General features: G+C 33.4%; 8 protein-coding genes, 1 long non-coding RNA gene and 1 other non-coding gene across 16 annotated transcripts; 6 read left to right on the plus strand and 4 right to left on the minus strand.

Annotated features, from left to right (window-relative positions):
- The first annotated feature begins 126 nt into the window (after positions 1-126).
- LOC129892271 (peptidyl-prolyl cis-trans isomerase CYP59-like) lies at positions 127-10546 on the plus strand. Of its 4 annotated transcripts, XM_055967833.1 has the most exons (16): positions 127-303; positions 875-979; positions 1338-1455; positions 1602-1652; positions 2834-2925; positions 3004-3103; positions 3747-3869; positions 3949-4047; positions 4163-4209; positions 4321-4376; positions 6044-6084; positions 7047-7149; positions 8508-8640; positions 8731-9394; positions 9824-9887; positions 10469-10546. In XM_055967833.1, exons 1-14 carry the CDS (start codon positions 206-208, stop codon positions 9335-9337), a joined length of 1773 nt encoding a protein of 590 aa, XP_055823808.1. In that variant the 5' UTR covers positions 127-205; the 3' UTR covers positions 9338-9394; positions 9824-9887; positions 10469-10546. The 4 variants fall into 4 exon arrangements, with proteins under 4 accessions (XP_055823808.1, XP_055823806.1, XP_055823807.1 ...); XM_055967831.1 differs by lacking the exon at positions 10469-10546 and having other exon boundaries at positions 8731-9726; positions 9824-10048; XM_055967832.1 differs by lacking the exon at positions 10469-10546 and having other exon boundaries at positions 9824-10048.
- Positions 10547-14995: 4449 nt separating this feature from the next.
- On the plus strand, positions 14996-29934 carry LOC129891256 (probable serine/threonine-protein kinase SIS8). 4 transcript variants are annotated; one of them, XM_055966548.1, is made up of 17 exons: positions 15006-15217; positions 17515-17910; positions 19479-19682; positions 21384-21575; positions 21771-22030; positions 22227-22346; positions 22501-22590; positions 24265-24360; positions 25408-25494; positions 25818-25932; positions 26314-26599; positions 27969-28092; positions 28179-28198; positions 28311-28467; positions 29057-29345; positions 29484-29556; positions 29683-29934. In XM_055966548.1, exons 2-17 carry the CDS (start codon positions 17662-17664, stop codon positions 29763-29765), a joined length of 2445 nt encoding a protein of 814 aa, XP_055822523.1. In that variant the 5' UTR covers positions 15006-15217; positions 17515-17661; the 3' UTR covers positions 29766-29934. The 4 variants fall into 4 exon arrangements, with proteins under 4 accessions (XP_055822526.1, XP_055822525.1, XP_055822523.1 ...); XM_055966549.1 differs by lacking the exon at positions 21384-21575 and having other exon boundaries at positions 15007-15217; XM_055966551.1 differs by lacking the exons at positions 29057-29345; positions 29484-29556; positions 29683-29934 and adding an exon at positions 28585-28752 and having other exon boundaries at positions 14996-15217.
- An 86-nt stretch (positions 29935-30020) lies between these two features.
- LOC129891257 (F-box/LRR-repeat MAX2 homolog A-like) lies at positions 30021-32398 on the minus strand. Its single transcript, XM_055966552.1, has one exon. The coding sequence runs from the start codon at positions 32277-32279 to the stop codon at positions 30141-30143; it is 2139 nt and encodes a 712-aa protein (XP_055822527.1). The 5' UTR covers positions 32280-32398; the 3' UTR covers positions 30021-30140.
- Positions 32399-40534: 8136 nt separating this feature from the next.
- On the plus strand, positions 40535-42763 carry LOC129892315 (protein PATRONUS 2-like). The gene is made up of 5 exons (XM_055967879.1): positions 40535-40603; positions 41176-41268; positions 41355-41636; positions 42035-42078; positions 42191-42763. The coding sequence occupies exons 2-5, from the start codon at positions 41202-41204 to the stop codon at positions 42377-42379; spliced, it is 582 nt and encodes a 193-aa protein (XP_055823854.1). The 5' UTR covers positions 40535-40603; positions 41176-41201; the 3' UTR covers positions 42380-42763.
- Positions 42764-43898: 1135 nt separating this feature from the next.
- Positions 43899-46716, plus strand: LOC129892134 (trihelix transcription factor ASIL2-like). The gene is made up of 2 exons (XM_055967686.1): positions 43899-45231; positions 46341-46716. Coding segments are annotated over exons 1-2 (1218 nt in total). The 5' UTR covers positions 43899-44014; the 3' UTR covers positions 46342-46716.
- Positions 46717-47075: 359 nt separating this feature from the next.
- On the minus strand, positions 47076-47149 carry TRNAT-AGU (transfer RNA threonine (anticodon AGU)). Its single transcript has one exon. It is a non-coding gene; the product is annotated as a tRNA-Thr (tRNA).
- Positions 47150-47892: 743 nt separating this feature from the next.
- Positions 47893-48415, plus strand: LOC129893376 (uncharacterized). Its single transcript, XR_008767429.1, has 2 exons — positions 47893-48134; positions 48237-48415. It is a non-coding gene; the product is annotated as an uncharacterized LOC129893376 (long non-coding RNA).
- A 3840-nt stretch (positions 48416-52255) lies between these two features.
- Positions 52256-52824, plus strand: LOC129893426 (putative zinc finger A20 and AN1 domain-containing stress-associated protein 8). Its single transcript, XM_055968954.1, has one exon. The coding sequence runs from the start codon at positions 52329-52331 to the stop codon at positions 52755-52757; it is 429 nt and encodes a 142-aa protein (XP_055824929.1). The 5' UTR covers positions 52256-52328; the 3' UTR covers positions 52758-52824.
- Positions 52825-78642: 25818 nt separating this feature from the next.
- Positions 78643-86272, minus strand: LOC129892615 (proteasome subunit alpha type-2-B-like). Its single transcript, XM_055968199.1, has 12 exons — positions 86157-86272; positions 85591-85660; positions 85420-85496; positions 84900-84964; positions 84175-84221; positions 83728-83803; positions 83321-83388; positions 80901-80967; positions 80579-80664; positions 79617-79679; positions 79187-79252; positions 78643-79104 (listed from the first exon to the last, which is right to left on the minus strand). Exons 2-12 carry the CDS (start codon positions 85629-85631, stop codon positions 79056-79058), a joined length of 705 nt encoding a protein of 234 aa, XP_055824174.1. The 5' UTR covers positions 85632-85660; positions 86157-86272; the 3' UTR covers positions 78643-79055.
- Positions 86273-91220: 4948 nt separating this feature from the next.
- Positions 91221-96842, minus strand: LOC129893261 (protein LIGHT-DEPENDENT SHORT HYPOCOTYLS 10-like). The gene is made up of 2 exons (XM_055968771.1): positions 96194-96842; positions 91221-91529 (listed from the first exon to the last, which is right to left on the minus strand). The coding sequence occupies exon 1, from the start codon at positions 96729-96731 to the stop codon at positions 96204-96206; it is 528 nt and encodes a 175-aa protein (XP_055824746.1). The 5' UTR covers positions 96732-96842; the 3' UTR covers positions 91221-91529; positions 96194-96203.
- Between the last annotated feature and the right edge of the window lie 38533 nt (positions 96843-135375).

Below are 135375 nucleotides of genomic sequence, written 5' to 3' on the forward strand. Positions count from 1 at the left end.
TTATAAAGAATTAATGTTATTTTAATAGTTTTCACAACTTCTAAAATTTTTATATTTATGAAAAAAAAAAATTAAAAATTTGGCATGTCAAAATTATGATAACCGGCCCTTTTAACTCAAATAGTAAATTCTTGATTTGGAGGTTCAAAATTTCCCACAACCTGCTGAACCCTAAACCCCTCTTCCCATCTCTTCATCTCACAAAATGTCAGTGATGATAGTGACGAGTCTGGGAGAATTGGTTATGGATTTGTTTACCGATCGCTGTCCATTGACATGCAAGAATTTCTTGAAGCTTTGCAAGTAAGCGCTTACATTGAACCTGCTTTTATCGATATTATTACTTTTTTCCGTTTATACTCGTTTAATTGCGGAATTAAGCTACCAATATTCGAGTAAAATTGCCCAATTCGTTGCTAATCGGAACCTATGTATACTAATTTTAACATGCTAACTATGAATCTACAATAGCTATGTGAAACTAACTAGAGGATTTGCATTTAGCTGTAAGGTCTTCTTTGAATAATACAATCATAAAAAATACAACACTAAAGTTTATTTTTTCCTTAATAATTCACTTCTTAGTTCAATTTTCCTTGTTTTAGATTAAGTTTTATTAGCTCATGGCTTAGTTTTGTCTTGTTGATTTATTTATTAGATCCGAATTGTCAACTTTTGAATAATGTCTCAAAGTTGGTACCGTTTCTAATGCAAGTTTCTCATATGAATGAACTGTGTATGTTCTCTTATATTCTATGCAACACAGCGGTATCTGACTGCATTCACGATGAGAAGTGAAAACTATATGTAAAATTGAATAGATATATGATCAAGGAGTTTTAAACTTATACACCTAACCCATTCGATAATGTAGGATTAAGTATTACAATGGCTGCCTTTTCCACATGGTTCAGAAGGATTTCACTGCGCAAACCGGAGATCCCACTGGAACAGGATCTGGGGGAGATTCAGTTTACAAGTAAGTCAGTAGTTATAGATGTGCTAAATTCAATTTTTTTTCAAGTGGATTTTTCTTTCCTTTGATATGGTGAAACCCAAACACCCACCTGAGGGCCGATAGTGGCTTTTTCCAGTTTCACTCACTGGTGACTCAAGCCCCAACCTCGTAGTTGAAGGTTGAGAATTCTGTTCAGTTGGCCATACGTCTATTTTCCCCTATTCAATGGCTTATCTTCCAAGTAATGGCTTGAATGTGTTGTCTACTCCAAGATCATTTATAGTATCTGTTAATTCTTATTAGATTGTCTTTTGCTATAAGATGCTGTAGAATCATGAATTTCACATTAACCTGATCACATCACTCAATGCGTTTTCAGAATTTTATATGGTGACCAGGCTCGGTTCTTTGGAGATGAGATTCATTTGGACTTGAAGCATTCAAAGATGGGAACTGTAGCCATGGCTAGCGCTGGGGAGAACCTAAATGCTTCTCAGGTCTTGTAATTTTCCCTCACATTAGCTTTCCATACAATCCTTTAAAATATTTCTTGTAGCTTTTGTCTTCATGTGGTCCCTTTCGAGTTCATTGCTTGTAATACTACAACATATTGTTATGAGATTCTTCTTTTTTGGCTTTTCAGTTCTACATCACTCTGCGTGATGATCTCGACTACCTTGATGGGAAGCACACCGTGAGTATTTCTATCCTATACTTTATTCATCCTCTTTGTTCCATTAAGGCATCAAAGTTTGACTTATTTCGTTGATCCATGCACTTTGAATTTTTTTCTGTTAGCTGCATTAACATTTAACCATGTTTTTGGCACTATGAGCATTTCCTTATTTGTTTACCTCAGTTGCACTACGATATGAGAATGTCTTAGCTTATATGGATCACAGGCTTTAAGGTCATTGTTCCTATTGACTTTGTTTTTTACCTCCATCTAAGTAGGTAGGAGGTATTATGCCAGCAATAGCACAAAAATATATACACCTTCCATTGAAGTTTTTTAGGGATCCAGAAAGTACTGAAATCTTTTTCAGGTGATATGAAAATTATAGCCAAATAAGGATTCATTTTATGAGGGGTTCTGTTTTTTGATGTTGCTCAGATTCTATTTTTGGAATCTGTGATTCTGGAATATTTTTGTGAAACTCATTAGTAGTGATAACAAGAAGAAAGCTACTTGGCAACATAATTTCTGATACTTGCTGACCTACATTTTGTGATGTTTAATTTTTTTTCCCCTGAAGTATTTCAAGGAGAGGTCAATAATCATATCTTAGTTTCAAACTATTTCTGCTCACTCCTATTCAAACTATTTCTGCTCGCTCCTACCAAGGTCGCATATTAATCTCTCCTATCTTCTTGTGGAATTTTCACTATGTTGGGTTAAATTTTTATGTGAATCAGTTTCCAAAAGAGGTTGTGATTTCTGTAGATATTCTGAAAATAAATACACTCATTATAGTGATATTAGTACTATCTATGTTTGTGCTTGTCTAGGACTTATTGCTAGTAGAGTGTATTAACAATCTTTTATTTGATATGTTCTTTATGGTCTGAAGATGATGCATAATTTCTGAGTGCTAGAATTATTTCTTGTATAGTGGCATCACAGATAAAATGTCAAGGAAATATCTTTGTATGTTTTTTCCTTGATTGCCTTGGTTTTTCTACCTAGTTTTGCTTAATTTCCGATTTATATTCTACACCATTCATGTTATTTCATTGTTATATATTATGACTTCTTTGCGAATAATATGAGGCTAAAAGGTATGAAGCCTCTGATTATAGTTCCTGTGTGTTCTCTTAAAGTTGTTACGATCTCCAAATCCTTGACATTTTGATCAAGGGATTTTGTTCTGTCAGGTTTTTGGAGAGATTGCAGAAGGGCAGGAGACATTGGATAGAATAAATGAAGCTTATGTGGATGGAAAGGGCAGGCCATTTAAAAATATCCGGTTCGTTGTTGATGTATTTTATGCTTTCTTTTTCACTATTTAGTAGGTCTCTTCTAATCGATAATTTCCACTCTTCAGAATCAAACACACTTACATATTGGATGATCCTTTTGACGATCCTCCCCAACTAAGCGACTTGGTTCCAGATGCTTCACCTGAAGGAAAGCCAAAAGATGAGGTAAAGAATGTAGAAATTACCGGTCCGCTTGTTCCACTTGCCTCCACTTGTTTTTACTGGAGAATTTTAACAATGTAAATGTCAGAAAATAAAGCATGAGAGCCACAGTACTTGTTTTTAGATTAGTCTTCTTGCTAGAGGATTATGATAGAGATTATTAGGCTTTTTACTAGCTGACAAAAAAATTCTTCTTCCATATTTAGTCAAGGATTTTGTATTTGGGCTTTAATCTGAAAAGAATTATAGAGTTCCAGTCAGATGGTATATTTATATACTGTGTAGTTACAGAAAAACTCGGAGATTTGTTTCTCTAAGCGTATTGCATAGAGGAGTTTTTGTTTCTTCTATATAGTGTAAAACTCTAGACTCCACTTTGTGGGATTACACTGAGTATGTTGTTGTAGTGTAAAACACTAGGCCTGTTTTGCGTCCTTTCCTGATCTTCGATGAGACTGCATGACTTGCTCACATGATGTGATCTCAGGGTGGGACCTAAGACTCTTCTTTATACCCATATTCCTTTGCAATGGAAGTGAATGTAATTATTATAAAAGAGGATAAATATCCCCAGCATATTCACTGTCCACTTTCAAGCATTACCTTTTTATCCTTTTCTTGCCCTTACATCTTTTTATCTACTTAGGTTGAAGATGATGTACGACTAGAAGATGACTGGGTGCCAATGGATGAGCAAATAGGTATGCAAGAACTTGAGGAGGTTCTGCGCGCAAAAGAAGCACATTCACGAGCAGTAGTACTTGAAAGTGTAAGATCTTTTATTAACTGTTTGATCATTCAAAGATTGCCGACCGACCAAATTGTAATTGTACTAACTTGTGTCACAGGTAGGGGACATTCCTGATGCTGAGATAAAGCCGCCTGACAACGTGCTTTTTGTTTGTAAATTGAATCCAGTTACTGAAGTGAGTTTCTTCTTTATTCTTGTGCGTAAGTTTTCTTTTAGGACTATTGTCTAAGCTTTAGGTCTTGGTCGTCCAATTTTAGAACAAGTATGCCATCTTTCTTTCTGGTACTATCAGAAAATATTTTTCCATGCAGGATGAAGACCTGTATACAATCTTCTCACGCTTTGGTACCGTGACATCGTAAGTCATTAACTGCTTGATATTTTGAATATTCTTACATGCTATTTATTCTTCCCTATCTGTCAATATGTGTTGCAATTTCTCTCATCTCTAATTACCTGTTCTCCTCAGTGCTGAAATAATTAGGGATTTCAAGACTGGGGATAGCCTCTGCTATGCTTTCATTGGTAAGTTTAAGATTCCACTGAAACAATTGTGAGGTTATAAAGCTTAACAAAAATATATGCATCTTATTGCTTCTTTTCCCCAGATCCCAGTGATGTTTTCCCCATAATCTAAACTTTAAGGATGTGATGTGAGTTGCCCCATGCTTGCTAACAAGTCTAGGCGTGCTACAATAATATCTGTACCTTTGGCGCTCATCGAGGGTGTCAAAAACCTCTTAAGAGAGCATCTGGTGTTGACCAGCCAATCACCTGAGGAAGACCTCCTTTTAATTTTGCACTAATTAGGGCAACATTCTCTAAATTATCTGAACCAAGGAGAGTGCATTCGCTATTCGATTCCATCCTAATCCCACCAATTCCAAAGTGTGTATCTCTTCTTTACTTTTAAGTGACAAGGGGGGTGACAAAGGGTATACTTTCTTCTCTATGTTGCCGTCTCATCAATGAACGTAGATTAATAGCCAAGCCTACCCGGGCATGTTATATTTGCTCAATATTCGTACCTATATATACTTTTGAAAACAATACCAATATGTGTACTACTTTATCAACATTTTCCAATGCAAAGTTCTCAATAGTGATCTGATCAGTATGATACCTCAAATCTTGATTGATTTGCCTCATCTAGCTGTATACTACTCGTAGCTGAATATAACACCTTGATCTCCAATTGATTTTGTTGGTACCTGCTATTTTTCAGAAGTTATCTATTGTTAATGAGCAACACCTTGATCATCATCATCTAAGGTGGTGAATGCCATCACCTTGATCACTAACCGCAAGGGTGTATCTCCTATTTAAATATTTGCTTGCTTCACCACTGATCATATTATAACCTGCATTACCTTTCCCAGTGATACTCTTCTGTTCCCACCCTCACTAGGAATAACCCATCTTAACCTTAAGGCTTGTTTGGATTGAAGGAATATGACGCAAACAAAAACAATAGAATGTTGGAGTATCACTCTTTTGCATGAGCTTTGAGGACAGACCAGAAGAGAAGGCAAGAGAGGGGTCAGAACTTAGCACTTAAAAGTCAAATCCTATCTAGAAATCATGCAGAAGCTTCTTTAATTGAACTTTTCATTAGAACCTCAGTCACTATGAAGAACTGAATCATTTACAAAGTCAGTTGCAATAAAATAATAAATTTCAAATTTACTTGCCTCTGCTTTTTTCCAAAGCAGACCCTGTTGGAGTAACTTACCCAAAACCCTTTTTCCTTTTAATGATTATAGTATGCACATGGATGGCTTTTGATTAACCTTAGTCCAAGTTCATAAACCCTTGTGTTTAGATTTAGACCAGGCCTTCTTCCCCGTATCTAGTCCCTTCGTGTGAATTAGGGACACCTTGGACATGTTACCCCCCTTAATGACTTGATCCCCGTCGGTTTGTATATGTTCAAGGGAGGCGAAAAAAGACATACTTCCTCTTTTTAATAATATTTTTAAGGGATTGAAAAGCTTGTAGACATAATTTCTTTCATATCTTCACTCTTGGTTTCTTCTTCTCTGCCTGGTTACCAGCTAAACTGGGAAAACAGTTTTTAACTATGTTGTTTTTCGTTCTCTCTTCGTTTAGCCCCAGTTAATCATTGTGCAAGTAATTGCTTTCTTTCGTATGTTTTTCCTTATGTACTGATTTATAACTTCTTATTTTGCCAGAGTTTGAGGACAAAGAGGCCTGTGAACAAGCATATTTTAAGGTAGTAAAGAAGAAGAATCTCCGTCCGAATTGGAATGTATAAATGTATTTTATTAATTTTGTTTATTTATCAAAGCGCTTAAGAAATTCATATTTATGAGGTCCAAATTGAATGTAAAAATGCTGGTGTTAAAATGTATATCATTTGATGGACACTTATACATTGAAAGGTCTGTATTATCTTGATGATGAGTGTAAGAAAAGCCAATTCTGATAATGCAGCACCCATACTACTAGTGTTTTTTTTACAACATACCCAGTTCAATCCCATAAGCGGGTCTAGTACTAGTTTTTTTTTAAAAATAAAATAAATAAATAAATAAATAAATAATGTGTGTCAGATACCACTATTGCATGCAATTGGAAAGCTTGATTTTAAAGATCCCTATTGGTGGGTATTAAGGCAGGTGCTTTATAGAAGTAGTGCTTGATATACATGTGCTTGGCATAATTTTTTTTTTTCATGACCTGCCTGCTTAATTTATGAAGGGATTTGTCTTTTACCCCCTCCTTTTGTTAGAAAAAAACATGTTTTTTCCACTCAAATGAAATGTCTTGTTGAGCATTTATTTTTTCCAGGTCAGGTTTAAAATGTTCATCGTAAGCATTTTTAGTTGAAGAACATATGGGAACAACATTCCAATTTTTGGTTTCCAATGAATACTTTACAAGAGGTGTGATCTAAAGTGGAAGCTTTGCAACGTTTGGTGTGATGAAATATGTGGTAGAACTTTCCTTTTAAGTAGACATTATTTTTGAAGGTACCAAAAAGGAAAGTGGACAATCAATATTAATGGCAGGACCACTTGCAAATGCTATGCATTTCTGTCTAGCTTGTTTTGTTCTTTTGTTTTTATTAACTTGTTACCTGAACATTAAAGTTGTGTGTTTGTTTATACTTATAAGAACGTAGCAACATATAACTATTGAGTTTAGATGACTTACTTTTGCTATTATTGATAGATGGATAATGCTCTAATTGATGATCGAAGGATACATGTTGATTTCAGCCAGAGTGTTGCAAAGTTATGGTCCCAATATCGACGCAAAGACCAAACGGGTAAAGGTAAGCTATTACATCTTGTAATGTGTTTATTTATCAATTTTGAATGGGATCTATTTGCTTTAGAAACTGAATGCTATAGCAAGATGATGTCATCTGATTGTATGTTGGTTTGTATTTGGTATCAAATACTTTGCTCATCTGTGCAGATGTTAGTATGATTTTTGAGTCCATGTAAGTGTGTTTGGATTTTGTGCTTTTTAGGATCACACTTCATTCTATATTGAATCTTGATACTTGTATTCAGTATCATTATTGTGCCATTTGATCCCCTAAAACTAATTATTGTTTCAGTTTAATTTATCTGGTATGATAAAATTACTGTTTCAGTTGGTGTAACCAATTGACAGATTATGTTCCTTAAATTTGTTACATTTAACAGGTTTACCCTATTTGAACTTTTCCCTCGAGGTTGCCAAATAGGGTGATAGATTGCTTTCTTCTTTTGATAGGTAAAAGTAAGTCTTTTTAACGGATGTCAGTACCAAGATTGTTCCAGGCAAGTACAAAAACATGCTGGGTAGAAATCCTCTTATAGCTGTGAGGATTCCAAAATTCCAGCATTACATCAACATCAAAAGCAAAGTCAGCATTACACCAAAATTTCAAACTCTGAATATATGTACTTTTGACTAAAGCAATATTCTCTTCCTTCCCTTCAAAGCATCTTCGATTTCTCTCTTCTGACGAAACAGTCCACATTATGCACAATGGAATTGTCTTCCAGACCTTCTCCTCCTTCAAACTCTGGTTTTGCCAACTATAGAGGGCTTGCTTCACATTGGCTGGCATAGCCCATACCCCATTGAAATCTGCTAGACTATGGAGCATCCGAATATACATCAAATATGCCACTCAAAATAGCAGTGTTGTACCAAGCGATCGATTGTCTCACTATCTTTTAGCAATTTTAGCACCAACTACAAAAGTTAAAACCTCTTCTTAGTAATTTTTCCTGCATCAAACAGGCTTCATGTCCTGCGACCCATCTAAAAGATGCTACTCTAATAGGAGCTCTGGATTTCCAAATCATTTGGCCATGGTAGTACTATCCCGAGCCGCATTCCTCATCAGAGTCTGATAACAAGATTTCACATAGAAGTTCTTGATTTAAAAAAAATCACATAAAAGTTCCCATCTCTGCTGCCTTTCCAGCATATCCCTGTAAGCTTCCCAGCGAAATGTTTCCTACAATCTCAAGTAAAATATCCTGATTTGAACTTTCTATAACGACTTTATCGTTTTAAAGTAGTTCCAAACCCTCTCTTATGTGTATCTGCACATTTAGAACATATGGTAGCAAGCAACATTGTTGCAGCCCCTGCCAATTAGAGCTGATCAATGACATTTATTTATTTCAGGAAGAGGTTGCTTCAAATGTGGTTCTCTTGATCACGTGGCTAAAGACTGCACTGGTGATGCCACCAAACAGCAGTCAAACTACATACTTAAGGAAGAAGACAACAAGCAGCGTGGGGGAGACGGTAACTCAAGGTTAGTAGGAACAAATTGCCCACGTCTCATTCCTCTTGTTTTTCTCTCTAAAAACTCCTTTAGTAACTCTTCTGAACATTTAAATTTAAGGTATGAAATGGTCTTTGATGAAGATGCTGCTGGAAGTCCAAAAAGAAATAAGAGGGGAAGAGAATTTGAAGGTGGAAAACATTACGAGAATCAGAATCCTAAACGTAAAGAATTGGACGATAATGGAGCCAGGAAGGATAGAAAAAGAGATGGATATGAACGCCATAGGCAGGAGGTGAGAAGTAACGATTACAGAACTGAAGCGAGGCATCGTGAAAGTGGGACGAGAGCAAGTGGAGAGAAGGAGAGAGATTATAGGGGCCGAAACGATCTGGATTATAGAAGAAACACTAATTATGATAACCACAAGGCTGGGGGAGAGAGACCAGACCATGATAAGAGACATGCGGATAATGTGAGGAATGGAGACAAGGGTCATCGGAGGGAGAGTGAAAAGAAGGATCGGAGAGATGAAGTGGAATATGATGGTGGTCATGCAGATGAAGTTAGGTACAGAGACAATTCACGGAATAGAGGAAGAGGGGAAGAGCAAGATAGAGGAAAGCGAAGGTCAGAGGGTGATGATGCTCGAGCTCATGTTCGTGACCGTGATGGTGACCATCGTCGTGATCGAGCTCGTGACCATGATCGTGGCAGAAGAAACTAAGTCGGTGAAAATTGTTCACTTAGCCTGGAGAACTTAGCTAGATAATGATATTTCAATGTATGATGTCTTTGAGCTCTTGACACTTTTTTTGGTGTATGTAGCTTCTATGATTTAGTCATTAGTTTGCTTTAAGTGCTTGCAAAAGAGCTTAGTAAACAACGATGTTCCTCAATGAAAAATGCATACACGTGTGAATTGAAATCGAAGATAATTTGAAAAATGGTGTGATAATACAACACAAACAAGATGCACAGAGTTTCAGCTGTTTAAATTATGTCAGACAATGAAGGTAGATGCTGTTAATTGAAAATTGGATAGCTGTTCAACTGGCGAACTACAATTTCGTATTGGAAGATTGATTTTGTATATTCGAATTTCCAATATTATTGGTGAGCTGAGCCAAATTGATGTTATTCTATTTGATTATCTGCTGGTATGTTTGCTTTTGGTCACTTATCCTAATAACCATTGCCAATGTTATTGCAGGTTGAGAATGGAAAGGCTCACGCTGCCAATTTTCCAGTTTCATGTTGCATATGACTCATAAAAGGTGAAATACTCTCTATCAGTAGTTTCTCTATTAATTTTAGGACTCGAATTCAAAAATTCTGATTAAGATCTCATTCATCCCACCAAACTCTTTGGCACATATAATTAAGATCTCAAAAATGGAAAGGCTCACGCTGCCAATATGTTTTTTTTTTTTTTTTTTTAATACAGAGTTTATTATTTTTCCTTTTTTTATTTTGCAAAGAAGTATGACTATGGATTCACATATTTGCAAAATATAAATGTTAAACAACTCATATTGTCAACCATTCCTATCAAAACGAACGTGGATTGTGAGGAAATGATTGAGATAAACAGTCGACGTGCGAGATGAACACCAACATAGATTGTAGCGCTACAGTTGAAGTTCAAGAATTGCAATATGTTGATTTTATTTTAGTCCTGTACATTAGAAGTGACTAAGGTTTTGCCCATTGTATACTATTTTGCTTTTACCCTTCTGGACAATAACCATCTCCAAAGTTGTTTTTTTTTAAAAAAAAATAAATAAGAACGATTTTCATGTTTAAAATGTTTCTTTCTTTCTAAAGTACCAATAATTTTCCTCATATAACCCTACAGGTGACAGAAAATAAAGCAGTGGGCTCCAAAAAAAGAAAGTACAATGAAAGGAAATTTAAGGGACAAATAATGAAATTCATAATATGAAAAGTTTTTCTTTACTTTTTTTTTTTTGGTCTTGCTCCGATGGATAGATGTGAAATTTGTTATTTGAATAAACATTAACACTCTGAATAGTATATTATTAGCGGAACAGATTATTTAATATCAATCAAACTTATCAGTGAAGAGAATGTATAACATCATTCGCTTATATCAGTATATTAAAAAGGAAAGCTTGAATATATTATATTAAGAAAATATTTACCATCTATAGCAATAACATTTTTAATACATAGTGTAAATTTATCATAATATTGTTATGTATTTCTATAAAAGATAATAAAAAAATTGCTAAAATTGATAATTATTTATTAAAAAATAGTCAGTCAATTAATTTTTCCTATTAAAAAATAGTCAGCCAAAAAATACTTTTCATATAGTGTTAAGAGCTAATTACATTATTTCTCTACTTTTTTCAAATTACAAAAATCTCTTAACATTTATGAATTTCGGATACATCAGCAGACATCCATATACATAGGGGAGAGATGTAGAGGGGAGGAATGTATCAGAGAGGCGATAGCGATGTATCAAAGAGGGGATAGGACGTCAGAATTTATAGAGGAGGGATGTATGTATCCCAGAGATGAGGGATGTATCCAAGAGGGGGATATAGATGTATCAGCAAGAAGAGAGTGATGTATCTAAGATAGGATTTTTGAAATTTTTTAAATGATAAGGTATTTTAGAGATTATGATAAAATAAGATGTATGTATATTTAAGTAACTTTTTACTTAGTTAATTACTCAGTAAAAGGCCAATTGTCAGTTGCTTGTTATTAATCGTATATAACTGAAAAAATTGAAGTGTCAAAATAAATTTATAAATAAGTAGTTATGTATTCAGACAAAAATGTTTATACTTATAGTAATCAATTAAGGTATTTGATATAAAAAAATATTGATAAAAGTTATTCTTTAATTAAACAACTAAAATATCCTTAAATTTTGAGAAAAAACATACAAATTTAAAGGTATATTTGTAAAGAGAAGGGGAAAATAAGGAATATAGAATGAACACGAAGTTCGGGAATTTTGTTTTGGGAAAATATTTGAGAATTAAATATTATATTAAAAATTAAATTGTAAAGATGTTGATCAAATAAAAAGTATTATAAGCTAAAAAACTACTATAAGTTAGAGGTGATTAACTTGCGACTCTTTGGCTTAGATTAGTTTACAAATATTCTAATATTTATCAAACAAAATAAGCTAAAATATCCTTATAAATCAATTTGACTAGCTATAAATTTAGCTGGGCTTAGAACATTTTGCTCATCAAAATAACCAAAGTGCTCAGATCGTAAGATTACAATCTTGGTATGAAATTTCAATCTTGACTTCTAAGATTAAATATCACTTTACTCTTTTTTGTGGGAGGACTCTTTATATTGTGTATAAAAATTGAATAAGTAGACACATGTGTTTTACGTGATAATTCACGAGAGACATATTTAAACTCATTTTGAGGACATTTATATTTATTTATTCAACTTTATCAGCTAAAATAATACTTATTTTAAAACGACAGAAATACTCTCAAAACAAAGAAGCATGTATGTCATACTAACCACCAGTGGCAGACCCACATGGTGTCCAAGGGTTCATCCGAATCCCCTTCGATGAAAAATTATACTATTTATACATAGTTAAAATATTTTTTTATGTATAAATAGTAGATGTCAAACCCCCTTCGGCTAGTTCGTGTGTCTACTTTATCAGATTTTGAACTCCTTTATTAAATGTTCTGATTCTGCCATTACTAACCACACGTAAACATGCACTCGTAAATTGCGTGGTGTGGATTGGACCTAGTCAACCTGAGTTGCCTTGCCTTGATCTAAAGTCAAAAGTTGACTTAAGCCCTAATTTGGTGAAGATCGAGGCTTCTAATTGTTCACGTTTTTTTTTCCTTTTAAAATACATATTAGTATTGACTTAAGTCCCATTTGGCTACTTGTTCATGTCGGTCCGTGATTTAGCAAAGTTTGTTTACTAGTTAATAGCCACTTGGGAGAAATTGACATATAAATACGCTATTTTTTTTACCACTAATTAGATTTTAGTCAACGTTTAGGTAAGGGAAAAGAATAGAAAAAATTATATAAAATAGACCCAATTATGAAATTATTTATTTAAATTGAACTCAATTCAAATTATTTATTTAAATTGGACCCATTTTCTCCCTTTTATTTTCGTGCATGACGTCATGCTGACGTTAACATCATTGCTATGAAATAATCATCTATGATACTCCATCGACATATTGATACCATATCAGTATCATATATGATTGAACTTAATTCTTTGCGATACTCTGTCGGTATATTGATACTCTATCGGTATCATATAAGATTAAGTTTTTTTTTTAAAGAAATAAAAATAAAAACAATTAAGAGAAGATTATTAAAATCACAATCTTATTTATTAAACTCTAAATTAGTAAATATAGTCTTTGTGATACTCCGTCGGTATATTGATACCATATCGGTATCATATAAGACTGAGCTTAATCATCTATGATACTCCATCAGTATATTGACCCCCTATTGGTATCTTGTTTGCTGACGTCAGTGCGCGAATTTAAAAATAAATTTATGTTATTTTAAAATAAAAAGGGAATATGAAAGTAATTGAGTATTTAAGGGTGAATATTTTTCCTATTGGGGATATAAGTGTTAGTTTTTCCAAAAAAATAATTGTACCCCAAAAAGAAACTATTTACAAGCAGTTACTCCATTACTTTCTATCTCTCATATTTTTAACTGTTAATTCACGTTTAATGTTTGATATCATCGGAGTATATATATGTTTTGATGGTATCAAAGGAAAGTAGAGAATATTACTCAGTTACTCCTTAATGCCTTTAGAGTATATATATAGTAAACAGTATTTAAGTGAAAAAAACTATTCAATTACTAGTTGATACTATCAAAGTATACATATAGATACAATCAGATTATATAATACAATTATGATGTCAAAGATGAAGAAACAGTAACTCAGTGAATAGAACAAGGGAGCAAATGGGTAAATAGTCTGGATCGTGGGTCTAATTTGGATAAATAGTTTGAGTTGAGTCCAATTTGGATAAATACTTTGTCTAATGAATCTAATTTATATAGTTTTCCTTTTAAAAAATTAAACTCAATGAATCGTTTCGTCATATTTGAAACTCCAGCAAGTTTTAACTGGTAAAGTTGTTGCCATGTGACCAGGAGGTCACATGTTCAATCATTGGAAACAGCTTGTGTCAGAAATGCAAGATAAGGCTGCGTACAATAGATCTTTGTGGGCAGACCCTTCTCCGGATTCATCACATAGCGGGAACTTTAATGCACCGGACTGCCCTTTTTATTCACAAAAACAATCGTTTCCTTAATATTCACCGTTTTATATTACTACTAGTAAATTAGTTTTATCATCACAACTTTTTTTAAATATTCTTGAGGAGCAGCATTTACTCCTCCACGACTTTGCATGACTTTATTTTTTAATACGTCACTTAAATTGATGTGAAATATTAGAATAATTTGGTGTGATTTATTAATTCAAAAAAAAAAGCCTTTTCTTTTCAAAAGAATTGAGTGCTCCGCCAGCTGAGAGGTTGAATATTTAAAAAAAGAGAAGACAACAGTGCTTAAAGTTTAAAAGGATTCACGCGGATGAAGATGTGGATGTTGGTAAGCCACCCCCACTTTGCCAGCTGCCGTGTCGGAGTTAACAGGCAACCAAACTTCCTCCCCCCCTCACGCACGTGACTCACACCTCCTTTTTCCTTCAAATCACACTATTGATGATTAGAGAATATTTTATTATCGATGTGGAATTTTTCAATATAGAGGCTATAAAATCATTATTTTTTTTGATGATTGTTGTGTTTGATCAGTTTTTACACCTATTAACTAATTTCATAAAATATTTATCGTTTTTCATTAAAAATATGTATTAGATAATTCTATTTATCAAGATCACAATAGATGGCATAAAATAATTTTGTCCATTAATACTATAATAAATGGAAAGAATCGCATAAGAACCAAAATTTAAAGATATCAAATTTCGGGTTCTAAACTAATAAGTTATTACATACCTAATGAATTTTTATAATAAGAATACAAAGCTAGCCATAATCAAAGAGCTAATTCTGTTTTTGATATGGATTCGAATTTAATCGACATATCGTGAGAAATTAAAAAAAATGTAGTACTAGTATATTCCTTCGTTTCCCGAAATTATGGAATTTAATTCCCCAAATGTGTTGACCATTGACTAAAATCAACTCTTTTGCGCCTGGAGAATATTGTATAATACGCTTCAGTGGTTGTACCTTAATGCAAAAAGAAAGATCACAAGTTTTTTTTTTTTTTTTTTTAAATTTTAAAATATAAATAAAACGCCATCGCTTTCTTGGTGGATGCATCAATATAACAATTAACAGGAACACATAGACCCAAAAATATAATCAAACACAATCCCCGCCTCTCTCTCTCTTTCTCTCTCTAGAGTTTGGTATCGTCTCTGAGAGGTGTAAAGTTTCGATTGCGACAAGAAGCTGAATCTTCAGGCGATGTAGGATTCAAAATGGCGATAATCGTCTGTTAGTGAAGTAGTTTCAGATTCATTTTTCTAAGATCTACTCTGCTGGTAAACTCTCCGATCACGTTTTTTGTTTGTTTGTTGTTATTGCTTTTGTATTCATCATTTTCAGATTCGGTAGGTATTATTTGCATGCGTTCTTGTTGAATTCAGTTTGTTGATTATCTAATTCTTTGGTAGTATCTTGCTTTCGAGTCCTCCGTGAGTTCTTATAACGAGTTTTAATTAAAATTTTGTGTTAAGTCTAGTGAACGTTCAATGTTCGGATTCGGAACTGTATTGGTGCTGAGTTTTGACTGCAATCCAGTTCATGAAAGATGAATTGCAAATCATTTTATCGGTTGCTTCGGCAGTTAGAACCTAGATGAATTGATATTGTGTTGTGTAGTGTAGTTCGATGTGATTTGGATAGTACATTTGTTAGTTTTAATGCTTTTGACGAAAATTCATTTGTCAACAAAGTAGGGTTGTTAAATTCAGATTGTTGATTATCTGATTCTTGGTATTATCTTGATTTCGAGTCTTCCGTGGGTTCTTATGAGGAGTTTTAATTACATTGTTGTCTTAAGCCTAGTGAAATGGTCAATTCGGAACTGTATTGGTGCTAATTTTGACTGCATTCCAGTTCACGAAAGATGAATTGCAAATCAATTTATCGGTTGCTTCGGCAGTTAGAACCTAGATGATATCAAACTTCTACATTGGTGCTGAATTTTGACTGCACTCCAGTTCATGGAAGATGAATTTGCAAATTAATTTATCTGTTGCTTCGGTAATCTATAGTTAGAACCTAGATTATAATAAATTTCTACTGGATTAATATTGCATTGTGTAGTGTAGTTCGATGTGATTTGGGTAGTACATTTGATAGTTTTGATGCTTTTGACGACAATTTATTTGTCAGCAAAGTAGGGTTGTTAAATTCAGCTTGTTGATTATCTGATTCTTGGTATTATCTTGATTTTGAGTCTTCCGTGGGTTCTTATGAGGAGTTTTGATTAAATTGTTGTGGTAAGCCTAGTGAAACAGTCAATGTTCGGATTCGGAACTGTATTGTTGCTAATTTTGACTGCATTCCAGTTCATGAAAGATGAATTGCAAATCAATTTATCTGTTGCTTCTGCAGTTAGAACCTAGATGATATCAAACTTCTACTGAGTTGATATTGCGTTCGGTAGTGCAGTGTTCTTCGATGTGATTTGGGTAGTACATTTGTTAGTTTTGATGCTTTTGATGAAAGTTCATTTGTCAGCAAGGTAGGGTTGTTAAATTCAGCTTGTTGATTATCTAATTCTTGGAATTATCTTGCTTTTCGAGTCTTCTGTGGGTTCTTGTGAGGAGTTTTAATTAAATTGTTGTGTTAAGCCTAGTGAAAACGGTCAATGTTTAGATTCAGAAAAGTTCATGAAAGATGAATTTGCAAATTAATTTATTTGTTGCTTTAGTAGTTAGGACCTAGATGATATCATACTTCTATTGAATTGATAATTGCATTGTGTAGTGTAGTGTAGTTTGATGTGATTTGGGTAGTACATTTGTTATTTTTGATGCTTTTGACGAAAATTCATTTGTCAGCAAGGTAGGGTTGGTTTGGGAAATAAATAGTAATGTTTGTAATTCTGCTCCTGAAGGTTTATTCTATGGGCTTTAATGCATATAGTGCTTTTTATTCCATCTGAGCTGTTGTAAAACTATTTGATAAACGTCAAAACACGGCACATTTTGAGGGTTAACCATAGTGTATTTCATTTGAAACTTTGCATACTGGAGGAGCAATGTGACTCAATCTCTTAGGATTGGGATATCTTGTTTTTATGTTGATCAATTCTCCAATGCACTGCACTCACCACTTAAGATAGTTTAACATAGCAATAATCTAAGTTAAATCCAGATGGAGATCATTGAACTTCATCTTTGGTTAATGGGCCCACGACTTCTCATATGTGGGGTTCTAGTTCCAGTAGCAGCAAAAAAACACAAATGAAAGGCACCAAAATCACTGTACATTATTGTGGTGTTATGAGATCAGGAGACAAAGAGAAAAGACCATTCTTGGAAGCTAAAGTCTTAAGCAACTTCGTAAAGCTGTTGTGTCACTATCTATTTTTCAACAGTATAAATTGGCAGTGTTAATGTTTTCAGATGTCCTCTTTGTAGTTGTCTGATTCTTGAAATAGAGATTATTTATCTACTTTTTTTATTTCACTTATTTCTTTCGTTTGGGAGCGGCAGAAGTTCCAATAGCGATCCTTCAGTAGTTTTCGCTGTCGTTCCTGCTCTATTCCCTTAGAGCCATATTTTTTTAGAAGCATGTTCGCTTTCATTCAAATATTTAATGTTTGCAGATTTTACGGCATCCAGCTTGGGCAGGTTGGAGGAGGAGAAGCTCGTTAATAGTGACAGTTTGTCTTAAAAAAAGTGTGAGATGAATAAGCTCTTTTATGGGGTAGCAGTGTCTAGGAGATCCTATTGCAATTAAACTATCTGCTGACATGGAAGAGACACGAGATGAAGTTGGGCCCTCAGAGCAGAGGTCCCCAGGGGCTGCATGTTGGCCTTCAGATTTCGTTGAAAAGTTTGGATCTGTTAACCTTGATAGTAAAGAAGAAAATTTGAAGAATAAGGAACTAAGTGAAAATGAAGTATATGACAGGCTTCCATGTCAGACTGCTTCACAGATTCTCTGGAAAACTGGAACACTGTCAGATCCAATTCCAAATGGTTTCTACTCAGTTGTTGCTGTGAGCACCATAAATTTTTCTTTTAGTTTCTATTCATCGTTTCTTGTTATTTGCTTTCCTTTGAATAATATATATATTTTTTGTTCCTTAGAAGCTGAAGTAATGGTTAATTTAGTAATCCACTTTGGTAAAGAGTAGCTTACATGCCTTGAAGAGGAGGTTACACAGTTTGATTTTTCAGTTACAGAATGTGCATGTGAGGCCATAATGCGACCACTATTGATGTTGTTGGTGATGTTGAATTGCTGTGAATCTTCTTTTTTCTTGAACTGGAAAGTGCTTTGAATCTTGTAGAAATTGATCAAGGCTCATTGCCAAGAAACAGTACACTTTTCAAATCAAGTTGAATATTTCCTCTTCTTGTCATGTTCAAATAGTCCATCCATTTTTTTCTCTTTGAGACAATATTAGTGTAGCATGGGGAGAAAGCAGAAATATCTCCAGTATAAGTCTCAAAAACATATAAAGAAAAGAAGAAAGAAAAAGAAGAGAAATCATGGATTTGAACCTGTTTGTCGTAAATGTCAAAAATCTAATGTGAGAATTTAGGAAATTTTATCCCACGGCATAATTTTTCCCCATATTCTCTTTTTTGACTTTATGTTGCTATTCAGGATGCTTGTAGCTTGATTTTGTTATAATTTTCACTCTTCTTTCATACTTCTAGACTAATTATGTAGTGTTGGAATGAAATGTGCTAGTCTAGAACACATTTAGTCAATATTCATGATAGTCATTATTCATTTGGAAAAATAAATCGTTTCTAAATCGTGAGTGAGATTGTCCTCATCCAGTCGTGCCTTATATACACAATGAGAGTAGTTCCTAGAATATAAAAACTCATTATGAACTCACGGAAGCTAGTGTTTTACTAGAAAATCTCTAGCCAAACTTCCGGCGAAATATTTTTTGCAAGTAGATATAAAAATAATTAACACAGGATTAATGTAGCTGATCCTAACTAGTTTGGGGTTGAGGTGGTACCGTTTTTTATTAGTTTTTTATCCTTCCATATGATGTATCTGATGGTGTAAATGTCGAAATGCTAATTTTGACCTCCTATTAACATGCATTGATACTCACGTTGGAACTCATGTATGTACTTGCATGGATGAGAGAGATTTGGTACCTCAATCTTATCACTGCTGAATCAAGATTCTATATCTTTTTTTCTTAAAAGTAAAGCATCTAGATTCTAGATGTCCACGTGACTGATCTTCTTGAGGTTTTGGATGGCCAAAGTTGTTAGCTGTCCAGCCATTGACATTTTTAAGGAACATATTTTGGGTTTCCTGTAAATTTCTTTTTTTTTTCCTTTTGTAGGAGGTAACATGTTTGTATATTGATATATAGACTACACAAAATGTGTGTAGTCAGCCATAATATTTTCCTGTAAACTTTTGTGACTGACACATTTCTCAACAGTTAGTTTTTTAGAGGCCTTGAACTTAATTTCTTCCATTTATTCCTTCTTTTGTATCTCCTAATGTGGATGCTGGCATGTGATTTTGACTAGCACTTGCTTTGATTCTATTTGAATGCTCTTTTCTTTATCCTTTTTGGCTCAGGAGAAAAGGCTCAAAGAGATTTTTGAAGATATTCCCACTTTTGATGAACTTCAGGCATTGGAGCTGGAGGGTTTAAGAGCAGATATTATACTTGTGGATGCTGAGAAAGACAAGAAGCTTTCTATGCTAAAGCAACTGATTTCTGCATTAGTGAAAGGTTTAAGCTCAAATCCTGCAGCTACTATAAAAAAGATAGCTGGATTGGTGGGTTTTCATATTTCTTTACTTTTTCTTCACTGTGCTATAAAATGACACAATATGTTCCTTTCCTTTCCTTTCTTTTTCTGTTTGTTTCCATGTCAAATTACTTGTTTTCTTTATGGGGATGCTTTTTGAGTGGCTGTCCTGTGAATTTAACTCTGTTTTTTTGGGTTGCACAGAGATAATTAGAACATGTTCTGGCAATTCTGTTTTTTTGGGTTGCACAGAGATAATTAGAACATGTTCTGGCGATTATTCTTTGGTTGCTGCAGTTCTATCCAGAACTTTTTCTTTCCCTAAGAGCCCTATATGTTATGTTTATTTTTCCAATACACTCACAGAAACCTGCCATATGATTTGACGGATTATTAATGCCTTAGGTCTAATTCTGAAATTACATCTAGTCCTCTTTAACTTTTATTTTTGTCAATCTCATGAGACATTCTGTCAATATATTTTCAGTAATTTTATGTCATCCTCAGCTTTTTTTAATGCTGAAATTCCAACCAATACTTTACAAATCACTGAATCAGCAAATAGAGAAGTGTTTAAGTCTCTACGTATGAAAGCAAAATCGAAGAAGGGGAAGATTTATTGTCGATCTATCCTTTGGGCTGTTTAGCTACCTCATAATTTTCTTCTTCTTCTTCTTGTGGTTTCCTAATATTTCTTTGAGTCAAATTTCTGAAATTTGCATGTATTAATCAAGTTTAGTACCCAAAAGTGGGTTGATGTATCTTTTGTTGGGATAAACCTGATTGGTGATTTGAACTTACATAAGATTATACAGTTTCATTTATCATTCTACATAATTTTTAACTCACTATATTAAATATCAGCCTCAGTGCCTTCGCGTTTCCTTCTGTCTTGACTACGGTGTCAGTTATTTTGCAATAACATCCTCTTTCTTTCCTTGTCAAAGAAAATTCCCCCCTTTTAAAGAATATTACATTATGAAGATCATCTCATTTAGTTACCTACATCTAAGTAAATATTCTGTGTTAGTGTTCTTTCTGATTTCAGTGGGTCAGCTGACCTCGTAATATTCTATTTGTAAAGAGCATGAATTTCTTCTGTTCGGTTAACTTGTAAATTGCAATGCATAAATGATGGGTAAACTACTATAAGATTTACTTCTCATTTGAAGGACAATATTTGGTCTTAGCATGTTTTTTAAGAGGAGTTTAAAATGTTTTGTTTACTGCTAAATGAATATGTGGGTCCATGGATTGCATTTTAGATTTTCAGTCTAAGATAAAGGACCCCTCCCTGTGGTAGAGCAGCGTTCCAGTCTGGAGCACTTACCCATTCCCTTGCTAGTATTATTGCTTATGTTGTTTCTTTTACTTTGGTTATCTTTACTACTTTTACTGTCAATACTTTCTTTCTTCATATTTCTATCATAGCTTTTGATTCTTGCATTTTTTTTCAAATTTGTTCTGAAGAAGCGATTTTCTTGAGCCGAGGTTCTATTAGAAATCTCTCTACCCCACAAAGGTAGTAGGAGTAAGGTCTGCGTACATCCCACCATCCTCAAACTCCATGTAGGAATATACTGGGTATGTTGTTGTTGTAGTCAAAGATAAAGGTCGAAGTTGATGTCAAGCAATCTTCCATGGGCATACCTTTTTAAACAATTGTTGTTAAGCATCTTCCTTGGACATTTTATCATTTTATCTGCTGTTTGAATGACTCCTTACATAGGTATCTGATGTTTACAAACGATCAAACTCTGAATTAAGTCCTGCTAAAGCTGCTCTTGAGGAAAGCTCTCACATTTCTGACATCCGAGGCATCCAGATGTTGGGTCAAATAAAACATGGCTCATGCCGTTCTCGAGCAATATTGTTCAAAGTATTAGCAGATACTGTAGGTCTTGAAAGTCAACTTGTTGTGGTACGCTTTGCTTTGAAGGAAAAAAACTTGTAGTTCCCTTGTTTATTGTTATTGTGAATTCCACGTTTTACCTCTAAACTCAGTACTGAAAAATGTTACACACTGCTAGTTCTTATGAATTCTCGCTTTATTTTCTTTCTTTGCCATATTTTTTGTGATAATTAACCTTATAATATTTCTATGTTTCCTGATTAGGGATTGCCTGCCGAAGGAGCTTCTGAGTGTGCAGACTCATATAAACATATGTCTGTTATAGTTGTGTTGAATTCTGTGGAACTGCTTGTCGACCTTATGCGTTTTCCTGGTCAACTTATTCCTCGATCAGCGAAGGCTATTTTCATGACCCACATATCTGCTGCTGGAGAGAGTGATTCTGCAGAAAATGATTCCTGTGATTCCCCATTGGAGCCTAACAGTCCTCTTTATGGATTTTCAGAGAGGATTGATCCTGAGAGGTTAGCTCGAAATCGTTCTCAATTTTTAATTAATATTGTTCAAGTTTAATTGCTATAGTCCTTTTCATCTTTTTTTCTGTTGCATTATCATTGTCGAGGTGTTGTAATCTGCTAGGAAGTTCGTTTTTGCTGGTGATGATGCAGTTTCATTTCTTCTTTTCCCTAATTAATTTTAATTGATCTTTTTATTCTACAGTTCCGAGAAAGATGATGCCGTTCAATGCCAGAGGAGACTAGAAGCATCTTCAAATGCTGCAGGACCTTCATTGAGAAATATGATGTTGCGGTCTTACACTTCAATTGACAGAAAATTGAGGTACTATTTCTCTCGGCTAAGAAATCATGCTTTACGCCATAACGACATTTCATTGTATCCTCTTTGAGCAATGGAAATTAGGAATGTTCGTCTGTTTCTTTACTCTTTCTGTTCCATGGATCTTATTTCTATTGGATCTATTTCTGTGTATCAGTTTCTCGCACAGCGAACCCAATATTGCTACTGCAGCTTGGAGAAGGAGCCGAAGGAAAGTTATTACTGAACAAAGGACTGCTAGTTCAAGGTTTACTTTTCATTGGCCACAACTCCTATTCAATTGATTTTTCCTTACATATCCAATGTAGCTTTTTATCAGTTCCTCAATTTTGGATGAGATCATACCAACAAAATACACTCTGGATCATATCAGTTTTCTGATCTTTACAATTAATTTACTGAAAAATGAAATCATTTGAAGTCCTCTGATTGCAGTTTTCCCGTGTGCATCTGTCTCACTATGTTTCTGGTGTGACTGTCAGGGATGTGTATATAATGGACATGCAAATAGGTGTTCTGTTTCTAGCAGGTTTTCTGGTAACTTAAATTTTGATTAGAACTTAATGAACTAAGAAAATGTCCTCCTACAAGCATGTATGGCATGTGGGTAATCTGAATGATGTTACAGGGCAAGCAATGTTTGGCTTAAAATGAAGTCAATTTATAATGCTGGGTAACTGAAACTGCAGAGGTTGATGTGCCTTTGAAACATGGTATTTGAAATCTTTGTTCTGAGATCTTGTATACAATGTGCGTTTATATTGGCGAATTCTCAAATGTCTCAAAAATTACTTGGCTTGCCTTACAGTACTGAATCCTTAGTGTAAAAATCTGACGTTCATATGGGTGATGCGATGGTATGGCTTTTTTCGAAATGATCCTCAAAATGGAGAACAAAGATGTATATGTGCAATTTCACTGTTACTTAGATACTTGGAAGTGATAAATGAATCTAAAAGTAGCTTGTTGAGAAATTTGAACATCATGCTTGATTTAGACTATTACAAATAGTCGGTGACAACTTTTGAGCAATTATACTTATCTTGGTTTATATTTATAGGGAACAAATGATTCTGTTTTTTGATGAGGTAAGGTAACAGAGGGAACAAGCATGGCATAAGGGCGTCATTCACCTCTTGCACAAATTTGTGCGGTTGTTTTAAAACTATGAATTTCTTGTTTCTGAATAGTCAGCTTGGTTTTTTCTTTTTGAGCTGGTTGTTCTAGTGTGACTAGTAAGATTTTTGACTTGTTTTAATTTCTTCATTGGTCTTTTTCTCATTTATTTATTTACTTTTGTTACTGTTTCATTTTATGTGTAATTTGTAAAACTACTTTGAATAAGCTAATATTGAACTGGCATTCGTTTTAGAAGACTTGATGATTTCCCTTCTTTTTGTTGTTGTTTCAAACATGTCCTATGATCCATGAATAATGAACCTGGGATCTCACATGTACTTGTATACCATTTATGTATTTACTTTTATCACTGCTTCATTTTGTGCTTAAATTGTAACACCAATTTGACTCTACTAATATTAAACTAGCAAATTTTAGAAGGTTCTTTAAGATTTCCCTTATTTTCTTTATTTTTAAACATGTCTTATAATCCATGAAAAAAAGAAAATTTGGCATCTCACATGTACATGTATAGCATCCTGTTTTGAATAAAGATTCCTAGGCGTGTAATATCTTTGAGAGCTTCTCAGTGTTTTCGTATCAATCTCCTCAAATCAAAAGATATTTTTGTCACGCTAAAGAGGTATCAAATAGGTTTCAAATGATGTTACGGAAAGTTGTAAGGTTGCAAGGTTTTCTTCAACACATCAAGTGGCTCTCTTTATCTCCATTAACCTGAGCTGTTCATTTTAGTGGTAATGGATGGTTTTGTCTAATTATGTCTCTCACTTCAAATCTCTAGTCCGGAGCATCCTTCATTTCGAGCACGTGCCCGGTCTATGCTTAGTGGTGATACCAAAACATTCAGAGATTATTCAGAGGATGTTGCTACATCAAGGTATTTAATTCTTGTCTTGTTTTCAGTTTCCTATGAGTTTATATCAGCAAAACAGCAAAACATCGACATGTATAAAGCACTCAAATTGTTCTTTTTGTTCCTGCCGTTATTTTTGGTTCATCTCACATGTTATTGCCATTCATATTTAGGGGCTCCCACTTCCCAGTTCACAATAGTTTGGTTCATTCGCTTGAGTTGTCGATCAGAGAGGCTAATGTTGCTTAAATGAACTGCTGAATGCAATATTTTGATGTTAATTAGAGCATGTTTCTGCAGAATACACAAGTGCATACTTCAGCAGCAACCTCATATGAAATGTTTCTGTCAATGAAATTCCATTTAAGTTAATTGTATCTTCAAACATGGAAATGTGCCTTTTTAATCAGTTATCTTATCTACTAGATATTGATGAAAGTGCTCAATAGCTATTGTGGATAGGTTTTGCATAGCTGATAGTACAGAGTGCATGTGAATACTAATCTACGATTTTAGTGTGTTGGTATTTGGTTCTATTACCCTTATAATTTCTTATAGATTATTCCAAACGTATAAGATATAATTGTCTATATTTCTTCTTACTTGATAGCTATTATTTGTTCCTTAAAATATTTGATGCAGTAATTATGTTTCTTAAGACTCTAATTTGGAAGTGTTTGATATTACTTCAATAATGACGACACATTTCATTTTAGAAATCATTAAAGAGAACAAAGAACAGATTGAACGAAAATAAGTTCTTTACAGTGGAGCTAGTTAGACGTAATAATTGACTTGAGATGGATGGCCATTAGTTTCTTGGTAGAAGAATTTTCAGTACTGGGTGTTCCATACCATGTCTTTTTTACTTTATCTTTCTGTGGAGCTTCTCAGAGTAGAGTTATAAATGTGTATGTGAGTTAAAATTTTCATAATCTCTTCTCTTTTAATACATTCAAGCTCTCAAAATTTACCTGTTTAATAGTGGATCGGTTTGTGAAGACTTTTGAGCATAATAAACCTTAATCATTGTCAGAAAGCTCTCTGAATTTTGACTGTTTCTATCCACAGGTCAGAAGGAGCATCTACATCCGAACCACGTAGGTTACGAAGAAGAAGTATTAGCATTACTCCAGAAATTGGCGATGACATTGTAAGGTAGATATTGTAATATAATGGTCAGCATCATTAATGTCTTCACTCGTAGTTTATAGCCTCATCTTTTTGATATTATTTGTACAAGTAAGAATTTATTTGATGCTAAGTTGCGTTATAATCTGTCTTTCGTGAAATATTCCAAGAATGATAGTAAGCACCTTATGTTTTGTCTATGCAAAAAGAAGAATTTATTGCTTTGAACTTGTGCCTGGATATAGATGTACTTCATCACAATATGGATGCTGTCAGAAATATTGCTAAGAAGACTTAGCAACCAGTTCCTTCTTTGACTTATGCCATTTTTGTGTCATGAATGAAACTAGGGCGGTTCGAGCAATGAATGAAGCAATGAAGCAGAATCGAAGAGAACAACGGGAAAATAGCTCATCCCCCCATTCTTCAAATGACAGAAGCGGGGCATTGGATCTTCAAAAAAATGTATGCTACCTTTTCTCTCTGCTTTTGTGGTTCCTAATGCTTTGATGTCTTTGACTCTGGAAATAGTTAGGTTTTGTTACCGGTTCAAATGAGCAACAGTATACATTCTTGTTGAATTTTTTTCCTTGACTCTGTGGCTGTCCTTTTCTCTAGGGATCTTGCACTCTCTTAATTTTGCCCGAATGAAGTTGCATATGAGGATATTTTAGAGTTGTTTTCCTCTTAATAAATGAATGTTATAATTTAAATTCATGGTGAAAAATAATGGGAACTCTGATTATTACAATATTCTATCTTAACCCTAATTGAATAATACGAAACAATATTTGATGCATTGTCTCTTTCTATCTCATTATGTTGGCTAAACGATTAGTATTTTAGGTGTCTGATTTTCACCATGATGAGCATGAAATATCGGGTGGACAGTCTTCCATGTTTGCATTGTCAAGAGAGCACACGAGCTCCCAGAAGGCAATATCATTACCCTCGTCTCCCCATGAATTCAGGAGGCAGGCTCCGGAAGGAAGGGGGCAGATGAATGACAAAATGGTCTCAACCTGGAATAGGATTTTGGAATCGCCGATGTTCCTGAATAAGCCTCTTTTACCTTTTGAAGAATGGAATATAGACTTCTCAGAGTTGACTGTTGGTACTCGTGTTGGGATCGGTGAGTTTATTTTAAATCATTTTTCCAAGTAGCACTGTTGTATATTATGCTTCATTTATTTTGTTCGCTAAAATCATTTGGTTGCACTTAATCACTTATTGCTTTAGTACCGCTATTGAGTCCACAATGAGCTGATTTGAGACTGTTATCTTTGCTCTTTGGGCTAATGCCTGCCAACTATTATACTATTGCAGATTGATCATGCTCTGTGGACTTTGATGTGTGAATGTTTATCATAATATGTTTGATCACTTTGTGCTTTGAGTTTGGTATAGAAAACAGCTTGGATTTTCCACTTTCATCAAACTATCCTAGGAAAGCAGTTATGGGGATTTTTATGCCAAGAGCATGCTCTGAGAAGGAGAGATACAATATAATGGTCTATAGGGATGGTTATCTATGAGGTCACATCATACATGATAAGTTTGTGGAACTGCATTATGAAAGAGAAGTTCATTTTTTTTAAAACTATGGGCTTTAAGGAACGGAAACACAATACGGTTTTGGCTTGATATACAGTGTGGTCAATTACATTGAAAAGTGAAGTCCTTTATCTATTCTGCATAAAGTCTTTTTAGCTACAAAATGTTCGGGAGGTGATTAGTTATTTTGGGAATGATTTTCAAATCGTTTTCTGGAAAATTTATATCGCCAGACTTTTTTGGAAATCATCATAGGCACCTAAAAAGTGGCGTGCTTTGTGGAGAGTCCTATTGACAGTGATTACTTGGGAAGGAGATATTTGTAACTAGCTGGTGTTCTTGTAAGGAGCATGGGAGCATGGGTAGTCTGTTGGTCACCTTCTTTCTTTTAGGTCCTAATCCATACTTATGTTTATGGGCAGCGATTATACTATATTAAACATTTGGTGGATGCTCCCAACTGTCGAGAGCAATGGCAGATACATATCTAGTGGTAAGAGCGCAATACTTGTATCTATAGATAGATCGTTAGAATTTTAGGTGGTTTACCTTTGTACAGTTGAACAACATCTTAGTGTACACCAACAAAACGTACATGATCTATAAGTAAAAAAAAAAGATCAAAAGGAGTGTGCATCAGAGATAATGCTACGCCAGGGAATGGTGTTATACCTACACCAAATAGAGAGCAAACTGTCTTACAACATCAGGTCCAAAAAGATGTATTGGATGTGGATACACGTGGAGCTAAAGAATTGAAATGGGAAACATAATAAAGTTAGGTTTGTTACAATAAAAATTTAGAAGTCTTCTACTTGAATATATCTTCAAAGTGATCCGAGGTCCAAATATATGCTTTCCTATGGTCTGTTGATCTGCATTTTCATCCACCATTCCGCATTTGTATTTGGGAGTTTGAGGTTTAAATAATCTGGCTATATTTGCAGGATTCTTTGGAGAAGTTTTTCGAGGAATTTGGAATGGAACTGATGTTGCTATTAAAGTTTTCTTGGAGCAAGATCTTACAGAGGAAAACATGGAGGACTTCTGCAATGAGATTTCTATCCTTAGGTATTGTGTCTTTCTTGGATTGGGTCAACTCCTTTTGGCTTCGAAATGTTCTAACATTAAGTTTTTCTTTGTTTTTTCTTTCTCAGCCGTCTTCGGCATCCAAATGGTATTTCTCTTCTCTTTTCCTTTCACGTATTGGCTTTTCTTTCTTACTTGGCTCTATAATATTGATCCTTATTTTGGACGACTGTACATCTAACTTCAGCCAACGGTTGCAGTTATATTGTTTCTTGGTGCATGCACAAAGCCTCCTCATTTGTCGATGGTTACTGAATTCATGGAGATGGGATCTCTATATTATTTGATCCATGTAAGTGGTCAAAAGAAGAAAGTTAGCTGGCGGAGGAGACTCAAGATGCTTCGTGACATATGCAGGTTGGTTTGTTGTTGATCTTTGCTGTTGCTAGATAACTAGGTGATTCTTAATGTTTTTAGTGATTCTCTTTTCCTTTATCTTTTAACTAATGAATAATGCTTCAATGATATGTCCAGGGTTCTCAAAACACAAAATTATAAAGCAGGAAAGCTCTTTAAATGTAACTTGAAAAACTTGATATGATATATTTATGGGGGGCATCCTTATAATACTGGGAGCAAATACTTTTATAATGTTCTGTGAAATGCAATTAATGTTACCTTTTTATACTTAAAATTAAAATTAACATTCTCTTTTGCATGCCTTAGTACAGACTTATGATGCTGATTGTTTAACTTTGATTCATGTTTGTTTGTGCAATTAAATAATGTGTTGCATGATGAAGTTCCATGCCCTTTCAAGACATTCTTTTTCTATGAATGCTGATTACAATCCCTTCAACACATGTTAATTACAAATCCTGTATTGTTTTTTTAATTACATACTGCTTCAAAAGCTTCTAAATAAAATACCTCAACCATGCTTCTACTTTTATATTTCTCAAGGACGGGATTTATGATTAGTTTCTTGCTTCTGTTGGCAACTAAGAGGGTTGATGTGCATGCATCGGATGAAGATAGTCCATCGTGATCTAAAAAGTGCAAACTGCCTTGTGAACAAGCACTGGAGTGTCAAAATATGTGATTTTGGGCTCTCAAAAATAATGACAGATGCACCTATGAGAGATACTACATCAGCTGGCACTCCTGAATGGATGGCTCCAGAACTCATTCGAAATGAGCCTTATACAGAAAAATGTGACATTTTTAGTCTTGGTGTGATAATGTGGGAGCTTTGTACCCTAAGCAGACCATGGCAGGGTGTACCACCAGAGAGGGTATGCTAAATTTTACCTCTCCTAAGTTGCCTTGTAATCTTGTTATGGTTAATTGGGTTTTCTTATGTCTTGGAAGTCAGTGTCTTATTTCCACATGGCTACATCAAGTAACAGCAACTGCCTTGTGCCCATTTTCAGGTAGTTTATGCTGTAGCCAATGAAGGATCAAGGCTAGAGATACCTGAAGGACCCCTTGGCAGACTAATTGCAGGTATTTCTGGCAAAGTGTATAACTAAATGCAAAGGACCCATGTATTTCACCGTTCTTCTGTTCCTCTCCATAATTTTCTCCTTTTTAGTTTTTTGACGTCCCTGACTCATAGTTTTTCCGTTTCAGACTGTTGGGCAGAGCCCAATAAAAGACCAAGTTGCGGGGAAATTCTCATCCGACTGCTAGAGTGCGAGTATTCACTCTGTTAGTGCAATCTGTTTTTGTCTGTACAGAAAAACATGGTAGAGGTGTAAACAATGTCCGGCTCAGGTTGCAGTAACTGTGTGATTTTCCAGTTTAGAAAAATATCGTGTATGTAGAAATATAGTTGAAACGCTCAGCCTTTTTGTGAATCAAATGCAGAGTTCGTTTACCTAATTCTACTCCCTGCATGCAAAACTGGGACCCAAATTTGATTTAGCGATCATCCTCTTTATCCCAATTTGAGCATAGTGCATCAGCAATCAATGCACAAAACCACAATGCATATAAAGAGATCTGGATATTTAATACATAATCTGACGAAATAAAACTCTTTGAGGCACTGGACATGGATAATTTGTGTTGACATTTTGCTTCTCGTATCAATCAGATATTGGGCGCCTGTTTAGGGCATCTTCAAAGCGGCTCAAGGAGTCTGCCCTCATCTCTGTACTCATGTCGTTCTCCGGTGCAGGATAGTAATCTTCTCTCAGTTGTACATCTCTTAAGTTGGGAATCCTAAGAAAGAACATCATGAAATGTTCATGTGCTGTTCCATGGATGAAGAGTTTTCTGAGAGTGACGCATTCTTGTAGCAGCCCAGCTGCTGGTAGGGATAGACACCTTTGGTTAACGCCCCTATCTTGTGGTGGCCAGTAATCAAGTTCGGTAAGGCTCAAATTTCCAATCCCAAATAGATAAAACCTTTCCCACGAGCTCAAATCCATCTGTCCTGATGGCGCAGTGTGCGCATAACCTATGGTATCTCCACAGTCCAAATGCATCTTGGATAACATAGGATAGTTTAGAAGGGTGCTCAGTCCAAATTCTCGCCCCGAAGGTTTTGACCATAGCCTGCAATCTCCTTCCACCCTAATTTTGATCTCCTCTAAGTTAGGGGAGTCTTCAAGACCTGCAGCTGTTAAAGGAGTCAGAAGCTCACCTACATCAATCCAAAGAGAGAGGGATTGTAGCCGCTCCCATGATCGTCCAATATATCCATTAGCATGGCCATTGACTTCCTCATACTTGCATCTTTTTTGTTGTTTAAACATGAATACATCTTCCTCGCATTCAAATGTGTCCTCAGAACCAACAGAGTTGCTTGATGTCTCACCTCCATCGTTCACATTAAGATCAAACCCGTATCCATAACCATCAAGATCCTCAAATTCTTCAACACTATCCCACACACAATCAATGTGAAGCCTTTGGATCCGTTCTTGTATTGGTTCCAATGCTTTCAACGAATAAGAGGCTCCAAGATTCTTGCAGCAAGATATCTTGACATCAACCAATGTATTCTTAAGCAAAGAAGCTAGTGTCCTCATGCCCCTCATAGTAATCTTCTTACAACCTTCAATCTCAAACTTAGCTAACCTCGAACATCCTCTACCGATAGCTATCAAACCCATATCATTCAAGTCCCCCACATTCCTTATCGACAAAGATTGAAGCCCTTGACAAAGAGCCACCCCGTCCATCTTTGATTCAATTGGCATAGAAATACCATGGAATCGCCCCAACTTCAACGATTTCAATTTGGGGCATTTTTTATTCAAAATTTCCAAAGCAGGACCGGTGTCTCTAACATTATTACAAACATCTAAAACAAGCTCTTCAAGTAGTGGAAGACCAGAAAATACCTCAATCAAAGTTGAAACACTAAATTTCACGTCCGCTTGAGTGAACCCCTCATCATTTCGATCACCCTGTGAGTTCGACAGAGCTGAGGTATCCGCCAAATGAAGCACTGATAATTTGGGACAATTGTTAGCTATGGAAACCAAACCTTCATCACCAACAAACCCAATGTACCTAGGATCAAACAAACAAGCAACACGAAACTCCTTCAAATTGGGGCAAGCTCGTGTTATCGCGCTGATCTCATCAGACTTAAACCCTTCAGGAAAACACGAATTCAAGATATTTAAACTCGTGAGATTAGCTGCAACTGTAGGATGAGATTCAAGTGCAATAGGAATATCATCCGTCCAGCAGTAAAAAGTAGATAAATCTAGGGAATTAAGCTGTGGGCAATTCTCAATAAATAGCATATTGAGTTCCTCCCCAGCTGATAATTGAGGACGTGGATGCCATCGAACAAGCTTGATTTGCTTGAGGTTTGGCCATAGAGAAGGCAAGATCCCGAGGGTAAACGGGTTACGCGTGTACAGAACGAGAGAAGTTATGGACGGAAACGCGTGGTGGAGAAGTTGGGCGATTAAGGAAGGGTCTGCGATGGAGGTAGGGGAGAGGAGTGGATGACCCCAAGGTGAGATAAGGGAGAGGTCAAGGTGGGTAACGGATCTGAAGCAAGTGGGAAACCTGTAGAGGAGGTCACGGACGTTGCCACGGAGCGTGAGAGAAGAGCGCGTGGAGTGTTCGAGGACGAGCCATTTCCGGCAGACGAGTGAGGTGGAGTTGCGGCTGCGTACGTCGGAGACGGCGGCGATGATGTTGGAGAGGATGACATCGGGAAGGTCGTTAATGGTGGTGGTACAAGTAAGCTGTGCCGCCATTGATAGGCTTTTTGCAATGGGAAAATTTCAAAGTTTCAACAGTGAGGATTTTTGGGTTGTAGTGATTGGGAAGGTTTTTGGGAAATTGGGTTTATAAATTGAGATGGGATGAGGGTTGTCTCATAAATGTGATAATAATTACTCGTCAATTCCTTTTTTGTTGTTACGCTACATTTTTCGAGAATTAATATGATCAATTTTTAAAATTAAATTAGATATTTTTGAATAAAATATTAAATATTTAAAATTTATATAAAAAATATTATAAGTTGTATTTTTTCATATTAATATGTCAAGTAAGCAAAAAGTGTCAAAATGACACAACAAAATCCTACTATAGATATTTAAAATGAACAATACATATTTAAAATGTCTAAATAAAAATTAATATCAACTTTAAAAGGCCATCAATGGGTCAGCCTTATAAAAATATACTCAAACTTTAGAAAGTGCACTTGTCTCCTAAACAGAATAAGCTCCATTAATTATTCTGTGGCTTTAATTCATAAAATATCCTAAAAGATTTTTGTGCTCATATAACTACTCTCTTATACCTTACTATGGCAAAGAATCTCATATTGGATAGGTAAAATATGATTTGAATAAAAAAATTTTATGAGCTAGTTTATTTATTGATATGATATTTAAGCATGATTTATTGCTATTTTTATTTTTAATGTTGAATCCCAATATTAAATTATTCAAGCATAAGATGCTTAATTCCGGATGTAAGGGAGTTGAGTGAAGATTTTTACATCGATTTATTATAAAATATATGACTTGAACAATCTTTTCTTTATGAATAACTAGTTTTTGGGTTGAGTTAACCCCAAAATTCAATCACTTCATTATTAATTTTACGGAAAAGGATCAAAACTGCTTCTGAAATATGAAAATTAGATCACTTATACCCTTCGTTATATTTTGGGATTAAAAATGCCCCACACTTATCACAAGAGACTACAAATACCCTCAAGAGTTAACAGTCCAAATATTTAGTGATGTGGCAAACATGGCTAATCCCTCCACTTAAGCATTGCCAACTAAGATTCACCACAAGAAACTGAATATTTTTGCGACGACAACAGTCGCCACAAAATCTCAAAGTATCACCACTAAAGACTTTCACTGATTATTAACGTTATTCATTTTTTTAGATTTTATGTATTTGGGAGTCAAGGTACAATCTGGTCATTGCGATCACTTTTGAAAGAAAAGCGAGTGTCAAACTGTCTAGCTAGCTAAAGAAAGCTAGGGATGATCAAGCTCCTTCAAGTTGGATGCTGCCTCATATATTTGAATGATTATGCCGGTATTGAAATACCGAAGAATTCAAAGCTTTATTCGAACAAGGAAAAAAAGCAAGAGTCAGCTTAAATGGTGGCTTGTTGCACACCGGAGGTGCAAAAAGTGTTATTTTCTTTAATAAATTATTTGACAAAATATTATTTCATTAATTATATTTTTATTTATAGAAAAAAGAATTGGGAGCACTCCCTATCGTCATGAAGTCTTTAAAAAGACTCGTGTGAAGAAAAAGACTAATGCGTATAATCCGGATGAGTGGGTGGAGGAAAGGGCCGAACGAGCCTATGTAAGTTATTTAACATAATGTATAATATATTTAGATTCTAACTTTTATTTTTAATATATATATATATATATATATATATATTGATTATAACATCTATTTTTTAATATGCAGCAAGATTATGAGCGGCACATATGTGATATGGAAGATTCGATCCAGCTAACGCCTGAGCAGTCCACTCAAATTTGGATAGAAAAAGTGGTTGGAGGCAGCCACAATGACCGAATATATGGAATGGGCTCTAGGAATAATGTACGACGACTCCAATCAGATTTAGAAGGTATTGGATCGTCGCGTCAAGCCGAGACCATTGACAGAGTTCAGATAGCTGCAATGTCTCAGCAAATCGTATAATTTACACGCGCATTGGCAAAATCTGAGAAAAAAAAGATTGAAGAGGAAAAATGTATGAATGAACAAGTTGAGCAAATTAAAGAACAAGTGTTCAACCTCGCCCGTCAGCCTCCGCCCCGTTGTTCAAGATGGTCCACTCCGGATGAATCCGACGATAGTGATGAATACATAGCAAATAGTCCTTAGGTTCCCTATGTTAGTTTATGAACATTTTGAATTTTTTTGTTAACTTTGAAACACTTTAAATCGTTCTGAATTATAACTTTATTCGTTTTAAGTGTTTAATTATGTTTGTTATTATGTATTTTACGTATTTTGTTTGTTGTTATTTGTGTTTGAATGGGCTGAATTGCTATGAAATGAATTGAATTTTGATTGCAGGTGGGCAATAGAAACTGCAGGTTTTTGTTGTCAAAAATGTTGCATAAAAGCGACGGACTGGGTCCTTTAGTCCGTCGCTTTTCTGGAAATTTTTAAGAACACCAAGTACAAAAGCGACAGACGACGACCATTTATCCGTCGCTTTATATTAAATAATTACTTTTTAGAAATAAATAAAAAGACGGAGTCCGTCGTTTTTTATATACAATTTTTTTTTAATTAAAAAATTTAGGGGCGATGCAGTCCGTCGCTTTTTTGCGTCGTTTTTTTTACCTTTTTTTAGTAGTGTGAATATTTTGCAATGATAACAATTGCCACAAAATCTCAGAGTATGACCACTAAAGGTTTTCACTGATTTTTAGCATTAGATGATTAGGATAATTTTGTGTTTTTTTTTCATAACGGGGATATTCTTAAAAAAAGATAATCATAAATGACGTCGATCTAAAAGGAGTTTGAAGACACTATATGTTTATTTTTATTTCATATGTAAATACATAAAATGTACAATTACATTGTGTATTAGAAGATTCAGTTGAGAAGTTTTGGTGATTTTCATAATAATATTGGATGTTTTTAATATTAATAGTATACGTACATTGATTTTAGAAAATTAGGTCGTAATCGAAAATTTATTATCACATTTTTTTTGTTGAAAAAATAAGTTCAATGGCGACTTTTAGTTACCACTAAAAATAATACATATTGCAATCTTTAGTCTCCTCTAAAAATCAATGATAACCTATAGTGGTGATATTCTGAAATTTTGTTGCGATTTTTGTCACCGCTAAAGGTTCATTTTCTTTTAGTGAATCTTATTTGACAATTCTTAGGTGGAGGGATTAGTCCCACGTATTTTGCCACATCACTAAAAATTTGAGTTGTTAACTTTTGAAGATATTTTTGGTCTATTGGAATAACAGCAAAGATATTTTTGATCCCAAAATCAGAAGGTATAAGTGATTTGTTTCACATCATCCCGGGGAAGTTTTGACCCTTTTTCATTAATTTTAATCATCACATACTATGAATTCGTGCAGTATTAATCACCATAAAATTAAACAAGCGTTTATCATTACTCATTGTATAAATATTTTTTGCACTATAATCCATATACTATTTAATATGCACACGAGTGGTTGAACTCCTCTCAACTCTCGAACAAATCAATAATGATTATAGCTTAACTTTTTTATTCATTTATCAAACTCGTTTATAAATATTATGATAACTTGGCGAAATCAAATGATCATCACTAATTGACAGAAGTTTAAGAAATAAATAAAAAGATTAAAACTTATGAGTGATTATAGAAAACATATTTATTAGAAATGTAAACACATCATTTTTAAAAAAGTATTTTTTTAAAAATAATATATATATATATAGATGGATATTTTTAGAAGTGTAATAAAGCATTTTGGGATAGGATATTACTAGGATCTAAAACAGGAAACAAAGTCTATTTATACACTATCGTATCTCAAAGTGGGAGGGATTCTATTTGGATCAGATTTTTTAGGTTTACTTTGAGGTCCCCAAATGGAATTGTCATATTTTCTTGATAAGAACATGATATTTTTTTAAGAATATTATATTAAACAAGTAGCATATTAATTTTCTTAGTTAAAAATTAAAGCGAATATATATATAAATAATGAATATATATGTATGCACATACAATAATTTGATGTAACATGATGCGAATAAATTTTTACTGTTTTTCAATTGTGTGTCCTCAGAAAACCTTGGGTTTTTAATAGGGAATAAAAGTTTCAAATATTAAGGGATCGTTTGATAGCTGCCTAAAGTTATGCAGATTTTCGTAATATAGGTATTAGTTATAAGTAGATTTATGTATTATTTTATGCAAGTATTAATTATGCATGGATTAGTTATTTCTGTATCAGTTATACATGTATTAGTTATTTCATATTGTACCATGTATAAAATAATACATAGATTTTTTAATAACTTATATATGTATTAATTATGTGAGTTTTTAAATTATCAATCAAACATCGCATTAATTTTATATATTAATATTTATTTTCTATCAAACGTCGTATAAGTTATATAAAAATTTAATACATGAATAATTTATTTCTTATTCAGCTATCAGACTCCTATTAATAGACTACTAGTACAAATCAAATTTCTCATTTTAGGATATAACATTGCACCACTATATGGACTCCACGTGTCCTTAGCTACTTCCAATGATCCTACTCGGATGGTATTAGAATGGACGTGATCTTTTTATTCTTAATTAAATATTTTCATTTTATGTTCTACGAATATATTTTTCTCATTAAAAATGATTTCTCTCTTTTGAGCTGAGGATATATTGAAAACAATTTTATCTTTATTCGTCCATACTTTACTTATAAAATCACATAAAGTATGTTATGGTTATTATAGAGCTTCTTTCTTTAATGCATTTTATACGATGTGAAATCAAATTAATTAAAGCCTCAAAATAAACACCCAACCCTATATGAGGGGGAAAAAAAGATGAGTAATTTGTTGTTAGAACAAATTTCCAAATTCTATAGATATATTGAACTGTTTTTTTTCCTACTCCATTTTATAAGAAAATGAGAAAAATGATTCCCTATGTTCGGTTTAGGCTTAAAATATTCCCTTAAATATATTATTAAGCAGATTTGGTTAAAATTCTTTTAAAAGGAGAATTTTAAATGTTCATATCAAATATTTAGTGAATTCTGGCTAATTATATTTAGCAAAAACTATTATATTTAGTTAAGTTAAAGTACCTTTCAGTTAGAAAAAAACAATTTAGCAAACTTTGATACAATTAAAATAAAAATAAAAATGATCATTCATGAAATGAACTGGATTTTCCCTTATTTATCCAAATTTATGGTATCCACTATTTTTAGAAAATTTCTTGTGAGATCCATTTGTTAATGTTGTAGCCACAAATTAAAAGGTCATTGGGGAAATTGGAGTAACAAGGAAGTACAATAGTATATCTTTTCCACGTCTCCTTGCCGGACTTTGTCATTTAGAGGTGATATATTCTATATATCTTTATTGCTATATAGATGGCTCAGATATACCCTCATCATTATAAAAGTTGTTCACATATATCCTCACTATTACAAAAATAACTCACATATACCATTTTCATCTTAAGAAAGTGAAAAAAATAATTTTTGATTTTTAATTTAAAAAATAATAATTTATAGGGTATATGTTTTTTTTTGAGAAAGTAAAAAAATAATAATAAAAAATATATATACTCATACGTGTGATTTTTTTAGCAAAATTTAGGGGTATATATATAATCTTTTTCACGCATGAATTACTTTTTGACTTCCTTGATTATTATTATTTGAGTTTCTAATTCTTATTTTATTTTTATTTTTCATTTTTTGGTATAAATATAGGAGAAATAAAAAAAAAGTGTGAATAGAAAAAAGAGAAAAAAATAAGGAAAAAATTTAAAACTATTTTTTTGCAGTTATATTGTAATTTAAAACTATTTTTTTGTTCTTATATTGTAATTTAGTTTTTGTATCTAAAAAAAAATGGGGCATGAATAATAAATTTTACAATAAGAGTAGTGAAAAAAAGAAGTTTGATCATCAAAATAATAAATTTGAATTAATCGTTGAATAAAAAAAGTCAAATAAATAAATAACGTGTGAGAAGGATCAAATATACTCTTATATGTAGGGGTGTGCAAAAATTAAACCGATCGATAAATCGAATCGAAAAAAGTGTTATTGATTTATTCCTATTGGGTTATTGTGTTAACAATTATTTAATGGTTTTATAGAAAAAATTATTGGGTTATCGATTTGGTATTGATTTTATATTATTGGGTTATTACGTAAACTAATAACCCATTAAGACTACAATAGTTTACTAATTTAATTTTTAGTTTTTACTCATACACAATATCAAACAAAAAATATTAATATAAATATATAACCAGTTAATCACTATATAATATTATTTAATATTTAATATTTTAGTATTTACCCTTTAGGCTTTGCTATTTTAGGTTCAGCAGCAATGATTTGCAAGTTGCTACGACAACGGCTTCAAGATTTATATATTTGTTTTAAAAGTTTTTCTTATTGGTTAAACCGAAATCGAACCGTTAAAGACCAAAAATTGATAACAAATATCTTATTGGTTTAGTTCTCGATTTAGTGTATTTAGAAATCAAAAATCGATAAACCAAATCGATAATAATACTTAAAATCGAACCGAATCGATCAATACACGCCCCTATCTATATGTATTATTTTTTAATAAAGAACTTTAAAAAAATTAATATTTTCACTTTCGTTAGAAGAAAATGGTATATATGAGCCATTTGTGTAACAGTACGGATATATTTGAGTCACTTTCATAATAAAGGTATATCATCTCTAAATGACAAAATTGAGGAGTATATCAGTCGTTTGATAGCCAAGATAAGATAGATATAATACCTTATAAATTAGGATATTTTATAAAATTATTTTATCTTATTTTTATATGAGGAATTTATTTTATCATTTATAATAAAATGATAAAATAAAATAATCTTAGATTAAATAATATTTATTACTAAACACAAAGTAAAATAATCTTATAAATTGTTCTAAAATAATTATCATTATCTACCGACCAAACCATCCGCTACATTTTATAGTTTCCCTTCTTATTAAGTCATATCATGTAATGTCTTTTGTACTCTCATAATCCAAAGAGAGGAAAAATTACTAACTTTGGACTTTTCCATTTGAATATTGTTCTCTTCATTAAAATAAGTGTTGTTCTAAAACAAGTATTGTCTTAATTTTTGACTTTAAAATTCAAATTTATATTTAATGGGTATCAATTTTAAAATATTGCTCCCTCCATTCTATATTAAGTAAATTTGTGAGGCAATGCACACATATTAAAAAAATTATTCAAGGACGTGATTTGAATCATACTTTCCACTATTTTCCTTTGTAAAATCATAAATATAACTTTGCAAGCAATGTGAATTATCTCCTAGAAAATATACACTTCAATAAATAAAAGGACAAATATAAAAAAAGTTTCAAACATCTATCTTAAACTTTGAACAATTCAATTATTTTGAACAATGAAAAATTTCTCAAAATTTAACTTAATATGGAATGGAGGGATGTAAAAATGTAAATTTAAGTACCACAAAATATTTATTTGCTCTGAAGGGTAAAAATTTAAGGATAACTTACAAAATTCCACTAGTTTAGAGGTTAATTATTTGGAAACACGTTAGTTTGCAATATTAAGAATTTTATCAGATTTTGGACTTCGAATAGATGTATCAGACACGTCTGGATATGTCCAAATACATTTATCTCAAATTCATGGGATCAAATTAAGTGCAATTTATTCTAGATACACTATGTTCAAATGAATTCGCGTGTATATGGTTACATAGACAAATCTCACTCGCATATTCAATATTTTAGATACATGTATTTAGTGTCAGATACATGCATCTAATGTGTTTCGTATGTATCTGGAATACATAGACAAAAATTGCTCGCCTCTCTTTCATTCTTGCTCGCCTCTCTCTCGTTCTTACTCGCCTCTCCCCTTCTTTCAGCGTATCTCGTAGCAAAAAACATGTATCTAGGTGTATTTAACTTGAAATATGGTAGAAATTTATTAATTAGTGAGATAATACATAATTATTTTAAACTATAGGGAGAATTAGTAAATATGATAAAAATATTTGTGTGATTAAGTAGTTTTTTCAAAATTTAAGACCAACACAAAATAGGAGCAAAAGTGCAAATGGCCCAACGTGACTCCCTAAACCTATTTCTTCGTTTTTTGGGCCTAATTCTAATTTAGTAAATGAGGCCCAAAGGACTCTTGGGCTTTAACTTCCAGTTAAAAGTCGGGTTCATTTTCCCACTGGAAATTTCCCAAATTCGAACTGTGTTCATCTCCCGCCCTTGCCCTTATTGACACCATTCTCCGGCGAAATCGAGTTGTAAGTTTCCTCTATACGTCTTCTTCTCCAGTAATTACTAGTGTTTGTTAGCTTCCATTTATGAATCGGTTTCCTTTTAATTTCTACTTGAATATGTTCTACTTTGGGGCAGATGAAATATGCAATTCTTCTTTGCTTTCCTTGTGATAATGGTTCTCTTCCACGTTGTTTCTCCGATTGATATATTTTAATTCAAGTTTTTCAATGAAATGGGACAAGAATCACGAGGTCTCAGGTTTAAATCCAGCCGACACAAACCACTAGATGATTTCTTCCCATCTGTCTAAGCCTTGAAGTACGGAATTAACCTGTATTTGTGCTAGTTAGCATGGGCGTCACGTCTATAAAAGAAAAACAGATCTTAAGTTGTTGAATGTACTTATCTACCTTTTGCATCATAGTCAAATTTTGAGAACTAATAATATTATGGAAGAAGGGGACAAAGACGTTAAGGCCTTAAAAATGGAACCTTTTGATTCCATATTGCGAGTTATTAGCCCTTCGAAAGCAAATGTTAGTTTTAAGTTGTTTACTGAATATTTCTGTGTTCTGATTGTGATATAATGCTGCAGGCATAATTTGATTGAGAATTGTAATCATGGCAAAGCATCTCATTCAGAGGCCTCTAATCTTTCAAGATGAAAACTCGGACATAGACTTCAAAAGTACTATCTAATTTACCTGTCTATCTGGAAGATTTGATAAACGGTGAAGCTAAGCTTACTGTTTTTTTTCCATTTATTATTTGTAGAGGGTGTGATAACTGGGAAATCAAAGAGTGGTAAACCAGAAGCTGTTAAGAAAGGTACTACAGGGCTTAAAAGTCGTAATGCCCTCAATGACATCACGAACAAATCAACTGCCCTTCCTGAAGAAGCAGCAAAGAAAAAAAGTTCACAGAAGGAGGTTAAAGTTCCAAGTGAGCTTAACATAGCAGAGGAGACATTTCAACATGATCACAAAAAATGTGTCGAGGCACAAAAATCAGGAATGACTCGAAATCATTTCATGGATTTGGTTCTGCCTGGTTGTGGTAATTTCTTGTCTCTTTTGGGATGTCAATTCTGTTCCAAAAAGTTGGTTCGATGAATTTGGATGTTCAGTCTGTTAACAAAATGGTTCACCTACTGAAATCGATTCAATGAGACTAGTAACACAGCCTTAATCATTGTTATGGTTTTCTAGCAACAAATTGTTATTGATATTACTTGGATAGGTTTTATTTCTTTACAATGTCTTTTGTTTGGATTGTGATTGCTCCCATTATTTGGAAAAAAATATAGTTCTTGGATTCTGAAAATTAGTATTGCATTGGTGCACCATGATAGTCGTGGCTATTTTACTTTATACATATTTTGCTCTACATTTATCATGGATTGTATCCAATTAGCTACTTGATAAAAACCTTAAAGCACATTTTTCCTGCTGCAGATTCAGCTTCTCCAATTGACATCCCAAAAACAGAGATGGGAATGGTGAGTCTAGTACTTCATTATTCTGCATTTCCTTATGCATAAGTATGGTCTGGAAGAAAAAAATCTGAAAGTGTTGTAGTGATCTCATACGGCTATTTTTTTGGCTCTGCAGGATGGTAAAGGAATCGACAATCCACACTGCTACCCTGTCCCAGAAGAATTGCCTATGTCAGAGTTCTCTTGGTTGAGATCTTTATGGGATCCATCTTCTCCAAAGAAGAGGGATTCTCCACCCTCCTCTCCTTTCGAATGGGCATTTGAGCCAGTTGAATTTACGCTCAAGGAAGAAAAAGGTTGCTGAAAAATGGCCAGTGACAGTGAGCTACTCTATTTGGTCAATGACATATTAGGTAATTAACAATTCTAAATTTGGCACTAGTGATCCAACTGTTGTGAAGTATATTTAATCTTTCAGCTTTTCACCAACTGTCTGAAATTAGTTTGGGTTAATGCAAGGGAATTGATTATATGCTTGGGGGTTGTAAGTTTGTAATCAGAAATGACATTTTACTAGTAGTGTGTGAATTCATGATTATTTGTTCTGGTTTGTACCTAATGCATGAACCTTTTTGTGTTCACCGCATGGTCCGGGGAAGCCCAAGGTGGGTGTAATGCAGGCAACCTACGTTATCAAAGCATTGGTGATTGATTCCACGACTAATTATACATGAATTAATTCTACAGATTATTTTGTGTTAGATTTTTGATTTGTTGTATGTAATTTTTTGAATAACAAACGTACATTTGATTAAAACTTTATACATATGAAATGTGGTTCTGCATGTTAGACGTAGGAAACAAAAAGACATTTTAGGTCTCTCTGTATTACGTAGTACAATTTCGGTCTGAAGCGAGAAAGATAATTTTGTCATTTTGAAATTTTAATCTCTGTATTACTACTACTACTACTTATATTGTCATATATTCATGCAACCAAACGTCGTTCTATTATAATAAAATTGTTACGCAACCAAATAATATACTCTCTCCCAAGCGGAAGAAGGTTATTCACTCAGCCCTTTCGTTAAAAAATTATATGATAAATAGAATTATTATTTTTGTGCTTTGTATCTATATAAATTTTGAATCCTTTGAGCAACATGGAAAAAAGGCATTCAAAGTACACCCCCAACATCCAAAAGTTTCATTCTCATAAACTTTTTTTTTAATTTGTCTCAAAAAGAATATAAATCATCATATAAATACGTCTACGGTTTGTTTTATATCATAAATTTCAAAAGTCTTCTCTTTCTTTGTTAAATTTTATATCTAATGAAATAACACCACATAAATTGAGACAAAATGGGTTATCATTTATGCTCTAAACTCATACTAAAATTATTTACTTTATACATCAAAACAAATCGTTCTAAGGGATCGTTTGGTATGGTATATAAGAATAATGCTTAATATAGTGTATTATTAATGTATGCATTAGTTGTGCTATGATTATTTTTGATTTGACGTATTGAAAATAAAATGTAATGTATAACTTCTACAATGGAAAATATCTTGAGAAAGATTTGAGGAATACTTATGTCATTAATTAATTAATGCATGTATTACCCTTTGTATTACTAATACATATATTATTGAGTTGTACGTAAAATACTTATGTCATTAATTAATGTATATATTATTTTTTCTAATACATCACCAAATGATCTCTAATCAAGCACTGTAGGATTAAACGAATGTAATATTATTACTACTACTACTCAAGTACTATATGATTAAGTGAACGTAAAAACATGTACGTAAAATAAATAAATTGGTGCAAGCGAATTTTATTTTTTATTTTTCCTAGTGAAAGTTTGAATTGTTATCCCCACAAAATTATAAAATTGTTCTCTCTTTCCCTCCAAAATAAATATAGCGAACGCAAAATCCAAACAGCCCCTTACATACCCCTACACCCAACCTTCGTCGGCGCCCAATGTTCCGTCGACACAACCATACTGATAACCCCTCACCGATCGCTTCTGCTAACCCTAATTCCTCCACTATTTCTCATTCCTCCGCCGCCGACGTTGACGCCTTCTCACCTTCCGGCACCATGTCCGACGACGACCACATAGCTCCTCCCTTCTCCAATAACAACTCGCCGTCTCAGTCGCAGTCACCGTCGCCGTCGAGGTCTCCGCCACCTTGTACGGACAACAAGCTACTAGCACTGCCTCCACCTCCAACGCTTACGCCTGCGTCGGTGTCAGCTCGGACACCAGTTTTTCCAGCTCGAGAAGATTGCTGGTCAGAGGCAGCGACTCATACGTTGATAGAGGCATGGGGTTCCAGGTATGTGGAGCTTAATCGGGGAAATCTCAGGCACCAGCACTGGGAGGAAGTCGCCGATGCGGTAAACGCACTGCACGGCCATACCAAAAAGCAGTATCGTACGGATATACAGTGCAAAAACCGCATTGATACCTTGAAGAAGAAGTATAAGATTGAGAGGACTAAAGTGTCTCAATACCCCGGCCGTTATATCTCCACGTGGCCTTTCTTCAGCAGCCTCAACGTCCTCATTGGTGTCACCGTTAAAGTTCCGCCGCCGGCGGCGGCGGCGGCAACGTTACCTCCTCAACGGAGAACAACGCCAACGCCGGTAACGTCACCTCTTCAATGGAGACCGCCACCGCCGGAAACGTCACCTCTTCAATGGAGAACGCCACCGCCTGAAATGCCACCTCTTCAATGGAGAACTCCACCGGTGCTTCCTCCGACCCTGTTGGGCATACCAGTTTGTCCCCGATCGAAGCGCCCAGCTGCAGCCATGGACTACACGGTTTCCCGGAGAAATTTCTCGGCCATGGCAGCAGCAGCAGCGGCTGCGTCTGATGATTCAGACGATGAAAAGGAGGAATCGGAGACATCGAGTGTGGCAGCATCAGCTATGGCCATTGCTGCTTGTAGAAGCAAGAAAAAGAGGAGTGGGGGTTTGGTAGAGGGCTATAAGATGCTAGCTGAGTCAATAGGAAGGTTTTCAGAGATATATGAAAGAGTAGAAAAGGCAAAACAGAGACAAATGGTGGAGTTAGAGAAGCAAAGAATGCAATTTGCAAAGGACCTGGAGATACAGAGAATGAAACTGATTATGGAGTCACAAGTGCACCTTGAAAAGCTTAAACGCTCTAAAACGCAGTTCAGAAGATGGTGAGTGACTCTTTTTTGTTTTTTTTTCTTCATTCTATGTGATTTAGATTCATATAAGTGCCTGTGTATGTATCCTATGTTGCTATAACAATCCGAAAATGCCGAGATACTCCAAAAGTACTGTATTTTTGGAGGGTCCAGCATCATTTTTGGAGAGTACAAGTAACACAATAGGTATCTATTTGTGTAGTCTTTGAATATTGAAGGAGGGCATTAACCTCCAATCTAGTTTGGGATTGATATACCAACTTCGTCTGGGATTGAGGCATTGTTGATAGGTATTAACTTTGCATTTTACTTTCGAGAAATACGAGTACCTTTCTTTTTTAAGTGTCATTGTTAGTTGATATACCATCTTTGTTAGATTTGTCAATTATTGAGTATTGATGGTATGATCCTCTAGCAGCTGTTAATTCATTGTATCTGGTTTTCTGAGGTTCCCTACTTTTACTTTATCCTTCTTGGTTTGGAGTTTTTGAGGGGGGGGGGGGGGGGGGGAATTTGGCTCGTTGAGTTAGTTTACCTCAAATCTTGTTTCTCCATTATGATAACTCTCCCTTGGACATGCAATTTTGTGGAAAACTTTTTCATGTTCAATCAAACCTGAAAGAATCTTAAGGCGCAGGGAAATTAAGGAATCCTAGGAGCTAGTGGCTTCCCTTCAATCTTTAATTGTGCTAGAAACAATGGAGTGAAGTTGACAATGATTGGAAGGGCTTCGGCTAACCAAAGAGATTGGAATTGGGGCTTCTCCTGTGGTTGTGAACTTGACTGTCTTTGCTGAATAAATCTTAATTATGTCTCGGTGAGAGTTGATGCAGATCTATTCATTTTCTGCGATATCTTATAAAAGTTACTCATGTAAACAGTAAACTCACTCACTATGAATTGAGGCAAATATTTGAGGAACAGATTTGTGGTTATCTTTCTGAGTCATGTCTACGTTAAACTAGCTGTTACGTTAAAACTGCAGATGGGCACTTCTGAATGAGCTATAAAACATTACCTATGAAGTTGTGCATAAGAGACTAATGTTTTTGCCATTTCTGGTGTCTTTACTCTCCTTTTGAATGGTGGTCAGCTAATTACTCTGTGTTCTTGATGATCAGATAATTTCTTGTAGATGGAGAGTGGTGGCATGCTCTATAATCTTATCCTGATCTTTTTTGGAAGCTATATATATATATATATATATATATATTTTGATTAGCGTCTTCATACATAACCAATCTGCTACCTTGAAGATGAATCAGAGATGTTAGTTCCACGCTTGGTCGTTGCTCAAGAACTTGTATCTAGCTGCTTAAAAATCTGGAGTAATTTTGTAACTTTTCTCTAGATTACATGTTTTTTGCACTCCAGCTAGGTGAAAATGTTGACTTGAGACTTTACCGTGTTCCTAGTTATATATTATTCTAAGCTTCAAGCTGTTTTGATGACTATCTGTGCACTACATAGATGCATGAAGGTTTAAACTTTAGTACATTGGATTGTGACCGTAATTTGTCTTCTTTTTGGATAGCAAAAAATATAAATATTTTCATAATGCCGAACATATTAAAACATGGATTCTCCTTCATCATTTGAACTTTTGTTTCTGGCTTTTTTTTTGGTGGATTGTTGTTGTAAGCGACCCATCAACTTTAATTCTCATGGACAACTTTTCTCAGGCTTGGTCACTATCTATGTTGCCATATGATATGACAATAATGCATTTTGTCACTGACCCAAGAGAGCGACCTTTAAATGAAGTTTTCTTTTCATTTTGGAATGCTATTGTTAATGATGCTCAGGTGAAAGAAAAGGCAAACACACACAAAAATATTGAAGCACAATGTTTTCTCTGCTCTCGTTGAGAGTCGAACTCAAGACCTCCCGCTTACTAAACGGGTGCTCTAACCAACTGAGCTACGAGAGCAGTTTGTTTGTTGAATATCTGTAGTAATATATACTATATTAATAACTAGTAGTAGTTGTCATTGTTGGCAGGTATACAGTACCAGCTTAAAAATAACTTACAATTCTCATCTTCTTTAAACACATACTCTTGGAAGTAATTCTTTTTTCTTCGACGGCGTATCAGAATTTTCACGCATTTGAAAAAAAAAGAAGAAGTAATAAAGAAGTCCTTGAGAATCAAACCTCGAACGTATTTTGAATGTCTTGGATTACTAACCTAACCTTCTGCATGTTTTTCTTTGATTGCAATGTTTTATATGCTTTTTAAAATATTTTGAATTGTTATCTGACATGTAACTTTTTTATTTTTTTTATTTAGTTTCTAAATATATAAATTTTATTTCAAAAATATGAAAGATTTTATATCCAAACTTTTAATCAAAATTTTATTATGTGTTTGCCCCAACTTTCTTATCATAATTGAATTTTTTCTTTTTCTTACAAAAAATTCAAATTTCCCATATTTGACAACTCCTTTCTTTTGTAGGAAAAATCTTTAATATTCCCAAAACCAAAACCAAATCAAAAGAGGAAAGAGAGAACAACCTCTAAAACCAAGTTAGCCAATCAAAATTAGGGAAGTCCTAATTTGATATTCATTCGGAATACCAATTTTCTCCCTATTTATACCTACACCAAAAAACAGGAGCAACACTCATCAACTAAGACACCTTCAACAATTTTCTCTCATCAAAAGAAATAATCAAAATATTTGTGCAAGAAAGTGATAAATCAAATTAAAGGAATTAAGATGACTTGTTGTGGCAAAGAAGAAAGTCCAATTCTATGTGCAACAAAGGGTTGTGGTTTTTATGGAACCTCAAGCAATCACAACCTTTGTTCTCAATGCTACAAAGCTTTTCTCAAGGAAGAAGAAGCCAAGATTATAGCGGCTTTATCCGACAACATATCTTCTCTTACTATTCATGATGATGATTTTCAAGGTACAACGACTGAGAACGTTAGTTCGACGATGAAGATTAAGTAGAGATGCATGATTTGCAAGGTTTAGTTGTCGATGTGATCAAGGAATTAATGTTTTGTAGGGTTCATAGGTATCCTGAAGAACATGAATGCACTTTCAATTTCAAGTCTACTGGTCGTATGACTTTGGCTAAGGAAAATCCTCTATGCAAAGCTGATAAACTCGAGACTAGGATCTAAGGACATTATTGTAATTGTTTGGATTTGCTTTCAAATTTTATCTTATCTTTGTAGAATCAAATTTCAATTTGTATCTCTCTATAAAAATGCTTTACCATCCCTAATTGATATGTTGTTGCTATCGTTAATGTAAATTTGGCTAATTTCTTAAGAGGGAGAAATAATAAAATAAGATTCTCCTTCGACTTTAAATTATATATTATGGTATCATTTTTCAAGAAAACACTATGTAGCATTAGAATATCCTCTATCTTTTCAGTAAACTAAAAGTTATGATTTACTTACAACAATGGAAACTCAATGTTCATGTAAATGGTATGAATCAAGGTAAAGTTGATAATTGTCAAAACAAAAGAGCACATATGGTTATTTTTATGAATATATAACTCTTCGTTCCAAAATATTTGTCGTATTTCTCTTTCCTATCAATTTTTTTGCAAAATCTTTACAGGATCTTCCGTATGATCTGAGGATAATACATGTAGCCTCGGAATGATCTACGCCATTTTCTTAGCATTTAGCAGCTGCTCGACATAAATTAGGCAATTTTTTCAGTTTTTTTTGTGTTAATGCTCATGAATTTTTTGGTGATATGAATTTCGATTAATTTTTTTGCAAAATATTTACAGAACCATCCATAATGACTTGAGGGAATAGTATGTGTAGTCCCAGGATGATACACGTCATTTTCTTAGCATTTAGAGGCCACTCAACAATAATTAGACGATTTTCTTAGTTTTTCGAGTGTGTTAGCCCATGATTTTTTTGATGATATGACTTTAGGTTAATTTTTTTTACAAAACCTTTACAAGACTCTTAGTAACGACCTAGGGGAATAGTACGTGTATTCTGGGGATGATCCACGCCATCTTTTAGCATTTAGGGGCATTCAACAGGAATTAAGCGATTTTATCTATTTTTTCGTGTGTTAGTCAATGATTTTTTTTGGTGATATGACTTTTGATTAATTTTTTTGTAAAATCTTTACAGGACCCTCCGTAACGACCTATGAGAATAATACATATAGCCTCAAGATGATCCACGCCGTATTCTTAGCATTTAGGAGCCACTTAACAAGAATTACGTGATTTTCTCAGTATTTCATGCGTGTTAGCTCATGATTTCTTTGGTGATATGACTTTCGGTCAATTATTTTACAAGACCCTCCTTAACGATTTGGGAAAACAATAATTGTAGCCTCGGGATGATCCCCATTATTTTTTTAGCATTTAGAGGTCTTTCAATAGGAATTAGACAATTTTCTCAGTTTTTCGTGTGTGTTAGACCATGATTTTTTTGGTGATATGATTGTCGGTCAATTTTTTTGCCAAAACCTTTGTAAGATCCTCTGTAACGACTAGGGAGAACAATACATGTAGTTTTGGTATGATCCACACTAACTTCTTAGGCATTTTGGGGCCACTCAAAAGTAATAAGGCTATTTTCTCAATTTTTGGTGTGTGTTAGCCCATGAATTTTTGGTAATATGACTTTCGGTCAATTCTCTAGCAAAATCTTTATAGGACCCTCCATAACGACTTGGGAGAACAGTACATGTAGTCTCGGGATGATCTACGCCATATACTTAGCATTTATGGTCCACTCTACAAGAATTAGACGATTTTCTCAATTTTTCGTATGTGTTAGCCCATTTTTTTTTGGTGATATCGCTTTCGGTCAATTTTTTTACAAAACTTTTTCAGGACCCTCCGTAATGACTTGGGAAAATGGTACGTGTAGCCTCGGAATGATCCACATCATTTTCTTAGCATTTAAGGGTCACTCAATCAGAATTAGGCAATTTTCTCAGTTTTTCGTGTGTGTTATCCCGTGAATTTTTTGGTGATATATATATGAATTTTGATCACTTTTTTTGCAAAACCTTTAACAGACCCTCCGCAACGACCTGAGGGAACAGTAGGTGTAGTCTCGGGATGATCCACACCATTTTTCTTAGCATTTAGGAGCCATTCAACTGAAATTAGACGTTTTTCTCAGTTTTTCGTGTGTGCTAGTCAATGAATTTTTTGGTGATATTGCTTTCGACTCGTTTTTCTTGCGAAACCTTTATAGGACCCTCTTTAACGATTTGAGGAAATAGTACATGTAGCCTCGGAATGATCCACATCATTTTCTTAGCATTTGGGTCCACTCAACATGAATTAGGCGATTTTCTCAATTTTTCGTGTTTGTTAGCCCATAAATTTTTCGTTGATATGACTTTGGGTCAATTTTTTTATAAAATATTTACAGGACCTCGTAACCGCCTTGGAAAAGAATGCATCTGTCTAATATAAACATGTTATTGCATCCATGACAATACTAATTTTTCCCTAAACGATAGCTTGCAAAACTGGTTTACACCAATGAGAGCTATTTCATTTCATGTTCGTTTGTCTTAGTTACCTGGTGTAGAGTAGAATCAATGCTTGCTGCTTCAGTCCTGAGCTTGATATAGAACATGATTATTTTTTGGGACAATTTCAAATATATATAATAAATTAATTAGTTTATAATAAATATAGCATGTTTTATTTACATAAAAAATAGTTAAAATTATAGAAAATATATAATGACTATATAATATAACTTGCCAAAAATCATAAAAGTATACACTGACTATACAATATAAATTACTTATACATGAGGTATACAGTGAATATACATTATGATATACTCTATACATGAAATATACACCAAATATAGGTAAATATATATCAAATAACCATTTTTGTGATAATTAAAATGACCAAATGACTATCTACTATAATTATCCCTATATTTTTTGCATGTTTGTAATAGCATAAAAAGTCAGGTGCTTCATATTGGGTACACTAGAATTGATCTCATTTATGATTTATCTATAGTGCTTTTCTCGTCACAGACGTCTCAACAAAAATTTGTATGCAATTTAAATTTGAATTCATTTTTCATTTATGCAAGTTATATTTATCCTTATTTATAAACACGTGCAAAATATCCTATTTATATTTATATATATATAATAAATGAGAGTAGTTTACAATGTGGTTAAACCAAGTGACAAGCTATTGAAAAGTCACTTGACAATTTTAAAACAAAGTTAATAATAAATACTGTAATAAAAAATTTGAATTGAAAGATAAATAATATTTGAATTTGAAAATACATTAGATTTTTGAAAGGAAGAAAAAAAAATTAATTTAAAAATAAAAATAAACAATAAAAGAGTCCTAAATGAACTCTTACTTTTAGAACTTTTACTATTTCATAATTTTTTTTTCAAATATAATAAATATATTTAATTTGAATGTTAAATATATTTAAATTTAAATTTTTAAAAAATACAGTTTAATTAAAAAAATTAAAGATACGATTTATGTTCAATAATAACTTACAGAAATACGTATTTATAAAAATCCATAATAGACTATTTCATAAACTTATCCTTAAGTTGTTATAAAATATATTTGATTACATTTGATTTAAATATTAAATAAAAATAAAGATATGATATCAATAATAATAATAATCTTTAATAATAATAACAATAACAATAACAATAATAATAATAATATTAATAATAATAATAATAATTTTATTTTAATAAATAAATTTGATATTTGAATTTAAACTTACTTGTTCACTTTTTTATTTGTCACCTTTCGACTTGACATGCTTATTTAGAAAAGTGAAAATTATATTTTCTCGATATGTTAAAAGTGATAAATAATAATGAAAATCTATCTATGGAAATTGGAATAACATATTCCCAAACCCAAACCAAAACCAAAACGGAATAGGAAAAAGAAACAACAGCCGCTACTTAATTTCCTAATTTGACTTCCATTAGGAATAGTATGTCCTCTCTCTATATATTGTCATCACAGGGAGGAGCAACACTCATCAACTAAGACACCTTCAACAATTTGCTCTCCTCAAAAGAAATAATCAAAATATTTGTGCAAGAAAGTGATAAATCAAATTAAAGGAAGATGATTTCTTGTGGCAAAGCAGAAAATCCAATTCTATGTGCAACAAGGGGTTGTGGTTTTTATGGAACCTCAAGCAATCACAACCTTTGTTCTCAATGCTACAAAGCTTTTCTCAAGGAAGAAGAAGCCAAGATTGTAGCGGCTTTATCTGACAACATATCTTCTCTTACTATTCATGATGATGATTCTCAAGGTACAACGACTGAGAACGTTAGTTCGACGATGAAGATTAAGCAGAGATGCATGATTTGCAAGAAGAAAGTGGGATTAATAGGGTTTAGTTGTCGATGTGATCAAGGAATGTTTTGTAGGGTTCATAGGTATCCTGAAGAACATGAATGCACTTTCAATTTCAAGTCTACTGGTCGTGTGACTTTGGCTAAGGAAAATCCTCTATGCAAAGCTGATAAACTCGAGACTAGGATCTAAGGACATTATTGTAATTGTTTGGATTTTCTTTCAAATTTTATCTTATCTTTGTAGAATCAAATTTCAATTTGTATCTCTCAATAAAATTGCTTATACCATCCCAAATTGATATGTTCTCGTCAGTGGCGCGGAGTCAGAATTTCTATTAAGGAGTGTCAAAATATAAAGAAACTAAATGGCGTAAAAGTTAAGGAGTATCAATATATAATATATATACATAAAAAATATTTTTATCTAGCTACACAGTATAATTTTCCGACGAAAGGAGGTCTGAGTGTTGTTGCTATCGTTAATGTAAATTTGGTTAATTTCGGAAGGGCGAGAAATAATAAAATAAGATTCTCCTTCGACTTTAAATTATATATCATGGTATAATTTTTCAGGAAATTAAACACTATATAGCATTAGAATATCCTCTATCTTTTCAGTAAACTAAAAGTTATGATTTACTGACAACAATGAAAACTCAATGTTCATGGAAATGGTATGAATCAAGGTAAAATTTAAAGATATAGAAACTATTACTATTAGGTTGATAATTGTCAAAACAAAAGAGCACATATGGTTATTTTATGCATATAACTCTTCGTTCCAAAATATTTGTTATATTTTTCTTTTCGATCATTTTTTTTTATAAAAAATCTTTATAGGATCCTCCGTAATGATCTGGAGGACAATACGTGTAGCCTCGGAATGATCCACGCCATTTTTAATCATGTATCAGCCACTCAGCATAAATTAAGCGATTTTCTTAGTTTTTCGTGTGTGTTAGCCCATGAATTTTTTAGTGATATGACTTTTGATTAATTTTCTTGCAAAATATTTACAGGACCATTCATAACGACTTGGGGAAATAGTATGTGTAGTCTCGGAATGAAACACACAATTTTCTTAGCATTTAGAGGCCACTCAACATGAATTAGACGATTTTTTTTAGTTTTTGGAGTGTGTTAGCTCGTGGTTTTTTTGGTGATATGACTTTAGGTCAATTTTTTTGCAAAACCCTTACAAGACCCTTTGTAACGACTTGGGGGAACAGTAGGTGTAGCCTGGGATGATCTACACAATTTTCTTAGCATTTAGGGGTCATGCAACAAGAATTAGACGATTTTATCTATTTTTCGTGTGTTAGCCAATGATTTTTTTGGTGATATGATTTTTGATTAATTTTTTTGTAAAATATTTACAGGACCCTTCGTAAAAACCTAGGAGAACAATACATAGCCTCAAGATGATCCACGTCATTTTCTTAGCATTTAGGGGGCACTTATTAAACGATTTTCTTAAGTTTTTTATGCGTGTTAAGACCATGATTTCTTTGATGATATGACTTTCGGTTAATTTTTTTACAAAATTTTTACAAGACTCTCCGTAACGACTTGGGGGAACAATACTTGTAGCCTCAGGATGATCCACACTATTTTTTAGCATTTAACGCCCACTCAATAGGAATTAGGCGATTTTCTTAGTTTTTCGTATTTGTTAACCCATGAATTTTTTGGTGATATGACTGTCGATCAATATTTTTTCCAAAACCTTTATAAGACTCTCTATAATGACTAGGGAGAATAATACATGTAGTCTTAGTATGATCCAAGCTATTTTCTTAGCATTTTGGGACCACTCAAAAGGAATTAGGCTATTTTCTCACTTTTTCATGTGTGTTAGCTCATGAATTTTTGGTGATATATTTTTCAGTCAATTTTCTAGCAAAATCTTTATAGGACCCTCCGTAACGACTTGGGAGAGAAATACATGTAGCCTCGGGATGATCCATACCATTTGCTTAGCATTTATGGGCCGCTCAACAAGAATTAGACTATTTTCTCAATTTTTCGTGTGTGTTTGCCCATGTTTTTTTTGGTGATATCGCTTTCGGTCAATTTACTTGCAAAACAATTTTAGCACCCTCCATATGACTTGGAGAAACAGTACGTGTAGCCTCAGAATGATCCACATCATTTTCTTAGCATTTAAGGGCCACTCAATCGAAATAGTTGATTTTCTCAATTTTTCGTGTGTGTTACCCCATGAATTTTTTGTTGATATATGAATTTCGGTCACTTATTTTGTAAAACCTTTAACAGACCCTCCATAACAACTTGGGGGAACAATACGTGTAGTCTCGAGATTATCCACACCATTTTATTAGCATTTAGGTGTCACTCAATTGAAATTAGGCGATTTTCTCAGTTTTTCGTGTGTGCTAACTCATGAATATTTTGATGATATTGCTTTCAGTTGATTTTTCTGTGAAACCTTTACAGGACCCTCCGTAACGATCTGAGGGAATAGTATGTATAGCCTCGGGATGATCCAAATCATTTTCTTAGCACTTGGGGTTCACTTAATAGGAATTAGATGATTTTCTCAGTTTTTTGCGTTTGTTAGCCCATGTTATTTTCGTTAATAAGACTTTCGGTCAATTTTTTTGTAAAACCTTTACAGAATCTTCCATAATAACCTTGAGCGACATTGCATCTGTATAATATAAATATTTTATTGTATCCATGACAATACTAATTTTTCCCTAAACGATAGCTTGCAAAACTGGTTTACACCAATGAGAGCTATTTCATTTCATGTTCGTTTATCTTAGTGACCTGGTGTAGAGTAGAATCAATGCTTGCTGCTTCAGTCATGACCTTGATATAGAACATGATTATTTTTTGGGACAATTTTAATTATATATAATAAATTAATTAGTTTATAATAAATATAACATATTTTATTTACATAAAAAAAGTTAAAATTATAGAAAATATACAATGACTATATAATATAACTTGCCAAAAGTCATAAAAAGTATATACTGACTATACAATATAGATTACTTATACATGAGGTATACAGTGAATATACATTATGATATACTCTATAGATGAAATATACACCGAATATAGGTGAATATACACCTAATAACTATTTTTTGATAGTTAAAATGACCGAATAACCATCTACTGTAATTATCCCTATCTTTTTTGCATGTTTGTAATAGCATAAAGGCATAATACATAAATATGAACCTTAACTTGACTTCAGCTGACAACTATAACCTCTAACTTTTTTTTTTTGACTAAAGACCTCTAACTTTACTAATGCACAAGTAGACACTTTAACTATCCAAAACTTGAACAGCTAGACACATTCGTCCTACATGACAATTTTGTGTCCTACTTGGCCTCCTACGTATATTGTGCCTCGTAGGACATGTGTGTCTATTGTTCAATTTTATACATGTTTAAATGACCACTTGTGCACACCAAAGTTGGAGAGCATAAATGTGAAACGAGATAAAGTTAAAGAGCATATTTATGTATTATGACTACAATCAAAAGTCCGGAAAATTACACGAGATGACAAACATTACTAGTTTATTACTCCATATGGGTATAGTTTGATTTTATTACCATTCGTGGGTATATTTTGATGAGATTTGCTATAATTCATTTGTATATTTTGCTATACAATTTGTGTACTGCGTTTATATAATTCGCTATATAATAACGCTTGTATAATTTGCTATTTTTGTATAGTGTTTGTATAATTCACTATATATTTCATAATTTTTGTATAGCATTTGTATATTTGGCTATACAATTCGTGTACAATATTTGTATAATTCGGTATATAATTCGCAGTGTTTGTATATTTTGGCATACAAATCATAAGTGGGTACAACGTTTGTATAATTTGCTACAACGTTTGTATAACTGATAACGATCCTTGTCGAAAAACTAGAATCTAAATGCGAAAAAATTAAAATAAAGAAAAGGATATGTGGAATTATCGAAATTTAATCGAATTTATGAGCAACAAAGGACTCTATACCTTCACCTCTCAATTGAATCCGATCAAATAACAATAACCCGAACTCAATCAAAAATGAGGAAACTAAATTAAATCCACAAAGAGGGTAACTCGATGATCGATTAAGCCAGAAGAAGTTAACACAAGCAATATCGAGAATCCATTCTAATCACTCAACTGCAATTTTACCAACTAAAACTACACTAATACTAGGCTTCACCTAGAAACTACAAGCTACAAAGCTTTCAAATATTCAATTCATCATAATCTAAGTCTTCTAAAATGACAAAAGACTACATATACTAAGGAAATAAAGACGACACTTTCTTTATAATTTTACCCTTAATGAGATAAGGACCTTGTTTGGTTGTCATTTTTTTATGAATTCTTGAATTTGAAGGTGACTACTTGCACACATAGCCTCTTTCTTCTTTCTCTTGACTTTGGTGGACCTTCCACACATTTTATGTCTTTATTTGGTGTCCATCAAGCTCCCCTAAAGCTTCCATGTGATCCATGCTATCCCTGACGTTATCAATAATTCGCTACAACATTTGTATAATGACAAATTTATATTTGCTATTATAAGTAATTAGAAAAATTATAATCATATGAAATAATTATGCTTAAAAGATCTGACATTTATGAAATTTTCCCAAAAAAGTCAGATGCTTCCTATTGGGTACAGTAGTATTGCTCTCATTTATCTATAGTGCTTTTTTCGTCACAGACGTCTCAACAAAAAATTGTATACAGTTTAAATTTGAATTTATTTTTCATTTATGCAAGTTTTAATTATCCTTATTTATAAAACACATGCAAAAAAAATCCTATTTATATACTAATTAAAATATACTTCTAATTCCTTTAATAACTTTGTATGAATAATCGAGAAATGAACTACGTCAGTATCCTCCTGATACTCCTTCCGATTCATTTTGCTCAAGTTTTTCTTTTCACATTCCTTAACAAAAATGTCTAGAGGTAATTTGACTAAATTATTCTTATTATTACTCATATCAATTAAATACCTCTTTCTTTTGCACACATATTAATATCTCTTTCATATTTAATTATGACTAAGAATAAAGGTGAAAACAAACAATTAAGTATATCTTGATTTTTTAAAATGACAATATTTTGTTTGTTCACTTTTTTACTTGTCATATTTCGACTTGACACGCTCATTTAGAAATCAATAATTAACACGACTATTTTATCACATCTCCTATTAATTAATGTTTAGTATTAAGCATTGGAAAATGATTTGAGGATAAAGTAATTAATGTTAAGAGTAAAACATGAAAAAAATTTGTATTTTTTTGATATGTTAAAAATGATACGTAAAAAGTGAAAATATTTTTATGGAAACTGGAATAACATATTCCCTAACCAAAACCGAAACGGATTAGGAAAAAGAAACAACAGCCGCCACTTAATTTCCTAATTTGATTTCCATTAGGAATAGTATGTTAGTCCTCTCTCTCTATATATTGTCATCATAGGGAGGAGCAGCACTCATTAACTAAGACACCTTCACCAATACTGGTAAATATAATTTGCTCTCCTCAAAAGAAATAATCAAAATATTTGTGCAAGAAAGTGATAAATCAAATTAAAGGAAGATGATTTCTTGTGGCAAAGCAGAAAATTTAATTCTTTGTGCAACAAGGGGTTGTGGTTTTTATGGAACTCCAAGCAATCACAACCTTTGTTCTCAATGCTACAAAGCTTTTCTTAAGGAAGAAGAAGCCAAGATTGTAGCGGCTTTATCTGACAACATATCTTCTCTTACTATTCAAGATGATGATTCTCAAGGTACAACAACTGAGAACGTTAGTTCGACGATGAAGATTAAGCAGAGATGCATGATTTGCAAGAAGAAAGTGGGATTAATAGGGTTTAGTTGTCGATGTGATCAAGGAATGTTTTGTAGGGTTCATAGGTATCCTGAAGAACATGCATGCACTTTTGATTTCAAGTCTATTGGCCGTGTGATTTTAGCTAAGGAAAATCCTCTATGCAAAGCTGATAAACTTGAGACTAGGATCTAAGGACGTTGTTATAATCGTTTGGATTTTGCTTTCAAAGTTTATGTACTCTTTTTAAAATCAAATTTCAATTTGCACCTCTTAATAAAAATTCTTTACCATCCCAAATTGGTATGTTGTTGCTATCGTTAATGTAAATTTGGCTATTTTCTTAAGGGTGAGAAATAATAAAATAAGATTCTCTTTCGACTTTAAATTATATGTTATGTTATAATTTTTCAGGAAAACACTATGTGGCATTAGAATATCCTCTATATATCTTTTCAGTAAACTAAAGTTATGATTTACTAACAACAATGGAAACTCAATGCTCATGTAAATGGCATGAATCAAAGTAAAATTTAAACATGTAGAAACTGTTGCTATTAATTGATAATTGTCAAACAAAAGAGCACATATGATTATTTTTGTGTATATAACTATTCGTCCCAAAATATTTGTCATATTTCTCTTTTAGGTAAATTTTTTTTACAAAACCTTTACAGAACTCTCTGTAATAATCTGGAAACAATAAGTGTAATCTTGGGATGATCCACACCATTTTCTTAGCATTTAGGGGTCACTCAACAGGAATTAGGTGATTTTCTCAGTTTTTCGTGTGTGTTAGTACATGAATTTTTTTGGTGATATGGATTTCGATTAATTTGTTTGCAAAACCTTTACAGGACCTTCCATAACAACCTGGAGGAACACTACGTGTAGCCTCGAGACGATTCACACCATTTCTTTAGCAATTAGGAGACACTCAATTGGAATTAGGCAACTTTCTCAATTTTTCGTGTGTGTTAGCTCATTAATTTTTTTGTGATATGGATTTCGGTTAATTATTTTGCAAAACCTTTATCGGATCCTCTGTAATGATCTGGGGAACAGTATATATACCTAGGGATAAATCACGCCATTTTTTAAATTTTTTTCGTATGTGTTAGCGCATGAATTTTTTGGTGATATGATTTTCGATTAATTTTTTGCAAAACCGATACAGGACCCTCCGTAATGACCAAGCGGAATAGTACGTGTAGAGTCGAGATGATCCACCCCATTTTCTTTGCATTTAGAGGTTACTCAATAGAAATTAGGCAATTTTCTTAGTTTTTTGTGTGTGTCATGAATATTTTGGTGATTTGACTATCGTTGAATTTTTTAAAAATACCTTTACAAGATCCTCTGTAATAACTTAGGCGAATAGTACGTGTAGCCTCGGGATGATCCACGTCATTTTATTTGCATTTATGGGCCACTAAATATGAATTAGGAAATTTTCTAAGTTTTTCGTTGTATTAGCCCATGATTTTTTTGGTGAGATGACTTTTAGTCAATTATTTTTGCAAAATTATTACAAGACCCTCCGTAAAGACCCGAGGGAACAGTTCGTGTGGGCTAGGGATGATCCATGCTATTTGATGTGTCACCAAAATACGACATTTACGACGCTCAAAACAAGAAGTTATTGTAAGTTCTTAAACGCATTTTGTTAGTTTGATATGTGTTTTTAGTTAGTTTTCAGGGAAATTGAAGCATGCTTGGATTGATGGTATTTGGCATGGTTCATGTGGAAAGTTACTTGATATTGAAGGATGTTGGTAGCTTGGTGTTGAGGTTAAGTCACAAGGAAAATAAAATATACAAGAAGTGATAAAGTGACTTGAGTTTGGCAAGGTTTTGCGACAACTTGAAAGGAGAACTCAAAGAACGAACTTCATTAAAACTTGAAGGACCTTGGAATGGGTGTTGGGAGATTAAATCAACATGTTTTGACCAAGTATGCCCACCAAGATAGCCACCACGGGCCGTGGAAGACAGTACTGGCCATGAAAAGCACCTCACATCTGTGAAGAAAGCTTCCAAGTAAGCTACCAAGAAATTGACTAAGGCTCACACCAAGGAAGCCTCACCACGAGCCATGGTCCTTACCACTGGCCGTGGTGGGCACCATGGTGGTGTGGCCAGCCATCAAAATTCAAAGGCAAGAAGTCGCAAGGACAAGACAATCACCAAGAGCCAAAGCAAGGAGCACCATGGACAAGGCAACCACCAAGGGCCTCACCACGAGCCGTGGTCCTCACCACTGGCCGTGGTGGGATGGCCAGCCATAAAAGGATAAGGAAATCACCAAGGAAGTCCACCACGATCCGTGGTACCGACCACTGGCTGTGGTGGCTCCCGTCCAGAGCAATCCAAGTCCAAAACCAAGTTGGTTTCCTAGTTCGTTTAGGATTAGTTTTAGGTTTCTCTAAATACCCTCTTGTGTTATATTTTTTGGGTGAATTTTCCTACATTGTTTACACGTTTTTCCTTATGTTTAGAGGCTACAATATATGACCTAAACTCCATTGTTGAAGGATTTTTCATCTACCACATGAAATTGAAGGAATTTCGGAGAAAGAACACATAACTCGGATTCTTTGAGTTCTAGTTTTGTGATTTGAATCTAAATCTTCTTACAAATTGTGAGTTTGATTCATTGTTATTTGTAAGCCTTGTCATACATGTTGCATTCATTATTTATTGATTTATCCATTGAAATTATGCAAGGATAAACCCACAACTAAGGTTGTGGGAGCCATGACGACTTAACTAGAATAGGCTAACGTAGGATCGATATTTGTGAATTATTTTTGTATGTATTGTGATTTCTTCATTCCAAAGTCTTTCTTAGTGAGTGCACGCATTAAGAACTTGCCCGTATTCGTTTCTTTCCCGGGAGGGAGGTAGTCATTAGGAAAAGACTCCACAACAGAAATTCGGAGAGTCTGGCTTCGAAAGAAGGGATAAACTTCATCTAAGTTACTTGAGACCGGGAGGAGATATTACTTTGGGATCCAGGGCGAGGTTAGTAAAATATACATTCTGAGACCGAGAGGAGATGAATGAGATACGTCTAATAAGGATCGGAAGGTGAATTAGATGTTATCTAACTTGCTAGATTTCGCATACAATATATTGAACGATATCATGAATACGATTAGCCTATTAACTTACAAGTCATAGGAAACACAATCCTAGTCTAATCTTCATATAGTTTACAACTTCAATCTTGTTTATTTGTCACAACATTATTATTTTGTTTCTGAAACACAACCAAACCCCCCATTTTACTTTATGCATCTTTATTTTTGGGAAGTAGCAACTATGACTGAATAGTGATAACTAATAGAATTTATTTCAACCTATTTCCTGCGGGTTCGACCCCGACTCTTAGTTGGGTAAAATATACCGTTAACGATCATCTCTATCTCTTTCGAGAGGTGTAATTGAGAGTTATCATTATTTTTTGAGCATTTAGGGCCACTCAAATTAGCCCGCAGATTTTATAGGTGTCGGGGGTCCGGATAGAATTTTCTTGGATTCTTCTTTAGTACCATCTGTAACGACCTGAAAAATGACTCCAGTTGCCCCAGCGGCGCTTCTACGCCATTTAGGCTCTTTTTAAGGGCGTCGCAAAAGTAATTAGACGATTTTGGCAGTTTTATGTGTGTGTTTGCCCATGGATTTTTTGGGTGCTGGGGTATGGGTAGAATTTTATTGAATTCTTATTTAGTAGCATCCGTAATGACCTAGAAATATTTTAGGGGCGACAGAATAGGAATTAGGTAAATTATCTAGTTTTTTGTGTGTTAGCGTACGAATTTTTTAGGTTCCAAGGTTCGAGCTTGAATTTCTTTAGTAGCGTCCATAACGAACCAAAAAATGACTCTAATAGCCCCGACGGCGCTTCTACAGCATTTACGACCATTTTAGGGGCGACATAATAAGAATTAAGTGATTTTGCCTGTTTTCGTGTGTGTTAGTCCACAAAATTTTTAGATTCCGAAGATTTGTGTCGAATTTTCTAGGATTCTTCTTTAGTAGCGTCTGTAACGACTTTGGGGAACGACTCAAGCATACTTGGTGGCGCTTCTATGGTGTGTAGAAGCATTTTAGATGCGACCCAACAGGAATTAGGCGATTTTGCCAATTTTTCGTGTGTGTTAGCCTATAGATTTTTTAGGTGTTGGGGTTTTGGGTCGAATTTTCTTGGATTCTTCTTTATTAGCATCCGTAATGATCTGGGGAACGACTCTACTAGCCCCAGCGATGCTTCTACGTCGATTAAGAGCATTTTAAGGGCAATGCAACAGAAATTAGATGATTTTGCCAATTCTTCATGTGTGCTAGCCCACGTATTTTTCAGATGACGGGTGTTCGGGTTGATTTTTCTTGGATTCTTATTTAGTAGCATCCATAACAACCTAGAGAACGATCTAGTCCCCCTATCGGTGCTTCTATGGAGTTTAGAAGCATTTTAGGGGTGACGCAACAGATTTGCCAATTTTGCCAGATTTTCGTGTGTGTTAGCCCACAGATTTTTTTGGTGCCGGGGTCTGGGTCAAATTTTCATGGATTCTTCTTTAGTAGTGTTCGGAACAATCTAGGGAACGACTCCAATAGCCCCAACGACGCTTCTATGGCATTTAGGATCATTTTAGGGGCGACGCAACATGAATTAAGTGTTTATGCAAGTTATTCATGTGTGGTAGCCCACAGATTTTTCAAGTATCGGGGGTCCAGTTTGATTTTTCTTAGATTCTTATTTAATAGTGTTCGTAACGATCTAGGGAATGACTCTAGTAATTCCAACGGTTCTTTTTTGGCATTTAGAAGCATTTTAGGGGCGATGCAATAGGAATTAGGCGATTTTGCCTATTTTTCGTGCGTGCTAGCCCACAAACTTTTTAAATATCGAGGATTTCTATTGATTTGTCCTTGATTCTTCTTTAGTAGCATCCTTAACGGCCTGAGGAACAACTCTAGCAGCCCCGATGACGCTTTTACGGCGTTTAAAAGCATTTTAGGGGTGATGCAGCAGGATTAGGTGATTTTGCTAGTTTCTCGTGTGTGTTAGCCTATAGATTTTTTAGGTGCCGGGGGTCCGGGTCAAATTTTGTTGGATTCTTTTTTAGTAGCGTCTGTAATGGTCTAAAGAACGACTCCAGTAATACCTGTGACGCTTCTACAATACTTAGGAGCATTTTAGAAGCAACATAACAGGAATTAAGATACTTAGGAGCATTTTCGGATGTGTTGTGCCACGGATTTTTTAGGTGCCAGGGATTCAGATAAAATTTTCTTGGATTGTTTTTGATTAGCATCCATAACTATCAAAGGAATGTCTTCACTAAACCATGGAGCTTTTACGACGTTTAGGAGCATTTTAGTGGCGACACAATAGACCCCTCTTTTTTCGTAGATTATTAGCCCCGAGACACCTATACCAAAAGCGATAAGAGGGTACGGTTAAACAGGTAAGCGAAGGCTCTCTCTCTCGCTCTATGGTATTTTGTAAAGCCTTTCCTCTTATCTATTCTTTTTTTTTTCTTTTTATTCAAAGTAAGCAGATCGAAAGCACCCGCAGCTTCAGCCTTGACAAGGCGGTGCTCTGACCGATTGAACTACAATCCCAGAAAGCTTGAGACATGAACTCTATGTTATGGCCAAAGCCATTGCTTCCAGCAATCTGCATGGAGCCAACAACTGGAGGGGACAATGATTCCTAACAACTTGAGCTCGTGGCTGTATATTTTTTCTCAAATTGATTCCTAACAGGAACAAGATTGGCAAATATCACTGTGCGTAACACATTAAATTGGAAGTGGAATAAAGATAATGCGCTTTACCGGGAAAAGTTTATTGGCAAGAGGGAACCATTTCCCAACCCTACCTACCCTATGTATTCGAGGGAGAGGCTGGAATCGAAAAAGACCAGGTTCCACACATATGAGACAGGCAGAAGGTATGGGACGAGCAGTTTCTTGAAGAGCGAATTCGATCCTATAGTTGTCTTTTTTGTTCGAAAAATGCGCAGAGCAGTTCTTCTTTCAAGCTCAAAATAGGCCGTCTATTGCTATATCTCCTTCCTGATCCCCCCTGGAATCACGAAGGGAGTGAGAAGATATTCCAATGGGCACCCTTTCGAGAAAAAAGAAAGTCAATTGGCACCTTCTTAAAGCGTCTGCCCGGCTTTCAGGTCACTTGCGAAGGGAACAAAGCATAGGGCTCAAAGAAGTCCTCTCATCCTGAGGTGAGGGTGGGATGCCTATAGAAATCAGAGACTTTAGCCACATCTTAACCCGAATGAGGCGATCAAGAAAGTCCTTCCCTGGAAAAAATATCCGAAGGTCTTCTCTTTCCTTTTCATTACAAACAAAGCGAGCTAGAAGTGGAACAAACGCTCTTAGCCTTTTGCTTGAGAGTAGGACTTGTGAAGTCAAAGACTTCAACCTGCTGCTTGACTGCTTGACTTGGCTATTGAAGAAGCTCTTTACCTATACCCTTACAAAACTTATTAGTCCTCCTACACAGTTGGGTTAGGGAGGGAATAGCCTTTCAGTCTACTAGCAGCAATTCCATAGCTACCTGAAAACACACTTTCTTTTGCCAGTTTTTTATGCATGTTTAGCCTACAGATTTTTTAGGTGCCTAGGGTTCGGTCAATTATTTTTGGATTCTTCATTAGTAGAGTCCGTAACGACCTGAGTAATGACTCTAGTAGCCCTGACGGTACTTCTACAGTGTTTAGGAGCATTTTAAGGGCGATGCAATAAGAATTAGGCAATTTTGTCAGTTTTTTATATTTGTTGGCCGACGGATTTTTCATATGCCAAGGGATCGGATTGAATTTTCTGGGATTCTTCTTTAATAGCATCCGTACCGACTTGGGAAATGACCTCAGTAGCCCCGACGATGCTTCTAAGGTATTTAGGAGCATTTTAGGGGCGACGCAACAGGAATTAGGTGATTTTACCCATTTTTTGTGTGTGTTAACCTACAGATTTTTTAGGTACCGAGATCCGGGTCTAATTTTCTTGGATTTCTTTCTTTAGTAATATCCATAATGACTTGGAGAATGATCTAGTAGCCCATACGACATTTTTACGACCCATTTAGGAGCACTTTAGTGGCGATGCAATAGGAATTATGCTATTTTCTCAGTTTTTGATGTGTGTTAGCCCACAAATTTTTTAGGTGCCGGAGGTCCGAGTTGAATTTTCTTGGATTGTTGTTTAGTAGCGTAAGAAACAACATGGGGAACTACTCTAGTGGATCCAACGGTGCTTCATTGACATTTAGGAGCATTTTAAGAGCGAATCAATACTAATTAGGCGATTTTACAAGTTTTTCGTGTGTAACGTTCACATATTTTTGAGGTGCCGGGGATCTGGTCAAAATTTTTTGGATTCTTTCTTAGTAGTATCTGTAGCGACCTAAGGAATGACTCCAGTAGTCCAACAGCGCTTCTACGACGTTCAGGAATATTTTAGGGGCAACGCAATAGAAATTAGACGATTTTGCCTAAGTGTTAGCCCACAAATTTTTTAGATGCCGGGGATCAACATTGAATTTTCTTGAATTCTTATTTAGTAGCATCCTTAATAGCCTGGGGAACAACTCCAGTATCCTGGACTGCGCTTCTATGACATTTCGGGAGACGCAACACGATTTAAGCGATTTTGCAAGTCTTTCGTGTGTATTAGCCCCAATATTTTTAGGTGTCGGGGATCCAGATCGAATCTTCTTGGATTCTTCTTTTGTATAATTCTTAACGGACTGGGAAACGAGTCCAGTAACCCCTGCGGCTCTTCTACGGCATTTAGGAGAATTTTAGGGGCGAATCAACAGGAATTACATAATTTTACCAATTTTTTGTTTGTGTGAGCCAATAGATTTTTTCTGTGCTGGGGGTCCAGGTCGAATATTCTTGCATTCTTCTTTAGTAGCATTTGTAACGACCTGGAAAATGACTCTGGTAGCCTCGGTGGTGCTTCTACGGTGTTTAAGAGAATTTTAGGGGCGATGCAAAGGTATTAGGCGATTTTGCCAGTTTTTCATGTATGTTAGCCCATTAATTTTTTAGGTGCCGGGAGTTTGGGTAGATTTTTCTTGGATTATTCTTTAGTAGCGTCCGTAACTACCTAAAGAACGACATCATTAGCCGCAAAGATACTTCTACGGCATTTAGGAGAATTTTTGAGACGATGCAACAAATTTGGTGATTTTACTAGTTTTTTGATTGTATTAGCTCACGAATTTTTTAGGTGTTGGAGGTTCAGGCTGAAATTTTATACATTCTTTTTTACTAGAATCTATAACAACCTGGAGAACGACTTCAATAGCCCTGACGGCTCTTCTAAAGAATTTAGGGACATTTTAGGGGTGACGCAACAGAAATTAGGCGATTTTGCCAATTTTTTGTATTTATTAGCCTATGGATTTTTTGGGTGTACGGGGTTCATATCGCATTTTCTTGTATTCTTCTTTAGACATGTACGAAATGACCCGGAGAAGGACTCTATAGCCCCGGCAGTGCTATACGACGTTTAGGTGCATTTTAGGGGCGATGCCACAAAAATTATGTGATTTTTCCAGTTTTTCATATTTGTTAACCCATAGAATTATTAGATGCCGGGGTACGGGTTAAATTTTCTTAAATTCTTCTTTCATAGCATCTGTAACTAGTTGGGAAATGACTCTAGTAGCCCCAGCGGCTCTTCTAGGCATTTACGAACATTTTAGGGGCGACGTAACTTAAATTAAGGGATTTGGCCTATTTTTCGTGTGAGTTAGCACACAGATTCTTTAGGTGACAGGGGTTCGGGTCAAATTTTCTTGGATTCTTCTTTATTAGCGTCCATAACTATTTGGGGAAGTCTCTACTAGCTCCACGACGTTTAGGACCAGTTCAGTGGCGACAAAAAAAAATTTACGTAATTCTGCCAGTTTTTCGTGTGTGTTAGACCACAACTTTTTTATATGCCGGGTGTATGGTTCAATTTTTTTTGGATTTTTCTTTGGTAGCATCCGTAACTACCGGGGAATGACTCCAGTTACATTGATGACGCTTTTATGGCATTTATGAGCAATTTTGGGGCGATGCAACAATAATTAGGCTATTTAGTCCTTTTTTCTTCTGTGTTGGATCACAGATTTTTTAGTTGTCTGGGGTCCTGGGTTCGGGTAAAATTTTCTTGAATTCTTTTTTAGTAGCGTCTTTAACGGCCTAGGAAACGACTCTGGCAGCCCTGGTGGCGCTTCTACGGCGTTTAGGAGCATTTTAGGGGTGAGTCAAAAGAAATAACATGATTTTACCAATTTTTTCCGTGTGTTAGCCCATGGATTTTTTAGGTGCCGGGTAAATGTTTTTTGGATTTTTCTTTAGTAGCATTTGTAGCGGCCTGGAATCGACTCCAGTAGCCCCGACGATACTTCTACAGTGTTTAAGAGCATTTTAGGGGAGACGCAATAGAAATTGGGAGATTTTGCCAATTTTTCGTGTGTTAGCGCACAAATTTTATAGGTGTCGAGGGTTCATATTGAATTTTCTTTAAATCGTCTTTAGTAGCATACACAATGATATGGGAACAACTCTAGTAACGCCGATGACGTTTCTATTGCGTTTAAGAGCATTTTTGGGTGACACGATAAAAAATAGGCAATTTTTTCAATTTTTAGTGTGTGTTACTCCATAAATTTTTTGGGTCGAATTTTCTTGGATTATTCTTTAGTAGCAGCCGTAATGACCTAGAGAACGACTCTAGTATCCCGGTGGCGCTTCTAAGACGTTTAAGAGCATTTTACTAGCGAGCAACAGGAATTAGACGATTTTTCAAGTTTTTTGTGTATGTTAGCCCACAGATTTTTTAGGTGTCAAGGTTTCGGGATGAATTTCCGTGGATTCTTATTTATTAGAGTTTGTTGGCGCTTCTATAACGACTTAGGAGCAATTTAGGGGTAACGCAACAGGAATTAGAAGATTTTGTCAGTTTTTCATGTGTGTTAGCACACAATTTTTTTTGGGTACTGGGGTCGTGATCAAATTTTTTTGGATTTTTCTAGGGTGCTGGGGGTCCTGATCAAATTCCAAACGACCCGTGGAATGACTCCAGTATCCCTGATTGCGCTTCTACGGCGTTTAGGAGCATTTTACATGCGACGCAACAAAAATTAAGTAATTTTGTCAATTTTTTCGTGTGGGTTAGCCTCGGATTTTTTTCGAGCCGGGGTCCGGGTCAAATTTTCTTTGATTCTTCTTTAGTAGCATATTTAACGACCTGGGGAACGACTTCAGTAGATCCGACAGCGCTTATACTATGTTTCAGAGCATTTTATGGGTGACGCAACAGTAATTAGGCGATTTTGCCATTTTTTTGTGTACATTAGCCAACAAATTTGTTGGATTCTTCTTTAGTAACATCCGTAATAATTTAGAGAAACGACTACAGTATCCCCAATGGCTTTTCTATAGTGTTTATGAGCATTTTATGGGCGACGCAATAAAAATTAGGTGATTTTACATGTTTTTCATGTGTGCTAGCCCATAGATTTTTTGGTAGTCGGGAGTTCAGGTCAAATTTTTTTGTATTCTTCTTTAGTAGCATCTGTAACAACTCGGGAATGATTCCAGTATCCCTAGGGCGCTTCTATGGCGCTTCTATGGCGCTTAGGAGCATTTCAGGGACGACGCTACAGGAATTAGACGATTTTGTTAGTTTTTCGTATATGTTAGCCCATAAATATTTTGGGTGCCGGGGTTTTGAGTCGAATTTTTTTAGAAATTTTCTTTAGTTGCATGCATCACGTCCTGGGGAATGACTCCGCAGCCCCGGCGGTGCTTCTTTAAAGTTTTAGAGCATTTTAAGGCAACGCAACAGGAATTAAGCGATTTTACCAGTTATTCGTGTATATTAGCCTACATAATTTTTTACTACGGGGGTTAGAGTCAAATCCTAGTGGTGATTCTACAGTGTTTATGAATATTTTACTGGTGATGCAACAGAAATTAGACGATTTTGCCAATTTTTTGTATGTGGTAGCCCACAAATTTTTTAAATGCTGGAGGTTCAGGTCGAATTTTCTTGGCTTCTTCTTTAATAGCATCCATAACAACCTTGGAAACGACTTCAATAGCACTAGTGGTGCTTCTACTACATTTAGGAGCATTTTTCGAGCGATGCAACAAGAATTATGTGATTTTGCCAGTTTTTTGTTTGTGTTAGCCCACAGATTTTTTAGGTGTCAGAGGTTCAGATCGAATTTTCTTTGATTCTTTTTTAATAGAGTCCTCAATGACATTTGGAAGGTCTCTAATAGCCCCAGTGGCGTTTCTTTGGCATTTATGATCATTTTAGGGGCAACGCAATCGAAATTAGTCAATTTTGCAAATATTCCGTGTGTGTTAGGCCATGAATTTTTTAGGTAATAGGGGTTTGGGTCAAATTTTCTTCGATTCTTCTTTAGCAATATCCGTAATGACTTGCGGAACGACTACAATAGCCCCGATGGTGCTTCTATTGTGTTTGTGAGTATTTTAGGGGCAACCAGCAGAAATTAGGCGATTTTTCCAATTTTTCGTATGTAGCCTATTAAATTTTTAGGTGCCGGGGGTCAGGGTCAAATTTTCTTGGATTATTCTTTCTTAGTGTCCGTAATGACCTCGGAAATGACTCAAGTAGCCCTAGCAGCACTTCTACGGAAATTAGGAGTATTTTACGGGGCAACGTAATAAGAATTAAGCGATTTACCAGTTTTTCATGTGTGTTAGCCCACAAATTTTTTGGGTGCTGGGGGTGCCGGGTCGATTTTTCTTCAATTATTCTATACTAGCATCTGAAATAACCTAAGAACAATTACGGTAGCCATGGAGGCGCTTTTATCATCTTTAAGAGTATTTCCAGGGCGAAACAATAGAAATTAGGTGATTTTGCCAGCTTTTTGTGTGTGTTAGCCCATGGATTTTTTTGATGCAGGAGCTCCGAATCGAATTTTTTTGGATTCTTCTTTATTTGAGTCTGTAGCAACCTGGGGAAGACTCTAGTAACCCCGATGGCGCTTATATGGTGCTTAGGAGCATTTTACGGGCGATGCAACCAAAATTAAGCAATTTTGCCAGTTATTCGTGTGTGTTAGTCCATGGATTTTTTGAGTGACGGGGGTCTAGGTCGAAATTTTTTGAATTCGTCGTTAGTAGCGTCCGTAACGAAATGGGGAACGGCTGCGATTCTACGCAATTTAGGAGCATTTTATGAGAAACGTAATCGAAATCAGGCAATTTTGCTAGTTTGTTATATATGTTATCCCAAGATTTCTTAGATTTTTGTATATGTTATCCCAGGATTTTGCTAGTTTTTTGTTAGCATCCGTAACGAAATGGGAAACGACTACAATAGCCCCGATGGCTCTTCTACGGTGTTTAGGGGTATTTTACCGGTGACGCAACAGGAATTAAGAGATTTTGCCAGTTTTTGTGTGTGTTAGCCTGCATTTTGTTTAGGTGCTAGAGGTCCCAGTCGAATTTTATTGGATTCATCTTTAGTAGCATCTGTAAGTTCTTGAAGAACGACTCCAGCAGCCCCATGGCACTTCTGTGGAGTTTAAGAGCTTTTTAGCCCACGAATTTGTTAGGAGCCGGTTGTCCGAGTTAAATTTTCTTGGATTATTCTTTAGTAACGTCCGTAATGACCTGGGGAAAGACTTTAGTAGCCCCGACGATGCTTCTACGATGTTTGGAAGCATTTTAAGGGCGAGTAGCAGAAATTAGATGATTTTGTCAGTTTTTCGTGCATGTTAACCACGAATGTTTTACGTATTGGGGGTACAACTCAAATTTTTGGGGATTATTCTTTATTAGTGTCTGTTACAACCTCGAGAACAACTTCAATGACATTGTGTCACGACCCAAAATGGGCCATGAGTGACACCCACCCTTAACCTCCTAGGTGGGAGAACCAAAGATGTGAACCCCAACTTATAAAGTATAACAACAACGCGGTAGCTCAAACTTATAAAGTAAGAATTAAAAATCCACAAGAGTTTACTACATAACGTTCCCCAAAATCTGAAAGTCATCACATTAAGGAAATCTAAATTCTAAAACTAAGTCTGGAAACATCAAGCACCAAAATGAACAAATAACAAAATGTGTCCGAAAACTAAAGACACTATGCCCTAACCGAGGGAATCCATCACGAGCTAGAAGGATAGCTCACCCTGAAATCCGATGATCTTGAGACTAACTAGAGCTGAGGTCGACCCGAAGTCTGTGGAACACTCGCTGCACTCCACAAAATAAAACAAGAAAAGATACAAGTAGGGGTCAGTACAGGACAATATGTACAGAGTAGGTATCATCGGCCGACTCAAAATAGAAATTAATATACATAAAATAATAGTGAAAAGTCAACAACAACACTTAACAGGTGGCAACCAATGAACAATTACATAACTAGTCAATAATATCAAGATCACATATAAGGACTCAAGCCTCCACATCGCACTCTATTGAAATATGAGTTTTTGGAGATTGGGTAGTATTAAGTAATTTTAATTTATTTTCCTTTAATATTATCGTGCCGGAACGTGACACCCGATCCAAATATACCGTGTCGGAACGTGACACCCAATCCAAATATATCGTATCGGAACGTGACACCCGATCCAAATATATCATATCGGAACGTGACACCCGATCCAAATATAATTAATTTATCATTCTTCATGATTACATTCCATTTCATTAACAATATTTCATCAAACCTTCTTTATTCAAGGCACCATTTTTGATAGGGCCAGTTCAAGATTATGGATTTCGTGGCCTCGAGATTTTAGACCAATCACAACAACATATCAACCATCCAAACCACAATAATTAAATGCGTAGTAAACTTCACACATATTACCCAATGAATATCAATCACTATTAAGAGTCTATCTATGATATAGAATAAAAACCATAACCTACCTTAACCGAAAAACTGAAGTCAAGCAAGCTAATTCACCAATGTTTTTCCCTTCTTCGAAGCCTCACGTTTCCAATCTATCAAATATACAATATTCGTAAGCAGACTAATCCGTAGATGCTAGTATTATACATATGTTTAATCTAAACCCAACAACTTACCCAACTCTATAATCAATTTCCTAAAACTCAAGCCTAGGGTTAAGCCCCCAATTCCTCCAATATCATAACTCTAATGATTTTCATATAATACAATACACCTAATATTTAATTACTTATCTCAATATATCAAAAGCGGAATTAAATTTCTAATGCTGTACAGAAATTCCATCACGGAATCAAAGCAACATATTTGTGAATTAACTTATATAGTAATAGATGATGAATTGTCATCTCATCAATGCTCAGTAGAAACCAAAACATTATTAAATTAATAATAATACCAATACGTGCAGTGCAGCAACCAAATTTCCCCCCATTTAATTTCTTTCATTCCTCTTTCATCAGTTATCATGATAATGATAATAGTAACATGACTACCTATATTCATAATCAAATATTTAGGCGTGGATTATTTACCTGAAGCAAATTGGAGGCTTCGTTTTACGGTCGACGCCGCACAGGTAATCTTCTGCCCTTGTTCTTAATTTTTCTAATATCTTATGTATTAAAGTGATACATCTCAATAACCTATATTAATAAATAAAGTGGTATATGGTGTTAATTAAATTAACACTTTAACCCACTAATTAAATAAGTTATATAAGTTTATCCCTCAACTAAATAACCGCAATTATCGACTAATCCAAAATACCCAATTAAGAATTTACGGGATGAGTCTTTTATGAAATAAAAAGCCCTAGCATTCAAAACGACCTAAAGGGTCGTTACACATTGATAGTACCTGTACAATGTTTAGGAGAATTTTAGGGGTGATGCAACAGGAATTAGGCGACTTTGCCAATTTTTCCTATGTGTTAGCCACAGATTTTTGAGGTCCCAAATTGAATATTCTTAGATTATTCTTTTTTAAGATCCGTAACGACCTGAGAACGACTTCAGTAGCCACGGTGGTGCTTCTACGGGGTTTACAAACATTTTATGGGTCATGCAATAGGAATTGGGTATTGAGGGTTTGAGTCGAATTTTCTTGTATTCTTCTTATATAGTGTCCGTAATGACCTTGGGGAACGACTTCAATAGTCTCGGTGGCGCATTTTAGGGGCGACCTAAGAGGAATTAAGAGATTTTGCCAGTTTTTCATGTGTGTGCTATTTTTTGGATTCTTGGGTCCAGGTCTAATTTTCTTGGATTATTCTTTAGTAGCGCCCATAACAATCAGGAGAATGACTCTAGAAGCCCCGGTGGCGCTTATACAACGTTTAGGATCTTTTTAGGGATGACACAATAGGAATTAGGCAATTTTTCTAGTTTTTCGTGTGTGTTAGCCTATAGATTTTTTGGGTGCTGGGGTCTAGGTTGAATTTTTGTGGATTATTCTTTTGTAGCGTCCGTAATGAACTGGGAAATGACTCCAATAGCCCCAATGGCAGTTTTATGGCATTTTGGAATATTTTAGGAGCGACGCAACAAGAATTAGAAAATTTTGCCTTTTTTGTGTGTGGTACTCGCAGATTTTTTACGTGCCAAGGGTCCAGGTAAATTTTCTTAGATTCTTCTTTATTAGCGTTCGTAACTAACTAGAGAATGACTCTAGTAGCCCCGACTGTGCTTCTACGGCGTTTAAGAGTATTTTAGGAGCGACACAACGGAAATTAGGCGATTTTGTCAGTTTTTTGTGTGTAATAGCCCATAGATAGTTTAGGTGCTAGAGGTACAGATTGAATTCTCCTGGATTCTTATTTAGTAGACTCTGTAATGACCTAGGGAATGAATTCAGTAGACCCAACGACACTTCTACGGCATTTTGGAGGATTTTATGGGCGAGCAAAAGGAATTAGGCGATTTTGCTATTTTTCGTTTGTGTTAACGCCCACGAATTTTTTGGTGCAGGGGGTTCGAGTTGAATTTTCTTGTATTCTACTTTAGTAGAATCCGTAACGACCTGTCAAATGACTCCAGTAGCCCGATGACGCTTTTATGGCGCTTAGGAGCAATTTAGGGGAGGCGCGACAAGAATTAGGTGATTTATCTAGTTTTTCATGTGTGTTAGCCTACAAATATTTTAAGTGCTGGGGGTTTAGGTCAAATTTTCCCGGATTCTTCTTTTGTAGCGTTCATAACGACCGGGAGAATGACTCTAGTAGCCCCGATGGCTCTTCTACGACATTTAGAAGCATTTTAAGAGCGATGCAATAATAATTAGGCAATTTTTCTAGTTTCTCGTATGGGGCGACGCAAAAGGAATTAGATGATTTTGCCAGTTTTTCGTGAGTGTTAGCCCATAGATTTTTTAGGTGCCAAAGGTCCGAGTCAAATTTTCATGGATTCTACTTTAGTAGCGTCTATAACGACCTGAGAAATGACTCTTATAGCCCCGGTGACGCTTCAACCGCATTTTAGGGGGGACGCATTAGGAATTAAAAGATTTTGCCAATTTTTCGTGTGTGTTAGCCTATGAATTTTTTGGGGTGTTGGGAGTCAGGGTATAATTTTCTTGGGTGCTGAGAGTCTATGGCGTTCTAGAGCATTTTAGGGGCGACGCAATAGTAATTGGGCAATTTATCCAGTTTTTTTATATGTGAACGCCCATGGATTTTTGGGTATCAGGAGTCCAGGTTAAATTTTCTTGGATTCTTCTATAGTAGCATTCGTAACGACAGGGAGAACGACTCTAATAGCCCCGGTGGCGCTTCTACAGCGTTTAGGAGCATTTTAGGGGCGACGCAACAGAAATTAGACGATTTTGTTAGTTTTTCGTGTGTGTTAGTCCACGGATTTTTTGGATGTCAAGGGCCTGGGGCAAAGTTTTTTGGATTCTTCTTTAGTAGCATCCATAACGACCTGGGAAATAACTCTAATAGCCTCAGTGACATTTCTGTGGCGTTTAGGAGCATTTTAGGGGTGACGCAGTAGGAATTAGGCGATTTTGCCAGTTTTTAGTGTGTAAAAAGCCTACGGATTTTTTGTGTGCCAAGGGTCCGAGTGAAATTTTCTTGGATTCTTCTTTACTAGAAGTCGTAACGACTTGGGGAACGACTCTTGTAACACCGGTAGCGCTTCAACGATGTTTAGGACCATTTTAGAGGCGACACAATAGGAATTAGGTAATTTTGCTAGTTTTTCATGTGTGTTAGCCCATAATTTTTTTTAGGTGTCGAGGGTACGGATCTAATTTTCTTGGATTCTTCTTTAATAGCGTCTGTAAGGGACCGGAGAACAACTCAAATAGCCCCGATGACACTTCTATCGCATTTAGGATCATTTTAGGAGTGACGCAACAGGATTTAGACGATTTTGCTAAATTTTCGTGTGTTAGCCTACAGATATTTTAGGTGTCGGGGGTTCGAATCAAATTTTCTTGAATTCTTCTTTATTAGAGTCCGTAGTGACCAAGGAATGATTCCAGTAGCCTCAGCAGTGCTATTATAGTGCAACGCACCTGGAATTACGCAATTTTGCCAGTTTTTTTATTGTGTTAACCCACGAATGTTTTAGGTGCTAGGAGTCTGGGTCAAATTTTTTTGGATTCCTCTTTAGTAGCATCCATAACAACTTGAGAACAACTACAGGAATTAAGCAATTTTTCCAGTTTTTCGTATGTGTTAGCCTACAGATTTTTTAGATGCCGGGGGTTCGGATTAAATTTTCTTGGATTCTTCTGTAGTAGCATCCGTAACGACCTACAGAATGACTCTTGTAGCCTCGGCGGCACTTCTATGGCATTTAAGAGAATTTTAGGGGCGACACAACAGAAATTAGGCAATTTTGCATGTTTTTTGTGTGTGTTATAGCCCATGGATTTTTTAGGTATTGGGGGTCCGTGTCGAATTTTTTTGGATTCTTAAGTCACATCTGTAACGACCTAGGGAAAAACTCCAGGAGCCCCAGCTACACTTCTATGGCATTTAGAAGCATTTTAGGGGCAACGCTGCAGAAATTAGGCAATTTTGGCTGTTATTCGTATGTTACCCCTAGATTTTTTAAGTGACAGGGGTTCGGATCAAATTTTCTTGGATTCTTTCGTAGAAATGTCCGTAACAACTTGGAGAACGACTCTACTAGCCCCGACACTGCTTCTACGACATTTAGAAGAATTTTAGGGGCAACGCAACAAGAGTTAGGTGATTTTGTTAGTTTTTCGTATTTTAGCCTACAGATTTTTTAGATGCCTGGGTCCGAATCGAATTTTCTTGGATTCTTCTTTAATAAGATCCGTAACGACTGGGTAACGACTCAGTAACCCTGTCTGCGCTTCTACGACATTTAAGAGCCATTTAGGGGTAACGCAAAAGGAATTATGTGATTTTGTCAGTTCTTTATGTGTGTTACCTGGATCGAATTTTCTTAGATTCTTCTTTGGTAGCATCCATAACGACCTGGGGAACAACACCAGTAGCCCTAGAGGCGCTTCTATGGCATTTAGGAGCATTTTAGGGGCAACGCAACATAAATTATGCGATTTTGCTAGTTTTTCGTTTGGGTTAGCCCACAGATTTTTTTGTTGTCGGGGGATCAGGTCGAATTTTCTTGGATTCTTCTTTAATAGCGTCCATAACGACCTATGAACGACTCCGCCTCGGTGACACTTCTACGTTATTTAGGAGCATTTTAGGGGCAACACAATAAGAATTAGATGATTTTGCCAGTTTTTCGAATGTGTTCGCCCATAGATTTTTTAGGTGCCGGGGTTCCGAGCTGAATTTTCTTGGATTCATATTTAGTAATGTTCGTAAAAACTAGTAAACGACTCTAGTAGCCCCGGCAGAGCTTCTACCCTTTTAGGATCATTTTAGGGGCGACGCAGCAGTAATTAGGCCATTTTGCCAGTTTTCGTGTGTGTTAGTCCACAGATTTTTTAGGTACCTCAGATCCGGATCGAATTTTCTTAGATTCTTCTTTGATAGAATCTGTAACGACCTGGGGAACAACTCTAGTAGCCCCGGCGGCACTTCTACGGCGTTTAGGAGTATTTTAGGGGCAACGCAATAGAAATTAAATAATTTTACGAGTTTACTAGGGGTTCGGGTCGAATTTATTTGAATTCTTCTTTGCTAGCGTCCGTAACGACCCAGGGAACGACTACAGTAGCCCCGACAGCACTTCTACGGCGCTTAGGAGCATTTTAGGGGTGATGCAACAGAAATTATGCAATTTTGTTAGTTTTTCGTATATGTTATCCCACTGATTTTTTAGGTATCTGGGGTCCAGGACGAATTTTCTCAGATTCTTATTTGATAGTGTCTGTAACGACCTGGAAACGACTGCTGCAGCCCCGGAGGAGCTTCTATGACGTTTAGGAGCACTTTAGGGGTGGCGCAACAGAAATTAAGTATTTTTGCCTGTTTTTCGTGTGTGTTACCCAAATCAAATTTTCTTGAATTCTTCTTTGGTAGCGTCCGTAATGACCTTTGGAATGACTCTAGTAGCCCCGAAGGTGCTTCTACAGCATTTAGGAGAATTTTAGGGGTGACGCAACAGAAATTAAGCGATTTTGCTAGTTTTTCATTTGTGTTACACCACAGATTGTTTAGGTGTCAGGTGTCCGGATTGAATTTTCTTAGATTCTTCTTTGGTATCGTCTGTAACAACCTGGGGAACGACTCTTGTAGGCTCGACGGCGCTTCTACATCATCTAGGAGCATTTGAGGGGCGGCGCAACAAGAATTAGGTGATTTTTTCAATTTTTCGTGTGTTATCCCACGAATTTTTTAGGTGCCGGGAATTTTTTTAGCCAAGCTGATAAACTTGAGGCTAGGATCTAAGGAAGTTGTAGTCATTTGGATTTTGCTTTCAAATTTTATGTACTCTTTTTAGAATCAAATTTCAATGTGCATCTCTTAATAAAAATGCTTTACCATCCCTAATTGGAATGTTGTTGCTATCGTTAATGTAAAGTTGGCTAATTTCTAAAGGGTGGGAACCAATTTTCTTCTCCAACGTTGTTAAAATAAATAAAAAAAAAAATCTCTTTCGACTTAAGAGTCTAGACTATATATCATGGTATAAATTTCAGTGAAACACATGTAACATCAGAATATACCAAACATTCAATGTCTCTGCCTTTATTATTCACTAACTAATGAATATATGCATTCATGTAAATGGTATATATTAAAGCAAAATTTAAAGATATGGAAACTATTACGTCGATAATTGTCAAAACAAAGAGCCCCATATGATCATTTTTATGTATATCCTATCTTATACAAGACGACCTTATTTTCTTTCATAATTTTACTTAACTTTCCAACTTTGCAGTTCATGCAATGTAATGCTTCTCTTTTTGATGTGTTTCTGGAAGCACTTGAACAATATGTAAATTCAAGAAACTGAGAAAGCCCATATTAAGCTTTTCAGAGCATAAATCAGGCAATAAATAACACCATAACATGACCAACAAACATACTACTACGTTTGGTTTGATTAAACGTCAAATTTATAACCAAGCCAGCCAGAACCTTCAATAGTTGAGCTTGTGATACGCCCCCGTCCATGCTTCCTATCCAACATCTACTTCCAATTCCTTTTGGCGGAAAAGATAATCTATTCCACTTCTTGTAGGTAATCATCTATTTCGGTTGGAGTGAGAATTCTGCAAGGATATGAACTACTGTTTTGGTAACCGGCTAACAGAGTGGACTCATGTTAAAACTCAAGGACAAGAAGACACTTACCTGAATACTTTGTCTGTTCCAATAATGCCAATCTCAATGTTTTTGCTGGAGATCTGTCCCTCGAATCTGGATGAATACCGAAAATAAGTTATTTTAAAGGAATTTTTTTATTATTATTGTTCAGGATTTTATTTGTAAGGTCATTACAACTAGGTGTGGGGAAGGGGGACAGAATGTCAATAAAGAAACTTTGCATGATATTTATGGTCGCGCAATTCTGGACACGTTCAAGTGCATGATATTTATGGTACTATATATTTGACATGACAAACAAGATTTAAATCCTGTTTTTTGGTGGTGTCAACAAATATTAAGTGAATTATAGAGGACACCAAAATCATCCAGAGGGTCGAAGAAACACACACCCCATCAAAGGGGATATTTCATATAGAATAGACAGCTCCTGCATAGAGGAAGAAGTTAATCTTACCCCTCCTTCAATGTAAGTATAGCAGTGTGTACAGCATCATCGAGCTCCATTTCCTCCGTGTACCTAAGTGGAATAGGAATGTTATGTTTTAAACACTAATAATACTTCAGCAGTAATCAAACAGATTGTAAAGCACCCCAAATTAATAGGCCATGTAGTTGGCCAATAAGACAATGTTCCAGCATGCAGACAACATTTGACATTGTGGGAGAGAAAAATGGTTAACATCCTTCAGAGGCATGTCAAAGTTTGACCTATATCTCCAATTGCTAGCACCAACTGATTTCACAAAGCAGTATGGGCAGAAGCCCTCTGCTAGCTTCTTGTTTCAAGCAAATCAGTTGATCATCACCAACAATCCTCTTCCTAGCTCATTCGTAGAAATCCAATAAACACATCCCATTACAGATTTCCTCCTTTTTCACCCCACACATCTTCTGTTGCCATGAGGCTTATAAATTACAATACGGTGCGTGTAATAACCCTTAGCACATCCAGAGTAATATGATAGAACAGATGTAAATCATTAACATATTCACAAAGTGAAGAATGTTTCCCCTGCATAAAAGCTGTTCCAACTACTTTTTGCAACTTTTGGTAAAAGATGAGGAAGTGCAAGAAGCAGTGTAGAGTTAATAGCAGGTTGCTACAAAGATGGAGCACGGTAAAAGATCAAGACAGTTCACCAATGATGGAATGAACCGATGAAGAATTAGACATCTGTGGGTCATTGAGGAGATATTATTGTCCTCATTTTACCAAAACTATTAGGGGCTACAAACTCATGAATTAGCTGGTCAAGATGAGTCTTCTAAAACTGGTAATTGTTATATTAAATCAGACAGTAACTTCCATAGTAGAAACAGTAAATGTTAAAAAGATAGCACGAGAAATAAGAAAAATGGGGTTAAATATTTTTTTATGAATAACACGATCAATTTTTTTAATGAATAATGATTCACCTCTTCTCGAGAAATGTCTTGGCATTAGAGACATTCTTTCCCATTGCTGAAGCCTTCCAAGAGAAGTACGAACCAGATGGATCCACCTAAAATGAGAAAAATAAGCTGAATATGAAAAGAGTTCAAGCAACAAAGGAACCTGCAGGCTGCAGCTCAGTAAACAAGCTTTATTACAAAGAATAAAAGCTCCCTGCCAAAGTAGCAAGTGAAGCACCACGGAGAAAATTTGTACAAACTATGTAAATTCACCCCACAAAGTACAAATCACCAAATCAGACACGTCAGAACAGAAAGATCACACCAGCACTGATAGACAACATACCTGATATAGTTGTGGACCCTCATCAAATCCCGCAACCAAGAGTGAAACACCAAATGGTCTTACACCACTGTACCGGAGAAAACAGAAAAACAAAGGGAAGTAAGGGATTGCCCAAGAAACTACAGAGAGCTCTTTCTTGAACATCCAAAAGAAAATCATGAATAGATACAGATGAGCAATTTGGATTTAGATTCAAGAAAGATATGGCTTTGCCTGCTTTACAGTTGATAGTTTGATGGATCTAAAGTAGTGACGTCAACACAACAATTAATATATACGCTAACATGAAAAGAGAGCCCATCCAAACGATCCAAAAGTTTAGCAACCAAATTTAACCTCAACTTTCAGAAATGCTTTCATTCTTCCTTCTTGAAGTACCAAAGAACGGCGGGAAAATTGGAATTGACCAAAACAAACTGTAGTACACATTGCTTCATCCTTGATAAAGGAGGCTTGTGTAGCCCCAGTAATCCAACAAATATTCCTTAGGAATTACCCTAACTCAGAAATCTACCTACCAACCATAGGTAAGAAATTACTGTCCAAAGAGAGGAATGTTTTTAATGTTAAAAGATTATTAATTAACAACTAGAATTGTTTTTCCAGTGATAACTTAAGGTATTCAACAACAAAAACTACGCCTCATGTCCAAACAAGCTGGGATCGGCAATATGAGTACTCACTGACCATGTTTCTCTACATTACTGACATATAAATCTATGATAATGTCAAAATACTCCTAGCAAAGCAACAAATCCAAAATCAACGTACTAACTAGACGAAAACTTATCCCCAACTAATAGATATTATCTATATGAATCTTTCTCTATCTTTAGCCAAATCTTCATTGATTCCAGTAATTATAGTCTTTCAAGATAACTTCCTTCCATATGATTTTAGGTCTACCTCGTCCCTTTTAACACCTTCACTCACTATAGCTTCACACTTACGAACCAGTGCAGCCGTAGGTCAGTGCAGGACATGACCAAACCATCCCAAGCGACCTCTCATTTTATCCTCAATGTGTGGTACTTGCACCTTCTACCAAATTTGGTCATTTTTATTCTTATCTAATCTTGTATGACCGCACATCCATCTTAGCAACCACATATCTTATTGATATGTTGGACTTTATCTGCCAAACATTCACTACCATATAACATTGTCGATCTTAAACTATTTTGTGGAATTTACCATTCATTTTGGTAGGCATCGTTCCATCACATAACACCCAATTAACACTTCTACGTTTCAACCATCTAGTTTTAATTCTATGGGCAACATCTTCATCTATTATTCTTTTCTCTTGAAACAAGCCTAAATATTTAAATTATTTGCATTTTGACACTGCAATTCCATCTAGTCTCATTGATTCAGTCTTACTTCTGCTTATCCTAAAACCGTTACTCTCCCAAGTGCTTCTTCATACTTCAAACTTATGGTTGAGGCCTTCGCTGGTTTTGTCAATTAACACAATATCATCAACAAATAGCAAAAACCATGTGACCTTCTTTTGTCTTGATTTTGGTTAGCTCATCCATAACTAGGATAAGCAAGGGCTCAATGTCATTCCGGGGTATAGACCTACTATTATAGGAAACTCCTTCATATCTCCTACTACTGTTCATGACATTACACCAATGATAGTTCATTCATACATTTCCTATATGACATTTATATATTTACTATGAATTTTTTTCTCCTCCATCACCCACCAAAGGACCTTTTGTGGTGTCCTATCATAAGTTTCTCTAAATCAATGGATACCATGTGTAGATCTTTCTTCCTTTCGCAATTAATTTCCATCAATCTTCTTATCAAGGATATAGCCTCCGTTGCAGATCTACCGGGCATAAATCTAAACTGGTTCTGTCACTCTAGTTGCCTGAGTCTACGGCTTTATGTTCCCAGAGTTTCATCATATAACTCATGAATTTAATGCCATGATAGTTCGCTCAACTTATGATATCCATGATGCAATAATACTTATAAATCTTATTTGCAAGATAGAAACTGAAGTGACAAGATAGAGAGTCCATTTAACACAATGAGATTCACAAAGATGATAATCACATATAGTAACTGGTTTAAATTCGAGTAGTGATTATTTTTATATTAGTTTATAAATTCCATTACCAATCATTAGAGTACAAAACTTGTTCAGTCCAATTAAATTAATCAGTCCGTTAAAAACCTAAACTTAAGTTAAAAACATGAATGCACCGGGTCTGCCACTTAGGCTAGGGTAATGACTAATATCAGATATAGCCTGACACAGAGCAGAGAAACATCTGGCAGAAGACTAATAGCCTCAAAGGACAAATATAAGAGAACTGAAATTTTTTAAATATGACCATTGACCAGTATATATTATAGGATCCTCCTTGTGAAGTGGAAGTATGGAATAAAAGAGTGGTTACCCTGATTGGGTGAATTCCTGCATGACAGCAGCAGTTTCCCTCACCAGCTGTGTAACAGGGATTGGTTCCTATGCACCACATAGACAAATCAAGCAAATGTAGAAAAACAAAGTATGCTAAAGCAACATTCACATTAAAGCATTAGTGTGAGACAAACAATGCAGGTTAAGGGAAAAGGGAGCTCCAATAGAAAATATCAGCCTCCGTAAAGCAAGAGTAAGATTAGACAACGACTTTATATCTTAGCAACATGACAAAGAAGAAGCATCTCAAATTGCCAAATAGTAGGACAGTAATATCAACTGTGAGAATCTCAGACCAGCAAAGTGGTAACATTACACTTGAATCAATAAGGAATTACAGTAATTGAATCATAGAAATGAGATTTGATAAAAGCTAATTCATACTTTATAGAGTCGGTAATATTGCTCAGCTGACTTTCTACTTTTCCGAACCAAAACTCGAGAATCAGGGCCCATGCCACTGCAAGAAGGAATAAAATGTTGGTATTAGAGAGATTACCAGAGGTAGCGCAATAACCACAATAACATAAAAAACATCTCCTGGAAGGATATATCAGAGAACCAAGACCATTTGCAAGGCATATATTGATGCATTACTGACATTGTTAGATAAATTTAGGACAGAAGTAGCACCAAGACCAAGAGAATAACATTAGCTTTCAAAGGTACCATCCTTCCACGTGTAACCAGTTTTTAGTTACAAGTTCTATTGAATAGCAATTAGCTAAGCAAGGCGAATCGCCAATCGATTTGCTGATCCAACTACGGACAAAGCACCATCCCATAAGAAATTTTTTATGCTCTATCTGTCTATCATCTAACAGATTGTACCTGTAGACAACTCCAATATTTGGTGTCAACGTCTGAATTTTCTGCACCTGTTATACATTTCAAAGCATCAGGTATAGAAGGGTTAACTACAAGGAAATCACAACATGGCAAAGGTTAAGGAATGTAAAGCAAAAACAATAAACAATTGGAATGCCCATGCAGTCCACAAACATGATAGGTATGAAATACATATCACTGAACCACAGAAAATACGAATTTAACACTTAAGACTACGAACTGGAATGAACTTCTTGGTATGTTGTAACCTGGTGACTGGCTGACTGCATTTGTGAATATAATTTAGAATATAACTCTACAGAGCAGTAAACTAAACATAGATAACAAATTTATATATCTTCAATACATACGCAAACACACTAATTATCTTAACTTAATAAAAAACCATCACTTGTTTCAATCTTGATGAAGCTTAATTGGATGTCAGACCAGGTATTCATAGATGGAACTAAACAGAAGATATCTTCATTTATGCCTAACTTATCACTGAACTGCAAACTTCTACTCACACAATACAGTCATTGGAAATTTTTATCAACAAGAAGTTACAGTATCAAAATAAAAGCACTAGAATCAACTCTAGAGAGAGAAACAAGAGCGCTTTTATCTTTGATTAGCTATCAACGGTCAGTCTGGCTACTATAATTAACAATGAACATTCATTCATAAGTAGACAACGGAGGATAAGTTTTATGGAATATACTTACAGATGCTTCATCAACTAAGATGGATGGTAATTTCTTCTCAGTAGCAATTACAACGCCATTAGAAGCTGCAGTCATACAGTAGGATATATAAAATCACTACAAGAACTACACAACTTATAATCGAGCTAGGAAAACAAAAGCTTGAAACTTCTCCACGAGGAATTCTTTAATGATACGTAGAATGACACCACAATACCTGAAGGACATATATGTATCCTATTATAGTATTATTGATTTATAAAATCACAACTACATTCTTCACTAATTTAAAGATCCCAGTTTGGGAATGCAAGTCATCTATGTTACAAAGCCAAAAGCATTAAAATCAACAACTAGAAGTAAAACGATGTTACAAGATTTGCTTTGAAATACTTCAGAGTTAACTTGTTCGGCATTCTCTACGTTAACCTTTTTCATAATACAAATCAAGTGAATGTGCTGAATAGCAAATAGTCGTGGACTTATGTTAAAACTATTGCTATATCAATAACTTTTGCACTTAAATTAGACCTTGAGTTACCTTTAATTCCGAGTGATGTTTGGCCAGATCCAACAGCAGTCAAGGCATGCTCGATCTGAACAAGCTTTCCAGATGGGCTATGCCACAACATATTACGATATCAGACATCACAATTGAGAAGAAAATACATAATTGATCCAATACATACAAGCTCTATCTCATAACCTATACCTGAAAGTCGTAAGCGAGAAAGAATACTGACTATCACCCATTACGTTGAGGACTAATTTTCAGTTGAAACCTGTGAAATGATAATGTGCCGAGTAAAAACAGTATAAGTCAGAGAGTATAATCACTAGCTTAATTAACATCCTTACTGCGATTATAAACGCTGAATCACTATTATAAGCCATGATTAACTAATTCACCAATAATGTAAATAGACCGAAAATAACTTCGTTGAACACCAACAAAATGTCCATTTCTTTTCTACTTTCCCTGCAACTAATATCATATCAAAATTTTAACATTGTTGCACGGATCTAACAAAGTATGATCTCAGGTTAGTTTTTCTTAAATTTAATTGCTATAACAAAAATTGAAATATTCACGGATTTACCCAGAAAATGTGCACAATCTACTTTATTCCATACTTAATACAAAAATTAAGTTAGAAGTAACCCAAAAAGGATCAAATTACACAGGAATAATCTCTATCGTCGAGGAAAAAGCACATAACTTGAGTAATTTAAGGCGAAAATTCAAACACATTGCATTTGAGATCAAATTTCACATACAATCGAGAGGTTGAAGACGATGATGCAAAGTTCCAGCAGTAAAGAGGATTTGCAGAAAATGGGAGTATAAATAGGCTTCTTGTGGACTGATACTTTTCTTCAGCTTGAGGAGGAAGAAATATATTTTGGACGAAAAAGATGACATTCAACTCCCAAAACTCTTCTCTGAAGTCTAATGTTGTCCCTAAACTAATATTTCAGGCTATTAGGACATCGAATTATAACTTGTTTCAGCTTCAACCGTCCATATTCTTAAGTTGGGTAAAGTATTTATTAGGGGTGACAAAATTAGCTCACGAAATTATGACCCGCCTAAATGTTGAAATTTAAATTGGTCACCACCCTATGAAGATCTGGCCCGACTAAATTGTCAAAGTTTGGATAGGTTAATGATCGTCACATTTATTAATTCAATTAATTTGATCAGTTCAAATTCAACTCATTTCAATATATATTAGGTTGATTAGTATGTAGCTGATCTAATCAGAGTCAAACTTGGATTTGAAAAAAAAAAAACCTTTCCCTTATTAGCCGGAGTACAAGTGTATATCTATGAGAAATCTTGTTAGAATATTTTTTTAAATTTTTTTGTTTGTTTGTTTGATATGTTATATGTTCCTAGAATAGAGGGAAAATGAACAAAAAAAAATTAAATTTGGCAAGAGTTGGACGAGTTTGGATATATCCCGTTGTTTAGCATATATCAACCCAAGTAACTTCTAAAAGGCTTGGACAAATAATCTATTTATTGATTCAAATCATTTTGGTTTCTATCTAAATTTAGTGTTCGATGCCCATTTTAGGGTCTCATTAACTGGGATTCGCTCCACAAAATCCTATCATGAAGGTAAAACATATCGCGTCCTAACAATTATACGATAATTTCAATGCTCAAATTTGAAACTTGTATTTAAGGATAAAAGATAAAAAAGCATCTACTATCCTATTACAATATTTGACATTAATTCTAACGAAAATAAGAAATATGCACCTTTTGATCATCTAATTCATCACAAATGAACCTATATTTATGAAACTCAGGACATAAACCTATTAATATTTCACTAATTGACTTATATAGGATTTTGGAGTCAAATTTCGTTCCATAGTTCTCAAATGGCCTCACATCATTAAAAATATATTTCTACAAATTTGATATTGTATTTCATACACCCAATAATCTCTTTGAATTAAGTTGCAAGTGATCCATCACCTCACAAATTTTCCTCCTGATGAACTAAATTTCATTGACTTAGCTACGCGTTAATTTTTGAGATTCACTATGTGCTGCCCATATGATCGATGACCGATGACAGAGCATTTATGACCATTTGAGGCTCAAAGCTAGCTAGATTTTTTTTTGTGCGTGTGTCTCTGAACTATTTTTCGCATGATAAAAATAGTTAATTGAGCCCACACCATCACCATACCTTTTCCGCTAAACTCATTTCATTGAATCATTAATTTTAATATTAATTAATAGTTGGGCTAAGCCAATTAACCTAAAGATACTCTGCTCTTAATATAGTATTATATTATTCATTTTCGAGTTTAACCGAGTGGTTAATCTTTTTAACTAACTTTAATTGTGCAGCCAACAAAAAAAAAATCGACATCCATAATATTTTAAAAGCTTAGTGGCAGGAATAAAAAAGACTTTAGTAGACAGTAGTAGTGTTGTATGTGTCGTAACAATGATACAAAACATCAAATTTAACGTTGAAAGCACCCTTTTCTTTTCTTCATAGCAACTTCAAAAAATAAATCCATTTTACATTAATGATAACATAAAGTACTGACTGCTTAATGGTATGAGACATTTGGGAGAAAATCATGCGGATTTAGTTCAAAGTGTACAATAGATATCACATCATATTAAGAGTATTTTTGAATCGTTTAAATCCAACAACTAGTATATAAGAATCAATGATTTGGTAAAATGAGTATGAAGATGACGGAGTGAGGCATGAGGCCCGAATACATGTCTTTGCCCGTCTATTAATCAGTTTACCATATTTATCCGTAGATTTGAAGACGCATACACAATCTTTGAGCTTTGGTATTATTAGGTGTGCGAACAAAGGTCCACATTGGTAGCTGAAAAGAATGAGCTACATACAAAGAGTTAGATACTCTTATTAATGGTGTGAAACTTTCTAGGAAAAATCGTTAATTTTTTATTCAAAGCGGACAATATCACACAATATTAAGAGTATCTTTGAAGTTTGAGCCGTTTTAGCCCAACACTTTGTTCCAATTTATGTGATACTTTCCATTTTAATTTATCCCGAAAAGAATGAGTACTTTTTTATACATAAATATAAAAGGTAGAATACGTAAACCTACCCTTGAACTTGTTTGGTTTTTCCTCTTAGGCACATCAACTACGACATCTTCCTATTGAACCCCTGAATCATCCATAATTTGTAACTTTTAAACCCACTTAGCTGAGATGACACAAAATTTCAGCAAATATTTTTTTTTGATTGTGCGCGTGAAATCCACCTTTCCCATGTGGAAAGTACAACCAATCTAAATTCTCAACCACTTCAAATAATTTACATACCAACATCCTGAAATAAAATCAAAATAAACTCTAAAAGTTAAAGACACTTCATTTTCCCCACCAAACACACTTCATTGTTCAGTGACGGTGACGAGAAAAACCTAACAAATTGATCTTATTTTAGTTATTCTAGTGAAATTTCGAAGTGATTTTGGGTGTTTTGTCGAAGGTATATATCGTCGAAGATTGCAGACAATTTTGGAGTTTAATCACGATTTTAGAGTTTAATCTACTAAGGTAAGTTCATTTCCTAATTTCTATGCCATTTTTTATTGTTTTAACGTCATATATAGTGCAACCCCACATTGACATAACACATTTACATTTGAAGAAGAATAAATCAATGAGGAAGATAACTTCAACATTGGTACTTGATGATGAAGAAGAGAGAGTCCGGTGCCGAAAGGGTAATTTTTTTTGCAAAAATTGCAAAACGGCAATTGATTTATGGAAAAAAACAAAACGGAAAAAGCACACCCTTGTGGTGTAACTTTCCCTTTGTCAGTTGACGGACTTCAGTCCACCATTAAAGGAAGTCACATGGCAGGATGCGACTTACAAGTCGCACCACAGCCAGCGACTTACCTTTAAGTCGTGGCCCCATGCCCCTCTTCCCACCCCCACCACCCACCATCCCCAACCCCCACCTTGTTGCTCTCCCCCCAGCCCACCCCCAACCCAAAACCCTTTTTATATATTAGATGTTACATTTTTTATAAATTTATATAATTATGTTTTAGCTTATATGAGGTTTGTTTCTTTCCAAAGTATTAAGTTTGCTATTAATTTTTTTGTTCTTGAATTGCTTAAAGTTCTAATCTTTTTTTTTTTAAATCTTGTTAGAGTCTAATTTGAGTTTGTTTTTTTAAAAAAAATAAATAATAATAACGAATGCTTAAATAAAGAAAAAAATCAAAGGAACTTTTTTCATTTTTTTTAGTTTATCTTATAAATTCTAAAAATAAAATAAATTTTAAATTTTAAGTAGACATTTGATACTTTAAACCATTATGTTTAACACCTTGATTGTTTATCCTTTCCTGCGCTTGTCTTGTATTGAGGTATACCGAAGAAATTCGTAAAAGTAGGTAACAGAAGGGGAGGGATTGCGATTTTTTATAATTAATAATTGTGTATGTCTACTTTACAATTTGAATAGAGAAAAATAAAATTTATAAAAAGCTTTTGCAAGTTTTCAAAAATAAAATTCATATGAAAAATAAATCTTCCCAACTTTCTAGCTTATATGAGGTTTTTTTTTTCAAAGTATTATGTTAGAAAGTTGGGAAGATTTATTTTTTGTATGAATTTTATTTTTAAAAACTTGCAAAAGCTTTTTATAAATTTCATTTTTCTCTATTTAAATTGTAAAGTAGACATACAAGATTGCTTAATTACAAAGGTGTTAAACATAATGGATCAAATGTCTACTTGAAATTTAAACTTTATTTTATTTAGAATTTATAACATAAACTAAAAAAAGTGAAAAAAGTTCCTTTGATTTTTTTCTTTATTTAAGCATTTTTTATTCCTTTTTTAAAAAATAAAAACACTCAAATTAGACTTCAACAAGAAAAAAAAGTTTTAAAAGATATGAACTTTAAGCAATTCAAGAACAAAAAAATTAATAGCAAATTTAACACTTTGGAAAGAAACAAACCTCATATAAGCCAAAATATAATTATACAAATTTATAAAAAATGTAACACCTAATTTATAAAAAGGATTTTGGGTTGGGGGTGAGCTGGGGGTAGGCAACGGGGTGGGGGTTGGGGATAGTGGGGGTGGGGGTGGGAAGAGGGGCATGAGCCTACGACTTAAAGGTAAGTCGCAGACTGTGGTGCGACTTGTAAGTCACATCCTCCCATACGGCTTCCTATAACGGTAGACTCACGTCCGTCAACTGACAAGGGGAAAGTCGCACCACAGGATGCATTTTTGCCTTTTTGATTTCTTCTCAAAATTAATTGCCGTTTTGAAATTTTTGCAAAAAAAAATTACCTTTTTGGCTCCGGATTCGATTCTTTGATGAGAAATAGTTGTAAGGAAGAAGAGAAAGAGAAGAGGAGAAATAAGAGAGAGGGGGAAAATTAGGGTTAAAAGGGGAAAGAAAACCGTTGCACACTCTTGTGGATTCCATATCAGCACATTTAAAACGCCTTCATGCGCTCAAGGATGGTGAGAGCACGTTTTGTGCCATATCAGCTAAGTGAGTTTAAAAGTTACAAATTATGAATGGTTCAGGGGTTCAATAGGAAGATGGCATAGTTGAGATGTCTGAGAGAAAAAATCGAACAAGTTCAGGGGCTTGTTTATGTATTCCTCCAATATAAAATGATTTCCCTTTAATTTAAACTTTCAACTACCTAGAGATGATTTATAATACAATAATCACACAAATGTCTAATCAAAATGCATCAAATAAATTGAGACCGAGGATAAAAAACTTATAGTACAGTAGGTTTGGATTCAAATATCAAAACTGATAGAATGAAGCTGCACTGGAAAATGGGAAACTCACTTAATTGTACAAAAGAGTTTATAATGATCATCTTACAAGAACTAATTTAGGATTCACAAACAACTGACAGATATAATGGGAAAGAACAGTAGAATACTTACTTATTAAGTAGTAATTTAAAGAAAAGGCCTCTGATTGAACATGACTACTAATTAATCAATTAATTAATTAGCAGAAAAAAGGAAATCAAGGCGCTTATATATAAACCAAATAGTGACTTAATTAATATGAGACATAATTCTTCCAGAGCTATTTATAGCAAATCCCTTAAGTGTTCCGCAATAACCTGCTCATGAAGACACAATTCAACATCACTTTTCTGCCAAAGAAAAAGAATAATATATACATGTATTCATTGTTAAATAGATTTTAATTTCTAGTGATTTTAATCTGAATATATATAAAAGCATGAACGTCTCTCTCATTCTATAATATAATTTCTAAGAGTTTATGTTATATATACATATTTAAATTGAGCTATGGTCTATTGGAATCAATCTCTCTACTTGTGTATCTCCTATCTTTCCAAGATCCCGCTTATAAAATACACGAAATATGTCATTGTTATATATATATATATATATATATATCGTCATGATAGAAAATGTTTTATACTGTCGGGTCATCTATAGGACATTTACTAACAATTACAAATAACTTAAACTTCTTTAAAAATCGAGTTTAAGATATGTACATCATAAGTATAAAAAGTATAAATTATATACATGACCGTCAATATAAAAAAAAATTATACCATGGGGTTACTTGTTAGAGTAGATAATATGTATAAAATTACAAATTTCATAATTTAAATAGACTTACCGATAGATATCATGTTAATTTCTTTGATGTGATCTAAAACTTTTCGTAAAGAAAGCATAAGTTGAAGCAAAGGAATGGAAAAGAATAGAAATCCTAGACCTAGGGTGTCACGACTCAAGTCCATGACACATATTGTTATTTGGTCCTAGACCCACACAAATTTGTTTTTGGGCTATGCCACATCGAGCCCTAAAAATATGTGCATCATGTAAATTTGAACTATGTCTTGTAAAATTCTTTATTTTCTCCGATTCTCCGTTTTTAATGTAGTATTGTTTAAAGTGTCACATGCACCTTATCTTTAGAAGCTTGTTAACCTAGAAATCTGTCAGTTCTGCTTGACCAGCCTCACTCAATGGTGTCACATACACCCTACTTAGAGACTCAATGTCCTTGCAAAAAAATTGTCCCACAATTGTACTATAGAAATACATGCTCTGATATCATATTTATTACGATCCAAATCCATAACGTGTATTGTCAGAGTAATTAAGGAGAAGAAGCTAGCAAGAGGATGCTAATGATAGAGAGATAGGCCATATATATAATATACTGATGTATAGCAAAGGATCAAGCCCAAAAGTTCTAGATGAGCTTACATCTATCTGGTAGTAAACATAAATGGTTTTTGTCCTAGTGAGAAGATTTGGGCCTAGGCATGGATTTGTCTTTTGGGATATACCACATCGACCCCCAAAAGTGTATGTGTCATGTGTATTTAAACTATATTTTATATATAAATCTTTTCACTTTTCTTTCTCATTTTAATGTAGAATTCACTTAAGATATCATATGCATTTTATCTTGAGAAGCTTATCAATCAAGAAATCCGTCAATCCACACTCCGTTGGAGGCATTAAATAGGGATAGAAGCACAATAAGGGTGCATTGTTAGGTTTCTTACCATTAGATAATTTTAGAGTCAAAGAATGTTCTATCTTTTTCAATCATCTCTAGCTAATAACTTGAGAATTCTACCAATATATTGACATTTATATGTTTTAAAAAAAAAAACTACTCGATATGATAGAATCAAATTCATCTTGATTTTATAATATAAGTCCCCATGTGTTTGTTCTTTTTACTTGCTATAGTCTAGAAGAAACTCTGGGAAGCTACAAGCTTAAAATCGTGGATACTAACACAACACATATCTTCAACAAGTTAATAGTAATTCATATCTTTAAAACCAGAAGCAAAGATGCACTAAACAGTAATTCATATCTTTAAAACCAGAAGCAAAGATGCACTAAACAAAAAATCAACTTTGACACTGCATTAAATAAAAATGTGTTTTTTCCAACAGATTAATCTTTTTTATGAGATGATCAAATAAATCAACATGCATGGTATCATAGCAAATATAGGTTCTAGATTCAAATTTCTTCAATGTCACTTGTTGACAAAAAAATTCACATGAAAAAAGAAAAACGAATCAGACCTATACCTGAAGAGGCGCGTATTGAAAAGATAAGTAAGCTATTAAATAAAAATATATTCTCTGTAACAACTTTAAATGAAATGACCACACAATTAAAAACTATTTTTCACACAAAGAAAAGATTATATAATGGATACAATTCATATATAGGAGCAAATATCTCATTGTGGATCTTAAATATATAATGAATACAGCAAATATATGCAGATTAATTAATTAATTAACCATAATCACCTCAATATTCTGTGAAAGCAAAAAGAATGATAATAATTAAATTAAATAACCCCACCATTCTGTCTAATATTCTTATTCTTTCAACATAAAAACAAGAGATGGGCAGTTTATAAGTTTCTAATTTGAATGTTTTGAAGATTTAAATAAAGCAAATAGAAGACAAAACTTTGATAATGGAGGAAATAGGAATATGTCATATAGACTATAGTACATAATTATTTGTTTTTATGAAGAAAAAAAATTATAGAGCATTCTGACAAATAAAGAATAAGTGTGATGCCCCCACAAAGATCTAATACAGACAGTGAGCAATCTTGTAAAGATACAAAAGGACGAATAAACAACAATTAAACATTCAAATCTCAAAATTGCCCTTGCAATAATAAGGTGATTTATATCAGTATTACTGAATTCATAACTTTAATTTTATGGATTGAGGATTTGAATTCTTATCATTGAACCCGTTACGTTATCTTGTTTGAATTTTGACTTCATAATACAATATTTCCAGCAATTTCAAGAGGTTTTACTTATATAAATTAGGTCTAGGCGTCCTTTTTAATAGGAAGGTGATCTATTAGTAAAAGACGGATAAACAATAATAAAGATTTAAATCTCAAAATTGCCCATGCAATATTTAAGGTGATCTATCACTGAGCAGAAGCAGATTCATAATTTTAATTTTATGAATTCAAGACTTCGATTTTTATTACAGAACCCATCATCTTGTTTGAATTTTGAGTTCTTAATTCAATTTTTTCAATAATTTCAATAGATTTTACACCGATAAATATAGATCTAGGCACCCTTGCAATAGTAAGATGATCTATTAGTAGATCCTTTACCTGTTTTGCGTTATGGATTCATAGTTCAATATTTTCAGTAATTCTAGCGTATTTTATATGGACAAATTTAGATTTACACTACAAGTTATGGATTCAAACAAACACATACATATACTATTAGATCTGCTCCCTATATCTATCAGTGCGCACTAATAGGAGATTTCATATTTTAATGTTACCGTGAAGTTGAAGAAATATCTATACTATTTATTATTATTTCTCGTACATAAAAAGATTTGCAATTATGATTCTGCTGATTTAAAAATCCATTGTAAAACACACTTTTTTTTGATAAATTAATAAAAGAATAAAGAGAGGGAGCATTGCTTGGTGGAGTAAATTATTATACATTGATTGATTCAGGTCGAATAGGACATAAAATTTACTATTAACAAATGTCAATTCTAAGATACTTGTTATATTAAAATTGTAAAAAGCCTATGTTACCTCAAATGACTATACGTGGGGTGCACAAAATCTCAAGAATCCCAAAAGAATATAAACAAAAATGAAAAGCTGACATATTTAAAACTAGGAATAGTTGCCAAGTTCGAACACTACAGAAAGAAATTGGGAGAAAAGAGGCGATGCTCTTGAAGAAAAACTCTTAGTTTTCATGAAGGTATAATATTAATACATGTTAAGTATTTGGAGAATGTCATGAGGATATATTTCGCTTTCCTCTATGTGCGGAATTTAGGAAAGGGTTGGACCAAGAGTCTATTATTTGTAGTCTTTTTTTTACATTTCTGCAAAAGATTGTTCCACAATTTGAACTCGTGATATCTAGGAATCACATAACTATAACTTGACTAGTTCTACTAAGACTTCGAAATGCAAGTGTATAGTACTTTTAACATTGTATTTAAGCGTTCACTTCCAACATTAAGGACAGTATTCGAGAACTTTTGGATAAGGAAAAATGATTCATAATTTTGGATATTCATCCATCACTTCTAGGGTTTGAGGTGGATAATGCTAGCTAGCTAAATATTTTTCTGCTTTAATTCCCCGATCGATGATCGATTGTAATTCAGGAGCTAAGATTTGAGAGAACACAATTTACTTCTTTCTCTCAGCATGGTCTAAAAGTTTTTAACAAATTGATTTCTCAGGTGATTATTATTCAATTAATAGTTATTAATATATCTCTCAAAAAGTCCGTTTCTCCATTGAAAAAAATTGACTTTCTGAGATAATAACTAACTATTAGTTGAGTGAGCATATGAGAAATCAACCCAAGTTTAAACCATTTCCTAATTAGATCACTGAAATCTAGTGTTCATCAACATATAAAGTTCATCTTTTGAAGGTAAACTTTAATGAATTATATAAAGATAGAACTCTGATACTGTTTCATGTATCATATACTAGTACTTAATCTAGAATATCCAACTATAGTTTTGTATTACTATATTTTTCAAGTTTGGATCTACACTTTTTATGTAAAGATGCCTCTTTATTATCTCATTATATTTGATCTCTAGGGGTATCAGCTTAATCATATAACTTTGCATATATTTTAATATATAGTTTAATTTTAAAAAAATACCCTTTTCAGTATATTAATGAAGCAATCAAATACTAAAGAAAATCTAGGAAATTTACCATTGTTGGTTCAAGAAAATGGATGAGAAGAAGTGCAATCATCATCTCCTTTGCTCTCACTAGCTCCAACCTTCTTCTTTTTCTTCTTGTACGGAATTCCTCTTGCTTTTGCTTGACACTCTTTCACTTCCCTTAGATACACCCGAATCGCGCCACTCGCAAAGGGGTTCGTTTCGGGGGGGCCACCGTTCTCTTCATAAGCGGCTCTGAGCCGCCCGATGAGAGCATCCAGGCTCCCCCAAGCTTGTCTCAACGGACAAGTACAGGGAGCTGGCGGCTCGGGTTGACCATAAAAGATGCAACCTTGTAAGTGAACCTTAGTCTTCCCGAACTGGTCAAGGTACCGAAGGAACTCGAGAACGTGGTTGCTATTGCATTGGGACATGGAAACGGGTGGCCTTTGATTCCTTAGGTACTGACCAAACGTGTTCCAATCACGTCGTTTTTGAGACTCGTATCGACTCGGTGTTGCGGGTTGATCGCCCGGGGATCTTGATGATCCCTCAACCAATTCTTTGCCTCTATCAAAATTTGACATATTTTATTTTATTTTTTCAAGTAGAATTCTTGAAATGGATTGTGATTGATCGATTTTTGTAGCCAAAAATGAGGCAAGTATTGAAAAGATTATACAAAGGTTAAAGGAATAGAAGATGAAATCACATCAAAGGACCTATTGATTTGACAAGAAATGGGCCACATGAAAGTTGCTCTATGTGCTTCTCTTTTCTTCGTACGTATGTTTTATTTTTTGAACCAAACAATTTCGTTTTCATTACCATTAACTATACATTTTCTTACTAAGATACAATTATTGATGTCATTTTTGTCAACATTATCCCGGCCCCCACTATTATCTTTCAAAATGTAATCTCCATTATAATCTTCACTAAGGACAGTGACTCACTAATCACATTTTTCTAGCTATATAATTATTGCACATTCTAGTAATTAAGTTTGAAAAAGTATATGTATCACAATTTGAGTAGCCAAATGTTTTTGAGATTAAGCGTTGGAAACAAGTTGTCCCAGGATTAATTATTTTGGGATTAGCTATCCTGAGTTCTGAGATAACTTATCCCACCCTGTATATGAGATAACTTATCCCATCACTATGATATAAATGGTGGGATAAGTTATTCCAAACTTGGCAATCAAACAAGACACTAAAATTTTATTCCGAGACTATTATTTTATCTCAGAACTATTTATTTTTATCTCTCACACCAAATAATCCCTAAGTATATAATTATTTGAACAGATAAAGGAAAACAATCTTTAAAAATGACCAACAACGTGAGAAGACTATTTGAGAAGCGATAACAATTACCAACGAGCGTCGTTGTGGAGTTATAATTGGTATATACTCTTTGGTAGGTGAAAAATGCACATAAAAAATTCTAAACAATACCTTAAAATCGAATCATCGACAAGAAAGTAAGTCAAACTTCACGACCGAATTAAGCAAGAAAATAAAGAAAGGCCTTGCCATTTATGCAACGCTAATATAGTAGTTTGTCCAGCATTTGATAGAAAGCGCGAAAAGTATTCACCAAGGCCATTAATTACCAACAACAAATTGCCACGTTTTCTGACAAATGAATTTGGAGTAAAACAACCCAAAATTTCATGAGTTAATTCAAAATTACCTACTCGATTGACAAGTATAGCTTCTTTCTTTTTTTATAATCATGGTGTCCGGATTAACTTGTGCGCACTTCGACTAATTCTACGAAATACCGACAAACATAATATTTATAGTTGTATCAATAGGTACTCTCAAGCCACCGACTGCACACTCTACCATACTGAAAACACTAACGGAACACTTTCTTATTCCCACTGAAGCTAGTACGCAATGAAGACTAATCCGCGAGCTACCTCATGACATTTAATAATACTCTTTCCCATAACTTCTCATACCAGACCAACTCATTATATTTTAAGATAAACAGTAGTAAGACGAGAGAAAGAATCCAAAAAAGTCACAAAATCATTATAACCCGATAAAGAAAGAGTAGGGGTAGGCCCTCGTACATCAGAGTGAACTAACAAATAGAGTGGAAACATGAGTTGATCCATAATGAGTATTAGATTGAAGTTCTCTCTCAAGAAAAAAGGTAATCTGATTTCGGGGAGACAAAAGTTACACTGGAGTTTAGGCTTTTTTTGTTAAGGAGTGAAAGCCACTTGACTGTAAGGAGAGGAGCTCACAAACAAGAGATTAAAAGACGGCACATATAAAAGAGAATTCAAGGGTAAGGACGAGATGGTTTTCTTTCACAGTACCACTCCCAACAATGGGAGTAGTAGAGCCATCAGCAAGCTTTAGCTTACCCAATGATGTTGATGGGTTAAGTGAAGAGAAAATGGTACTCATACCAGAGTAGTGATTAATAGCACCGCTAATTAATGATACACTGTCCTTTACTCGAGGCTAGAAGGGCGGAATTTTTTCTACCTGTAGGAACATCCACAATAGATCTAGTGTATTTGACAAGATCATGAGTATGATATCACCTTTATTAGAAAGTGAGAATTTCTGTGTGTGTTAATTGAACCCTAATATAAATATTAAACATCAGATGTAAAATAAAAAAAATAAACAATAACAATTATTGGTGTCAGCCTATACTGTGAAATATTCTTTAACATGATCTTTATTTTGACTAGCTATAGGTTAGTGGAAAGTTGGATATGGTATGAATTATCAGATGATGAACCTAGAAGTATAGTAATATTTTTTTGGCTGTCACTTTCATGATATGTAAGTGGAATATTGTGAATAGTATATATATATAGGGCCTATATATAAGACTTTGTTCCATAATTTGTGATGAGTAAGGTGGACTTTAAGACTCTTTCTCCAGAATTGGAGATCCAATATGTCAGGTTTATTGGAAACAAGATTTTTATGTTTACATGTTTTATTTCACATATTTGCGGACTTGCTAGTGGTTTCAGCCGCCGGGGTCCTTTCCTGGCGAAGGTTCAAATTTGCTCCTGAACTAGTATGTAAAATTATTTATTTTTGCCTTCCGTCAATAATTGCGGTCAAATTGGCCTACATTAGCCTTTTTACCACTAAGAAAATATTATTAGCATCACAAATTGCCTGATTTTAATCAATAACAAACATACATGATCATTTCGTATAGTTCATAAATATACTTGGACCTTTTCGCATAGAAAAAAAAGAGAGGGAGAAAACACACCCTACGAATCAGTAGAAAACATGTGTTATAAAACATGATTTTTCCATTTATTTCACATTGAATCAGGTCAGTGGAAAAATGTATGGCGAAAAACAGATTCTCACTAAAACACTCGGAAGCTTCCAAATTTTTACACTCCTATTTTTTATTTTCTTACTGATTCAATCAAAATATATGTGGGAATAGACTCTGAACAATTTTCAGTGGGAAATTTCAATAAGGAAAAAGTAATTTTTTCATATGACATTAACTTCAAAATTAATTATCTTTAACAATAATAACATGTCAGTGTAATTCTACAAGTAGGGTACGAGAAAAGTAGTTAGGACATATGCATGCCTTTACCTCTACCTTTGTGGGGCTTTATGAAATAAAAATGTTGTTTTTGATAGATCTTCGACTCGAAAGAAAGTTACCAAAACAGGATTCAGACTTATATTTCTATTTATAAGTTTATCAGACTAAAATATCACTATTTCTCACTGTCTCAGGTAGATATAAAGGATGATTAATCACTGTTTCTAAAGCTGTTCATATAACGTTTTTTCTTGATAAAGTCACCAAGATCTTTGACAAAGTATCTGCTTATTTATTGGCTTTCTCCAAATCAACAATATAATTGAGCATATATATATATATATATATATATATATATATATATATATATATATATATATATATATATATTCTAGCAAGAATTTTAGTAATATGCAGCATCAATATAAATGATTTTACATTATCAAATTAATTTTATCTATTATAAAAGATAAATATCTTATTTTAAAATTTCATAATTTATATAAAAAATATTTATCAATAAATGACTTTTGAATAACCTGATAATATAACAACCTATTTACAGGATAGGATAGGATGTATATAACTTAAACTCATTAAACTAACTTGACATGATTTTGAGTGTTAATCACTGTAGAATTGACAAGCTACCAAATCTCGAGTGTCACACATGAAAAATGAATCTGCAAAATTAGGCTATCGCCATAATTAAATAACCTTATGTAATTAATGACGCCATATTAGTTTGGTCCTCAGAAATCTTAAACGCTCTCTCATCGTTGATGGTAGGGATAGGGTGTTCGATTTGGGTAAAAACCGATTCAAATTGAAAAATTAAATTAAATTGATTTTTATTTAATTTTGTTTTACATTTTTTTTAAATCGATAATATTTGATCCGATTTTGATTTTGTTCAAAAAAATCAAAAAATAACTAAACAGAATTTAAAAAATTATATACATAAGTTTTTATAATTATATATATATATATATATATATATATATATATATATTATTTTTTATGAACATATTTTTATGTAAAATTGCAGCACAATAATTTTAAAAAGTAAAGTATGATACGTCTTTCATTTGTACAATAATATCATCAGCTTATGCATTATTCAATAAATTTATATTGTTTGGTACATTGAATTAGCTAACAATATAAGCAGGAAGTTAAATATAATTGAAGTTATGGTATAACAATTATAAGATCTAAAATGACACGAAGATAATTTATTTCTTTTTTTGAATGAATTGTTTTTTTTTTCTCTTTTGAATGAATCGTTTCTTTTATTTTTGTCGATGAATAATAACCGAATAACCAAACCAAATCAAATCGAAATCAATAACAATCAGACCCATGAATATATATTTTATTTGGTTTGATTTGGTTTTAATAATTTTAAAACCGATTAAATTGGTTTGGTTTTTGTTTTGATCAATAATCGACTCAAACCGATCCTTGAACACCCCTATGTAGGGATATCAAAAGAATATGAAAAGTCAATCAAACCGACCGAACCTAATTGTACCAAATAAATTTATATCATTTTTAAATAAAATCATGGATTTTTATTTAAGTGTATAACCATCCTGAACAATTATAGTGATATTTTTAATTTATGAAAAAATTTTGAATCGAACCGAATAACCATATATATTAACAATATGTTAATTTAATATATAAATATAATCTAGGTCTTAGGCTTTTTGTGACTGGACGACTTTGAGAGTTTGCCATTTAATTAGCCGTTAATTAATTAGGTTTAGAATTAAAAGATACTATAATATACTCCATCAAATAATACAGCAAAACCTATGCAAATACTTATATTGAAAGTTTTAGATCAAACAATACGGCAAGAAGGTTTTACATTCTTATCTTCTTGGTGAATAATTGAAATCCTTATTTAAGAACACACTTGCGAAAGAAATACTTTAATAATAATGTATGTTGAGATGATTCTTTAATAGTTTTTTTAAAAAATTGAATCATATCGATGCCGAAGAGAAACCTGTATGATTGGGATGTTTTAAAAAATCTAATTTTGATTATACATTATAAAATATCAAAAAATTGAGATGGTATAATTTTTGATAAGTAACATGCTGGATCGTCCCATTGACACTGCTAATTGATTGCGTAATTAATTTTTTTTTTAAAGATTGAAGGTACAAGAAGAAATTACAAAGTGGGAATTAAACTCTCACCAATAAGGTAGAAGTCCAAGTCGATCAGCTAAACTACTAATGAAACAATATAATAAATTAATTATTTCAATATAATAATCTCATTAATTCATGCGTAACTGTCTGTAAGCCAAACTTGACAGTTGGGCTTTCCTTCACAGACTATATTGGGCCAGAGGGTGACGTCAGATTGTAACCCTAATGCCCTTTTTGCTTTGTCATTCTTTCATCATATTACCCACTATATCATTTTATTAAAAATAAGGGTGTACGAAAATTGATTTTACCGGTAAATCGAATAAAAAAATATTATTAATTTATAAGGATTGGATATTGGGTTAGTGATTTTGCAAAAATATATTCAATTGTCAGTTTGATTTTCGATTTTATAATTCTGATAATTAATAATTAAATTGATAATTCAATAAGATTATATTAAAAATACTAGTTTACTCCTTATTTGTCACGACCCAAATACGGGTGTGATGACACTCATCTCAATCCACTGAGATAAATCAGCCTAAAACTCAACGGAAAGTAAATGCGGAAGTAATTGAGATAAAGCAAGGTTTAACTTAGTCAAAAACAAATAAATAATCTCAAAATCCGCAAGACTGGTTGTCACGTATACAAGTCATTAATACATTATCGAAGTACGAAAGAAAATATAGTCACAATATCTTTGTCTCTAGAATAGGACTAAAACATATTAAAAGAGTAAGAGGTGTCCGCTAGATGGATGTAACAGCTACCTCAACATTCTAAATAATAGCCTCGAATGTGGTGGAAACACTAGGAGATCAAGCAAGTCCGGACTCACAACCTACACAAGTGTAGAAGCAAGGGGTGAGTACCAAACAACACGGTACTCAGCAAGTGGACAACTAAAACTAAGCAAAGCTCAATAGATACAAGTACTCTTGTCCTCCCAACCGAACCTCCTTAACTACTGTCGACATAACAACTACAACCTGCATAAAATCAACCTAACTCTACACTTGTACAATAACAACAGTAATACAGTCCACAAATACTCATCAATAGTCTCGTCAATGAATCATACCAAGTCAAGTTCAGCACACACAGAGCAATATGGGGGTAAACACAAATTAACAAATATCAGAAAGGTGCAATGCAGTGCAATGAAATGATGCATGCCTGTCCTATTGGTACACATCCGCTGAATCACAGTCCGAAACCCATGGGGGACATTTCTGTCCATGTAATCTGTCACAGAGCGTGTGGCCCGTCCCCTCAATATATATATCCTGCCACAAAGCGTGTGGCCCGACCCCTTTATTTCATAATACCTGTCACGGAACGTGTGGCCCGACCCCTTTGTTTCATATTACCTGCCACGGAGCGTGTGGCCCGACCCCTTTTGTTTCATATCATTTTCAGTCTCAACACAATATGTCAAAACCAATGCAATCAATTCATGTTCATATAATTCACGATAATAACATGACAACAATAATAATTTTTCCTATCTCACATCAACATAGTCATTTCACATGTCCAAAATAAATCCACAATTACAACATATCAATTCCACCAATACATGTCATTAGATCACCATATTATACCCCTCATTTCCATTTTTAAGGCCAATTATATAGTCAATAACCCAGTCCAATTCTCATTACTCCCCAGTACATATAACACGAAAATACAAGCATCTACAAGCTTAAACTGAGGTTTAGAAATTCACTTGCCTTAATTAATCAACTAATTACTCTGGTACTTGAGCCTTCCTTTTTCGTTGGGCCTCCAAATAAGTATAATCTAATCAAATAAATAACCGCAATAAAATTTTGAAACTAACAACACCCATATTATTATATGTCTAGCCTAGACCCAAAACCTACCCAAATTTATAATCAAGTTCCTAATGTTGATGTCAAATAACATGTCAACTCTCATATTTCCAAATTTTAAGCCTAGGGTTAGGTTCTAATTTTTCCAATATCATAAATTTAATGGAATTCATAAAATATAATATACCTAATATTTAATTATCTACCTCAATATATCAAAACTCGGGAACTAACTCATTCTATGTAATTGAAGTCAAATCTAAAATTTTTTTTTCGATTATGTTCACTCATGATAAAATAAACTCACATGTCAAATTTCAGCTAAAACGGATCGTTATTCGACCCCCAAATCAAGATTTTATATGAAGAACCCTAGAGTCATATTTTTTTATTTCAGCATTGTTTCTCCACCAATATATCCTAAAAATATGTTCATAATCACATGAAAATTTAATGGAAAGGATGAGAATAATTACCTTGATGCTTTGGAATGAAAATCCCTATTTTTCTCTTCTCCTTTATTTTTCTTTTCCCCCTTTTTTTTCTTTCTTCCTCTGTATTTTTTTTTTCAATTTTTCTTTTTATGTTGGCGTCGCTGTTCTCTGTTTTTCTTCTCGCTACATCTGATGGCATTAGGTCATCAGATTATATATATAAATAATTTTTTTTTCTTTTTTTCATTAATTTTTTTTTCTTTTCCAAACTAATTATGTATTAAAATTTACAAATCCTACTAACCTATTTTAATAAATATAAGAAAAGTGGTATAAGGTATTAAATAAATTAACACTTTAGCCCATTAATTAAATTAATTCTCTAAAATTATCTCTCAACTAATTAACCAAAGTTACGGAATAGTCCAAATAACCTATTAAAATTTTACGGAAAGGGTCTCATATGAAATGAGGAGAACTCGTTCTCAAAATGACCTAACGGGTCATTACATTATTATATAACAATGTCTTTAAATTTTACCAATTGTATTTTTAAAATTTTAGGATTACTTTCAATCATAAGCAACACAAATTAGCCTTTCCCTTGCGACACCTTCTCTCTTCTCGACACAAACTAATATTACTTTTCTCTTCTCAATTTTAGATTTAATTGCCACAAAGATAGATAATTAATGTTATTTACTCAATTGTTGCATGAGTTTTTGGAAGGAATTCGAACAATTATGTCTTAATAAAAATGATCAATGTAGAAATTTGTGTTGTAGTTCTATTCTTGCTACTATTCCTATATTTATGAACATCGTGTATATATGAGTATTTTTTTTATCAGTTAAATTGAAAATCAAATCATTAAGAACCAAAAATCAATAATAAATATCTTATTAATTTGACTATCAGTTTAGCGTATTCACGAATCAAAAACCAACAAACCGAATCAATAATATATAAAATTGAATCGAACCAATTATCGATGTGCACTCCTAATTATAAAAGGTGTGTTTAGTAATATTTCGATTACAAATAAATTTCATTAGTGACATTGCACAATAATTATCTTCAACATAGCATATCCCCACCCACCCAGCCCACTAGAAGCGAATTCAGAATTTAGAATTTCTCGGTGTCACGATACTTTGAACAGTAACCTATGACAAATACACCCCACAATAGGGCTCAAACTTGCATCCTTATAGTGTTAAATCTGAACTTTAACCACTGGCACCACAAGACTCATTATTTCTAAGGGTGTTACGTTTAATATTTATAGTTTTCTTATAAATATATATATATATACAAATACACATATATATACAGTTTTCAATCGAGACCACGAGATGACCTGGCATCCTCTCCGATCTACACAAATCTGCCCCTGCACCCCACCCTCACACCTTATCCTCCATCCCTCCCCTATAATATTCGTATAGATTATATATAAATATGTTTGGAATAATATTAATCGAACATAAGAAAATAAGTAAAAGAATTATTTATTTTTCAAAAACATATTTTTCAAGAAAACATTTCCACAAAAATTATTTTCCTTCATACCAAAAACACAAAAGTTTTTTTTTTGAGAATCGATTTTCAATATTACATTTTGACCTATAAAAATAATATTAATCATTATAATAATACATTTTTATAAAATCATCCCTCTATGATAATTTTTAAATAACATAACAGTCAATACTTATAGAAAGAGAATCACCAAAAACCAATAATAAGTCTACAAATTTAATTTGATCAAATATTTTGAAGCTTTAATAGACCATTATTCGTGACAACAAATATTATGTGAATACATTTATATCATTTAAAAGATTTTCATCCCTTGTAATCTTGTATAAAGGGGTTACAAGTGCTAATATTAATTAGTGAAGTATGCGTGTCTTTTGAGATTTTAAATTAAACCATTCTTTTATCTTCTTATAACGTTAAGGAATAAAATACTGATTCTTTGAATAATTTTTGCTTATAATAGTAAAGATAATAATTAAAATTAGATGCTTTTATAAATATAGAACAACTAATTACTATAAGAAAAAAATTAAAAAAATATTAGAACAAATGAGATTGTTATTAAAAGATCGAACTCTAATTCGTTAATCTACCGTTGGAAAGAAAATTAAGTTTAAAAAGTTGACAAAAGGGAAGAATCGCAAAAATAAAAATAAGTATAGTAGCTTTGATAACTATGTGATTAGAAACTATGATTAGACAAATCCACGTGATATTTGGATCCCACAATTGAAATGGAATTAGTTATTCATCATTTGATAACCATTCTAATTCTAATTTTTTTAAAAAATAAAATAAAATTTATGATATATTTTCTCTGTCCCAATTATTTATGTACCTGTATTTAATTGTCACGCGGTCTTATAAATTGAGACTTTGAAATTGGTTATTGTTTAAACAAGGTACAGACATTTATATGGATATAAATCATTACATTATTTCTAAGGTTATTAAGTTGGTGCAGTAAGTGTTATTTTTATAAAGGAAGTCAGAGATCGATTCTTATTACCAATGCCTTCTCATTTACCTAGTTTAATTTACAGAGTTGTGCAGTAGAAGCGGGTTTATTTGATGCACAGTCAAAAAGTAATAGCTGGAAATTTTTCAAAAAATAAATCTTCTCATTAAAATTGAAATGAGAAGTTTAAAGTTATGTCATTCTAAATTAAATAAGAACTCATGATATTCTTTTCTGATACACTTAAAAGAAAATACAATCAAATTTCCTTAAATATATAAATATACTATATAACATAAAATTAGTTTCAAAAACATACTTGATTATTATACTTGTCTATCTATACTTTATTGAAAGCATGAAAGTTTTTAATATTGTTGTTTGAATTCTTTGTCCTTCGTTAAAAGATTTCGCTTTAGACAATATCGTCTTTTCACCATTTTCCTATAAAAAATATTATTTAAATTATCTTTATAATATTTAAAATTGAAGAGTCCTAAATATATGACGAGGAAAATACATTTCTAAAACTAAAGAGTCCTAAAATATTCAACAAGAGTAAAATATATGGTAAAGAGTATTAGGAAAATTAGTAACTAAGGAATCCTAAAACATATGATAAGAGCAAAATATATTTTAAAAATTAAAAAATTCTAAAATATAATGGAAAAATATATCTTATGTAAATTATTTGTAGTTAAATTGACGTAATTTGCCGACTTAGCATGTTGGTATCCAAATAAATCATGAATTTTGGGATACTCTAATTGTTTGACATTATTTTTATATTTGTTTTGAACACTGGTTGAGAAAAGATATGATATTATAATACTGTAAGAATTAAGGAAATTATATTTTGAAGATAATTCTAACGTAGAGATTCTTCGAAAAGATAAAGATGCAAGGGGTAAAGAAATAGTCTTTTAAACAACTAAGATGATATGTTCATATATAATGTAGTTTATTTTTTTAATTTTATTGTTTAAAGCGTGTTTTTGTGTATCAATATTAATATAATTTTGACTTTTGATATTAGTGACAAAATTTTATTAATGATATTTAATTTTGTTTATTAATTGTTACTGTAATGGTGGTGAGTTAACGTGCTCCTCTTTAAGTATACTTTTTATCTTAAAAATTTACGTTATTTTTTAAAAATTTTATACTCAATAATATAATGCACACAATATGATTTATTCTTTCTATATTTAATAATATAGCATACACAGAATAATTTTTTATTTATATTTATTATTAATTAACGCAAATACACAAGTACAAAATACGTACTCTTAACTTGTATTATAAAGATGTTTCAATTATTTAAATGTCTAATGACACATGATTAGGACATAAAATATCTTTTATTTTGATTCAGTTATTTTCTGTTATATCAGCATAATCGTGAAATGTTTACACATGATATATAAAGTTTACATAAAGATACTTTTGAGAAATGGAATACGATATATAATTTCAAAACCTAAAATCTATATTAATGTTATTGGTATATACATAAATTAACCCATTCTTTTCTATTCAAAAATCCTTTAATAGTTTTGTTGGTTACATTATTCCTTTTTCTTTTTTTTTTTTAATTTTGGAGATTTTTTTTAAAAAAAAATATATGGCCAAAGGTTTACATCTAATCAGTACGTATAAATAGTCTCTTGTGATGAGACAACACGTGATCAACTTTATAATTGCAGCGACTTCTTATCGAGTTCGAAAAATACTTGCCTATTAATTTCAGCACCAATGTACTTGCACACTATTTTGATTCAATAAAATTTAATATTTTTATTAAAAACTATCATTGAAATATGTATAAATAATTAATTTAAAATTTAATAAGCTATACTTTTTAAAATTTAAAAATCATAAATTTAACATTATGAATCTGCTTCGATTAGTCAAGTCAATAAAACACCTAACTATAACGGTGAAAAAGTAAATAGATGAAGAAGAAGTTCAATCAGAGCTAGTCTTGTCTGTAGGGTACGTACGTAGATTTATTCATTCTAACAATTGAAAATTTACAAACATAAATACAATGGAACCATGAGTCACTGATTTAATGTTTTCCTATTTATTTCACAAAATTAATGATGAAGATACAACAATCCTGGATTCCTGGTTATATGCATACTAGATACAAAAATCCTTGCAAGCACGGATTCAATATATAGTATTTTATTTATCTCATTTTATATGGACACAAATAAAATTAGAAGAGCTAATTAAATTTTTATATAATTTTGAATATTATAGTACTTCTAACATAATTTTTAAATAATATATGTTACTCACTTTGTCCCACTTTGTCGCAATTTATGTGGCACATGTGAGTAACATATATTATTTAAAAATTATGTTAGAAGTACTGTAATATTTAAAAATTATATAGAAATTTAATTAATTCTCCTAATTTATTTTATGTTTGAGGACGAACATCGTTTTTAGTGGCACCTTGCTCGCGTTCACGGAGGATCATTTATTTTGGTCGCCGCATTGGCTGAGGTGGGACCACGTTCGTGGAGAGTCTACTGCTTGGTCTCCGCCTTTGTAGAGGTCTTGCCGCTTTCGTGGAGGGCTGAAGACTTACTCTTTGCATTCGTGGGATAAGTTGCATGCGTTCGCGAAGGCCAAAACGCGCGTGAGCAATGTTAAACCCCCAAGAACGAAAATTTAACCTCTTTCCACCATTTTTGGACCTTGGGGAGCTCGAAAGGGACAATTTTTGAAGGATTTTTGAGAGTTATTGGCTGGGTAAGTCCTTTAACCATGATTTCTTTATTTCTCAATAATCATTAACTGGTTTTGACTAGAACTTTGGGGTTTTCAATTGAGAAAATTGGGATTTTTCAAGAACTTGGATTTTTATGTTTTGGATGATTTTGAACTCATTTCAAATCCAAATGAGATTCCGTTTTCACCAATAGATTTCAAATACCTTAGGGATCATTTCCATGTAAAAATTCTAGGTTTACTATCTGTTTTCAAAATAGGGTTTTTCTCGGGTATTTCAGGTCAGTTTCGACCGATTTTTAAAATTATGATTTGGCTGCCATTAGTTTCGCAATTTGATTAAGAATTTATATTTGATTAGATTTCTACGATTTAGAGCATCGGCGGAAGGCAAAAGTCCAAGTTTCGAAGTAGTTGGGAGAGATATCAAAGCAAGTGAAATTCTAAACTTTCGAAAGTTTCATAGAATGTGTATTCTTGATATGTCTATGTGAATTGATTGAAATTAGTAGTGAATCATGAAGAATGCTTAGAACTGATTAATCGAAGTATAAGAGAAAGACTAACCGATTGAATTGACTTATTGAATTGAGCTAATCTTGTTGTCTCGTTGTGAAGCTTACTTGATGTGATTAGAGATATAAATTGTATATGAATATGGACATCATTTCCTTCCTATCGATTGCATGATTATTCTCATTTATATTTACGTTGAAATATGTATTGGGGTTCCCCTTTTTATAAAATTCACCGAAGGGAAATAGTTCCAACTAAATGCATATGGAAAAGAATACCAAAAAGGATTCAAGGGATGTGCCATACACCGTGGTTGTTGTATTATTGCATCGAGAGATGTGCCATGCACCATAGTTGTTATATAATTGCATCGAGGGACATGCCACACGTCATGATTGTTATATTATTGCATTGAAGGGCGTGCCACATGCTGTGGTTGTTATATTTTGCATACATGGGACGTGCCACGCATTGTGGCTGTTATTTTAGTATCACATTGGGTATTTGCCGCATTGCATAGTTTATATTGACTTGCGATATTGACACTATCTGTTGAACTGTGAAATTGTATTTAAATTATTTGCTACATGAGTTATATCTGTGCACAGATCGCCAGGTTGGGATGTTCGGCATGTAGGTTGCAGTTATGGGAGGTTCGGATGGAGTGTCAGGAGTACTCGTTTTATTTAGCTTTAGATTATTTACTATTTTACTTGCTAGGTATCGTGTTGTTTAGTACTCACCCCTTGCTAAATACATCTGTCTAGGTTCTGAATCCAGACAGTGATTCAGATTCTCCTTTCTTCATCCGTGGCATTTGGAGACATTTGAGAGGTAGTTGTTGATGTCGGCGATCCCTCTTGCTCCTTTTCATGCTTTTGTTACATTGACAAATGCATTTTTGAGACTTATGTTATTTCTATTCTACTATTTTATATGCTTGTACATGTGACAAACAGTCCTTGGGGTTTTATAGTTGATTAAGACTTTCGCATTTATCGTAGTTACTTACCTATTATACTGTTTTTGCTTATTATCCATTCTAAATTGGATTTTGGGCTAACTTGTCTCAGTGGGTTGAGACGAGTGTCATCACACCCGGATTCGGATTATGACATTTCAACTGGTAGAATTCACTCCGATCTTGGTCGCGGAACATCTGGAGCCAAGGATTTCAATCGCAATATATCTTCACAGTTTGGCGCCCGAATAGGCTAGACTTCTCTTTTCTGAGTAGTAAATCTATATCGATTGTATAGTATAGAAGGAAATTTAATAAGAAATCGTATAACTAAGTTGTGAGTCAAGGGTCACGGACGTAAATTCCATTGTGTTAGGGTTTAATTGAATGTGACCATGGTAAAAAGGTGCGTAATTATTGGAAAGGTTTATTGTTTATGATATTATTGTATACAGATGATTAAATTGTAAAGGGCATGATAGCATGTATAGAAATATAAATCAAGTAGGTATTGACGATAAACCTTAAAGGTTTGGTAGTGTAGATAGGGGTTTGTTTCCCAGAAATGTCTTATGTACTTATTTGAGTTACTTATGATATGCATAAATATGTATGATTAGGGGAAACATGTTAGACCTTATGCAAATAATCCTTCGCTGGCTTGTTTTGTGATGAAATTCTTGGTGATATAATATGGTCTATTGTTGATAGTTTGTGGTTGGTTACAAAATTGGATCGGGTGTCACATTCCGATATATATTTGAATGTAGTGTCACTTTTCGAAACGTATTTGGATCGGGTGTTACGTTCCGATACATTCTTGGATCGAATGTCACGTTCCGATACAAATATGAATGGATTGGGTCTCCTGAGAAGGCCAAGTATGTGTGTGTGGATAGTTACATGAGAGGACCTGATGATATCCATATTTACATGTAATAATAAGGTTAGTGGTAAATGAACCATGGATTAAGGACTTATAAAAAAAACCTTGAGTTGAGGTGTGTTAGTTATAAAGAATTATGAACATGAATAAATTTATTTGTGGATAAGAGGATGGGTCGTATTAGGTCTTGAGGTGACATATGTGTTATATGAAGTAGTGTATATTCATAGGCTTAGAGGTAGAGGTTGCTTATTGACCAAAAGTGTTAACATTGAAGCTTCCACGAGTAACTTTGGTGGTAGAAGTGGTTATCTAAAATCGAATTTAGTTAGGAAGTGTGATTTGGCTAGGCCCCTATGTTTTGAGACTATTGGACCAAGACCCATGGTGACCAGGTGAAATCATCGGGCAGTGAAGGTTGTTAGGTAGAGACAATTAGAGTGAAGGGATAATAGTATGGTGGACCAATAACCCACAGGTTTTAAGTAGTAACTAGAGTGGTTAGTGGAACTCTATAGAGCAAAGTGGTGAAGACTTTAGGGGTGAGAGTAAGGAGTGTACTTATTGATTGGAATGGACAGTTTATAAGGTTCAATTATTATGATCTCTTTTATTTTTCTGTTTATATACTATACGGTCGTCGGTGGGTATTCAATGATGATGCCAACTAATACGTGTTGTTTGTACTGATACTACTCTTACTATGTTACTTGGCATAGTCTGAATGCAGAATCAGTTATGTCTCTCAGGTGAAAGAGTTTGTTGTAAATACATGAATCCAATTACTCAATTAGTCGAGTTGAATAGATGGATTTTCCTTTTAGAAATAACTATAAAATAAATGTCTCACCCCGATTACAAGTTATCACATTTTTATTATGACACATTATCTTCAACTTTTAACCGTCCAAAAAGTGAACCTAATAATTAAAATTCTACCAAATGGAAACTTCCTTAATTTCTGAAAGCGGTAATTAAGTACTTTTACAAATTCATCTAGGACCAACATTATTCAAACTCAATAATTATAGGGAAAATCATTTAATCAAGGAAAAGAATATTCATTTTTCTGTAAAGATGGAACGTTGACGGGACTAGGGCAAATAATGAATTCATTTATTAGTGTGTTTGGTAGGAAGGAAAATGCTTTATTGGAAAAATAAGTAAGTTTCTTAATTTTTTTAATTTTTGGTACGTAAAAAAAAAATTAGAAATATTTATATGTAATTTAGCAAAACACTTTGATGGTGGAATTGAAGAGAGAGGGATTCGAGGGTGGGATGATCTATTAAGAAAATTATTGTCCTTATTTTGAAGGAACTTTTTTCGTAAAAAAAATATTTTCCAAAATTTTGACCAGCCAAACAATAAAAAATTAGAAAATATTAAAAAAATATTTTTCTCCATAAAAAACACAACCATATAAATTCTTTATTCGATCAAAATATACTAAGCTAAACAATTACCAGAGTTTATGCGAGGCTATTTATAATATATACTAGTTTAATGTACGTGTTTTGCACGCGTAGCTTAGCGATTATATTTAAAACAATAATATTTTTATATAATGCATAATTTTAATTTTTTTTTTTTACATATAAATTATGAGTACGTAAGCAGACCTTACTTTTTAGGGTGACCATATATGTATTTTTATATAACTAATTTTCTACACATCTTATAAACATGATAAAATACCATCACACTAATAATAAGGAGTAAAACCAAATATAATAAACAAAGGTATTTTATTGATATCAGAAGTCAAAATTATGTTGGTATTGATACACGAAAACACACTTTAAATAATAAGGTAAAGAAAAATTAAACTACATTATATATAAATATAATAATATACTACTTGCAACAAATCAACAATAACAGAAAAAAATTATGGTAAATGATGAAAGAAAAATGAAAGTCATCTACAAAAAGGTTAACAATACGATAATTTTGCCAGTAAATCAGTATCACAATGTCAATATTTATTTCATAATTTAAAGTAACATAGTGCAACTTTACAAGTGAAGCTTATAGAGGGGAGTATGTACGCCGACCTTACCCCTACATAAAAAAAGAAGTTAAATACACATATGTTCACCCTAAAAAATATTTTTTTTTATCCTCAATTTTTTCAAGTAAATATTCTCAAACCATGAAGTGAAAAAATAAAGCTATCAAAAACCTTAAGCAAGCTCCTCTTTAACCGAATAACAAAACTAATTCTCCCAAAATCAAATCTAAAAACTTGCGAACAAAGAAAAAAATTCAAAATAGACACCAAATCAAACTTTACTATCAACAAAATATTAACGTCTTCATCATTCAAGTTTGACTAATATTTAAGGGTAGGTTATTTATAAATTTTATTTCCATTTTAATATTAAAAAGGAACTTTCAAATTTTTGAATGAAACTCCAAGTTATCCGTTACCAAGATTGTAATTTAAGATCTATGACAAAAAAGAGTGAAAATGCTCTATGAAAATAGACAAGAAGATGATAATATTAGCATGAACACATATATCAAAAGCATATCTAGACGGAAGTCCTACCAAAATAAGCCTCAAATCTATACATACAAATACAGAAGGACGATTTGTTGTTCATGATCAATAAAATCAACATAATAGAAAAAAAAATTTGAAACTTGAAAATCACAAAGTCACGTTGGAGACTCAATAATGAAAGGTACCTACAACTATAAAAAAAAATTGTTATTCATGATCAATAAAACAAACATAATAAAAGAGAAAACCTAAAACGTGAAAAAATCACATAATTACCTTGGATACTCGAAAACAAAGCTAGGCTCACAAAATTCTATAACCAGCAAAAAGTATATGCAAACCTAAAAAGAGAACTCATAAAACTGGAAGAAGAAAGAAAGATAAAGGACTCCTAAACCAATTTTTATTACAAAAGAAATTAGTGCTAACCTAAAATTATTCCTAAATCTATATACGGATAGTGAAGAACTCTTAGAACTGGAAGAAATTCAAAGAACACGGATTAAATAATAAGATTTTCAAGATCAAAGTCAAACTTTTATTGAATTAATAATACAAAATATTAGGAGTTCTTACATTTTACAAAATTATTTTAAATTTAAATAGTCCCCTTATATAAATTCAAGACTATATTAGGAGTTCTTATCTACTACAAATAAGTAAAACTTTAATAGTTATAATTGTAAGTAATTTTAAAATCTTAACTATTAGAATAATAATTAAATGACTATTTTGAGAAAATGGTGAAAAGACGATTTGGTCTAAAGCAAAACCCTTTAATGAAAGGCAAAAAGTTCAATTAACATGTTATCTTCATGCTTTTAGTATATATATAATTTTATTTAAACCTCATATTTTATCGTTTGTGATAAGTTTTTATAGTTACACAATTGTCATGTGACATGTTAAGACGAAGGTTTCAAGAGTTTTATAGCTACAAAAACGTTCTTGCACATATTTAATATCATAAATCTTCATTCATCTCTTAAATTTTGTGGTCAGTCAAATAAAATCTTTTTTATTGAAGAATTAACCTAAAAATTCATCCACTAAACTGCTTAAACTAAAATAAGTCAATAGATATAGATGTATAATATGTTTATAATCATGTAAAAGCAGTATGTACCCCGGTTAAAAAAGAAAACGGTGAATTCAACCAGTTATTTAGATAAAGATCCCCTTTTTTCCCACACGATATTCAGTGTCCATTTTGAGGCCTTACTAATTTAGATATCACACTGGAACAGTCTGAAAAAAAATGTCACATAAATAAGATGGAGGAAGTACTAAATGTAATAATGGAAGGACGCAAACCCGAAAATAGAGAAAATAAAGAACACCAAATATAACGTGGAGAAACCCTTCAAATCGAAGGTAACAACTACGGAATCGCCTAGAAAAGAATTGCCCCACTATAATAACAAGAAGGTTACAAATATTTTTCTAAATGGCTACACAACAATTGTCAAGCAAGGAAAAATAATAGCTACACCAACAAAAGTCGATAGGAAGAAAAACACCAAAAATAGAGGTATTGTTCGAGACCTAAAATGGGATATTTCCGACATCCAAATTCTATATTCACCATTAAAATTAAATACAAAGATATTAGGAACACTCAATACCAAATCCAGTCTGATCCAACAGTTAACGAATATAAAAACGTGATTCGAAGGTTGGTGGTTGGAGAGGAATAATTACTGCGAAAAACACCATTGTCTTCTCTGTTCTCTCTTATTGAAAGCTCTCTCAAAAACCTCTCTTATGTGCCTAATGTCTTTCAAAGAAAAATACTAATGGACAATTGAATAATTCTTTCAAATCATCTAATTTACAGAGTGGTACTTTTTCCTAAAGCCAAAACCAACTCCAAATAGGATTGGGACTATTCCAATTTTTTTTCAAATAGGATTAGGCCATGGGCTTTGGCTAAAACATTAGCCATATCCCAAAAAACTCCCCCTCCAGCAAATAGACCAATTGGACTTCAAGTGGAGGAACTCTTGACAGGCTTCATGTCTGTTGCATTTCTACAAAACTCATATGTACCATTCTCGTAAAGTGATTTCATCGCATCTTTCATAGCTTCTACCCTCTTATCTCTATGAGTATCTAGTATGACTTCATCATAACCTTTAGGTTCTCCCATGTCAGTCAAAATTATTTATTCATTTGGAGAATAATGTGTTGACTTTAGCTTCTTCCTAGTAGATCTTCTATAAGAGGTTTTTGGAGCATATGAAGTAGTCATCTAAACATGAGTTGGTAGATGATCAACCACAACATCATTAACAGGAGGATGTTCATGTTCTACACTCTAATGATCATTTTGATCTTGATCTCCATCGGCATTATTATCTTGAGTTCCTTCATATACAAAAGTTGTATCAGTACTAGGTACTAGATCAACATCAACCAAGCTCTTATTAATTTGAGAATCTATTTTCTCAGCCTTATTAATATCTTCAATAGTTTGGTCATCAAAGAACAGAACATCACGACTTCTGATAAGCTTATTATAAATTAGATCATAAAAACGATATTCAAACTCATCTTGACCATAACCAATAAAGATGCACTGCTTAGTTTTTGTCACACCCCGATTTTAATAGGGTGTGATGGGCAACCGACCCCGTGCTCGGAACCGAGCGAACCCGCTAACTCATATTACATTCTCAATCTCTTTAGAATTTTGCATCAAAAAGAAATGAAAAACATAGCTACGCTTTCCGAATCTTGCTATCCAAAATCTATCATCTCATAAACTCATGACATACTACATAATAACATATCGGCTGGTGACACCGCTTACAAAGCTGACACTCTATTCCCACGACTCTATCTGCAAAGTCTCTAACTTCGAATGAAACATCATAGCGCATATACTCTGACTCGGCAGCACTCCAGGAACAAGTGGAGTTGCTAACCCCGCTGCAACATCTTCTACAATAGCTTCTTCTCATCTAGGTGTACCTGCGCGGCATGAAACGCAGCCCCCCGAAGAAAAAGAGGGTCAGTACGAGTAATGTACTGAGTATGTAAGGCATGGAAATCAGCATAACAAAGAACATAAGGTATGAACAACCATATCGTAGAATCATAGAACATATAGTGAGTTAAGAGAGTAACATGTACATATGAGTGCCCTTTAAGGCCAGATGTCATGCATGCTTGTCTTATCATAAAAATATTTCTTTTTCATATACATAGAAAATAGAAGTCATATCACCGAACAACGTCGGCGTGCCCACATATGTCCCGCGTCCGGGCATCCCGCGTCCAGGATGAAAATTATTCCAACTGATCAGGTGGGAATGCGTCTATAGCGCCACATATACACCTCCCCATATCCCCCATATACATATATATATACATATACATATAGACAGCATGCAGGAGAGCTCAACGAAAGTCATGTATCTATCGGAGTGACAGAAGGTCGGTAACCTCCGATTATATTATGAATTAATCACGGTCGCTTTGTCTCACCTTGAAGAAACAATTGTTATAAGATGAGACTATTATTTAAAAATCAAGACGAGAGTAATATCAAGAACCTTTTAGACATGAATCTGTTCTTATCATAGCCATTATAGCATATTCTCATTCTCGAAGTCATCAATGTCGTTATAAAACATATCTATCGTTACTGTCATAAAAGCTTGTAATACTGTAAACCTTTGTCTTGGAAAGCTATAGACATTTTGGAAAACATTGACGGGTTATAGAAAAGGTAGTCATTCCCTTGAGACCATTGAGACCTAGCTTTTGAAAACAAAGAAAATATGGAAGCATTTATGAAATCATGACATCGGAATCATGCCTTAAAAGGAAAGGGTAAGCCTTACATACTTATGCCAAAGACATGCCAAAAGAAGGAACGGTTAACTTTACATACTTATGCCAAAGACATGCCAAAAGAAGGAACGGTTAGCTTTACATACCTGTACCGCGCCTTACTAGCTTTTCTTATTCTTCCAACTTGTTAGTCTACATTCAAGAGAGTTGACATAGTCATTAGATTCATCACCATATACTTGTCTTAATCCTTCAAACAAATTAATTTCTAATCTGCCGAAATTTCGGCAGCATCTCTCCTATAAATACACCATCCCCGAGATCTCAACTCGGCCACCATGTCAACAATCATATCAACAACAACAACCAGTAGTATATATACAATCAAATCACCTCCACTTTAAACAACACAAGCTCCAAACAACTAGCATAAAACTACGATACCAAAATAGAGTTTTTAACCTTTATTTCATAAAATCTTTAACCATACCAAACGGGGTCATGTGGCTGCAACCAGCAGCAACCACACCCTTTTTAAAAGACTTTAAAGCCCTGCAACATACAATCCAACCAGCTGCACCCGCATCGCCACAACGACAACACACTACGCGACTTCGATTTAACTACTATGACTTTAATTTAGTAGTTTCTAACATCAAGCATCCTTATACAATTTCTCTACCTCCAGCCATATTTAGGACATGTAATACACTTCATAACCACATCATAAACTCAAATTTTAAAGGAGAGACCTTACCTTTCCCGAAACTCGCCAAAACTTGCCTCGGAAGCTCGCCTAGCGCGGCTAAAATTTTGGGGCTGTTTGATGACGTTTTGGGCTGCTCCAACCCATAAAATTTTATTACTAATACCTTCATAACATCATGGTACACCCTAGATAATTAATTCACGGAATGAAATCGGAAAACTCAATTTCTTTTCCTCTTGGCCGCCACTAGTTTCTCTAGTTTCCTAGAGTTTTTTTTCTTTTTCTTGCTCTAGAATTTTCTCTCTTCTTGTCTTGAAATTTCTAGAATAGTATGGAATTGATGAGTCAAGAAACACATATATATAGGCTACTTTTAGGGGTGACACGTGTCAATCCCTAAGTGGTGACACATGTCAAGCCCTAAGTGGTGACACATGTCAAGCCTTCGTTGGTCCAACACCTCCCTTCCTCCAATCACGGGCTGCCATGTGGCATGTGGGGCCCACCACCTCTTGCTCCAGCTGCTGCTATGTGGCACAACCAGCTGCTGCCACATGTCACTTCCTTTTCCCCCTCGTGGGTTCATAGTCTCGTCTTATTTTACAAACCTATGTAATCCTTACTATGTAAGCTTGGTGCGTACTCAAATAGTTTAAGTATGTGAGATTTCCAAGTTGTTAGCTTACGTATGTGACGTATCCAAGGTAATAACTTACGCAAGTAAGACGAGTCCTACGACTCACTACTTGGCCTCCAATTCCTTCCGAATTCTTATGGCCCCTTTCTCCATTTTTTTCTACAATTTCTCTTTTAAAAAAATAAAGATGGCTTAATTGCCTTGCCATGTACACTTTGGTTCCTTCAAGAACATTCTTGAACATTTTGTGAAATTCCCGTTTTACCCCTAGCCTTCCACAATATTACCATAGGCCACTTTGCGAATTTTCCTTTTTGCCCTTTGCCTTTCCCAATATTTCCAAACTATTAATGTTCATAAATGATATTAATAACCAACTTGTGTGCTAAACAAAATAAAATATGACCTTGTTTTAAACTTTCTGCGATTTTTCTCGAATTATCCGAAAATACCAAAATGCGGGATATAACAGTTTTAACATCCAATTTTGATCTCTCATCTTTTGAAACATGCACACAAGCTTTACACCCAAATACTTTCAAGTGATCATAGAAAACATCCTTTGCAAACAAAACTCTCTTTGGAAAATCACCATTCAAAGCAATTGTATTAGATAAATTGATAGCATAAGCAACAATGTTAAGTGTTTCCGTCCAAAAGGAATTTGGAAGTTTAGTCTCTAAAAGCATGCATCTAACTCTCTCAGCTAGAGTTCTATTCATCATTTCTGCCAAGCCATTCAATTGAGGCGTCTTGGGAGGAGTCTTTTGATGATGAATTCTTTGCGATTTGTAGTAGTTGTAATAGGGACCAATATACTCACCTTCATTGTTAGTGCGAATACATTTTAAATTCTTTTCAGTTTGTCTCTCAGATAAGTCTTGAAACTCCTTAAACATATCAAATACTTGATCTTTGGACATTAAAGGATATACTCAGAGCTTGCGAAAATAATCATCAATGAAAGTTGCAAAGTAAAGTGCATCACATTTTGACTTTTCTTTAAAATGACCACACAAGTTAAAGTGTACTAGCTCCAGTAGTTCAAACTTTCTTGAAGAAGGATGACTATGAAAAGAAATCCTTTTCTGTTTTTCACCTAAGTAATGAACACATCTTTTCACCTTTGCTTGTTTCAAACCAACAAGAAAATTCTTCTTAGCAAAATAGGTGATCTCCCTCTCGCTCATATGACTAAGACTCTTGTGCCACAATTTTGACAAAGTCTCACTTTTCACCAAATTTATAAAGTCACCAAGAATTGATCCTGTGTCACGTATAAATTTGAATGTTTTCTTCCTCAAGCTACAATCAATGAGCCTTTGGTGAGCTTCCATTGGCCATTAAACAAGTCATTATAATAGCCATCATAATGTAGTTGTCCTACAGAGATAAAATTCAAAGGAATGTCCGGAGCGTGCTTGACATTCTGAAAGACTAACGTTCTACCAAGATTGATCTTCAAACAAACTGTGACAACACCAAACACCTTAACCTCACCATTATTATCCATCTTTATCCACTAGAGTTAACAGAAGTATAAGATGAAAAAAGTCTTTCCTCGGGGTGGCATGAGAGGTAGCTCCAAAATCTACTGTCGTTTGTATTTTCAGATACAAAATTGATGACGTTTTTATCACAAACAAAGAGAAGTTCATCTCGGACAATAACAACATTGTCTCCATTATTTTCTTCCTTCTTTCCTTTTCCACTGTCTTACTTCAACTCGTTGCAAAACCTTTTAATATGTCCTTTCTTTCCACAATGATAACACGAATGATTATGATGTTTGGATCTTGACTTGCTTTTGCTTTTACCTCTACTTCTCGAACCTCTTGTTTTACCTCTACCTCGATTTTTTGTGAAGAGAATATCTAAATATGAGGATAGGCCTTCAGATCTTTTTCTGACTTCTTCATTCAATACACCACTCTTTACATATTTCATAGTCACCTTACTACATGGAGCAGAAATTGTTAAAGAAACACAAAGAGTTTTCCAAGAATATGATAGAGTATTTAAAAGCCAAACTCCTTGTATTTCATCATCAAAATTGACACTCATTCCTGATAGCCGATCAAGAACACCTTAAAAATTATTTATATGATCAAGAATAGAACTGTCTTCCTTGTATTTAAAAGTCAACAATTGTTTTAGTAAGAACAACTTGTTATTGCCAGTTTGTGAAGCGTAAAGAGTCTCCAACTTTTTCCAGAATGTTCTAGCATGTGTCTCATTTACAATATGGTTACGAACATTATCTTCAACCCATTGCCTTAGATATCCACATACTTGTTGGTGTTCGGAATTTCAATTTTCATCAGTCACAGTCTCAAGTTTATGAATAGCAAAACTGGGAAGATGCATCTTTTTTATTGAGTAGTAGATCTTTCATCTTGTTTTTTCATATGTTGTAGCTACTTTCATTTAAACACACCATCTTGCTCATATTTCCCTCCATTGAAAATCCTTGAAACAAGACCAAGGATCTGATACCACTTGTTATGACGGAAGGACGTAAACTCAAAAATAGAGAAAATAAAGAACACCAAATTTAACGTGGAAAAGCCCTTAAAATCGAAGATAACAACCATGGGAGATCATTGAGATCCAAATTGCTCCACTATAACAATAAGAAGGTTACAAATATTCTCCTAAATGACTACACAACAATTGCCAAGCAAGGAGAAGCAATAACTATACCAATAAAAGTAGATAGGAAGAAAAATACCCAAAATAAAGCTATTGTTCGGGACCTAAAATGAGATGTTTTTGAACTCCAAATTCAATCTCCGCCATTCAAATTAAAAAGACCAAGATGTTAGGAATACTCAATAAAAAATTCAACCTGCTCCACGGTTAATAAATCGTAAAACGTGATTTGAAGGTTGTTGGTCGAAGAGGAAAAACTGTTGTGGAAAACACCATTTTCTTCTCTCTTATCTCTTGTTGAAAGCTCTCTCAAAAACCTCTCTTATGTACCTAATGTCTTTCAAATACAAATACAATGCACAATTAAATAATTCTCTCAAATCGTCTTTTTTATAAAGTGATACTTTTTCCTACAGCCAAAACCAATTTCAAATAAAACTAGAATATCAATCATTTTCCAAATAAGATTGGGAACTAAAAAAGAATAATTATTTCAATCTTTTTCTAAATAGAATTAGGCCATGAATTTTTGGCCGGAACATGGACTATAGCCCAACGCTAAACAGTAGTACGTCTGGGAGCTAATTAATTAACATTGATTAAAGGGAATTCAATTCATAATGCATAAAGGTGTGTGTCTGTTTCTGATTATCAGCAAGTCCAAAGCTGGAATCTCAAAAACTTTACTCAGCTAACTTGCCATTTTTGTGTTATACTGTCTTTTCAATTTGCTTCACTTCAAACTCTAATCATATACAGATATATAATTAATTAGCTTTACTAAGTCCTGGGCTTAATTGTTTTTTATTCGATTGGTCTGGTGAACCTTCCTTTCATGACTTAATTATAGGACCCTCAATATTCATTAACTCTCGTAGAAACGCAGTATAAAATTGACTATAATAGATTTTTGTAGTCTGGTCCTTCTTCGAACCCTGTGCATAGTGGGAGTTAAGGGCACCGGGCTGCTTTTTGCAATGGTAAAATTAGTTCTTGTTCGATCTATAGGTCACGAGTTCGAGCCGTGAAAGCAATTGCTAAGACTGCATATTACACCCCTTTTTGAGTGTGGCCAACTGGCCATGGCCCTTCTCTAAACCTGCTAATGTGAATTGCTTTATGCATCGGACTGTATTTTTCATTCATTGCCTGAATTAATTTTCAATCTCCTAATTCCCCATCTGAGTATTATAATAATTTGAAAGTTCTCCCTCCAAAATCTGAATTCTTGAAACTACTTATGATGTATTAATTGATAGTAATTTTCTATTCCGGATCCATATTTTAGTTTTGGCTTCTGAAATCACTAATGATCGCAAATAAAAGGGTGGTCCGATACAAGAATAATTCAGTTCCACAGTCTACACTCAATATATATAGCTTGCATGCCCCTCCTCAATCACAAGAAAATTGGATAGCATAGATAAACTATAAAGAAAAGTCGACACATAAATTGGGACGGGGAGTACAAAAAAAAATTACATAGATACTGACATATATTTATATATATATAAATGTGTGTGTACACGTTCGTACGCACAATAAGCATTCATGAAGAACAGGAAATAAGTAATAATAATAATAAATGTGGACAGAAAATTAGTAAGGACGTATTAGAGAAGCGTTCATGAATGAGAATATTGTACAAAGCTAAAGATTGATATGACATAGAAATGTGCCAAACAGTAAATCGTGGCTTTGCTTCCCACATAAGGGACATTCAGTATCAAAAAAAAAAAGGGACATACAGCATGAATAATAGCAAGTGTACGTACAGTATCAGTTTTTCTTGAAAAGGAAAATGGTGGGACATATATACATAATATGGTTTCAGATGTAGAGCCAAAATTTGAAGTTTATGTATTTGAAATTCTAATTATTTTAAGTTATTGAATTTCAAATTAATAATTTGTACATATTCAATGAATTTCTTATCAAAAAATTTAAAGTTTGAAACAAAATTATCTAATTCGACCAAATCTGTAACCAACCCACTGCCGCTTTGCATGTAGTTCCTTAAGTGTGGTTTGAAGAAAATGGTGTGTATGCAATCTTGCTCCTACCTTGTAAAAATTAAAAGACTATTTTTGATAAATAGTCAACTCATGATGTAAAACATTTGAAAATCAAATATCAAAAGAAAATAAAAAAGTGAAGAAGACATACTTTTAAGAAAAGAAAAATAAAATCAACAACAACAATAACAATATACTATTCAATTTGATCAAAGAATGCAAACCCTAGTTCATATGGAATCACAAAGTAAATGAAAAGACAACTAGACGTAATTTTCTACAAAATTTTGTTTACCTTTTTCAAGGTTGATCCAGAGCCAGGTACTCAGAAAGCTGCTTATAGGCAAGTGCAGATGGGGGTACGGGAACTGAACTTGATACTATAGATATTGAATTATAATATTGAGATTGAAATTTTTTATACTATAGTCTTGATATTATAATATTTGATATGTATTTTAATTTATTTTTTTGTATTCAGTGAATATTTATTTTATCAAAATATCAAATATTGTACTAAGTATATAATTACATATATAATTTATATATATTATTTTAATACTAATTAACAAATATATGGACTAATTATTTAGACGTTGAAATGTTTGAAATTTTGTTCATATGGAAACACACACTAACTTGAATTGCATATTGTTATGATTGTCCTTAAAAAGGAAGATTTTTTAAACTTTTTTATTTACGTTAGGAAATCTTAAAAATATACTTACTCAGTTACTTGTTACCTCTTTTATTTAAAAAACTCTTATTGAATGACGTCGGAAAAAAGAAGAGTTATATGTAGTACTAGTATTTTATACAGTTGATTTTTGATATGAGCATTCAGTTAATTATAATCATTATTTCAGAAAGTTATTTTATATTTTTGTTAAAAAAAATTAAAAATAATTTTAAATAATAACTATTAATTGACTAATCATTAAAAAAATCAAACAACCTTACATAATGACAAAACAGTTTTTAACCTAAGATAACCAAACCTATTTTTTCGAACTTAAACATTGGTCCACCCCCACCCCCCACCCCCCAGTACTACAGAATATTTTACATAAGAATTGGTTATTGGTTTGCTCACTTTGTCGTCTTCTCTGCCGACTAAAAGTAGACAAAAGCCCTAAAGCACCGTCGAAGGGTGTGGCGCAGAGATTTAGATTTTAAATTTTGAATATGAAAATGTTTTTGATAGGGAATATTTTTATTGAATAGGGCAGAATATATAAGATGTAAATTTAAATTAATCGAACTTCAAAACGAATATCAGAAAAGAAAACCCTAATGCACGTCATTGTATTGCATGTGTGATGCATGCCAAGTTGCACCAAGATCATCCATTAGGAATCAAGTTCGAGATTTTTCAAAAACTACGAGGGATATTTGAAAATAACATTGGAAGATAAAATAAGAGGAGGAGGTAGCTCAGACTCAACATATATATAACTCATCGATCTCTCGAGCAAGATAGGGGTAAGGTCTGTATTACACATCGTTTTATCCAAATATTCACTTGTAAGATCAGTGGCGGAATCAGGATTTTTAATAAGGAGATTCAAAATCTGAAAAAGTAGACACACGAACTCGCCGAATGGGGTTCGACATCTACTATTTATACATAAAAAAATATTTTAACCATGCATAAATAATATAATTTTTTGCCGAAGGAGATTCGGATGAAACCCCTAACCACCATGTGGCTCCGTCACTATATGAGATTACGCTGAGTATCTTGTTGTGGTTGTTGTTGAGTTATATGCCTATTGGGGGATACATTATATTCCCCACAAATCTTTTTTAACATTTAGAGGGACACATGTTTTGATGGATTGGTTTAAAATTGGGGGCCATTAATTTGTCAAAAAATCTTTGCTTTTATGGTGATGATGATGATGAATTTGTCCATTGATCTTGTTCATTTTAATTCTCTCTTTAGAATCCTACTTAGTCTTTTAGCAGACAGGGTGATCCGTACATTTGTGATTTAAAAAAAAAAACACATGTCTGCAAGTGGGTAATTTTGTTGGTTCCCCATCACCCTTTAAAATGTAAGTGGAAATTTTCTGGTCCACTGTCCTTTTTGTTCCATTACAATTATATTCTTTCCGTTTCAAAATAAGTAGTGTGACTCTTAGTGAGCACAAATCACAAATTAACCAAAACCATTAATTAACTTTTTTTGATTAAGGATAAGTTAGCAAAATAGTGTTTCATATTTTTTAATAATAAATAATTTCTTAAGAAGTATGCCCAAGCTAAAAACATCATTTATTTTGAAACGGAGGAATAGTTGAAGAAAGTTGGTCCCAAAGTGCAAGATACAATTTAAAGTAGATAGCACAGGACCTGGGTTCTCTTTATGAGGAAGTGAATTAAGAGGCAAAATTAACTCATGTAGTAAGAAGTAAGTACCGGTCAGTGGTTATTCGGATTCGACCCGCGAGCTGAGACAAACTAAGACAAAATATTGAATCCCATTTGCCACTGAGTTAGTCATTTGGCTTATGCTTAGGGGGTTCAATGTTAAATATATACACATAAATTAAAATTTTTATCTTATATATACAGTGTAATTTTTTAACGAAGGGGGTTCGGATGAACCCCTTGAATTGCACGTGGGTCCACCCCTGATACTGGTCACTAGTTCGAGACGTGATCAATATCCAAGATTATACAAGGAGATTAAGTCGTCTAATTCATTCCCACACTACTAATATGGGATTATATATATATGGGTTATACCTTGAATAAAAATCAAAAATAGAATGAGTCTAAAAAAAATTTCTTTCACATAGACAAAAGTAAGAAATGTTTAAATGAATTGTAATAGTCAAGTTAATATTTGGAAAAATTACCTATATACATTACTTTATTTACCATATTTCAAATATTCCCTATCATTTTAAAATATTTCAAAAATCCCTTCTTTTATCTCCAAAATCCATTTTTCCGGATACATAATTACTACTCTCTTTACCCGAATTAATGTATTCGGCTATCACAGGATGTATCCGGATGAATTATTTTTCCGAATTAGTGTATCCGAATTAATTTTTTCAGATACATAATTGCTACTCTCTTTATCCGAATTAATGTATCCGGATACCACTGGATGTATCCGGATGGATTATTTTACGAATTAATGTATCTGAATTAATGTATCTGAATTAATGTATCCGGATAATTGCTACTCTCTTTTTCTTTTTTTAGCTCAAATGATTTGCTAATTAATGTATCTGAATTAATGTATCTGGATACCACCGAATGTATTCAGATACATGATTCCTTTTTTTAGCTCAACTGATTTGTTAATTAATGTATCAGAATTTATGTATCCGGGTGACTATTATGTATCCGTATAGGAAAAAATTTAAGAAATTTTTATAAATTAGTAAAGGGTAGGGATAAAATGCAATTTACTCTTTGCAATGTGATTTATGTAAGTTATACTTAATATTTAGGCTCTGGTCTGGGTCATTTATAAAGGCCCAAGCTGTCACCAAATGGGCTAGAAATGGGCTGTCGGTCAATTTAGCCCAATATGGGTATCTGATTATCCAAGTACCCAGAGAGTCCAGTCCACATAGTCCAATATTCCTTTATTACCCTACATATAGAGCCCGTTTGGATTGGCTTTAAGCTGGTCAAAACCAACTTAAAGCCCCTTTTCAGCTTTTGGACGTGTTTGCCTAATGTTAACTTTAAGCTAGAAAGTTCTTAAAGTCAGTCAAAAATGAAAAGTTAGAATTCCTAACTTTTTTTTTCTAAGTGCTTAAAGTCATTTTCTTTGACCATGGAAATAACTTTTATATCCATTATATTTTAACTAAATTCCCAAACTACCTTTTTTATTCTTTTAACCCTAAAATTCACATAATTTTCCTCATTTAAGCATTTTTATCCAAATACTCAACTGCTTATTTATAAAAATAGCTTTCAACACTTTAAAGTTCTAAAAACACTTCATACATAAAAGTTACTTTTTTTAAGCCCATCCAAACGGGCTCATAGTTGGTACAAAATGATTTTTAGCTTGTAGCCCAATTTGGCTATCCAAATGGTGACCCAAAAAGAAGCTAAGAAGCTTCTAATGTCCGGGGATGGAATTACAAAGTGGGAAATTCATTCCTCACGAATAAGGTGAGAGTTTAAATAACCAAATAATTGAGTTATTAAAATTGCCACATCCTAAGATCGATCATAGATTCTGAATTTCAGCATTTTTTATGAACTCCAACACAATACTTTAGAGTTTTTCCGTATTTTAACTAAGGGTGAATTTGTCCAGATTTTACTTCTGCATTAAAAAGAATTCTTTTCAATTACTTTATAAACTCCGACGGTTTATATTACAGTAGGGGTGTGATTTATTTGGATTAAACCGAAAAACTAAATTAAATTAAATCGAATTTTAATTTGGATTGCTTTTTTGGTTTGGTTTCGGATTAAAATTTTACTTTTTTTGTTTTTTTTGGTTTGGTTTCAGATTTAGAAAAATAAAAATAAAAAAACGAAAAAATAGAATTATCTTATATATATGTTACTAATTACATATATAATATTTAGGTTAAGAATTAAAGTTATAATTAACCACTTTCATCCCCTTTTTTTATAGTTAGATGATTTTTATTAGGGTTAGTAATTTATCGTACTAGAACTAAGTCCGATTCACTGGCCATTCTTATTTCCCTAAATTATAGGTATCATGTTATAAATATTTTAAACTAGACTTTGTTTCATTGAAAGTCTCATTATGTTTTAGTTTAGATTTTATGTTTGGACATCTATTGGTATAATTTAAGTTATTGTGTTTTAAAGTTTTACTCGTAACTTATATTAAAAAGTATATTTTTGAGATTTAATATTATTACTTTTCCTTGCATGTAATTTTTATTTTTTGGGGTATTTTACTTAAATCTCATAGTGAAAAAGCTCAATTACAATTTATCTCGATTTTTTTGGTAATTATCCGAATTCTCTTCTTTTCTTTTTTTTCAGATTTCTGATACATACGAATGACGTTGATACATCGCGATTTGATACATAAGTCTTTTTCATGATACATCGCTAGTTGATACAAACCAAACATTATAAGATCAATAAAACTTATGAATTAGCTTATAACACCTAATAATCATGAACACAACAAAAATGGCACTAAACTGGTACATTTTGTGTTTGGTTTGTATCAACTAGCGATGTATAATGAAAAGGACTTATGTATCAAATCGCAATGTATCAGCATCATTCATTTGCATCAGAAGAGGAATTTTTGAATTTTTTATAAATGGTAGGGAATAATTGAAAATACAGGAATATAAGGTGTGTAATTTGGTAATTTTTCCTATTTTTTTAGCATGCAAATATAACTTTGATTATGCTATTAATTATTGATATGACCGAATAACCGAACCGCAAAAATCCAAACCGCGAGAAAAATCAAACCAAACTATTTTTTTTGTTTAAATTGGATTACACTTTTTCATAACCAAAAATCAAAAATCTAAATCGAATAACACAAAATCGAATCGAAAAACCAAATGGCCCGAAAAATGATTAGCCCAACACCATTTTACATGAATCAATGTCAGGCCCAATAGATTTTCTTGGATATACTCGTATTTCCTTGGTATACTATTATGTACAAAGTACAGAAACTTCGATAATTTACACGCAAATAACATCCTATCTCAAAAGTTTCCCAAATTACAATAATCCCAAACTTTTCATTCGCTCGATACATAGCAAAAGGTACATAAGTTGTATGTATGAGATAACAAAACATAATGAAAGTTGTCATAGTTATATATCATGTTTATATACATAACTATAAATCATATTAGAAAGTGATGTATCCAAATGTTTAGAGAGAGAAAGAAAAAAGAGGATTTTCGCAATTAACTCAAATAATAGAGATTATGTTATTTTAAGTCGTATAGTTACGTAATTTTCCCTACTATTATTAGATGATCATGATGAAAAAAAAAGAATCAAAGTTCTTATAGTTATTAAGTGGAATCTCGAGGTCTCTTTAATTCATGGATTCCTTACGGAAGAATAAACTTATGCTAAATGCTGGCAAACAACTTCTCTTTATATAAAACATGTTCTTAGAGGATAACATTCTATATATGGTGTTAATAAAATTACTTGATGCTAAAGGAGAATATTGATTTGGTTTAATTACTCAAATAATATATTATATAGCATTAATTATGAATTTTAGTATATGTTTTACTTTTATAAAAAATAACAGTATTTTTTTTAGTTAGAATAACAAAAAAGAATAAAAGTATTCTTCTTTTTCTTCTCCTCTCTCCTTTCTTTTTGTACGTTTTTCCTCTCTCTTTCTTTTTCTTCCCTTCTCTCTCCTTTCTCTTTCTTCCTCTATCTCCTTCGTCTCTTTTTTCTTTTTTGGTCTGTTTTTTTTCTCTCTCTTTTTGTTTCTCCCTCTTTTAAAATAATAATTAATTATTTTAATTTAAAACGTAATTTTGAATTGGATATTATGGAAATAATGATTTTACTATTTTTTAAATTAATTAATTTTTTATGTAATACATATATAATACATTTTCAACTCAATAAAAAAAAATATAAACGATAATTGTAATACATTTTGAATTCAAATATATTATAGACATTATAGACATGTTTCAATGCACGTGGTGAATACATAACTAAAATATTTTTAATACAATAATATATTCTGTTAATAAGAGAAAAAAATAAAAAATAATTATAATAAATTTTGAATTCAATATATTATATTATAAGCATGTTTCAATGCATGTGGTGAATATATAACTAAAAATATTTTTAATATAATAATATATTTTAGCACAGTTAATAAGAGAAAAAAATAAAAATAACTATAAGATTTTTTTAATTCAACATATTATACATATTATAGGCATGTTTCAATGCACGTGGTGAATAAATAACTAAAATATTTTTAATACAAATGTATTATAAGCATTATGTGTGAATTCCAAATATTTCAGTACTATTCAAATTAATTTACGTTGTTAGAAATGTATTATATTTGTTGAAATAACAACAATCGAATCCATAACAATGTATAATATTGAATTCAAATTGTAATATATTTTGAATTCAATATATTATACATATTATAGGCATGTTTCAATGAACGTGCTGAATATATAACTAAAATATTTTTAATACAATAATATATCCCGTTAATAAGAGAAAAAAATAAAAAATAATTATAACAGATTTTGAATTCAATATATTATAATTAAAATGTGGTGAATATATAATTAAAATATATTTAATATAAATATATTATAAGTATTATGCGTGAATTTAAAATATTTCGATACTATTTAAATTAATTTTAAATTAGGATAATTAATTATTATTTTTAAAAAATGGAGAGAAAAATGGAAAAAAAAGAAGAAGGGAGACAACACGTGAGAAAGAAAGAGAAAAATGGAAAAAAAAGATAGAAGAAGGGAGACAACGCAGGCGAGAGAGAGGGAGAGAAGAGATAATGGGATGATTTTAGTTATTAATTAAGATAAATATGTTATAGACCGTAGTAAAAAAAATATCCTAAAAAGAATAATTATTAATCTAAAAGAGTTCATTTATGTAAAAACTCCTATTTAGTTACGGATTCTATGCACTAAATGGAAAACAGAATGTATAATATAAGGGAATAATTATGGGCCTAAACCATTCGCCTACATATTTGGTTTACAAAATATAAATATATATATATATATATATATATAATATAGTGTATACTTCAGCCATGTTGATAAACTAGTTGGCACGTATATAAATTATCCATTACTTTCCCTAATATAAAAGCATAAAAAAATTTAGGATAAGAAACAAGAATCACTTGAATAACTTTTATAGTAATAGATACATTTATTTATAAAATGGAGATTCTTTTTGTCATTTTCAAGGGTAGAAAAAATAAAATAAAAAAGGTTTGGATCCCTAAGGAATAATATTGTATAAGTACTTAAAAAAGTACAGCCACCACTTTAACAGGTGTAGGAAAAAGGATCATTCAATAGGAAGAATCACTAATAAAGAATTAATCATACTTGATTAATCAAATAATTAATTATGTGGTCCTGCAACATTAAGATGTAGCTATGTAAATTAGAGTGCTTGTGAATCAGAACCCTATATTATCATTTTTCTTAAAAATACTTTAGCATAAATATAAAAAGGTTCACTATCTAAAAGCAAAGAACAAACTCCATATTATTTTATATAAAAAAAAGTAACTTCATCTTGTCGTTTTTTATTTGGCTAGAACACTCAATCCATTGTACACAATGGAGTACTATTAATTATAAATTATAAAGTTCACATTATTAGTGATTTCATATATCATGCATAAATCTATTTTATTGTTAGCAATTACAAAGTCCGTACAACTTCAAAATATTCTTTTTTTAATGAATCACGTATCATTTAAATAAAGAATGCTGTGCCAGTTTGATCCTTTAGTTTGTGTCAAAAATCCCAAGTTCTATATCCTTCAAAAATGAACAATTTAGATTGAATTTAATGGTATTAAAATAGATTAAATTAATAAATAAATTATAGATTAATGCTATATCTAATAGTTAATTAGATTGAATGAACAATAATGAGCTAAAAATAGATCATAGCACAAACCGCCAACTCCTGTCAAGTTTTAATTTTATTATTTGTTTTCTCGTAAGAATTATTTAATTACTAAACAAAAATATTTAAACTTTTTCTTATACTTTATTATAGCTAATATATAATATCAAAAAAATTATTTAAATATTTTTACAAAATTTTTCATTAGTCAATTTAGAATACATAGCCTAAATCAACTCATTTTTAAATGAACCAAATTTGATCAGATTAATATGTGTTGGATTAATAAATGGACATATTATATTCTCACGGATAATTTTGTGAGGAATAAAAATTTTTTGACCGCTTACGAAATGAATAGAAGAAAATGATCTTTTGAGATTTTCATATGTAAAAATGAAAATCTCTCCCGAAAAATAAAAAAGTTAGTGCCTACAAAATCAATTCTCCTTAATTTGTCACCCTTAATTGCCACCCTTCATTGTCTTTGCATTAAAATGTAGATCACTTTTGAATGGTCAATTTATTTCTTTCATCATGTGTAATACATTTCTACTAAGGTCTTTTTCCTTTTTTTTTTCTTCTTTTTCAATGGTACTCTAGTCAAGATCAACATATCTATAGTTGGTTTGGAAAGATCTTTTTCCTTTTCACTTTTTTTGGTTCATGCAATTTGAAATGTTGATTGACGAGTCGAAATTTTATTTCCCAAACTTTGGAAAATATTGAATATGCCAAATTGGTTGTGAACTTTGAGCTCATTGAAAGAACAAAGAGTTGGTACAATTCAAATCCAATTGCTTCTCTAAACAAAATCACATCTTCCATGTTCTTGTTTGAATAGTATGTTGCCAAAAAGAAAGCATCAATATCTTTCTTTTTTCTTTTTTCATTCCGCATTCGATATGTAACACTTACAATTTAAGAAAAATCACTTCCTAGTAAAAAAATTTTCCTTTCCACGATTTAAATTTCAAATATTTGGTGAACAATAAAGGGATCTTATCTATCTCATTAGAACATTCGTTGGTGAAGCATTAATATCATTTTAGTTCCTCCCGTTTGCCCCTTCAAGAAATTAGAAGTTGTCATTGCCCCCAAAATAAGGTAAAGATATTGACTTTTCATAAGATTGTAAGGACAAATCATATACAGTAGTACTAGCTAGTTGTTAAGTAAGGACAAGTACTTTTTCTTAGCTCCCTTCTTTACTTCACATTTGTGATCTTAACTTCTTTGTCACTCAGCTATTCTATTTATGGCCATATTTTTCCTTTGCTAAGGATTTTTCTTTTCTTGAATGGACGTGTGTAACTTTGAACCAAAAGCTTCAATTGGAGGGACACATTTGTAGGGTAGACTGGTCCAACCACATAAACTTTATATGATATTTTATACGTGATAGAAAGTAGAATAAATAAAAGTAGACACCATAATGCAATATGTTGATAAGAGCATCTTATAACAATTCATACCTTATTTATTATCTATATATAATTCAAATATTATTTATTCTCCATGGAACATTTCATAGGATTATTCGGAAAAGATACGAATTTGATAACTAGAACAAATAAAGTTTATAGTAAGTATCAATATTTCTTGTTATCAAAAAGGAATATTGAGGTGGATGTGTGGAATATTAAGAGAGACAAGATTAAAAATCAGGATACTTTGAAATAAGATAAGAGTGGCCTCCGTGCATAACAAGATGAGAAAAGCGCAGGAGATTGGGATGGTTTGGACATGTGTGACAATGAGGAGTTTAGATACCCCATTGAAGAGGCATGATCGGTTTGGCAATGAAGAACAGTAGAAGAGGTAGAGTCAAGAAATATTGGAGAAAAGTGATAAGATAAGACTTGATTGATCTTACTGAGGGCATGACCTTAGATATAAATTCTGGAGGTCGCGAATTAGAATAGAAAATTAATTAACAGTTTAGTGTTTCTCCCTTCCTTGCGGATTAGGCTTGTTGGTCATATTTGGACCTTCTTCTTACCGGTAGTATTAGCTAGTTTCTTGATCTTCGATTTATGCTTTCAGTGGTTCTTTTTGTTCTAGGTTTTGTTACAGTTTTTTCTCCTATTACAGACTCTCCATTTCTCATTAAATTGTTGTTGTTATTGCCCTAATATTTGTATCCCCCTTTTCAAATTGTCTGGCAGGATTCATTAAAGCGGAGAGTTTATCGAAAACAACATCTTCAGCTTTACAACCACAAACCCTACTTATAAAATTACATCTGGATGTTATTATTGTACGTATGTGTGCCAAATCACACACTTATTAAAATTTATTTGCAACAAATTTTAAAGTGATGAAAAATAAATTTCAATCACAAATGAAATATGAAGAAACATAATTTTATTGATAAAATATGTGGGTACAAATCTACTTGTTCCCTTGGTTCTTCTGTCTAGATTTCTTTGTGATTTGAGGGTCGGTAGTGGCGTATTTTTCGAACTAGGATGATTTGAATTTGATCTCCATCGTGATTTGAGGGCCGTTAGTGGCATACTTCTCGAACTAGCTAGGATGATTTGAACTTGATCTTCATGAAATGATTTGTGGATCTTTTTGAATTATTTGATTATCAAGAAGAGTTTGACATATTTTGATTTTTATGAATATTACATGAATTTGTGAAATTTTCAAATCTCTTTTCAAG

This window comes from Solanum dulcamara, chromosome 6, assembly GCF_947179165.1.
Source record: "Solanum dulcamara chromosome 6, daSolDulc1.2, whole genome shotgun sequence".
Lineage (NCBI taxonomy): Eukaryota > Viridiplantae > Streptophyta > Magnoliopsida > Solanales > Solanaceae > Solanum > Solanum dulcamara.

What these genes read in the sequence shown, in the direction of transcription:
- LOC129892271 (XM_055967833.1), top strand. Translation starts at nt 206, where the DNA reads ATGTCAGTGATGATAGTGACGAGTCTGGGAGAATTGGTTATGGATTTG. An exon ending in AATTTCTTGAAGCTTTGCAA is followed by an intron (nt 304 to 874) that starts GTAAGCGCTTAC and finishes TCGATAATGTAG; the next exon opens with GATTAAGTATTACAATGGCT. An exon ending in GAGCAGTAGTACTTGAAAGT is followed by an intron (nt 3,870 to 3,948) that starts GTAAGATCTTTT and finishes CTTGTGTCACAG; the next exon opens with GTAGGGGACATTCCTGATGC.
- LOC129893261 (XM_055968771.1), bottom strand. Translation starts at nt 96,731, where the DNA reads ATGTCAAATTTTGATAGAGGCAAAGAATTGGTTGAGGGATCATCAAGA.
- LOC129891257 (XM_055966552.1), bottom strand. Translation starts at nt 32,279, where the DNA reads ATGGCGGCACAGCTTACTTGTACCACCACCATTAACGACCTTCCCGAT.
- LOC129892134 (XM_055967686.1), top strand. Translation starts at nt 44,015, where the DNA reads ATGTTCCGTCGACACAACCATACTGATAACCCCTCACCGATCGCTTCT.
- LOC129892615 (XM_055968199.1), bottom strand. Translation starts at nt 85,631, where the DNA reads ATGGGTGATAGTCAGTATTCTTTCTCGCTTACGACTTTCAG. An exon ending in AATATTGGAGTTGTCTACAG is followed by an intron (nt 83,804 to 84,174) that starts GTACAATCTGTT and finishes TCCTTCTTGCAG; the next exon opens with TGGCATGGGCCCTGATTCTC. An exon ending in AAGACATTTCTCGAGAAGAG is followed by an intron (nt 79,680 to 80,578) that starts GTGAATCATTAT and finishes TATTCCACTTAG; the next exon opens with GTACACGGAGGAAATGGAGC.
- LOC129893426 (XM_055968954.1), top strand. Translation starts at nt 52,329, where the DNA reads ATGATTTCTTGTGGCAAAGCAGAAAATCCAATTCTATGTGCAACAAGG.
- LOC129892315 (XM_055967879.1), top strand. Translation starts at nt 41,202, where the DNA reads ATGGCAAAGCATCTCATTCAGAGGCCTCTAATCTTTCAAGATGAAAAC. An exon ending in CTCGGACATAGACTTCAAAA is followed by an intron (nt 41,269 to 41,354) that starts GTACTATCTAAT and finishes TATTATTTGTAG; the next exon opens with AGGGTGTGATAACTGGGAAA. An exon ending in CAAAAACAGAGATGGGAATG is followed by an intron (nt 42,079 to 42,190) that starts GTGAGTCTAGTA and finishes TTGGCTCTGCAG; the next exon opens with GATGGTAAAGGAATCGACAA.
- LOC129891256 (XM_055966548.1), top strand. Translation starts at nt 17,662, where the DNA reads ATGGAAGAGACACGAGATGAAGTTGGGCCCTCAGAGCAGAGGTCCCCA. An exon ending in TTGAAAGTCAACTTGTTGTG is followed by an intron (nt 21,576 to 21,770) that starts GTACGCTTTGCT and finishes TTTCCTGATTAG; the next exon opens with GGATTGCCTGCCGAAGGAGC. An exon ending in GAGAGGATTGATCCTGAGAG is followed by an intron (nt 22,031 to 22,226) that starts GTTAGCTCGAAA and finishes TTTATTCTACAG; the next exon opens with TTCCGAGAAAGATGATGCCG.